Source organism: Vicugna pacos, chromosome 17 (assembly GCF_048564905.1).
Source record: "Vicugna pacos chromosome 17, VicPac4, whole genome shotgun sequence".
Classification (NCBI taxonomy): domain Eukaryota; kingdom Metazoa; phylum Chordata; class Mammalia; order Artiodactyla; family Camelidae; genus Vicugna; species Vicugna pacos.
The window spans coordinates 42,744,530-42,861,432 of record NC_133003.1 but is presented as its reverse complement, the minus strand read 5'-3'; the positions used below and the strand labels follow the sequence as shown (position 1 = coordinate 42,861,432).

General features: G+C 35.5%; 1 long non-coding RNA gene across 1 annotated transcript; it reads left to right on the top strand.

Moving 5' to 3' along the window:
• Nucleotides 1–16,671: 16,671 nt before the first annotated feature.
• Nucleotides 16,672–102,600, top strand: LOC140686604 (uncharacterized). The gene is made up of 7 exons (XR_012060440.1): nucleotides 16,672–16,737; nucleotides 16,831–16,949; nucleotides 55,747–55,804; nucleotides 69,949–70,079; nucleotides 89,135–89,246; nucleotides 93,744–93,829; nucleotides 102,514–102,600. It is a non-coding gene; the product is annotated as an uncharacterized lncRNA (long non-coding RNA).
• The last annotated feature ends 14,303 nt before the right edge of the window (nucleotides 102,601–116,903 follow it).

The window sequence follows — 116,903 nt, the reverse complement described above, 5'->3', positions numbered from 1 at the left end:
TATGGAATTAATATATTAGTGAAAATCATAATCTGTTATGAACCAGGCCCTAATATACAAAGAGGAATAAGTCAGGGCCCAAACCTTCAGGAACTTAGACTTTGGGGAGAACAAAATCACAGTTAATTATAAAGCAAGTTAAAATATGGCCAAACTTTATGAATACAAAGTATTTTTTTAAAAAAGGCTTAAAACTGTGTTCATAAGACTATAATAGGAAATAAATGTATCACATTCTTTCAAATATATGTAAAGATGATATTGACAAAATTTAGTGTTCTTAAATGTTACTTGATTAAGCCTGAAAATTACTTTTATGATTTATTATCAGTACATTTTATTGAATTATAATATTATTGGTACTATAGTTAAGTATGTTATATTATTAACATACTTTTGGATAAATTGTCATCATCTTACATACAAATAAAAGCATGAAAGAAAATATTACCCAGGGGCTAAAACTCTGAGAATAGTAAAAAAAAAAAAAAATCCAAAGATATATTTATAAATCTTGAAACTTCAATGGCAAAAAATGGTTTTTTTGTTATTTCACATTTTGTTGTGAAAAATGACTTTTATCTTTTAAGTAAAGAAGCCCACTAATGGTAAAAGGAATTGTTTCAGGTATTGTGCAGATAATGGATGTGTGTGTGTAAATGTTTAAAAACTTCTATTTGGCATTCTCTGTTGAACCACACAAGGCATATGAATTACTTTTCTTTTAAATTCCCTTCTCTTTTTTTCTATAAAAAAGCTGTTTCTGTCTTTGCATAATCACTCTGAACATCTTACCGCAGTTGATGGATGCAGAGCGAAGTCAGGTAAGACAGAGCTTTCCCCACTCAAGAGCCCTATAGCTGACTTGAAGAAGCAGAGAGAGGCCTCTTTCTCTTGTCTACAAACCATACAGACACAGTTGACACAAAATAGCAACTTAATAAAGTTGGCACCTCTAAAAAATACATACATTATATCACAATGCTAATTTTAAGACAACTCTTTAATATACACTTTTTGTGTTAATTTGTATACAGTAATGTCAGACTTAGCATACCTTGTCAGCACCACAGATTCACGGTTAAGCATGTTTAAGAATTTATTGATTAACAACATTAAATCCCTAAAAAAATCTTCATGTTACACATTTGAAAAAATAATCACCTTCTTTTAACTCTTGAGTAATTGTAACCTGAATTTTCATCTTGATAAAGCTTTAAGGACTTTCTTTAATTTACTCTTGTAGCAGCTGATAGAAAATTAGCAACATATCTGATTTTGGATCTACTCTTTCATTGGTTTCTCTTTACTGACTGGAGGAATTTGACAGATGCCAGAGAGGAAAATTATGTTCTTTTGCTAAGAGCTCTATTCCAACAAGTGTAATGCACTCCTGTTGTTTACAAAGATACTACAGAAGTCTCTGTACACAATTCCCTACACAGTCTTGTTAATCATGAAAATATAAGAGAAGCCAAATAAATTAAACTTTAAAATAACAAACAAAAGCATTGAAAATAAAACATCCATCTTGGTTTTTACAAGCAATAATGATAAATTTCTAGAAATTTTGCAAAATATATTTGTCTCCTCTTCTTGACTTAAAAGGGGACTTTAAAAAAGCTCTTAAAAAATCCTTCCAATCCAATATTCTCACTTTAAATCAGCAAAAGCCACCTAAAGGAAGGATAGTCTGTTTAGCATTCAGCTTTGTTACGTAATTAGGAATTGCTTTGCAAACAAACATTTTGAATATTGCCTCTACAGTTTAAGAATTTGCTCATCATTAAACTTAAAGAATTAATATAGCTACCATGCCCAAAGATTTTTCTAACTAAATTTTAGAGTGTTATCGAACATGTTTTCTCATTGAATGAACTGTCCTTTTGGACTGAATTAGGCACTTTAGTAAGTTAATGTTTGTGGAACCAGTGGAAACACAAATACAGTTGTCTTTAACCATTTCTTATGAGCTAATGTGAAGATCTAGTGAATTACTGAAATATTAAGGAAAGTAACCTTCTTTAATTTTGGTGAAAAATCTATTTTCAAACCTTCGAATTAACTTTCAGTTCAGTATTTTGGAATGAGTGTATACCTCCACTCTAAAGCACCACTGAATTGATACCAAAACATACCAAAAGAAACATATGAAATCATGAGTACCAGGGAAAAAAAAATACCAGCAAGCCAGAAAGTTTGATGGCTTTCTGAAAGATAGAAAGCAAATGGGGGAAATCCTGGTCAATGTGAAAGTATATGATTTTATTCAATAGGATAAAAAGGGTATCTTTTCCACCGCAGATACAAAAAATGTTGTATAAGTATAATACACTTTTTAAAAAATATAAAAATATATGTAACCAAGGTTGTAAATGAGAATGATAAATGCTCAGGGGCCCAAAATGAAAAGGAAACTCAAAGGTAGACTGGTGAGGAGGTGGCCTAAGGAAAAGAAGACACTGTATGAAACAGAGGATCTTAAAAATATTCTGCTTATCTGGTAGAAAAAGAGTCTCCCCAAAGTAGCCAGAACACCAAGTTTACGCCAAGCCTTTGGCTGTAGGGCTCAATTTACTCCATCTGCATGGTGAGATAATTTTAGGTCAAAAATTAACATAGAAACTCATCCAAAATGGGGAAATTATAAAGCCATTCTAGAGACAAAAGTGAAACAATGCTATAAAGAAGCATCTTCTACTCATATAATGCTGATCTCCTGGAATGCAGTATCTGCTGAAGGTAAATTTGTCTTAAAGGAAATCAGGATTATGAAAACAAATATTTGTATGTATATTCATGACTAGGACATTGTGTTGTACATTAGAAATTGACACATTGTAACTGACTGTACTTCAACAACAACAAAAAAGGAAATCATAAACACCAGAAAGAATGAGCCACCATGAGGGAAATCCAGCAGGTACAAGTAATGGAATAATTAGACTCTTAACCATTAAAACTAGCCAATCAAATTTCAACTTTAAAATAAGCTCACTTAAAGTTTTGAAGACGTAAAGGATGGAAGAGACACTATTAGGCATATACAGATAGGAAGATAATTTTCTTAAGGAAAAATAGAAATTAAAAATAGTTTCAGAAAAGAAAAATAAATATGTGAAGTATAGATCAGAGAAAATTACACAGAATACAACACAAAAACAGATGATATAAAATATATAAAATAAGGCAAAGAACAATAGAAGAAACATCAAATACTTAATGAGTATCCTGAAGGAGAAACTAAAAAGATGGAAAAGAAATAATATTAAATATTTTTTAAAATAGCTGGGAATTGAGGAAAAACAGATTTAGGAGCTTGTGGAGTCTAAATTGGATACATTTAAAACAAATCCACACCTACAACATTGTAGAGAACCCAAACATCAATGCAAAGAAAAATTCTTAAAATATACAAGTTTGAAAGACAGATATATCTTCAAACATGTTATAATTAGACTAGAAGCAGTCTTCTCGTGAGCAGAATTATATTCCAGAAGGTCATAAAACAGAATATGTAAAAAATGTTAAAAGAAAAATACGGACTATTGGTCAACAACAAGTTCTGAAAACAATTATACTATTATTTTAGAATGTAAGTAAAATAAGTAATTTTCAGACATAAATTTTTAAAGAGTTTAATACTGTTGCTAGAATTACCTTCAAATGATCTTTAGTATATAGAAAATGAATCCAGGAGATACACGTGTGCAGCAAGAAGAAATTGTAAATAAATAACTCAGGAAAAGCTATCATAAATGTAAATAAACATTGACAAAAAATATCAGAAGCAATTTAAAAATAAAGTAAAAATAAAATAGTAGATACATGGACATTGGGTGAAATATCTAGGAGAAAAATTTAAACAAGTCATTGTCCTGTTTGTGAAGAGGACAGATTTATCATCTCTAGCTTTACTGGAAAATATAAAATTATATTTTATGTTAGACTATTTATGTTCTCTAAAATATAATAGAGTGTTTATTTTTTAAGCTAGTAAAAATGTATAAAGAATAATTGATCAATCCAATAAAAGGCACTAAAAATATATGTATAAAGAATAATTGATTGAGCCAATAAAAGGCAGTAAACATTAAGTACAGTGAAATAAACTTGAAAATATCTCTGGAAAGTGAAACTGGAAATGTGTGGTAAGATTTTTTTAAATTATTTTAGCATTTCTCCTGTAGTTTAAAATTTCAATGATGTTATTTCAGATGGATGTATTACTTTTTTAGGATATTAAAATTTTAATTTAAAAAATAGAAGAAAAGAATAAAACCCAAATCTTAGTAACAACAGGAGAGAAAAGCACAAACATTTTTGTGGTGGCTTTCTTTGATGAAAGGAAATGGCTTTTTTTTAAAAAAAATGCTTTTCTGTGCATTGCATTTATAATCAGAAAATTAAACACTTTAAAAAAAAATCAGATCTGGTTGGTATCTGTACGCAAAAATATCACTTCTCTTTTTAAACCATATGGATCTGAGGGCCAGTGTCTCTAAATCTTCTCATAATGGTGTTCCCTGAGCTCCATTTTCATATCTAATTATGATTTATACCTCCAATTTTAAGTCTCCACTATATACCCAGTATAATTGATTAGATGATGATTGTAATTTTCATTCTTTTCATTGTCTTACATTATTTTTTCCCAATTGATCCCAAAGCTTGTAGGCAAATGTTATAATAGTGATACTAACATAAAAATTATTAAACCTATGCAAAGAGTGCTTATTAATTTCAAAGCCTTCTTCCAAGGTTTTTTCACATATTAATCTATTTGATCGTCTTGCTAAGACTATAAAATCATTACTATTATTATCTCCATTAAGAATGGGGAAATTGAGGTATAGAGAGACTAAGTAACTTGGCTTAAGACCACGAAGCTATTCCGTGCTGGTTATTGATTAGGTATGTAGCTGACAGATCTCTAGGGGCCTGCCCCTACAATCCTGTCTACCAGTTCATACACATGTAGAAAACAGAACTTAATGGAACTTGGTTGACCAGTAAGATCATTCATTTTGTACTGCACAGGATACATGATTTCTTTTATTGCCTCTTTCAAAAATATCAATATTTAAGTAATTTCATTCATTTATTCATCTATTGGGAAACCTGTTATGTGTAAATTTTATACCCACCTTACTGCTGTAAAATATTTGAGACTGCTAATTTTGATTAATGTTTCTAGGACCCAAATCCACTGTAAATTACCTTAGGATTCATTGCAAGATAGTTAAGTAGTCCATTGACTTCAACATAGAGATTAATAGGAGATCAAAAGAATGCCCCATGACTCTGGTTGTTTGTTTGTTTGTTTTTTGGAGTTTTTTCTCTCTAGTATGTTCTGTGTTATGCCTTCACCATAACAAGTATTTAATACTAGAATACATAGTGCACACAAACTCAATTTTAACTAGAACAGCTCTTGTCAGTATGAATAATGAGAATAATTTAATTTTCTAATGAAATTTCCATTTAAAAGAATTTTCCCAAACTGAAAGATTTTTACTTACAGCTCATTAAAGAGATTTGCATTCCTCTCTTGTTCTACAGAAACAACAAAGAAGAGAGGAAAAAACATGCCGGTAGTGAGATGCAAAAACCCCTGTCTTCAGTGAAAAATGTGAGTAGACATTACTCCAAAACACAGACTCTCAAGCACATTTCCATCGCTGTCAATGCTAAAAAAAAATCATGGATCTAAGGTGGAGAGAACTGACAATTACTTTCTCCTTTTCTTACTTTTAGATGAATCGAGTGCATTCAGGGTGGTATGGCTATAGACTGCTTGTCTTACTTTTAGGATACTGTTCGCCCCCCAAACCTGCTAGCTTATACTCCTTGCCTGCACACATGCACAGATTCCCCCACTATCAACATCCCCCGCTATAGTGGTACATGGTTCTACAGTTTATTACAATCATTGAACCTACATTGATACATCCCTATCACCCCAAATCCGTAGTTCATATTAGGGTTCACTCTTGGTGTTATGTATTCTGTGGGTTATGACAAATTTAGAATGACATGTATCTACCATTAAAGCATTATACAGAATCATTTCAGTGTCCTAAAAATTCTCTGTGCTCTGCCTATTCATCTCTCATGTGTACATTTTGAAAGAAAAAGCAGATCAAAGAGGGAAAAAAAAGGGAAATGCAGCTGAAAAATGTAAATCTCAAGAAGAATCAGCCACAGTTGAGGGAAAGTGCTTACAAAGTTACTCTTACATAGACTGAACGTCTCTAAAACACATTATTCCTACATATATATTTTAAAAAGAAAAAGTGAACTGAAAGAGTATAAAATTAAAAATAAATTTGGATAATATGATAGATATTGAAGACAGACAAATGAGACACAACATGACCATAATTGGTGATCCTGAAGAAAAAGAAGCAGTGTAAAAACAATTTCTCCATTCCCTGAAAAAAAAATTCAAATACATAGTGTGGCAGCAAAAATTTTTGAAATAAAAGAATCTCAAATCAATGGGGTACACGCTATTCAAGCAAAGTTCAACAAGACTGACCAACTTCAGAACATACTCTGGCCAAAAAAACCTAAAAACAAAACCAAGATTCACATGGACATGCATCAGAATAAAAGCAAGTATATACAAGGATGAAAATTTCAAATATATCTAAAAAGTCACTGGACAGCAACATCCAATATGGGAAGTGTCCTCTGCATTGTTCATAAATAATTACAAATTTCTGAAGGAAAAAATAAGTTTGAATCAAGAAAAATAACTTGTCTTCCATGCATAAGGCAAAAGAAAGAAACGTTCTAGCCAAGCACGCAGAAAATACAGCATCTATGACTGCTTCTTTGGTGGAGGGGTACGTCTTAACAGTGAACTCCAACAATCCAAGAAGTACTTCAAAATAAAGAGTACAGGAATAGTGAGTTGAGTAACTGGTAAGGACTAAATCCTTTCAAATCTGAAATAAGTCCAAACCAAGACTGTGGAAATTAAGCCAGGATATAAATGCTGTAAATCTCAATCATGTAAAACTGGTAACATAATTAAAATTCAGGTGGTATGTGTAAGGGAGATAACCATAAAGTACATGTGCTAATTTCTTTATCACAACAAGGACTTATAGGAGATTATTTAATATTCAAACATACATTCTAAAAATGACTTCAAACTATTAATAGTTTCATAATTGTTATTCTTAACTCTAGGGTAATTTTTCTGAAACTAATCTCTCTCTTGGAAAGAAGCAAATACCAGAAATTTAGCCATTTCTTCAGTTTCATATCAGCTTCTTTTTTTCCATTTAATCCATATCTAAAATTAAATTCAATAACTTTTTTTTAAGAGTCAGGTAAGATCATATTCTTTTAAAAGAATACTTGTCTATGAATCTATCTCTTATCAATCATATTATCTAAATACTTATTTGTAAAATAAAATAAAATAAAATAAGTACGGTAGGAAACCATTCTTACTAAAGTCTTTCTCATTTTTTTTTTGAATTTAGGCATTGGCATTGGATGTATCCAATGACAGTTGTTAAATTTCATGGTTATTATTTATTGGTGTTGAGATTTCTTTTTTAAAATTTATATTTAGTTATTTTTAGTAAGTATACCTTATGCTGCTGCATTCTAATTAATATGATGTTAAAATAAATAATAAGTGAGTAAATAAGCAAATATTTCAAAACCTTCCTCCTTCCACTAAAATAGCTGAAAAGGTATGAGTTTTCTTTTGTGTTACTGAGTATTTCTGTCAGAAAAATAAAGCATGCAAACAACTTAATACACTTCACATTATTTTCGTAAGATTATTATTTTTTTGTCTAAGTTTGGACCAAATATATAATAGTTTCTAGAAGATAATATAACTTTGTTTTTATTAAGGAAAGTTCATGGAGAATTCTTTAAAAAAAAAAAAACTGTTCTGGTACTTCACTAGAAATGTTCAAAGGAAGTAATGCTCTGTGGTTTATAAATGATATGCTTTTTTTTTTTTAGCTAAGATGTGATAAGTTATGCATTTATATAACCTCATATAAAGTCTTATATAAAAGTTTGCAGATTTATATGTTTGAAATCTTTGGACTGCATAGCCAAGATGTTGCTTTAAAAAAAATCATTGAAGCATCAAAGATGAAATGACTGTGTATTTCTGTTTGTTATACAAATCATGTCAGTATTTGTGAATTTGTGTAGGTTTACACATGTGTGGAAGGGAGGGGCAAAGGAGAATATGCTCAAATATCTCCTTTTTTAATAAAATACAAGGCACATAAATTGGTAAAACCTTTAACAACAACAATAAAAAAAGATGATAAACAAACCAATCAGACAAATGAAAATTGTTCAAAACAAGCAATTCGATATTCAACATATGGCTTCTTTTTTTTTAACAAAGATCTTTGAAAAACATTGCCACTGTAGATAAGATTATGACTACCTCATTTTCCAAATTGATTCTGTGTAATTCTACTGTTCTCTCTGTGTTTTTTTTTTCTCTTAATATAACTTCTATTTAGTCATTCTCTGCATGTTCCTCAGAGGACATAGTTAGGATGCTGATTATTTAAACATAAGTAGTTTACAATTAGAGAAGCAAAACTATGAATTCCAATTTCCTCCCAAACCCCCAATGTTGACAGTATTCCATTAACATAATGGGTTATATGTGGCTAATCTCAGAGCTCTTAAAAGTTTTGTTTCCAAGTCATCAACTTTTGAAACTTTTCATGAAGTATTATACATATCTTAACACTGACAAGCCTAACTATCGTAAATGCAAACTCCAAAAGCTATTAACCAGAAGCTAGGTAGGAGGCAAAATGCCAGATAAATTTGGTGAGCTCATGTGACCTCCAGTCTTGCTCTGCTCGCCTAACTAAAACCCTCCCCCAGGAAACTTTTTATAACCATTCCTTTAAATCATCCGTTGGACACTGTAAACCCCACCCCTCCACCCTTTGATGAAAAAAATATTTAGCTATCATATTTTCTCATTTGCCGTTACAGAAAGGGCGTGAACTCATCTGAAAGTACCAGAATTAGCACTGTCATCCCCTCTTGCCCATTAGTTTTACTGCAGCAAAGACTAATGAAACACTGAAAAATATACCTGTAGTCTCCTTCCCTGGTTTGATCCTAAGCTCCCCGGAATACAGATTCAATACATTTTCTTTCACAGGAATAAATGTATATTAAGCATCAGCATCATAGAAACACAGCATAAATAAAACAGTGACTTCTCCCCCAACCCCAGCTTTTACCTGTTATGCTAATACAAAGACATTGAAAGGAAGAAAAGCTGCAGCTTGCCCAGCAATATTCTCATTGCAGCAGACAGCACAATTTTGTACTTACGGATCTTACCAGGGAAATGTCTCGGGATCTTTACAATTTTTCTGCAGAACTCTGTTTCAAGCTCTCAGCCAGGCATGCTTTGCATCCAGGCAGAACCAAGCCGTATGGAATGTCTATGCAGCTGGGAGATAATGGGACTCTTTTTCCCAGCTGGGACTGCAAGCCTTTTATCCACTGAGTACTGCGTGGCTCTTCTCTGGTCTTAAGCATAAAATACGCTCCTCTCCTGCTGCATTCCTGACGGAACCCAGACAATTAGTTCTTGAGGCACATGTGCAAATCTCCCGTTTGGAATATTCAAAAGGAAAATTCTCCCTACATTGAAAAGCCAGCTCTATCTTCATCATCCTTCACAGAATCAGGGAGAGCTGAGAGCAGCTGCCATTCCAGTGGCAGGAAAGATTAAATTCACCCTCCCCTTTTTTTTGACTGGAGATAGTCACTCCTGTTGGGTCATCAGAAAACCTCTCTTATTCAAAACTGGGTCATGCTAACTACTTATTAGGTTTCCAACAGGAAAGGAAGTAATTTTTTTTTTCGTCTGGTTTCACTGCATTTTCATTTGCAAGCAAAGATTAAGCCGGTCAAGGGTCTGCCCTGATTTAGACTGTATTCAAATGTATGTTTTCTGAAGCATGCCTGTAACCCCAGCAACTAGTTAGGGTGAAAAGAAAAGGGAAATAAAATCAAAGGATCTTATGCACTGTCACTAAATCCTTTCTAAATCATATTTTTCAAAACATGTGCATGAGGCTTCTAAAAGACAGGTAAGCGCATGGAGAAACTGGAGTCAAGTCCAGAAGAGTCTTCCTGCTCTCCCAGGTAACAGATGTATTATCTCCAGAGACCTAGAACCACTGTGTATGTGCTTGCAGAACAGCTCTGTAAGGAAAAGAATGTTGTTTGTGTTCCCCACCCAGCCCTTTCAACGAAACTTTTTAATATGTTTCGGTCTTGCCATTGGTTTTGAAGGAGGTGACAGCTCCTTGAATAAAAGCTAAGAAATAGGAAGAACACCTGCATTCAAACCGACACACTAACACATGCACACATGGCTACAATTTGAGAGCAGAATAATTGCTTATACTTATATTCAGGTTGTAATAAAAAGAAATTACATTTTTAGCATCTTAAAATAAGTGAATTCTAGGAAAAGCAAAATGCACAAATTAATACAGATAACTCTCAGATTCAGTTTGCTTTTATCTGATGAGCCAGGTCCCTATGATCTCATGTTATGACTACATTATATGGATTTCTATGATTACATTCTTCTGTAAGTATATCAGTCACATAACTCATTTCTGCAGAGGGACTAACCACCATCATAGGAGTCTTTTAGAGTGGAGCCCATGCTTCATAACACTAAGTAAACTCAAAATGGGCTATACTGTTCTTCTTCCAATTCATGGGGAGACAAATTAGAAGAATTATTTTATAGAGATTTGTCTTAATTGAGCCTCCAAAAATGTTTTTAATTTGAAGGTATCTGTCCTTCTTTTGAAATAAAAATATTATTTATTCATAAAAATGTTGACATGCTATATTTTTCTGAGGATGTATGAGAAAATAGTCAAAGTGCAGTGGGTTTTTTCATGAAAAGGAATTCATTTAATTTAAAGGATAGTCCTTTACCCAAATCTTCAATACTTCTGCCCCATATACAAATAATAGCTGGTTGCTTTGCTTCCTATTTCCCTGAGAAGGGCATAAAATCAGAAGAGAACCCTAGTAGCTCCTACTACTGCATCTAGTCACATAATTACCCTTGTATCCCTAGACCTGCCTTCACTCCTGGTTCTCTGGGTGAACCATGCTCCTTCCTCAGGCCAAGTTCACCACTGTACTCTAGTTACTGTGCTCTTACATACTCAAGACACTCTTCCATCTACTTGTCCTCCTCTTCAGAATCACCAGTTCTTCCCGTCTTCTGTATCATTACAGCATGATTTGTTATTTCAGCCATCTTAAAAGTCAGCAATCTTTTAGATCCACATTTGTCTCCATCTATCTCTGTCATTTCCCTGCACTTTTTTTTTTTTACAGTAAAGCACCCTGAAATAACTGTCTGTACTCACTGTCTTCAGATCTTCCTTTCTCTTTCTATCTTGAATCCAGTTTAACTGGTCACTTGTCCTTACTGCTCCATCTCAGAAACTTTGGCTGATATCTTCTTATTTTCTTACATCTCAGAAACTTTGGCTGATATCTTCTTATTTTCTTAATCTTTAATCATTGGTGGCACAAAAGTTCTAAATTAAGGTCAGTACAATAAAAACTACAAAGAAGTGCAGAGGGAAATCAAAGAAGACCTAAATAGGTGAAGAAATATACCATGTTCATGGACCAGAAAACTCAATATTTTTAAGAGGTCAATTATATACAAATAGGTCTTTAAATTTGAAATAACTGTAACCAAAATCTCACCAGGTTTTCTTTTGGCAGTTGTCAAATGATGCTAAAATTTACATGGAAATGAAAATAACCAAGAAAAATGAAATCAAAATAATAAAGAACAAAGTTAAAGGACTTATATGTTGATTTTACAATTTACTACTACCCTCAATTGATCAAGGCAGTGTAGTATTGGCAGAATAGGTCAATAGAACATAGTAGGGCATATAAAAACAGAACCACACTTATATGATCAGTTGTTTTTAGATTAAGGTGTCAAGATAATTCAATGATAAAAGCATCGTATTTTAGGAAATGGTATTTAAACAAATGGATATTTATTTGGAGTAAATTAACTTTGACCCAACATACACACACACAGAATTAACTTGAAGTAGATTACAAGCCTAAAAGTAAAACTTTAAAACTTATATAAAATAATATACAAGATATTGGAGTGGGCAGAGTTTTCTTAGGACAAACACATACATACGTTTATACAGAATAACACAAAACATAGAGAAAAACAGAAATATTGGGCTTCGTCAAAATGGAAAAGCACTGAAGTACATCATTAAGGAATTTTTACAGCTCAATAATAGGAAGACAAACAACCATTTAAAAATTTTAAATATGTGTATGTATATATATAAACAGACATTTCATCAAAATATATGAATAACATATAAGCACATAAAAAAGATGCTCAAATCACTATTCATCAAGAAAATGCAACTTATAAGTACAATGAAATACCACTGCACACCTATTAGAAAGGCTAAAATTAAGAACACTGAAAATACCAAAGCATGTTGAGGATGTGAGACAACTGGAATTCTTACACCTGGCTGCTGTAAAGTGTAAAGTGTGTAAAGTGTTAAAACTACTTTGAAAGACAATTTACTGGTTTCTTAAAATATTATTACCAAGGAACTCCACTCCTATGTATTTTATTTTCTCAAAAGAAATGAAATCATATTCCACAGAAAGGTTTGCCAAGAAGAGTCAAAGAAAAATTTTTCATAATAGCCAAAAATTGGAAATGATACACATTTCCACCAGAAGATTAATGGATTAAAAAATTGTGATACTTTCATAAATCTAATAGTACTTAGCACTAAAAAGACAAAAATTACCAATACTCATCACTTGGATAAATTTAGAAGATAGCACACTAACAGAAAGATATTCCAGAAAAGGCACAGCGATTTTATACTGACAGAACACAAAGAATGGTTATTTAAGGCAGAGTTGGGAGGAGATTGATTGCAGTTCAGCATCAGGGGATATTTTAAAGTGATGAAAATACTGTTTTTGATTGTGAAAGTGGCTACATGAGTATGTGCAAATCTTATCATACTCTACAAATGGGGATATTTTACTTCTTGTAAAGTAGGCCTTATAAAGTTGAGTTTTAATAAATTAAAATGATGATGATGGTAGAAAATAAAGCCTTTGGAAAAATAAAAATTGACAGACCTATCACTCCGACCAAATATTATTACTGTTGCTATTATTGTTACTATTGATTTTAGTGGACGATGAAAATTGTCCTCTCCAATCTCTTTTATGATTGTTAGTCGTTTCAGTCCTTTTTTGATCCACTTGTATCAATTTGATTCATTTATATTGTTCTAGGGGACAATGCTGGTATTGGTGATGATGATGATACTGAAAGGCAACTTTTATAGCCCCAGATATGTGCCAGGTAATGTCTTAAGTACTTTATGTTAGTTATTTATGTAATCCTCGCAGCAACCCAAGTAGTGTTATTATTTCCCACGTTTAACAAACAAGTGCAACTGAAGCACACAGAGGTAAACTAAATTCTCCAAGAACATCCAGCCAGGAGACAGCAAAAGGAGGGGTCAAACCCAGGCAGTCTGGCTCAGGAATTCATATTAATACTGATTTTATTATTCAAATCTTTATATTCCTTTTTACATTTGTCCACTTGATGTGTCAAATTCTGTGAGAGGCATATTATATATTTCCCACAAAGGTTTTTTTTTTTTTTAAATCAAGTAATCCTTATTTTTCAGGAAGCTTTTGTAGTATATATTCTGCTGCTACACTGCTTCATGGATAAAGGTTATATATGTGTGTGCATGTATACACATACATCACTATGTGTATCTCACTGTATAGTGATCTATATATTATCTATCCATCTGTACAGTGAATTACATCTTTATGAGTATATATCTATGCATATATAGGTATGATTACATCTTTATGATACTGTAACATCTCTAGGAGTCCTTTAGTATTTGTTTATGTCTCTTAGATTTGAATTCTATTTGACATCCCTGCTTTCTGGTTATTTTCCTGTACATACTTGCACATTAACAAAATATTTTGCAATTTTGTTTTAGATGTCCTTCTCATAAGCATCATAAAGTTTTTGTTTGTTTGTTCTTAACCCAGTTTGATTCTGCTTTTTGATAGGATAGCTTAGTGCACTTGCATTTAGTGTGGTATCTGGCAGTTGCATTGAAATCTCTTTCTTCCTTCTCAGTTTTGCTAACCCACAGAGCTGGGAGTCTCCCCACGTGTAGGTATTCACCACATGCCCACATGGTGTGGGAGACACTGAGATCGCAGTTCAGGTTCCACCCAGTGCCACGGGAGAGCATCATCCAGCAGGACCCCTGGCGTTAGACACTGGCTGACAGGCATGGAGGCTTTTGTAAGGGATTCTGTCACCAAATTCCTTCAGCAGTGACACTAACTTCAGAGAACTATGAAGCACTGCTTTTTTTCCCCTCAAGGCCTCAAGGAGAATCTCCCTTCACGGCTGCTATTTCCTGTGCTCTCCTGGTACCAAAGAGAAAAAATATCCAGTGTCTGTCTTCTTCCCAGCACTTCCCAGTAGAACACATAGGCTCCAACTTTTGAAATGGGTGCCCCAAATTTTATAAGCATCAAGCCCCAGAAAATCTTGACCTATTTCTTCCTCTTGTAGGAAAAATAAAACTATCACTTGTATGTAATTGCCTTATTTTGAAGAAACCTCTCATGAAATCCTTTCTCTAAAGGAATTAAAAGAGAGATTAACACATAATACCTTACTGAACCCATTTACACCATTATTTAAAGATATCTGATATACCAACATAGAGGTATTGTCTTGTTGATGTTACTGTTTTGTCTGTTTCCTTTATTTTTAATTCAGATACTTTGATGGTATGCACAACTATTCTAAATAACACTTGTTTACAAAATATTTTTATGAGATATCTTCCCCCCGGCCCACCTTAGGCAATTCTCGTAATATTCCCAAAATATAAACAATTTTCTGTCATCTTCTGAGTGCTTCCTGTGGGTCAGACACTAACTCTAAAATCACTCTTAACCCTTACAACAATCCTATGAGGTAGTTACCATCACCTCTGCTTTATTGGCACCTGAGATTTGTAAAGATTAAACAGCATGCCAAGATCACACAAATAGTAAAAGACCAAACGGATTTGAACGCAGGTCCATTACCCCCAACATCTGTCTCCTGAACCTCTCTGCCAGGAGCTCTTTGCCAAATCCAAAGGCATATCAAGTGGAAGGCAAAGATAACGGCTATAATTTTTATGGTTATTTCACTCTTAAAGACATAATAAAAGGCTTCTCTTGAACACAGTTGTTTAAGCTGTAACTGCACAGACTTCGACAATTAACTAGATAATTTAGCCTTATATTATTTATAGAACTGGTTATTTGTTTGTTTTTTTCCACATAAAGATGGTCTGAATCTAAATACTTGGCTTAACTCTCCACTGTGATTTGAAAAGGATAGAAGTATTCAAGAGTCCCAAGAAATCTCAACTACTTTTTCCTTTACCTTTTTCCTTTCCTTTTTGGTGAAGGAGAGGTAGAGACTAGTGTGCCATGAAGGAAAATTCAGTCCACATACCACATTTACTTTCCCTCAGGAAAAAGCACATCTAAGGAAGGGTGATAACAGTTTTCTTAGTCTTTTGCCCCAACACAAAATTGTTTTTTCACTTTATACCACATATGTATAACTTGACAGATATTCAAAAATTCACTTTGCTCTGGAAAAAAAGGAACATCATTTTGTCTTGAAATGTATTGCCTTCAAAGTGAAAATAGTCAGGGAAATGCATATAGTCTCTTCAATGACATGGTAAGAAAAATTATATTTTAGAAAAAAATATATTCCAATAATTCAGTCCAAATCCCCTGAATATATTCATGTGAATATAGAAGATTTTTCACACAGTGACAACTTACAACAGGGAGTAGGTAAGACCCAGTATCTTATGATGTGAATTGTTTTGCCTCGACCATTGAAGAACACTGCAAAATTGTTCCTTGGGACTGCCTGCCACCTGCTGCTTCCAACACTGAACTCTAATGAGCACCAGTTGCTCTGCAAGACTCACTATTTTAGGAGTATTATTTACCATGAGGCCCATCGTGATCTTTCTAAATTATAGGGTAAATTGCTTGGGCCCCAGTGAAAATAAATGTATTCCATTAATGCAGCTCCTCTCTTAGTCTAATCTTTTTAACCCTGAAGATTGAGAGATTTTCCATGCATAATAATTATGATTGTATCCTATTTCCTAGACACAGTGAAGAGGTCACAGAACAGCTCTAAAATCTGGAGTTTAGCTACTTAAACGACTATTCTGGCTTCCCACTCTTATCCTTTATTTATGAAATATACACACTATTGTATTGAGTTTAATGGTGGTGAGACATAGAAAACATGAGTTTCATCAGAGTTTCCATTAAACAGAATTTACCTATTGGCCCATGGACATCATTATCAGAACTACTGCACAGGTTTTCCGTTCACTGACATTACACTGGCATTTCTTTTATAATCATGTGGTAGACTGATTTACTAGCTTAAATCCTTTACCCTTCCCTGTATTTACATAATTGCTATTGCTTCCTTGTAGGTGGAGTATACTTCCCTGCCCCTGATTTTGGACTTGACTTGTAAGTTGCTTTGACCAATAGCATGTGAGTATAAGTCACAGTGTTCTGGCTACAGACCTAGGTTTTAGAACCCTGTGTGCTTCTGCTCACTTTCTTTTTCCTTTGGTATTTCTAAAGGAAGACGTCCTTTGGCTAGTCTGCAGTCCAAGGAGAAGGAAAGAAACTTGGAGCAGAGCTACTTCAGCTGATTCACAGACTCAAGTAATAAGCAAGCTTCCCAGCTAAGCACAGCGCAGGTGAGCGGAACCTCAGCTGTCTTGTAAACGAGAGATAAATTCAATTTTTATTATTTTTAGCCACTAAGTTTTGGGGTGATTTATTATGCAACAATAGCTAGCCATCATAGATATTACCACTCCTTGAACCTAAGTCAGCATAGTCTGGATTCTCCTTCGTGCAAAGCCTGGGATAAGGACTGTTTGTCTTTTGTCACGTATGACTAATTTATTTGAAAATATGATCTCAGAGGAGTGAAGGACGGGACGAGGTAAAAAAGGAGCAAGGAAGGCCAATACAGGATGTATCACTGAGTTTTCCAAACTAAGTATGAATGCTTGTTCAATAGCATGGGAACATCTAAGAAGTTTATTGTGTCTAATGCCTCTCTGGACCATGCACCTAGATAGAACATGAGGGAAGCATTTTACTTACTGGCTTCTATACCCAGTGATAAGTTGATTAAATGCTTCATCATGTAAAATAGGACAGTTACAGCAGTGAAAGGAGAAGGTGTCAATAACAGTGCTAGCACAACCAGTATAACTCAACTCTATTCTGGGCCATGTGATCACCCTACATAATGGTCCAAGGTTGTCCTAGGAGACATCTCTCCTACACATCCAAGGTACAAATACACAATTCCAATCAGGTTTGTGTGTGCACTTAATATTATAGGATCCAAAAACTGCTGAATAGGAAATGAGAGTTGTAAGAGAAGAAAGTTTGTCGGGTAACGTCTGTGTTAGGCTTGATAAAACATTGCCTTGAATATTTGGTCAGACTGAGAAGATTTGAAATTGTGCAGAAAAAGGCATCAAATTTAGTTTCCATTTTGCACCACTCAGATCTATTCAAAGCCTTCATTAAGTCCCAATCAGTAACAGAGTGAACTTCTGGATTAAGCCAGACAAATTCTTTGAAATCACTTAAAAACAAGAGACTTAGAGAAAGATAGCTACAGCCCCACTGAAACTACACTTGGGATGGTAATTAATACCTGTTACCTCATTTCTTTCCCACCAAATGTAGATTCCCCCTACCCTCAGCTAGCAGTTTGGCTGTCCTAGACTGTCTGTTGACCTAAGCCAGACCTACTTCCCTGGGGAGAGTGTACCCTTAGAACCCTTTCCCTAGCAAGACTACGTTGCCACACTTGCCTTTTCACAACTATTATTTTACAGTAAAACCCAGGAGATATTCCAGTGTAGAGTCAGCATTACAGATATACTTCTCCAAGACTTCACTGTGTAGCATAAAATTTTGCTCCTTATCATACTAAGGGTTACATAGTCCCAGCAATATATTAACTTCTTTCTTTGTCTGTGGATCACTAGATAGGACAATTAAAGAGATCAGGTGGAAGTCATGGAATATTAATTGAGTCTGCTAGGGAAAGTCTTCTTCCCTTAGGATTCGGAACCTCTAAGCTAAGGGATCTGAAATTGCAGGGATGGGAGCACAAATTCTGCAAATGGATAAGTGGGCAGGATGGTAAGAAAGAGTGATTGTACTACTGTCCTTCATTTCATAGATCTGCATATTCTACTCACTGTGGACACCACTATATATCAAATGCAGGTGCAGTGCATATATCACATCCTAGATGACTGGGCTCTAACTCTACAGGGTGAGTTCCTGGAGTTGTCAACTTAGCTAAGTCTTGAACAGTTCATTCCATCATTATATTTGACTGGCTGTCTCTGAGGGGCACGTAGCACAAATGTTGAAAATCCTATTGTCATTCACCCATTGTCATTCACACTTTGACATAAAATGGATCCCTTGGACTTAGGTGATGATATACCCGATGCCACAATGATAGCGTAGGTATTCTGTAAGTTCTCATTGGTGGTGCTGGCAGAGGAATGGCAGGCAGGGAAGGAAAATCTATATCCTGAGTAGCTTTCAATTATGATAAGAATAAATCAGTTTTCTTCAGGACGGATAATGTCTATTTTAATCAACTTGCCATCAAGTGGGTGCTTGGATTCCTGATGAATGGTGCAATTTTAGGAGTCATGACTGGTCTCTATTGCCATCAGAGTAGTCTATCAATAGTGGCAGTAGCTAGTCATCCACATACTGAATAAGTATGTGGTGTTGAATTCATATTTCCATTCATGAGGCTGTGGCCACTTAATTCATGGGCTTTTCCACCAACACTTGTATGGCCAAGAAGACAGAATGACTGACATTCAAGAATAAGTTATGCTCTCCAGTTTTGTGGTTGAGTGCCTCTTTGCAGCAGATGCCCTCTATTGGGCATGAATATGAAATGCACAAATTATGCTTGCTCCCATGAGTCTATCTCCAGTGTCTCTTTGTTCTTACTTCCTGATTTTCTATTCTTGTTCTCTCCAGACTTTTTACTACCTAGGCAAACCATTCACTACTGCTCAAGAGTCCATGTATATTCATAACTCAATTCCCTGCTCCCTCCCTACAAAGAGAATAATAAATGGACTGTTCACAGCTCACTCCTCCAGAAAGATTTCCATTTACCATTTTGTTTAGAGCCACTCCTGAAATGGGATATAATGCCATAGTAGTCCATTTTGGGCTCACACCAATATGTCACACCAGCTGAACTATTATATAGCCTTGATATATTTTCCCTCTTCTTTCAATTGATCAGTATTTCCAGGTACAGTAAATTTATGTTCCTGAAAAATGCAGAAAGCCTACCAAATGATGTGCCTCTTTATTAATGATAGTGAGTTTATGATGAAATAAACTGTCCTATCTTAGAAGGGATATCTCAGGATGCTATAGATATTTGGAAACCTAAAAATGTTAATGCAGCAGTCCCAGAGGCTTTGTGAGCTCATCTCCCATCATTAAAATTTAGCATTTCTTTATAAGGAAGATCTGGTGGTGATGAACTCCCTCAGCTTTGTTTATTTAGGGAACTTTTTATCCCTCCTTTGTTTCTGAATGACAGCTTTACTGACTATAAAATGCTTGGTTGACAGTTACTTTCTTTTAATATGTTGAATGTGTCACCATATTCTCTCCTGGCCTGGAAAGTTTCTGTTGAGATATCTGCCTGCAGTCTTACGGTGGTACCTTTGTATGTAACTTCTCTCTTTTCTCTTGCTCCTCATAAAATTCTTTCTTTGTCTTCGACCTTTGACAACTTAATTATAATGTGTTTAGCTGTAACCCCCTTGAAGGCTCGACAATTTGGGATCCTTCGGGCTTCATAGACCTGGACGTCTATTTCTCTCCTCAGGTTTGGGAAATGTTTAGACATTATAGCTTTAAATATACTATCTGTCCCTATCTCTTTCTCTTCTCCTTCTGGAATTCCTGTAATGTGAATATTGTTTTTTACATTGTGTTCCCGAAGTCCTGTAGGCGTTCTCCACTCTTTCATTCTTTTTTATTTTTTTTCTTTTTGCTCATCTGGCTGGTAACTTCCAATGTCTTAGCCTCCAGGTCACTGATTCTATCTTCTGCCTGGTTATGTCTACTTTGGAAACTTTCTTTTGAATTTTTTAGTTTAGTTATTGTATATTTCAACTCTAGGATTTATGTTTGATGATTACTATTTCCTTGTCAAACTTTCTGTATTGTTTATGAATTGTTTTCCTAATTTGGTATAGTTTTCTGTCTGTGTTTGCTTATAGTTCATTAAACTGCCTTAACAGAATTGTTCTGAATTCTAACAGTTCATAGTTCTCCATTTCTTTAGGGTCAGTTATTGGAGGATAATTACTTTCCTTTGGTGTTACCATATTTACCTGATTTTTCACAATCCTTGATTCCTTACATTGTTATCTCTGTATTTGAGTAATAGGGCTCCTCTTTGAGACTTAGAGATTTGCTTTGGCAAAGAGTGTTTCACCAGTCAGCTCAGTGTGGGTTTCTGGGCATGTCTGATGATGTGTCTTTGGGCAAGTAGGGACTGCTAAAATAGTCTGTTTTTGAGCAAAGCAACTATTCAAGCTTTGGGGATGGGGATGGGGATGATGTCACTGGCTGAGAACTGTTGACTAGGATGGTTGAAGTGGTTCCCTACCCAAATGAAGCTGTAAGAAGGGCTCCAACATTACTTGAAATCTCTGGTCAGCCTTACCAGACGGTCAGGACTGGGTACTATATACAGCAGTATATGGAGTTGTGAATTAGCATCCCTGCCCTGGCAGGGCAGCAGGCCAGAGCATAGGACCTGCACAGTTCACTCTTTGAGGGTCGAAATCAGACCTGACTGTGCACAGACTTTCCTGATCAGGTGTGGCCACTGGTGTTGCTCTGTATTTGTAGGAAGGCACATGCTGTGCTCTGTGTTCAAGTAGCACCACATATAGGGTTCTTAAATGGCCTACACACCTGCCCAGGTGCTCTCACTGGGTTCCCTGGTCAAATAAGCTGAAGGCTGTATTTAGCATGATCAGGGCTATGAATGATATTCCCTGCCTGGGCACCATAGGTTAAACAACTATAAAGACAATAAAATTCTTTGTCCTCTTAACTCAAGCCAACCCCCACCCCAAATTCCTTGTCCAAACATGGCCACTGGCTTTACTCTGCAAACTGTTGTCTCTGTCTGCCCTTCTTTTGGCCTGAACACTGCTGGCCCACGCATCTTTCAGGTATTTTCACCAGCCCTTTCGTCATATGGAGTGGAGAAGACACTCTCCACAATCACTGAGGCTATGTCTGTGTCCCCTTGCCTGGGTGGAATGGTGGGGCACCCCAGGCTATTATCAATTTCCCAAACAGGATTTCCAGCTGGGAGGAGCTGCGAACTACCCTCAGCCTTGTGTCTGAGTTAATCCCCTTCCTGTGCATAGCCTGGGAGCCCAATCCTAGCTTTGCGCTAGGTGTGCTCAGTTCTGCCCACCTTTCTGTTGGCTTGAGCACCACTTGGCTACACAGCTTCCAGGGTTTGTCGCCAGCCCTTCTGGTCATGTGTGGCTGGAAGCCATCTTACACAGCAAGTGGGTCTGTGACTCAGCACCTTGCTTGGGTGTGTGCAAACTGGGCTCTACGGCAGGCAGAGCTACTTACTCAAGGATCTGAATCAGGCAGGTCTGCACCCTGCCAAGGTCCTTGGTCAGAGTGCTCGCCCAGTGTGGTCCTGTAAATAAGCAAAGCCACTAGTAGGGATTACTTTGGGGACTATAGGTATAAGCTTGGTCACTCTCTCTCTGCCATGAGTGGACACAGCAAGAAAGCAGCTGTCTACGAGCCAGGAAGAGAATTTCCATCAGAACCTAGCCATGGTGGCACTCTGATCTTGGCCTTTCAGCCTGCAGAACTGTGAGAAAATATATTTCTGTTGCTTATGTCACCTAGTCTACGGTATTTTGTTATGGCATTCTGAGCTGGCTAATCAATACTTATCTTTTTTTTCTTTAATCATGATAACAGCAAATACCATTTGATTATTGATTTATAAAACCAGACCTTTCCTGCTGAGTCTTTTAGTCCTAAAGAGAAGGGGTACTATTTCTGTCTATATTTCCAGCATGTGATATACTACTTAGTCAGTGCTCACTAAATATAATTCTGTTGTATTGATTTTGTTGACCAAGCAAAATGTGTGATAGTTTGTTTAAGCAAATCCCAAGACACGATGCTATTCAGGTGAGGCAAACCTATGCCATGGTAATAAATAAACCTGGAATTTACCTGGTGTAACATAACCCAAGACCAGGGCAGGGTAGGTGGCTTGTGGCAACCTTCCACAAGTAATTCAGAGGCTAGGCTACTTTAAACTCTCAAATTCTCAGAGTCCTTTGCTTATAGCTGTGCTGAGGAGAGAAAAAAACTTGGAGAACATATACCCACATTTGTATATCAAGACCAGAGGGACACGTCCATTCTGCTCCTTCTCCACTGGAGGAGTGAGTCATTTGATTCTATGTAGATTACTGGGGCCCTGGAAATGAATGTTAGGTGAACACTAACAGTTTATGCCAGATGCTTTCTGTAATATGTTGAGAGTTTGGTTTTATAGTCTAAAATCATCATGTACACTTTCTGAAGAAACTGCCAGCAAAGCTCTTGAGCAGTGGTTTACCAGCAGCAAGAAGAGCTTATGATTTTACTTCCCTTTAAGTCAAACCTTAGATGTGTTTTAATATAATATGTCCCATAAATTCCTGTAAAAGTATTTTCTCATTTAATTAATCTAATGTAATCTAATATATCAATTAATTAATCTAAAAATTGGAAGAAATAGAGCAGTGACTCTAAATGTCTATGTGATTGTGCACTAAGAACAAAATAACTTTCAAACATCCCATATAGTTAATACCTTACTTATCTGAAAGAAGCATTATTCCTAGAAAAATTCTGTGATATTTGATTGCTCTATAAAACAAACATTATTCTTATTATCTTAGATAGTTCAAGTGAGTAGAGTCACTAGGAGAAATTAAACTTAAATTAAAAGAATTTACTCTAAAGGAAAAATAAAAATTACTTCAAGGTGGTTATCTAAATTAGTAATTCACAGTGATGGCATTAATTAGACAATTATTCCATGTTTACTTTCAGTTATAATACTACTTAATTAATGATAAAGCCTGAAATTTTCAAATCAGTCTCTTATCAAATAAAAAACTCCTAAATTCAAATTAAAATACTTAGTAGAAAATAAAGAAACTGATTATTAAAACTGGAATTCAAGGAAAACTCCCTTAAGAATAAAATGGGTGAGTCAAGGCATAAAGGATGAGTAAGAATTAATTGCACTGAAGGGAAAGAAAAATATGACTAACAGTGGGAACAGTAGGTACAAAGGTCCTGAATCAGAAAGGAAGCACTGAGTATTCAGAACATCAAAGATACGAGTGACTGAGAAGCAGCAGGACAGGCGAGAGGAGGGCAGGCAAGGGAGGGCAGGCAAGGCTAGAATAGCTTCCCAACATTTGTGACCTTCATACAATGAATGCCAAAGAAATACATAGTAATTACTCTAAATGTACCATTCACTCATTCCCTCACTCACTCATTTATTCATTCAACAAGCATTTTCTAGTGTTTCCTTACGATATAGATTTCTGAGAGTAAGGAGACAAAGATGAGTATTTGTTTATATATTTCTTTGTTTTACCCCAAGGAGCTCACATTAAATATTTTATTCAACAAATTCATTAATTTGCATGGCTGTAAATTAGACATTGGAAATTGTCTTGCATAGTATTTCCTTCCTACTGACTGCCACAATGTCAGCAGCACTCTCTGAGGCTGTTTCACAGACACCTTACTTTATAACCAGATTCTGTATGCATTTATTGAACATTTACTGTGTCCCAGAGCTGCCTTCAGTGCTCACACTTCTGTACTTCTGTCTTCTTTGGACCCACATAGGCCTAGCCTACACAATGTGCAGAAGTAGAAACGTAGCAAACGATTTTGTGCCTGTTATCTGAGATCTGTCTTTCTCTGGAGCCATTTCTTTTCTACCATGCAGCAATGGATGTGGACGTTTTCAGCCTTGCCATGATATCTCAGACCAAGGAAATAAAAGGTACAAATCAATATTTGGAGTTTATCTGTAATGGAATTGAAAGCTCTTTAACAGGACAACTCACTGTCAAGACATGGGAGATAATTGGATGTTTGGGGAAAAAATGTGGGAAGGGTTAAACTCTGAAGTCATTTCAGCAGGTTACATTTTTCTGACTAGTTTCAAATGAATAATCATTTGTAAATTATAAACTACAATGTGACTGAACCATCTTAAGCTATCCTCAATATCTTTATAGAAGCTTTGTAGCTAGTCTGTTCCCAATTTATTCATAGCATGTATTTCACAACTTTTTCTTTTAACAATCTATAGACTAGAACAGGTTGTTGTGTTAAGTCTAGATTTTTTTTTTTTCTTTTTTGGTGGTTACTGTTGTTACTGCCGGTTGACTTAATCCTCTTAAACTGACTTTCTCAACTGGAGAAAAAAACAGAACAAAACAAAACAAAATGGCAATGTATTTTCAATGCTGTACTTCATGGGTTTGCTAAATGGTCACAAACTTTTCTTTCTGAACACTACAGTGTAGATAGGTCTGTCTAGATATATATTCACCAATAAGCCAATAGTCCTTGGTATCCCTTAATGGTGAATACCATGCATGCAAACATCATTCAGCATTTATTCAATTATCATTAATTATCATTTCCCTGGAAGAAAGCCTGAGATAGGAATTCTTATTCAGGTAATTTGTAGGCTGAGTGCTTTCTGGGTAAAGGCAATGAGGAAAGGAGGATAGGGCAGAGGAAGACATAAGAGGCTGTAAACTAACCCATCTCAATGGAAAGCTCAGGGGTATGGGCTGCATCTCAGAGTTGATTCCACTCTGCGGAAAGCAATACAGCCTCGATACCCTCACGGCCGTCAGTCTTGGCTGTGGGCTTTGGAAGAGGGTGGGTGGAGAGCAGTGCATTCTCCCAGGCACAGCAGCTCCTGTTAACTGAGGGAGCTTCTCTGAAAAAAGACACCATAAGCCTTCAGCAGCCCACTCTCACCACAGCTGAGGGCTGCATGCACTGGCCTGGAAGAGTGATCTGAGCAGGGCAATAACAGCCTCCACTGCACAAGCCCGGCCTTGGGTCACCATTTGACAGCAGAATTTTAACCTAACTGGTTGCACAGAGTGACTACTCAGTCTTAAGTGATTATCAGAGGAGGAGGGAAAAAAGCCTTAATAAGAATACCTTATAAAAGTAAGTAAACAAGTATATATTTAAAGAGAAACCAAAAGTTACCATTAGTATTTTTCAAAGATTCTCAAAATTGTGCTGAACACTGGAATTTGACACAACATTGTAAAATGATTATAAATCAATAAAAAATGTTTTAAAAAAAAGAAGAGATTCTCCTAAAAGAAACTCCTTCAGACTCTCACTACCAATATCAAATTTTGGCACTTAGAATCGGTTTAATTGTTTCACTGTCTAAATTGTTTGTTCTTTGGCTATAGAACAACTTTGAAAACCCATTTCCTCCCTGCACTACCAGGAAAACAGAATGAAACACAAAATACATGGAGAAATATCTATTTGCTTTTCTTTAAAATATGCTAGGAAGTATGTAAATTTTACCAATTTATTCTCCAATTTGCATAATCTGACTTCTATTAATAATTTAGCAAACACAATGGAACTCTAAAACTCTGATTTATTTTAATGCAGAAATCATAAATAGTTTTTCTTCTCATACCACTTTACAACTTTTTCATGTTTTGCTAGCACATTGGAAATTCCAATATTAAATCATACCATTTTTCATTTTGATACATCTGTACAATTGAGACAGTCACTCCCTAGAAGGAGCAGTGTCTGATTCTTCATGTTTTGCCATGGAGTAGAGCCTTGACATTGGGAGGTGCTCAATGAATGTGCGTTGAATCAGTGAATAGAAACTGGAGTTACATTTTAGGAGAGAGTCAGGTTCTGAAGACAGCAAGTGAAGAAGGAATTTCATAAAATTGAATCTCCTTGAAAAGCTTATAAAACTCACGTTAAGTAACATGTATAGGTCTTGTGTATATATCCTTGTGTCTATTCTTTTAATTCCTTATTAGTCAATATTTCTTTATGCTTCTCAGTTGTTCTTCAATTTCCTTCCCACAGATAGTGACAAATTGTCACTATCTACTTGAAGGTCACTTAAACAACATATTTAATATTTTCCAGTGATGAGGAAACTCTAAAACAACCTTTACATATACTTCTCCTAGATTTTGATAGTTTGTATTTGTTGTTTTGGGTGATTACATCTATTGCCCATTTAATATGAAAAAAGAGAGGCATATCCTTTGCATAAAATTAAGTTTGCATAAATTAAGTGCATTAATTATACAATTTTATTGCATTGCTTCTTAAGTGGGTATAATTAACTCATTAACTTTTTAAAAAGACTTATTCCCATTGATTTTATTAAAACTTCTAAATTCCTTCCCATCTTCTTTTAGTTCACATATATTCATCATCTTGAAAAGTATTGAGTAAATGGTTTCCTTTAGACCTTTACATTGCAGTCATAACCAGTAGCCACTGCATAGTACCCAGATCTCTCCTTTAACAGTGACTTGCTTTACTATGTGCAGATTATCACATTGTTGTGTTTATAGACTTGCTTCCAACAGCTAATTATTGTAAACAACATAATGCTATATGGTACTGACTATAGTAAATATGATAATAACCATGCATACTCATCATAGCTTCATCTTTGGGAAACTATTTCTGAAAAGAAGCAATTGATGATCATTGGAATACAAAGTGAAGGAAAGGGGGAAATTTTGATTACTAGGTTTTAGAGATTTCAATTTGCTGAAAAAGTAAATCTCTAACATAATGACATGCAACAATGCGAAAGAAAAGGCTCCGTCACCACTTGGACAGCTGTTTGCATTTTCTTCCATCTGGAACTCAAGTGAAAAGAATAAAATTTTGTTTGATTGGAGAGACCCAGGTCAGGGAATTAAAAATGCAGCAAAATTCCCCTAAAGCAGCATGGTCCGCAAACTGATTTCCCCTAAGCCAGCACACATTTATTTCTTCTCCAATATAATCAGCATTCTGGGCATTAAATAAGATGGAGATTTTCCAGCAGTTATTTTCCCCTTCTCCCAGCCGCTGCTGTCATTCATTGTTTCCTTCCGAGGTACCATTTTAACCAAAAGTCCCGTTTCCATGTCGTAGAATCAAACAAGAGGACATTCTTAATCATAGGGAGAAAATAATACAAGGTTTGGGAAATTTTAACAGCTCTTCTTTGTCTGATCATACACAATAAGATACACACAGGTTCCTGGGACATAGCTTAAAACAACATTACATTAGTAGAGAAATATAACTACACAAAGAGAAGTTGGTCTATAGTGAAATCAATTTTACTATCAAATGGGAAACAAATTGAATCTTCTCTAAAGCTTACGTACCATGCTAACCATAAAGATATTAACATCTACAATTAATTCCAAATTAACAAACATACAGAATAGAGTTAACTTCTGCTTGAGTTGAAGTTTTGATAGATTATGGATCTATTGTTTGAATCTAGATCTTAAATCAAAAGAAGACTCCATCAGTAGAAATGGCTAAATTTCATTCTGCAGAGTATATCATTGATGTAGTTTTAGGCACTGATTATTTTTTAAAAAATGTTCTTGTATATACATATTCTAGTCTGGCTTCTGGGTTCTGTTATGAATGAATACTTTCCCCATAAGTCTACAAATGAGTTTACAAAAACAAGGGAATAATAAATGAAAAGCCTCATAACATGAAGTGGCCTTCAAGTTTCCGTAGACCCTTGAGGGGAATTTATCTGCTCGTTTGTCATTCTTTTTTTTCCTTGGGGGTCTTCAAAGTTTGTCTGTTTTTCATATGTCATTTTCTCTAGAAGAATGTCCCTGACTTCTCATCTTTGAACAAAGTTAGTTGTCATTCCTTCTGTACAGTTTCGTGGCCCTGCCCTCCATCATCTCCTCACTGAGCAGACAGAATGCCACCTTTCCTCTTTATCCCCCTGCTTTAAGCTCAAGGAAGGAAGGACCTTACCTATCTGGTTTAAAATCTGCATCACCTTAACCTATAGCTTGGGTATTAGAAGATATCCCATAGACTCTAAATTCTGGTTGGTCCTATTTATATAATTGATGACAGAATGGATGAATGAATAAATTAATGAAATGTGAGTTCTGTAGAAATTTTTTAAATAATTGCTAGGGCTTTATATTGGGTTAATAGCTAATAATGTCCTTCTAATTTTTCTTCTGATTTTCAATCTATGTTCAGCATACCCTGACATGATGCTGTATTGTGTGTAAAAACCTGTTCAGTTGGGCTAACATGCCCAAAGACTTAGAAAGAAAGAAAATAAACATCCATTCCAAAAAAAAAAAAAAAAGGAAAGAAAGAAAAGGAAACAAAGTTTTACCTCTGGCAGTATTTCATATAAAACTTTTAGTTATATAGAAAAAAAAAACACACCTTTGGGACCTTTTAACAAACATAGCATTTATGTGGAACCTGTATTTTAGCAATTGTGTTTACTCTGAGGGAAATAAATAGCCATTTTTATTAGAAAATTATCAGATAGTTTTATTAAAATGCTCAATTGATAAACTGATTTTTTAAAATTCTAAGTTAATATTTATGTGTTCCCCAGAGTATAAACTGCATCACACTATCTAAAGTTCCCACAGTTTGGATTTCTACAGGAATCATTCCTACATTGTCTTTATAAAACTACAAACTCTAATTCTAAAGCAAGTATCTGGCCCAGATTAATCTTTTTTAATAAATCAATGTTTTCATAGATAAAACTTGCTTAAGGCAAGCTACACCTGCATAGGCAAAAGCCATTTAAATTTTACAGCACTTTCTTAACGAAGAAAAATAGCTAAAGGGCATTTCTCAAGGGTTGGCAATTTATAGATTATTCATTATTGAACTACTGCAATGCAAACAACTGACTAAGTTGCTTTCCCCCACCCCAGACAAGATGAGTTAGATTCTTCTTTCAATTGAAAAAATCCATTTGTCAGAAAAGAATTAAAACTAACCCTAGTAGAAACTGTGTACCCATGTATTTTTATGTGGCAAAATCTCAGTGTCCTCAAAATAAATTTCCAGTATATTCATTGCTACTTTTCCTTTATCAAGTTTTCATTTCAAGAAGCTTGGTTAAATTTTTATCTGAATCTGCGCTCAACCCAGAGGCTGGCCCGGATTTCTTAACCTCACACTATTGACATTTGGGTGGTGAGGGAAAGTCCTTGGTCTTCACTCACATGATGTCAAGTGTGAGGATCAAAAACGTCTCCAGACATTGCCAGATGTTCCTTGGGGAAGAGGGAGGCAACCAATTCACCTGCACTCAAGGACTGCTAGCCTAGCCAAATGAAAGAGCCAAACAAAATCAACGCTGTGTCTATTAACCAGAGAAACATACTCTCTGGTATTTCTGGACAGTACAGAACGAAGCACTTCATTCAGTAATGATCAGGGTCACTGCTTGCGTTCTAAACTGTGGCTTTTGTGCCTGACTTTGAAAACCCAGGAGATACGTTATACTTGGAAACTGGGCAGAGGGCATGTACAGACATGCCCTGGAAACAGAACTAACCCATTTGATTATTTCTACTGCTGAGATTTATGACTTTAGAGTCAAAACCTCCACCTCCCATTCCAACCCTTAGTTAGGACAGCTAACCTAGTCACCCAAGTGAAAGCATGAAGTGAATTCAGCCCTTCTGACCCTGTTGCATGGTTCCTGCCTTCTCTCAACAAATTCCAAAGATTGCTGAACTGAAAACTGCTGGAAGTATTAGTCAGAAACTTACAGAGCGAAGGAGAAAGAACAACACACACACACGCACACACATTTTGAATAAGAAGTTGTATGTCATCTGACCTTCTCCTAAAATTTATTGCACACCTGCCCACACAGACTGGTTTTAACTTTCTTTCTCTTCATGATAGCATTAAATTGAATGGTTTAGAGTTTGGTCTAGTGTCCTTTCTGAATTGAAAAAAATAGTTTTCTCCTTGCAGGTCCATTTTTCCTATGTGTGCTGTTCCTGAAATGCTCACAAATATGGTGGCCTTTTCCAATTTGTCTGTCTCCTAGGTGAGGAGCTGCCTGTCTTTCAGTGACCTAATTATTTCCACTAAAAGGGAGAGTTCTGATAGGACTAGCACTTCAGGGCTTCTTGGTTTTGTTTTGTTTATTGAATTTTGTTTTGTTTGTTAGTAAACAGGGAGCTGGGAGGAGATATTTACATAAGATTTCAAGTAGGATCTCAGCAAATAGTATTTCCTGAATCCTGTTACTTTGTTCAAAATAAGGCAGTAAGCATGTTCACAGAACATTACCAAAAGCCGTCGGAAGTACAGAGCCTTCACTGTTAAACTAATTTGATAAAATGCAGAGACAATAATTGGATTATGGATTAATTGTCTATACACACTAAATTATGGGGGTTTGATCTGTTGTAGCTGATTTCTTTGATTGTATAAAGTAAGACATGCCTATTGTTTGCAGTGCCAACTGATGTCTGCTGAGGTCCTGCAACCCCCAAACTTCCAGCCTTTAGGCATCTTCCTACTCGTGCTTCCCTGATGTGTGTTTACCCTAGCAAAATGCACTGCCCTGGGTAATGTCTAAGCACACAATGAAAAATTCCAAACCAGTTGGCCTGTCTCAACCCTGTGTCTTCATTTTAATCAGTCATAAATCCCACTAACCTCCCATATACCAGAGCCTCACTTATAGCCAATCAAAAATCCCTTTGTGTGCACAGCCCCTTCATCAATATAGCCAGTAGCACCATATCTCTTAAACTTTCTTTGTGTCGCCCAACTTTGTTCTTTTGCAGTAGACTGGTAATGAGAATGAGGCCAAAATTCTGCCAAAACACTTCAGAGGGTTCACTAAATTCAAACAAACAAAAAATCTGTGTTTAGTCATCTCCTTAAATCACAGATACTTTGCTGTGGAAGGCATATAGTGTCAATTTCTCTTCTGAGGACTTACAAATTCTTGATATTCAACTGGGGACTTTCCAACGCATCTGTTTTTGAGTCAGTGTTGATTCACAACTTGGTTCAAACTCTGAAATGGCTTCATCATCAACGTGTGGGTAATATTGATCCCCTAAATGTCATGCATGGTAATTATCTGGCACTGTGAGGTTGTCTTGTGAAGCAAAGTGTGTATCCAGTGTTATAAAGGAGTTTTTATAAAGGATGCAAGTTAGAATATCATTTCAATTAAAAAAAATGGCTTGCTTACATCATCTCATTTATTCCTTACAGAGACTAAATTGGGTAAGGCCCATTAACCCTATTACATGGATGAGCAAACTGAGTCTTAGAGACGTTTTTATTAATTGCACATTACTTGGAAGTTGGCCCCAGTTTTTATAGCTACAATATGTAAAACTAAGACTTCAGAATGTTTGTCTGAATTCAAAACCATACTCTTATCTAAAACTTTCTTCTTTACAAACTATCCACCCATTTCTTCCTTTTGAAAGTAGGTCAAGGTGCTTATCTTTCACAGTCCTTAATAGAATAGAGTTCTATGCTCAACTATCAATTTTTACCTAAGAGAGATTCTATAGTCTGTTTAATAAATCTGCACAAGAGAACCTCCTACTTATTATACACATTCCTGTAGAGATTTGAAAAGAACAATGCTTGCAATTCATTTCCATTGAGCAAATATTTATTGAGAGATGGTTAGGGACAAGGTAACAAGGACCACGAGGCTACAAACATGCCGAAGTTTATAATCTATCAGGGAAGCAGAGACAAAGCAGAATGAGATCATTTTAATAGGGTATTCAAAGCATTGCTGTGTGTTTTCATAAAAGTATTAGACAACATAGGAATTTTTTGTTTTGCTTTGTTCCTTAATAGTGTTAGAGTGGGAAAGACCTTTTTACTTAAGATATCAAATTCAAAATTCATAAACAAAAAAATTGGTATATTTATGTACATAAAAATAAATTCTGCATGACCAAGAACATCAAAAGCAAATTACATACATGGATAAAAATATCTAGAATTTATTGACAAGAACCTACTTTCCTTAATATATAAAATACTCTTAAAACTTAGATGACACATGATACATATATACACTGTTATTTATTGCAGCATTACTGACAATAGCAAAAATGTTGGAAATATATGCTCATCCAAGAGGACTGGTTCTATGTATTATGTGAATGGATACTGTAGCATATTATGCATCCATTTAAAAACTCAAGTTTTTTATTTTAAACTGACTTAAAATATTCTATATATTGAAGAAGATATATTGCAAAGTATTAAAGGTAGGACCCCAAACAAAACTTAACTTAGGCTAAAATAAGTTTGTATTTTTGTATACATACACACACACACACACACACATATATGGTTAACTTACAGGAAATTCATAACAATGTTTGACTACACTAGGATCTAGGCAACCAGAAGTTAGAAATGGAAAGGAACCTTTTCACTGTTACAAGTGAATTCAAGCCCTCATCAAAATTTAAACACAAAAAGAATATCTTGTCAAAGACATTTTAGGGAGGCTTCTAAGGGAGGACTTATAAAGAGTTTAATGGAAAGTTAGAAGATAACTGACTTGACGGGAAAGAGAAGCATTTCAGCCTAGGACACGGTGAATGAGTTTAGCTTTAGAATAATTGAATTCATCATGCTAGGGCTTGTGTAGATAAAGTTGTCTGGTGGCGAGTTGGCAACATGGGGTCTAAAATTTTGATGTTTAGCTTCTCGTTTCTCCAAACCTACCGCACTAAGCTGCCTCCATTCCATATTCATGCCAAGTCTTGTCTTGAGTAAGTCATCCTAGGCCATAAGCCCTGACTTCTCTTAGTTATCTGAGAAGGGAATTCTGATGAATGGAGGATGCTGTAGTTTAGTGACCACTAAAGAGTTGTATGACATCTGTAGATGTGAAAGTTGAAGTTAACAGACAGACAGGAAGACCATAAGACCGGTGTTGATGTTATACTATATAATTTCCCCTAAAATTTCTTTCTCCACTGTGTTTCTTACCAGCTGTGGACACTGGCTCGATTTGCTTACAGTTTTGCACCCTTCTTCTGAAATCAGCACACTGACATCTCCTGTGAGCCATCTATCTCTATTCTCATTCTCTGTGGTTTAGGAAAGGCTGACCTCCATCTATGGAACCAGAGCCAGACCCATGATGTCTGCCAGCCCAGTCCGTCCCCATGAGCCACAGTTAGGGAAAGCAAGTGAGTTAAAAAGAAAGTGTCTCAATAGTAGAACCGTTTGTAATTATTCAAAGCAGAGATGAGCCCTCTTCCACAAGGGATACTTGCTAAGATATAAATGTGTAAGCCTAGAATTTGGGGGTCAGCTACATAAAGTGAGTGAGGTATTGGAGAATAACGTTAACACCAAAGAAGGCAGAAGTGTGTGTGTGCAGGTATGTGTGTGACAAAGAGAGTAAATCAGATTACGTCATTTGAGTTTCTGGATCAAAGCCAAATTCCTTCTGAAACTTTATTTCCTGAGGCAAAAAACTCTATTTATCTGTCTATCATCATCATCACCACTATTCTACTTCATAATCCTTCCCAACTGAGGTTTTATTATTTAAGAGAAATCTGGCTTACATGCTGTAATACTTGCCAATTTGGTAGATACAATTATAAAACTCCATGATTTGAATTGTTCGTCTATTTAAGACACAGTTTTATAAAATTTGTGAACATGAGTGTATAGTTTTTTTACCAGGCACTTCTAAGGGGTTCAGTAAACACTTGACTGATTGCTCTCATGTCTCTTTATTTCAGTACACTGCAACAAATGTTTCCAGCAAGTATGATAGTCGAGGCTTTGCTTCACTAAAATAAGCACTCATATTATGCAAAGTATAGAGTCAGTTAACTGACTTTGTAAGGCTGGGTCCAAGACTATAGTGCTTGAATTTTGATATAGGACAGGAAATCTGTTTGAAAAGAAGCCAGATTTCTTGTGAATAACCTTATTTCATTATTAGCATATGTGTTATGCTAATCTTTCTTTCTATAATGTCTGTCTTTCTATAATGCCTATCTCTAATGAGTTTCTCTTTCGCTTTAAAGGAGGAGAGAAATCTGTAATGTTTTATAAACAGTGTATAAATAACACTTAAATTGCAGTCAAAATAACAATATATTTTAGATCGCATGAATCAGATCTATGTACCTCATAAGTTCACTTTTTACAATGTACACTGGATATATTACAAATAACATATTGTTATGTTTGGCTCTCCCAAAAAGCAATAAATAAAATCCATGTTTAATGGCATTTACATATTAGTAGTAGCTGAAATTTTATAGCTGGACCTTTACTGTAAAAAAAAATGCAGTTATTTGGGAATCTGTACAGCTATAAACCTGTACATAGATTTTTACAGTGCTGAGTAAGCTTGTATAAAATTAAAGCATAAAATTTCCCCACATGGCTACTTTGGTTTTCTTTGGGAATATTATTCATTTGAGGATTTTTATTTCAAATAGCAAATGTATGGAAGTCCTTTTTTTTTTTTTGCTTTTGCTTGATGCAGACCAAATTAATGAAACTAATATAACAAGCAGACAGAAATCGTATGTCAAAGACACTTGCAAGACATTTTGCATAGAAATGTCCTTGTGTTTTGACATTCTGATTTCTTGTTTTCTGACAGTGCTATAATTTGCTTTAAGAATTGTTTTAATCAGTTGCCAAATGTTTCTTATGCTGCACTAGATAAAAATAATTGAACTTTGTAAAGAAAGATGTAGCAAAGTAGCTGGGGTATGATTCATTTTTTTTTTTCACTGACCCTTCCGTCTTTCAAATCTAGGTCTAATTAAAGACAATGCTTCCTAAAAGAGCTGATCACCAAAGATGATTTTAATAAAGGTTTACAGGTTGGTTTTGATAGCACTGTCGTTTTGTTTAAATAGAGGACTAACATTGTAGCTACAATGACCAGAGTCAGTAATTAAACGTCTCTCAGTCTCTCAGCTAGCCCATGTTAAACCTGCAGCTTCTGAGAGCTTATAAATCCATGAAAATTAATGTCTTTGGAACTATCTCAACTCAAGAAGGATATTTTTTCAATTAGCTATAGAATTGAGCCTTGCTCTTTCCCTAAAGGGTGTAGTGGATTGCAGAATGGTTATTTATAGAACTACTTTAAATACAATCATGGCCTCTTCTTTTGAAAAAAAAATATGTCCACTAAATTTTTTTCATTTCACTTTGAGATAAAAGCTGTCTTCCTTTATTTATGAGATTCTATTCACATAAAGCAAGGTTGTATATTAAAGAAAGTACACCAAAAAAAATGGGAAACACCAAATCCTGATCTTATATTTATTTGTAGGACTTTTATAACTCATTAAAGGCTTAGAAATCGCCTAAAGAATAAGAGGTACTTGGGGGACAAACATTTCCCCATTTGCCTGTTCAGTATCCATTATCTTTTCTGTTTGTGATTATTCAATTCTCCTTTGTAAAATCTCTCCTTCCCTGATCCCCACAGCACGCAATCCATTTTCCCCTAGTTCCTGTTATCTACTTTTTGGAACTCTTTCGTCTCTAATCTTTCTGAAACCTGAATTTCCAGCTACCCCTTCAAGTCTGTCAGCCTACCCTGGGTCCTTCTAATTAGGTCATTTTTGGCTGGTGGGAGCTCAAGTTGGTTTTTGTTGCTTGCTCTCAAAGAATCCTTGCTGACTTTAGCTCATTAAATGAAAGCACAATTAGGTCATGAACTATGTCTATCATTGCTTCATGCCCCAGCGTGTCTGAAGACACAGTACGTACTCAAGCAATGTTTGCAGAATTAATAAAACCTAGAGGAATGGAGTGGCATGTCAGTCCTCACAGCCAGATTGTACCAGTGCCTGAGCTAGAGACTAAGTTCTCCTTGAGTTTTTCTATCATTATTTCTTCCTAACACGCAGCCTTCTGTTAAGCTCTACATGCCCTTCTCCAGTTTTTCTGAAGGCAGAGCTTCCTACATTGCTGGTTCTTGACATGTGTGCTATTTCTTTAATATTTCTCTAATATGGTCAATTTATACTATCCTGATACTTCTGAGCAAAAACATATTCCAGGAATGCCATTAGATGACAAATTTATTAAAGTCATAATCATTAAAATCCTCTTTAAGTCATAAGTCCAAAATTATGACATAAAATTGAGTACAGATTATAAACAATTATTTTCTCATTCCTATATATTCAACACACAGTGAACTGCATAACGTTTGCATAGGAAAAATAAAAGATCTTGCAGTTTAGGTGAGAATATAGATAGAATATAAATAACTTCTTGACTTAAAAGATTTTACAAGGGTAGAATCAAACTCTTGAACACATCCTGTAAGGCTGCCCACTGTCTGGCCTCATGTTTTTTCACCTCAAATCTCGCCTGCTTTGAACAACCAGAGCCTTCCAACCCCACTCTCATTTTACCTCATTTCCTCCATATACACTGGCATCTCAGAGAAATGTCTTGGACCCTTATTTATACCCATATGCATATTCTTGTTCTACGTCTAATGCCATTCCCTGGGCTTTTTATTATCATCCTTTAAGGCCCAGAAAAAAATATTAACTCATTCATTACCTCTTTTCCAGTTAATTCAGTCTGGATGATTCAGATGCCCTCCCATATGTCTTACAACATGTTCTATAAACATTTGTTCTAATATTAAATGCATTCAACCATAATTGTTTTTACACATTTATCTCTCCCAATATTCTACACAGTCTTCAATGGTGAGACATGAATCTTGTTCATTTAATTATTTTCCCCACTTCTATCCATGCTTAGTGGCACATTTTGGACTCAACATATATTTGACAAAGAAAATCATAAATGAAATAAAATACAAAGTAAGAACTCAACCCTCAGGTCAGGATTCTTTCCATCGCATCAAGCTGACTTTATCCATAACAGACAGGACAACAGATATTATATTATGATCTAACTATAAATCCAAATGATTTTCTTTCATTTCAAATATATTTATGAGTAGATTGTGTAAGACTGGAAAGGGGAACATAGACAATTATGATCGTTTAAGTTATACATTTTCTAATTTAAATATCTATAGGTTTTAAAATATATTCTTTTGTTTAGAAAGACCATTTAATTATTTCACTTCTTCACTTTGTGTGGTGTATGTGTCACCGTTAAGCTCATCATAATATTGTGATTTATATTCACTCAATTCCAATTATAAATGTGACTTAAACTAAATAAATAAATAAGCAAGTAATCACATCTCAACCCTCAAGCTTTGCTTTTGTTGAATATGACATGAACACAGTTTGTAACCCTGGTTGACTGGGTAATTGGTACTGTGTAGACTTGGTCTGTATTTGCTTCATAGTGTATCTTCATTCTCAAGCCATGGATTCTATTAGACTTAATTATGCTCCCCCGCTACTTTAAATGGAGGGTATCCTCAAAATGAGGGTTGTGTCTATTAAATTTAATTACTTCCCTCTGTGGATCAAGTGCCAAAGATGCCAGTACTAAAAGAAGGTTGTTGTTAAGAGAGGGTGCTTCTAAACTGGAACACACATTTATAAAACAGCTCCCAATTTCTTAGTGTCATGGTTGCAATCAGCTGTGTGCAGTTCTTCCATAAGTTTATTCTTCTTTAGTAATATGCCTTATGGAGTTAAATATCCCAAATGAATATGCATGCATCTTCTCCGCCTCACCCCAACTCCATCCCCAGCATGTCTTCTGAACATTGATTACTTAGTTCTACCTGATTGGTATTTCAATAGGGAAACAGCATATGTACTGTGGCATATTGTGGCTAATGGCTACCGGTACATAAATCTAGAGGCTATATGTGCTTTTGCAATAATTAATTTATTACTAATACTCCTTAGAGTGTTGTAATAGAAACAAAAAGGTGATGGGAAGAGGAAACGCACAACAGAGAACTTTGCCAGCTGTATACCAAGATCGGTTATTACAAACACTTTTAACTCAGATAATTGAACTCTAGGGGATACCAGCCCTTGAATGTTCATTTTAGAATTGTCCCGGCATAGTTCTGTTGATCTTTAGATGCATTTATGAGCAACCTAAATACTGATGCTTTGTCTAAATAATCTCAAACAACCTAAGACAAATAGAAGGAACACATGACACTATTTTCTACTAATAAGAACCCTTGCTTAGAGTTATAATATTTGTGTGCTAGTCTCTGTCTGACACCTGCTATCTGGGTGACTTTGAGCAAATTACTTTGTTAAAATGAGGGTGATAATTGTAATTCCTGCCTTACCTATCTTCTGAGGTTATAAGGATAATTAAATAAGAATTTCCATCTTGAATATCTATGTTAAAATTAATTTAAGATAGCAGTATTCATAAAAGTATACAAGTTCAAGAAAGAAGAAAACAGCACAGAAAAAAACAAGCTATTTGGGACAGGCAATGAAAATGCCTGTCTCACAAACAAACTTTATCTACATGATTCTGAACTAGTTTGACTGAATTTTTGATTCAGCTGATGGGATGTTTTGGCAATTCAAAGACATCATTTAAAATAGAAATTATTTTTTCACCTTTTATTACCTTCTCTCAGACAATAGCATATGCCAGAAAACTAATGATCAAAAGCAATTTTCATCATGCAAAAAAAGGTGATCAAAGTACTTGGGTCAGTTCCCATGTAAGTACTTTTATGTGATCTAGATATTTAAGTGACCTGTCTGTGCTCAATTATTTGCTTCTACAATCCCTAAATCCATGTTCTCCAGGTGCCTTTCACCACTACTTTTAAAAAAAATTTTTATGTTATGATATCTGTGGATTATAAATTATTCAAAATACAATTAAAATGACAGAGCAGTTCATCTCTGACCTTGGACAACTGGAAAGGAATGACATCTTCTGTACCCTGTATGGAAGTGTTGAAGAGCCTATTTACCAAAGAATAAAGAGCTATGATAAAGTAGGAAGGATGGGAGACAAAAAAAAAAATCTAGATCGGTCTCCTCTAGAGACATTCTTTAATTCTGTATGGCTCGTGAGAGCAGGACTAACATTAGTTGTTGGAATTTTTTTTTAATGAGAACAGTAATAATAGTTACAGCAATGAATAATATTTATTCAGTACTTATATGTACTACGCACTTCACCTAATACTTTATATACATTTTCTAACTAAATTCTTTGAACTGCCTTACCAAGTAGTACAGTTATTACCCTGACATTACAAATGAGGAAACTGATACAGAGACAGATTGAGTAAATTGCTCGGTATCACATACCAGGGTTCAAACTCAAGGCTATGTGACATCAGAATCCACTCTTAATCTCTGTACTATATTATAAGAGCCGCAAAATTCAGATCAATAAAACTTAGAGTTCTCCAACAACAGAATGTGCTTGTCAGGAGTAGTAATTTCTATTTATGGAAATTAAACGTGAGAGAATACCAAGCTTGAAGCTACCCTACGGACGAGGAAAATGAAGTCCAGAAGCTACAAAATGGCCTTTTTATCATCACAAAGTTGTTCAGAAGCAGAGATGAGATGAATCTGGGTCTTCTGTTCCCCAATCTAGTGATTTCTTCAACATACCCAGTGTTTTTCCAATTTGATCCTGGAGGGACACCTATAAGAATGTTATACAAGTGTTGCAGCAAGGAATAGTGCCTGTGGCTGTGTTAGCTATTTCTGTTCCTGTCCAGCTAGATTTTCTGTTCTTACTCCTATAATTGACACTAGTTAGTATCCTAGTTATAGGGATCAACAATAGAATTTGGCAACTGTTAGAACTTATATCCCAAACAATGGTGATTGGCCCAAAGGATGGACATATCGGAATCCTTCCTCAGTTCAGTATTTATCCATGGATTGAGAAACACCATGTGCTTTTTTTTTTGCACTGGAGTTCCTGATATGTGGTTATTGTTAATTTATGTTTAGTAGAAGGAAATTTGACCAGCACACAAAAATAAATAGAAATGAGAGAAGAAAAATCCTGGAGCCATTATACCCAGGGTTCTAAATTTTGAATCCATCAGTCTTTTGGTTCTTTATTCATTTCTATGAACTATCCTCATATCCCTCCTTGACTATATGAGTCAATTACTTTCTCTTTTCTTTAAGTTAGTTAGGGTTAGATTTAAGTTTCTTACAACTAAAAGAGGCCTAACTACTCAAGATGAAGAAGGTGAACTCTATTTTCCTTAAGGTGTCTTTCTGCATCAAAGTCACTGGAGTCACTAGTCCCTATGTCTACTATGTTTAGTCATTCAACACCATTGCCTCTTCACCACTTGTTCATGAACGCATCCAGGAAGTCAAACTAAGACACTGAGAAGTTAAGTGAAAATCTTTCCAACACATAACCCTGTTTTCAAATGACAGAATGAAAGAGAGTCTAAAGATGAATCCCAATCTTCATAAAACACTTGACTTTCTTTGGTGGAATTGAAAACTCTGTAGGTAGAAACCTTTCTTTTGCACCACTAGAGTCATTTGAATGGAGCATTCTATTAGAAAAATCTTGTTTTCTTGAAGATAAACTCCTTTGTGATCTTATGCAATAGGTTATTTCCTACCAAGCATTTGTTTATTTTCATGCAGACATGGGAGCTGACATGGCTATTTGTTGTGCCTGAAATGTAGTTATAATTCTCTTGCTGCTTCTCAGGAAGTTTTTGAAATTCAGAAGCCAATGGTTGACACACTCAAAAGGGATAAGCCTTTCAAAATCATTGCAAAATTTCTTATTCAGGACACTTAGTTACTTTGGAGACTAATTTGTAACTATACTGGTTACCAGCAACTTACGTAAAAACAAGAAACAATAACCAGGATTCACAGACAAGGAAGACACAGTTAAAAATATCATTGTGACTTTCTCATTAAGCATAAAATTATTGAACTTTTAGTATTGCCTGTGAATTCAAAAATCCCAAATGTATGTTGCTAGTTCTACATTAGTTTTCATATGGAATTGACAAGAGAGATGTTATGGTGTGAAGATTGTCATTAGAGGCAATAAAAACCAGCTAAAATATTAGAATCTTAATAGATAATTGTATTATTAGTCTTTACATTGAGTTGAATCACAGTGTCACTTATATACTTAAAAAGAATCCCAAGTCTTTCTACCTCTAATCATTTTTAGAGAGAAGCAAGAGAAACAGACGTTTCAGGAGCTGTCAGATATTAAAGAAGTGACCCTCTTTAGGCCACTGACAAGTTGGTGATTTGGAAGTTTTTCAAGGTCAAGTTATTGAAGAAGCGCTTACATGGGTACCTCCGTTACATGCAGCAAGCTTATCCAGCTGTCTGTAACTTTGAATCACTGGCTTTGTACCAAGACTTATCAACAGTGGGGTGACCTTATGAGGTCAAGACATAGAGGGAATTATTGAATAGATTGATTATGCCTCAGGCTTAGAGTGGGATTATGTCTAAATTTCTTAAGTGCCACTTAGACAATAAACAAGCCCAAAAGAGGCTCACAACATGTTAAATATCTGAAATGTCTCTAATCAGCCTTCAAAATATATGCAGTCATATCAAAAACACTAAGTTATTTCGAACCGTGACTGGGGGGATAAAATTCTATTTTCAGGTGGTTTACTACACTAGTGTGACTCTTTCTTCTCTGTAAATGATTAAAAGTTATTATTTTTTTAAATTTGTAAACTAGAAAGAAAATTAAAAATCACTCTCTGTTCCTCATACCTCCCTTGGCATTCAGTAATTAAAAACAAGATTCAGCAGCAACAATGTCTGCTGCACTTTTCCTGTGAATTTACTGCCTTAGAATAGTGATATCCCTTCAAGAAAACCTTATTTAACATGGCAAGGACAGGATATCACTAGGCAAAGAACCATTGATGTTCAGCCTTTCCCCTCTTCTAATGTTTTGTGGAAAATATGGTAGAAACAGATAATTAATCTGCCTCATTCTGAGCCACTCCTGACCATCTAATCTACCCTTTGGGGGCACCTTTCTTTCCCCAACCTTCACAATTTTGTTCATCTCTCATGCATAGAGTCTCTTTTGACTTTAAGTAGAGATTCATGTTTTTAGAAGTAGAATGGTCAAAGCAAATGAAAAATATGGACTTGGATGGGAACAGAATCTAACAAAAACTTCCATCCAAAATTTTAAAAATGGTGAAAATGTACACACCCGAATAACTTCACTTTCAGTTATGAGGAGGGTCCAGATGTTTTTATCCTTATAAGATTGGTTGCTAAGTTATCATTCATTTGGATGACAATGAACATGATATTATTAGTTAAAACGTTATAAAAAAATTAGGGAAAGAGGAGGTTATTATATAGGTTTGGAATGTTGTTCACTTTTGAGGAGGCTTGAGGAGTAATGAATGTTTTCCTTGATACGCAGTTGTATCACCACCATCCCCCCTTTCATTGTTGTCATCATCATCATCCTCATTATCAAGTTCATTAGTAACTATAAAAGTCCAAGTCCTATGCTTAGCACTTTATGTACATTATCTCCTTAACTTGTCAAAGAAGTAGGAAATAGAAATGGTGACAAATCCACAATACAGACAGTAAAAATCACCTGAAATTTGCATATGAAGTACAAAGAAGTTATTAAATGTTCAGACACACAGTGAGATGTGATATAGAATCCAGGATTTGGACCCAAGCAATTTGAGAGTCTTGCTTTTAGCTCTTTAATTCAGTTCCATGAAGTTTCATATGGCGATGTCTTTCTGTAAAAATTCTGCAGTAGTATTTGAATTAAATGCTACCCAAAGAGTAAAGATTACTGAAATTTGAAAGATTTGCAGGATTTTTGGAAAGTGTTCTGAAGACAAGGCTTTATTCTTAACATCCATCATAGGAGCCAAGTACATATAATGGTGTTAAATAATTTTAATTAAGTAATATTTTATCAGAGTAAAACAAACTTTTTTTACAGAATTAAATAGTGCTACCAGGAGCTTAGAATAAAATCCATAAATTCTTGCAACCCTCACCGCAACCTTGAAAGAAGAAACCTTCTTCTGGATCTTGCTTCTGTATTTCCAAATAACATGCTCATATTGCTGTCTCTTAGTGGATTATCTGTAGACTGATATTTGTTCAGTTTTGTACTGTGGCAGGTGAGGATTTTAGCTCTACTATGGTCTACTTTCCCTATTTCTGTTCTCCAAACACGGCTGTATCATAATCTTTAGTTAATGCCATATTTGATATTTTAATAACCATGACCACTTTTGTTCACTATTAAGTCATAGGGTACTGTGATTATAAAAATGCTCTCAATTCAATATTCATATAGTCCAAAAATCTCAATTTGCCTTTTTCATCCTTTGTAGATATCTTCTCTGGAGTCACTTTCTCATTGCTCCAAATTATACTAGTTGTTTTTATTAAGGTCTGTTGTCCAGATATTATCACAGGTTTTCCTTTGACCATGTCTTGGAAATTCTCTTGATGTTGCTCCTGCAATAGATCTTCTCCTGTCTGGATCTAATGCCTTCACTGTCCTGTTTTTTGTGGGGTTTTGGGGTTTTTTTTTAAATTACTTTTTCAGTGCATCTTGTATTCCAATCCAATAACAGGGCATAGAAGGAAAATTTGTGATAACATTGACTATCTCAAAACATTATTCTTACTCAGTTTATAAAATCTATATTCAGTCATATTATTCATTAGGATGAATGAATCAATCAATCTGATTTTTTTTAAGACATTTGATTCAGTATTGTATAGCTTAAACAGAGTGGATGTTGGGTCTCTTTCCCTGCTGATTTACAATTCTTTGCATGAAATTTTCTTAGTATTTGAAAGATTTTGGCGTCTTCTTCTTATAAGCAGTATTTTGGGGGAAAAAATCATGACCATATACCACAGAAAGAATTTTTTGAATTCAGTCTTGTGGATACTTGGTGGATCCTTCTAATGTGGAGAATTATTTACTTCAACTCTGGGATTTTTTTCCTATATTATTTCTTTATTAATTTCTTATTCTTTTCTCTTGTCTTTTCTGGAGTCTCTCCTACAGTATATTGGACTGCCTGACCCATTCACTCAATGTTCTTACATATTCACCATTATTATATAGATCTACATCCCCATAATTTCCAAAAAATACTACAGACTTATATCTTTCAAAAATAAAAGATACTTTTAATTTTATTTAATCATTTATTTAATTTAAAATATCTTATTTTATTTTCTAATTGCAATTTGTATAGCTTTTGCAAAACTTCCTTGCTCTTATTTTGGGATTTACCTGAGAATATTGATTATACATTTTTTGAAATAATCTACTTTCTATAAAATCTTGTTCATCCTGAGTTAGTTTTTTTTGTTTTTAAGTTTATTCATTTAGTCATCTTCCACCTTGGAGAGGTTCCTAAAATGGCTATTTGTTTATATTTCATTCAGTACTCATCAGTATCAATATTTTGATGTATCTTCTCAGGAGTGGTTCAGTTTAGCCCAAAGAGGATGCTCTTATATCCTTCATTGAAGATCATAAGCCTCTCTGCTAGTTTATAAAAACTAGGAAGGAAAAAAGAGCTCAAATATCACAATTCTGTAAGCAACATCCTACCATCCTGGGATCCCACAGTTGGGGGTAGCTAATTCAATTACTTCAGATATTAGATCTCCCATCTCTTGGAGTATAGATGGTCTATCTACCTGACTATGAGTAATAGAAGTGGTAATCTTGGATTTGTCTTTTTCTATATATAAACTGTTTTTAAAAAGTACCTCTTTGAAGCATGTCCACCATCCACCTCAACTACACCTTTATCAGTAATATGTGCATTCAGACTTCCAGCTTTCCAACAATTGGTGGAGTAAGTTCAAACTAAAATCCTGCTAACTATAAGATGGCTTCTATAAACTAATAAATAGATTAATGGTTACAAATATCAATGGAAGTGTTAGTTTGGTGATCATTGTAAATATACCTCAAATCCTTATTGAAAACTGAGGCACAGTAAGATAGTAAAATCAGCCTGATAACATTTTTTCTTATAACAAAGATTTTTTTCCCAATAATTTTGCAGGAGATGCTGAAATTGACCAGTGGGTATGGAAAACTCTAATGGGAAATTTTAAAGAAAGGAAATCAATGGCTAAGTAAACATAGTGCTTAAATTAAAATATATGTAAGAGCTCAGCTGTTATTCTTAAGTACCTCAGCCATATCCTCCAAGTCTATCCATCTGGTTATTCAGAATGCAAAAAGATGCCACTTATTCCACTGTCTTCAGTGGATAGATGATTACATCTATAAATACAAAAATGCTGTTATATAACCCACATCACACTCTCTAGGAATTTACTTGGCAAATTTGAATGACTCAAGCAGTGATGCTTGCTAATTGGTCATAATTGCTGAGTGGCTGATCCTTCATAAGAGAATCTTGTGTTAGGTTTCTCAAAGATTGAGAATCTGTAAATTTTATGTGGACCAAAGATATTATAAAGACAAGACATGAGTTTTAGATTTGAATACATAAAGCAATATAATGAGCAGGTGAAGACTATAATATACACACTGTAGTTTAGGAAGTACTCAGATTTAGAGAGTCCAAATTAAGCAGGTGTTAAAACTTACAGGCATACGTTGAGCCCAAACATGTTCTTCGATGTTTCAAAACTTCAATAACATCTATCATAACTACTTCACATTGTAGTATACACACAGTTGGTTAATGTTGAATTCACTAAAGTATCACTATGTAACCTATTAATAAGTCAAAACTAACTTTTTAAAGACTACATGATAAATGAGAACACTATCTTAATAGATTCCTACCAGTTTCTCAGAAGGGGAAGATCGTAAGTTGTGTATTTACAGAACTTTGCCTGAATTCAGATGTTTTAAAGCAAGCCTTTCAGACAGAAAAATTATTAGGATAGGAAAAAGTTTGTGATAATAATTTAGACTAATGGGTATAGTGAGGTAAGTGTCTTTAAATGGTGCTTGATAAGTAAAGTTGTTTGATAAACAAGCAGTTTGTTCAGGTAAATAAACTCCTAATTCAGATGAACTGATTATCAAGAATTCCCTGAGGAAAATAGTATTTGTACATAGTTTTATCCTTTTGGAGCAAAGGTTCTCCAGAGAACACATCTAAGACATTTTAACTTAGGTGGTCTAAATTAATTTCATTCCTGGACAAAATTTCCTGCACACAAAACTAAGTAATGGTGATACAGGTGGTCTCTATTATACTTCTCTTTAAAACAATGTGCTTTTGGGTTGGATGGCCTTATCTCAATATCTGACAAATAAATTCTGGCTTTTCTCAACCACTCTGATGCACTTTTGGCCAAATAATAGAAAGGGGGAGGGGCATCAACAAAATGGCAGCTCTCTTCTCCAACTGAAACATTGAAATCCAAAAACTTAGCTCCAACTTTGTCAGAACCCTGGAAAAGAGTCAAAAGTTTACACCAAGAAAACACTGAGTAAAGAAAGACAACTTCAAATTGATAGGAATATTTTGTGGAATTTTTACTTGCATTTGTCCTACCCAATCCCTGGCATGGCACCACTGCTGAAGAGAGAAGCCTGTGTTTCCAGTGTAGAAACTGTGATCTCTTGTTCTGGCAGGAATAGAGAAACCCTTAATCACAAATCATTATGTATGTCTACTCTGACCTTTGTATGGACTCTCTGAACAGTTAATACAAGGCACCCATCTTTGTTTTACCTAGCTTAGAATTCAGGCTGGGAAAGTGGTGGGCATTGCTTGAAAACATTGCCAAGTGAACTAACAAACCACAGATATCTGGGGCAAAAGATTGTAATCAAAACATACAACATTCTGCCTAAGGCCCAGAAGAAAATGTTGGAGAGAACTTCTTTGAGAAATTAAGAAATTCAAAAGGACTGTACGTGCATGGGGAATTCAGACAGCCAATTTTGAAAGCTTGCCCAAAGCAAGATGCACACTCAGAAAAAATTGGTGAAGACATTAAACGTTTACCTTAAACTAAACCCTAGGCTCAGTGCAGGACTGGCTTAGTGTTAAGGGAGTGCTCTGGCACAGAGCTGAGGTATAAAGACTGAAGCAGGTGTTTTTTTCTTTTGCGTATTTCTTTTTATCTCCTTGCATTTAAGAAAATCCCTGTCAAAACACTACATGAACACAAGGTAAGAAACAAGAGACTACTGTCATCATACACAACGAGAAATACAGTCTTTTAAAAAAAATTAAAAAGCAAAATAAAACTGCAAGTTGATGAATTAATAGCTAGAGTTTCTTCATTATAATATTCAAATGTCTAGTTTTCAGAAATAAACTGTGGCCAGTTGATTTTAAACAAGGATATCAAAACCAGTAAAGAAAAAGTAGCCTTTTCAAGAAATTGTGCTGGAACAGCTGGATATTTGCATGTAAGAGTGAAGGTGCATCTTCTGCTGTATACAAGAATGAACACAAAATGGACCTAAATGTAGGCATTGTAAAACTATAGAAATAGGGTTAAACTTCATGAACCTGTGTTTATTAATAGATTCTAAAATATGACACCTAAAACATGAACAACCAAAGGAAAAAACAGATAAATAGGAATTTATCCAATTATTTTTCAAATGTTGTGTTTCAAATGACACTACAAAGAAAGTAAAAATAGAATCCATGAAATATAGAAAATATTTGCACATCATTTATCTGATAAGTGTCTAGTGTCTAGAATATACAAAGAAAATTTGCCATTCAACAATAAAAAGATAACACAATTAAACTATAGGCAAATAATTTATATATATTTCTCCAAAGAACATATACAGATGGCCAATAAATACATGAAAAACTGCTCGGTATTGTTAGGGATATGCAAATTAAAACAATGTCACTTTTTCCCACTAAAAAAATTAAAAATTAAAAATTGGAAAAAGCAGACACTAACAATAATTGGCAAATACGTAGAGAAAATGGAACAGTCATGTATGACAGGGAAAACATCTTGGCAGTTCCTCAAAAAAGTATAGTTACCCTGTGACTAAGAAATTCCAAATCTAGGTCGATACCTAACGGAATTAAAAACTTAAGTTCACCCATAAACTTCTATGCAAATGCTCACAGACGCATTATTCAGAATAGCTAAGACATGGAAACAGCCCAAATGTTCATCAATAGATAAACACGCATCTGTTGAATGTACTGAATGCTGCTGTTCCTCCCCCTCTTCCTCCTATGACAGCCTTAAAAAATAATGAAGTTCTGGTACATGAATTAACCTTAAATACATTATACTAAGTGAAAGAAGCCAGAAAGAAAAGGCCATGTATTGTATTATTGTTGTATTATTCCATCTAATGGAATATCCAGAATAGGCAAATCCATAGAGATATAAAGTGGATTAGTTGTGAGTAGGGGATGGGGTTGGAGAGACTGGATATGAATACTAATGTGTATAGGGTTTCTTTGTAGGGTAATGAAAATGTTCTGGAATTAGATGGCTGCCTAATCTTGTGAATATAAAAAAAAATACTGAGTTTTATACTTGCAAATGGTGAATTTTATCATATAAATTTTATGAGATGAATTATAGTTCAACAAAAATAAATTTTATAAAAACAAAAGAGATGGACATTGTGCTGGGTGCTTTGGAACAAGACCTTCATTCTTAGAAAGAGGTGCATATAAAGTGGTAAGTCTTTCTTACACTGGGCATAGTTTCAGTTATGAGTTAATACTGTTTGTAATCATTGGATTACTGGATGGAAGGGAAACTCCATCTGCTAAAGAAGCAATAAACCTCAGAAATTTCTGGTGTTTTTAGCTTTTGAATCAACCATTCCTTTATCCTTTATGTGAGATAGTGAATCTCCTATTGTTCAAGTTATTTTAGTTGGGGTTTTGTTTCTTTGATGCCCCAAAGCATCTTACTATGAATTAAGAAGAATCGATAGTAGAGACAAGATAGGTTGCTCTATTAGATTCTAATATATAGAATTTCAGTATACATTACAGCATTCTTTTCAACACCATGCCATTTAAGATATTACTGATCTGAAAAATATGTATGTTTTTTTTTTTAATTTTGCCTTGATTTGAGATCTATGCTGTGTTTTCTTTGGAATTCATCATAGATCAATCATTAAATCGCATTAATTACTCAAATCATTTGTCATTTTTAGCAGATGTTGTCAGTGCCCCACTCATATTCCTCAGACCTTACTATTTTGGTGCACTTCCAGCAATTTCCAACTGCCAGTAAATGTATCTCTGAGCCCAAGGCATTTTGCAAAAGCACGGAAAGCTGTTCAGCCATGCTTGTGTTGTAGAACATAGTGTCAGAGAATCAACAGTGTCTGAGAGCAGTTCTCAACCAATAAGTCTTAGAAGTTCACATATAAATATCCAGCCCCCATTCCCTTCTGGTGAAATGATTCAAAAGATTGTGTTTTGCACCTTATTTCAGAGTTTTCTTATAGAGCTGAACTCCAAAGACTCATTGTGGTTCCTAGCTTGTTGTCACACTCTTTATTTCCTCTGTAATACTTCCCTGTGACTCTACCACTATTGCCTGCATCTGCCACATTAACTATTTGCTTTCAGTTTATTAAAAAATAATCTTTAGTCTTTATTATTTCTATACTTTATATAAATGGTGTTATACTCTGTATTCTAAGTTCATTTTATCAAGCAACATTTTTGATACATTGTATTCACATTGATACATATAACAATTGTTCATTCATTCCCAAAGCTACATCAAAATATACTTCAATTTATTATATATTCTTATCTCATTGGACATTTAGTTTGTTTTCAGATTTTGCTGTTATAAACAATGCCGTTACAGGCAGTGTTTATCATGTCTTTTGGTACACTGATGCTAGAGTTTCTCCAAAACATAAATACCTCCTTAAATAGAAGATTCTGAAAGAGAAGTATCTTTCCATCTGGGTCTCGTGAAAAGGGTAGTAGTTTCGGAGTCTGCTTCCAGGGAAATTCAAACTAAAGTATTAGCATGCTTCAAAAAATTAAGGCAAAATTTTCAATACGAAGTTATATGACTTATTCACAATTACCACTTGGCACTAACATTTTCATCACAGTCTTGACTTTTTTGTCCCTGGAAAGCCCCAGAAGTGAATGAAGATTTAAGAGTAGTACTCAGTGAAGCCATTAACAATATTAACATGGCCTTTCTCCACTTCTGCTTTATGAACAATGTGATTACCAACAGCTGTTATTTCATACTGAAGCCAATTGGACTTCTCATAGAAAAGTTCTTATTAATAGTTTTTGTTTGTTTGTTTGGAGAAAAATCATTTAGTATGTTCACTTGCAGAATTGCATTATTAAGATAACATATGTTGCTGATATATTTGGTCATTTGAAAAACTGAAATTAATCTGTACAAAGCAAGCTTTGTCAGTATTCAGTATATAAAAATGTGAATGGAAAAACTGGAGCCATGCTTTTCATGCTTAAACTACCATGAATGGGGTTGATATGGTCATCTGAAAACAGAGCTATTAATTCATTCAGTTAATTTTAAATCTTTTACAGTCCTGTATATTCCCTTTGGACATTCTTTCCCAATATGAATGACAGCAATGAATAGATAAAATACACTTTTTTCCTGAAACTTGAAAAAAAATTCTCCACAAACTTGATGTGTTCAGAGAAAAATCAGATCTTACATTGCTTCAAACAGCTTTTGTAGTAAAGTGTTACTGAATAGAATGCTATCATTCTGGTTAGAACTTACATCATAGTAGTCAGTCCCAAAATAATAATAATAACAATAATAAGTATAAAAGTATAAGTATATAAATGAGGGCTTGGCATTAAGACCAAGCTAGAAAAAGAAATCACCTTGTCAATTTACTATTTCATCATTTTTACAACTAAGATCGGTATGTCAAGTGTATTCCCACAGAGTTGTATCCTTTTCATTGGGGACTTTATTTTCAGATACATCTTTTGTAAATTAGATCATTACTTATATTTACTTTTGTATGTTACTTGTTTATGTTATATTATTAAAATAATGTTATGTTTTCATTGTATATATTTTTACATTTACCTTTTATTTATGGCAACCAGGGATTTTCTGTTTGTGTTAGTGATATAAAATCTCCATTTGAAATAAATTTAAGAATACTAATTGTGTCAATTTAGACAGGATTGTCAGATATATTAGTGCACAGAAATGGCAAAATGGGTAGGATGTGACTACAGCAAAAGAAAGTCTGTCTTAAAATTGGAATCAGATGCTGTCAAAATTGAAAGAGCATAGTTTTGGAACTATTCTTTGCTACCTGTATAGACTTACTTCACTTTGTTATTCTGGGCTACAGCCCCCTCTCCAAAACTATTACCTCTTCCAACCTAACATTTTATTATTTTAATTGCTATTCATAAACCTTCCTATTTTTCAGAAAAATGTAGCATGTATAAAGTATTATTTTAATATTTTTCTACATTTCAGCCTTGGGTTGTGGGGTACCAAACTCCTAGTGCTTGATTCTGCTAATTATGCCTCACAGTGGATCATACTTTTTGGTTGTGATTTTTACTGTAAACTCATCTTTAGTGGGTTCTTTTTTCCTACTATGGGAGACTTGGAGCAACGGAAACTTTTTACCACTTGGAATAATTTCTTTGTTACTGGCATCATCTTGAAATTCTCTTTCCTTTCCTTTCCTTTCCTTTCCTTTCCTTTCCTTTCCTTTCCTTTCCCTTTTCCTTTTCCTTTTCCTTTTCCTTTTCCTTTCATTTTCTGTTCTTTCCTTCTTTCTTCTTTCATTCTTTGTTTTTCTTTCCCCTTTCATCCTCCTTTCCTTCCTCTTTATAGATAGACGATGCCAATACTCAGTTGTTTTTGTTATATTTTATCCAGAATTTCTATGTACTGTTAGGGGCAGGGGGATATCATTCCATATCAGCCCAGCTGCCGTATTACTAAAAGTTCTTTAATATTTATGTAATACACTGGAGGCCTATATTTGTGTTCAAGTTAGGAAATAGATGTTTTTAGCTGGATCAACTTTTACATTTTTTCCTCATAACTAGATTCTGCTATAAAATCTAATCTACCTATTCACATTAGAAGATGTTAAAACAAGTAGAGAAAGCTGTTTATCATGGCATTCTGTTTTTGGTTACTTACACTTCAGCATTTAATCCTTTTATTAAAATCCAATGTCTCAAAAAAACCTAATAGTTAAAAAAATTCACACTCCCATTTAAGATTCTTTTAATTCTTGTATTTCTAAATAATTCTTTTCATTTAGTTTCATAATGTGTTTCTTGTCAAATGTGATTTACTGTGTAATTGAATAGATTTTCATTTCAACATGAAGCACTTCCTAAAAATCACTGACATGTGAAAATGGCAACAGTTCCCCTTAAGCTTTGAAAACAGTTATGTTAAAGGACCAATTTTGATTGGCTTTGAGAAGTTCAAGAGTTCAGTAAATAAAGTAGCTCAAATGTTAGTCATACTCTTATGCTGTAGTAAATGAGTGTGGCACTTAGACACATTAATAGTTCACGGAGTTCAGTGTCCTCAGTCACACTCAATCATTATCTTTTGGTTTCTAACTACAAATATTTGTCCTTTAGAACTTAGCTTAAACATTACTTCTTACAGAAAGACTTCTATGACCACCTAAACTGGGTTATGGCACATATTTATATAATGCCTGATCATAGTGTATATCACACTCTATCAAGGTTATGTGTTTAATATCTGTCTGTTTCCAATCACCCTATAAGCTCTCTGAGGGCAATGACTGTATAACCTGGTTTCCGTTTATATCTCTAGACCTTAGACTCTTTGAGGATGGGAGGTGCTCAAGAAATAGGTATTGAATGCAAGAATGAATAACTCAATATATGTTCAGAACTATTCCTATGCATAATTTCAAACTGTATCATGTTAAAAGGTTTTGAAAAAATCAATGTGATATCATGAAATCAGAATAACTGCTACTTACAAGTACTGTCTGGAACCATGAACTTAACTGATAGTAAGGATCATAAATATCCTTGGACGTTTTTAATTATTCCCATGGTTGAAAAATAGGGGTCTTTGCTAATTCAGACTCACATGCTCAACTTTTTGTACTAACCTTGATGCTTGGGTCTCAGTTTGCTTTTGTATAAAATGAGGACCATGCACTGGAATGATCACTGCAAAAGAGCTTTCAATTAAGATACTAATCCAGATTTTTCATATTTGATTTGCATATTTTCTACAGTATACCTTGCTATTTTCTTTCTAAACATTCCAAGAAGAACTTAATACTTCTTTAGGAATTCCTGAATTCCAAATAAATACTAAAACACCATAAAAAAAGAATTAGCTGTAGGTTTTGATTTTATTTATTTTTTATCTGTTGGCATCTTTATTCCAGGAAAATTGTTTGATTGATCCAGGACTTTTATACATCTTGACCATCCAGCCTACTTGATTATCTCGAAAGCAGCTGCTTACATAATCAATAGAAAAGGAGACCTGAAAACAAGTTAATTGAATGCTTCCATATTCATATTTATTTTATAAGCTAGAGCCCCAAAGTTCACTTTTGCTAACAAATCTCACTACTCTGTTGGTGTTTCTCAGAAAGACATTAAATTCTGTTTACTTTTGTAGGCTGTTTTTTTCCCCTAGCTTACAACAGTTAGATGGTCCCTAACTCTGTTTTCCATTATTTCCATTGTTGCAAGTTTGCAGCAGACAATTTTCTAGTCTATTTATTTAAAGGCCACTTTTGAATACAGCGAAAAGAAATACGATGCAATAATCTATAAATGATAATTTAGGTAGACTATATAACATTTTCCAGGCAAGATTTTACTGATACATTAATTCCTATTGTAGCCTCAGATAATTGGGCTATAAATAGGCACATATCATAAACTATTCAACTCCTGCCAAGTTAGTAATACTTGAAACAGCTTCTTCAGGGCCTGGTTTATTTTGACTAAATCTGTAAGGTGCAGTTGCAAACTACGAATGAATCTATGATACTACATTAAAAGAGAAAGAGCTGAAACACTTCTGCTTATGCATTCCTGGGAGCCAGTGTGTTACTTGTGTAATATTCTTTGTAGCTAAAATTATTACATGCATACTTTAGAGTTATTTGTACTATATAAAGCAGAATTTGAATCTTACTAGTAATTCTCTCATCCATTTTTTTTTCTTCTCTTAATTACAGTTGTTTGAGTCTGGTACAAAATACTTCAAGTTTAATTTGAATATTAAAGAGTTTTACAGCACCGCTTTGGCTGCTTCTTGTAGTGAGTTCCATTTGGAATCTCAGTCTTAGGTTTCATACAGCTTTTTAAGGAAGTGATTAATTATTTTGCTGTGGTAGTTTATAATGTGTGACTCTGATTACTTTACTGTTACTTGGGCTCTAGTGTTGAATTATTTCTTTTTTATTTAGTTTGAAGGATTTCTCTGCTATATTGTTTGTTAAACTTAAAAAAAATCAGCCCTGGGGATCATATATGAAATTTGAGACCACGTTTAGATCCCAGAATTGCAAGTGGTAATTTTTAACTCTAAAATCTAGAGAGGTAACTCAGAGGTTTAAATAATCATAATATTCTAAAATTGAAAACAGCTTTAAATATCACCTTGTTCAATCACTCCATTATGGAATCCATGCTTTGATATAACCTGTCTACCATATAAACTATAACTTATGAACTAATTATTAATATTTTTCTATACTTTTCACCAAAGTCATGTATACCTAACATTCAGAAATTCTAACCAATATATAATAATTATTGTAACATCAATTAATTAATTCTACTTCAAAGCACAGAAACTGTATTTTTTTGTTAGTTTGTACTTCATTATTAAACAGTAATTTTTTAAATAAAAAAGCCTATACTACCCCACTGCCAACTATCAAGAATGTTATTTCATAAGGAACAAAGGGCCAAAGTAAGCAGCCTACATTACTGTGGATTAATCGTCCACATGATTAATTGATACCTTAGAAAACTGAGCTCTCAAGTCTGCATAAACAAGGAATGTTATAGAAATTCAGAGCTTGGGCCATTGTTGGTTTTAAGTTTCTTAATGCTTTTGACTATTCTTGCATCCCCAGAATTTCACAATGTGCCTGGCATATAATAGGCGCCGAATGCAAGTTCCTTGAATAACTGAGTCAGAAGAACAAGAAAAATAAAACTCTGAGTAACTTTAGTATTGTGAAAAGAAATTTGACATATCTCTGTTCCTATATTGGGGGTATAGAAGGGCAATCTTAGAAACCTAGATGAAAATAAATTTTAAAATAATTTAATGTAATTTCCTCCTTTTGCAGCCCCAAGATACTGACATCATGTGACCAAGATCATACAGCTGACTGACCAAGGGCCTAGGTAGGTCTTGAACTCAAGACATCCAAGTCTGATAAAAATAATTTTGCTTACTGCATTCTTTACCTACAGCCAAGGAGGATTGCTGTATTTACACAACAAGAAGATGGTATCCTCTACCTAGGAATCAGTATCAGGAGACCCCTGTTTTATATATATTCTGCTTCTGTTTGCTTCAGCTGCAAGCTATGGGAAAGGTTGTTGGCAACCCTGATAGAAGAGGTTGCAGTTGAATTTCTTGATCATGGTGTTTATAATGCTTCAAGCAGTTTCATTCAGCAGGCAGCTTAGTCAATATTGATTTTACTAAAGAGAAAAATTTATCTATATTACATTCTTGAATCATTTGTTGGCGGACTGGCTGTTAGTTATGATCTGTATCTATTAGATTTAACTCTCGTCAAATGGCAACGTAGGTGCAGCTGTTGAATCCTATCTATCAAGGAATGATGTGGGATATATATTTTTTTAATGTAACAGAACTCCTCTAGTTCGAGCCACAAAATTGAAAATTGGCTATCCATGCACCACATTTAATCTTCTGGTCATGAGGAGATAACTTTGGTGGGAATTTGAAGTCAATAACATAAAATGGCAGATCGTTCTGCTACCTGCTACTGAGTACCACTTGTGCCACTGGGGCCATAAGACAAAGGCACAATAAATAGCTATTTTTAACAGCAAGCAGAGAAAGTCCTACTCAATTAGATCGAATCAGTCAGAAACAGAAAACTTTGTATCTCATATCTCCATGGCTCATTGCCCCATGTGTCTGGAAACATCTTTTAGATCACATGTTTGCTACAAGAAATGTTTCTCTATAATTGAATAGTTTTTTCTTCCAATCTCCTTGGTGAAGAAGAATAGTAAAATCCACTTTTAGTCTCAGTTATGCCATGACAAGTGTGATTCTGGATAAGCCTGTATTTCCTCATTTGTAACATCAGAGAGTTGAAACCTGGGATAGTGTGTACTATATACTATTAACACCTATACATCAGATTTCATGAAAAGTATTTAAGCTAGTTGACCTGACTTAATTATTGTAAAATCCTACATGTAGTTATCTTCATTTTATTGATACAGAAACTGAGTCTCAGGTAGAATTTGTTGCTTATCTATATTATGACAGAGCTAGGCCCTGAATGCTGGTGGTTGTGGTTCCAAAGACCACACCATTTTTACTCTATCACTTGACATCCTGTTCATTAGAGATGTTTGTCTTTTATTAAGGTCTTGAGTGTATATTGTAGCGTGGTGTCCTTGGATATCCATGGCAGAGTAAACTAAGTGACTCAGTAGTTCTGTTTAATTTACAGATGGAAACGGAACTCAAATGTTGTTATATGTCAAGATGATGACAAAAGATGGTGCCTAATACATATTTTGTACTCTTAGAGTTCTTTCTGAATTGACCACGGTATGTGTATCTGTGTGTGTATGTATGTGTTTAGGGAATCTGAGGGCCTCTGAGGAACAATCCTTGTTTCAAACAAGTTTTTTTCTGATTCTAATTGCAAACAATATCTTGCTTTGGCAGGCTTCCTCAAGTTGTTTCTATGATCTCCCTCTCACATTGTTCCCCCAAAGAGATGACGTTAGAAAAATCTAGCTCACAATAATAGATGGCATTAGTTAACAACGATAGTTTCATTTTGTTCTTTAATCAGCATCAATTTTCTTTTTATTTAAACTTTAAAGAAAATAATATTTAAGTAGTGTAAGTAGCAAATAAAGCTTCCAAATCCATACTTTAATTATTAATGTCCCAATGGTGCTTTTAATTGACTTGAAGCTGTACAATTATACAAAATTTACTTATGTATAATTAAAATGGTCAATTTTTAGTATATTTTGTAATTAGATGATGTTTGATTTCACATATATATGCACACAGACACGCATATATGCATTCATTACTATGGAATCCAAATTAAACAGATCTATAGCTTTAATGGGGTAATTTTAAGTTACACCTAAGTGTTATTGGCCTGAACTTTAAGCAGACCAGATCTACAAAACAGTCTTAAGATTAAGTAGATTTTCAGTAATAAAAAGAGTCTCAGAACTAATCTGATTCTTACAGATTTATCAGTCCTATATATTCCTTTTATATGTCCCATGAAAAATAATGGATTCACTGATTGTTACAATATGACAGATCTTCTGATTGGTTCAGCTGAAAGTTATACCTGAAAAGCATTCTCAGAGTCATGCAAATGTTGGCGTATCTGGAACTTATATAACTTTGAAAATTCTCTTTCTAAGCAATATTTCTTACTTTGTTTAGACATACAAGTAAGAACAGATAAAGTGTGATTCCACACCCACACTACCATCCCTGGGAAATTTCCCTTTAAATTCAACTGTCCATGAATGTGCAAAGAGAGTGAAAGTTTTGTCATCATACTATCTTTAGAAACCTGTATATCATTCAGAACTTAGCAAATTGAAAGGAAAAAAAAAGATTGAATTTAAGACAGTATTAAAAGAAACCAGACACATTGGTGCTTTCTTTCAACAAGGTTACTGGAAACCACAGAAATAAAGGAAAGGAAAAAAATCTCTTAAAGGATACTGCTTTAATCTAAATGGAAAGACTGAAAAGCATGCAATTATAGGTGTGTAAAAAGTCAGAAAGTGCAAAAGCTAAAATAATGAGAGATTCTTGTAATATCTAGTGTCACAAAGTTGCAGTGCTGTCAGAAGTTTTCGTCTCAAGAGATACCTTGGAAAGGGAAAAAAAAGCCTCAGGAAATAATAACTAGAACTTGGCAAAGAAAGCTCCTTTATGAGAAGTGCCTGCAGGGCAGAAATAATTGGAAGCCGAGGCTTCCTTTGCCCTGACAGATGCCTCTTGGTTCCACCAAGAGTGGACTCCCAAAAAGACCTAAAACAGAGTATAATAAAAAATCATCTAGGGATAATCTCAATGTTGTATTTGGACAAACAGAAGGAAAAGGGAAGAGAGACATTAACTTAAGTGGACATTCAAACCATGTCCACCATGGAGCTAGGAGGCAATTATTGGGGTAGTTCAGGGCAAAACGTGCTGTATGTAGCCTGAAGTATCAGTGAGTATTTCCTCGGATGACTAGGATAACTGTGTCCATGTCCACAACCACTTTTTTGAGTGCTGAGCTGGTCTGAGAAACATTAGTGTTTAGTGGAAGGAAACTTTCCTCCTGGTGGCAGTGCAAACAGTGCCTTTTGAGAGTTCATTTCATCTACTAGAAGGTTCGATACTTATAAGAGCATATTGGTGGAGAAAAAAGTGTATCAACAGCTACTCATTTAGCACCAATGCTGGTTTAGCTGCCAAGACAGAACCACAATTTTGACTCAAGTAAAACAAAAGACTGAAAGCACATAAAATTTACTTTTAAAATATAGTATCAGAAATTTAATATCATTATGAAATGAGACAGTTTAAAATTCTCTATCATCTGTCTATCCATCCAAGCTAGCTAGATAAGGAGAGAAAAAGAAAAGAGAGAGACAGAGGGGCAGAGATATCCAAATAGCTGTTTTATGAACATCTTCACAGTAAGAAGCATTGCATATTTTTTAAAGATTTGGTTGATGTGAGATGTTAAAGAAAGGAACTGAGGTTCACTGAGACTCATAATATTATAACACAGAAATTAAACAATACTTAGAAAATGAATTCTAAAAATAATCAATTTAGTAGAATGATAGCTGAAGAATTTTATGCTTAGAGCAGGTGAAAGGATAACACTTGGGGTTGTTTTCCAGTGATGGCATTGTTGTATCTATTTCCCAGAATCTCCTTCGCTGTATAGTTACAGGTTGAATTTGGCCAAAAGAGGAACTTGCATGAGCTTTGGAAAGTGTAAGTGAAGCAGTGACTAATACTTTCTGCAAGTTATCTTAGTCAGATGCAGTTTTTTGGTGCCCTTTTTCTCATCCACTCTGTATCTACTGTTCTTCCTGACTGATGACCTGTTGACCACAGTGGCCCCAGGTCTAGACATGGCTGAAACCACAGAGGAGCCACAACTCCCCATTGACCTCCCTACCTTCCCTTCATCATGCTGTAGAGAAAAAGTACTGGATAAGGAAGAAAGAAGGTCTCTATTCTTATCTAGTTTTGCCATCGCTTCAGGACCTTGAGCAATCACTTACTCTGTGCCTCGGTTTCCTCAATTATACGATAAACATATTGGACTAGACAAGCTCTGAGATCCTTCACAGGTCTAAAAATTGATCTGTGTCTCTGCTAGGCTTTTATTACCAGTTCTCTTTGTGCCGAAGGTGGATTGAGTGAATGATTTCATCACTTCCTCAGGTGTACACACATGCTTGACCCCACAAAGACTGCTGCCTCCTGAAATCAATTTTGTGCTCCATGTTTTACTTCTACTCTGGTAGATACATCTCTAGAAGCTCTGCTTTAAAAAACTCACTTTCTGTCCTGAACTAATTTTTTTTAATGTATGAAAAGACAAGTGTAAGTTACTTCTTCCCAGTAGGGATGGGATAATTACATTATGGGCTTAAGGAAACATAGGTGCAGCTGTTTTCTTTGTTTTTAGCTATTTTCAAGCAGAAATAAATTATGCCACAGTTAACTACATATGTCTAGAGTTGGAATAGTAAAAAGAGTTGTAAGGAGAGATTTAAAATAAGGAAAAATTGGAATATTTTATTGTTTGGAGTAAAGTTTAGATGTGAAAGTAAAGAAGATTCTAGAATGTTCTTAATCATCTGGATTTTTTTTCAATTGGAAAGTCATTAAATTACAATGATTTAATTATCATAATATACAAAGTACTGGCATAATCAATCAAAAATACTTCCAAAGAGATCTTACATGTTTTAATTTGTATGGTTGAATAATATCAAGCTCAACGTACAGCAGTTTTGACCCAAAGCCAAGCTCATTAGATGTGCAGTCTAACAACAAGTCAGGTGACTGGTCCTCAGTTCAGCTCAGAGTTTAGTACCCTACTCTTTCATCGTCCTTTAATCATAATACTTAGCTAATCAACTACTTCATATATTTTAGGGAATACTGAGGTATCTAATCTAATTCATTTGTTCAGTCATTTGATGGCCATTGTGAAAGTACCTACCACGTGCTAGAAATGTGCAAGAGACTCAATGCAATTTCCCATTTAATCTATATAAGAGCTAAGGTAGATTTTATTAATTACCTTCCTTCTACAAATGAAGAAATTGAGGCTGAGAAAGCTCAGGAATTAGCCAGAGAGCACAGAGTAAGGATTTGTAAGTCAGTGTGTCTAATTGTAAAATCCACGCTTATTTGTAATATACTGGCTTTTAAATATACTCTCTTATGGCATCCAACTTTAATAGTATATAAGCCTCTTGCTCATGGGAGTAGAAAGTGAGTTCAGTGAATTCATGTGACTTGTCCTTGGGTTATGTAGTCAGTGGCTACAATGCACTCAAAAGATTGGGGATGCTTGTGTATAGATACAGAGCTCAATGCAGAGAGATAGTATCAATCTTGTTCACTCAAGGTCTCTTCTTTTAACCTCTATTATTTCAAATGACTAGCCTCTTGCTGCTTTGTGTACACAGTCTAAAAATGCTGCTATATATAGAACTCTGATGTGAAGAATATTCCATCTCAAGTCAGAAAGATGAACCAGATGACCTTTCACGTTTTTTCAAGACAGCCAAATTATCTTTATATTTTTCTAAGGTTATTGAATGATTGTAAGTAAAAGTTCATGATCATTTGTTTTCTTTCTATTTTATTTTATTTCTATATTGATGTAATCAATCATTTGTCGTTTTCTTATATATTAGGATGCTAAAACTCCCATTATATCTAAAAAAAAAAGGTGTGAAACTTGAACAGGTGATTACATTGATAATTATCAATTTTTTAAAAAGGGGAATAAATTACAGTTTGATAATATACATCTATGATGTTCCTAATTGTGCCTGTCTGACATATAAAACCTTTCAAGTTGAATCTATATTTGAATCCTTTGGATTCAGTTGTAGCTGAATATGGAAATCTTACAAATAGAAGATAAACTATATTAAAATTGCATTTTACATTGAATTAGTTCATTTAATAAATACAATTTCTTCTTTGCCTCATTTTTCAACCATTAACACTAAATAGAAATCTAAAATTAGAGTATTTTTCTTCCTAATATTAATATCAGAAAGCATCAGTTGTGTACGTGATTTAGTACTCTACCTCTTTATCTCCACATATGCCAAACCCTTCATTTTTATTGTTGCCTATATAATATTTATATAACTCTTGGGCTTAGTTCAACTGTGATCTGTTTTGAGAAATTTTCTGATACTTCCGAAATATTCTGCTCTGGTAGGTTAAAAACATGTCTTCAGTTCACCACCACTTTCTATATCAAGCTCTCTGCACTGTGATTTGATAGCCCTTCCTATCATGAGTAGAATAGGTTTCTCTACCCCATGAATCTAGGCTGGTTCTGTGAATTGTTTTGTCAAATAGAATGCAGTGTATGCAAAACTACACCAATTCCAAGACCCCACACACTACTGCTTGCTCTCTTGATACACTGCTATTAACCACGAAAACAAGCTCAGGATAATCTACTGGATAAAGAAAGACATAAGGTCTAGTCATTGTGCCAGATGAATGCCAGCCAAGTGCCAGGTGTGAATGAGGTCTATCCTAGGACACCTAGTCCCCAGCTCACCTGCCGGATGAGCACAGACGCTTGAGTGAGCCCCACCAAGATGGGACAAGCCCCACTCAGATCAGCAGAACCACCTAGCCTACACATAGATGTAAGAGCAGTGATAAATGCATATTAGTTTAAACTACTAAGTTTTGGGGGTGCTTTCTTATCCAATAATATGTGATAGACCTTCCTTGTTGATGCCAAGCACTTATTCCTCTTCCGTCACAACTAACTCTTCTTGCACATGGCTTTCATCGTTTCAGCCATGCATATCTTGAATCCTTAAGTATGAAGACCATAGAAGAAGAGCTGTGTGTGGTTCTTATTATTTATATATATGCAATACTCAACAAACCACCTATAATAGTGGGAGGTTTCATAGAGTAAAGGAAAGGATTTTGGAATAAGCATCTGCTAGGCTAACTGCATATACTGCTTCGTTCATGAAAGTGATCTTCGGCAAGCCTCTTAACCTTTCTGAACTCTCTAGTTTTAAGCCCAGATTGTTAGCCACTACGCCACGCTTTAGAGAGAACAGCATCTAGACACTATCCTCCTACTTTGGTAAAGAAGCCAGACAATATGCACTTTTAATTTCCATTTTACATAAAGGCCCAGATTTGAAAGCCTTACTCACTCCAAATTCTCTTGGACATCTCTATCACTTTGTACCACATTAGCATTTCAAATCATCTCTCTTTCCAGCAGCGTTTGCCTTTGCCAATATGTTGAACAGGATAAAATGTAAATGAACTGATTTTTTGTTAGGAATGTAAATAATATTAATATATTACTTGCAGACCTCATTAAATGAAATACTTAATACTGTCTCCTCACATGTTAAACATGTGTTTATAAACCTGGGTAATTTCACTCACTGGTTCCATCCAAAGGTGTAAAACCATAGTGGAGTTTAACTGAAAGAAACATACCATTTTGAGGACATTTGAAATAATCCACAAAAATAATATGTGGATATTAAAAGTACTAATATAAAGCAAGCAGAAAAAAATCACCTGATAACTAGCTAATCAGTAGCGATTATACTCGATTTTGAGAGAAATTTGCAGGTGTCACAAATCTCGTCATGCTTTTGCTTGGCTGTGTTCAATTATAACTATTTGCAGATTGTGAATAATTATATACATATAGATGGATCTCAATAGCAGATTGCAGATACAAATGATATAGTTCATAAATAGTGAGCTATCAGTAGAACTGCATTATAAATCTCTTAGCAAGAAAAGTATTTCCATGCCCTAATATGAGCTAAACAAATTTTTAAAAACAAATGTTTGGCTCTCATAATTCTGGAGCACTTGTTTTTTGGAACACTGCACTTGGTTTGAAACCAGGGTAATTAGCCAGAGTTGGCAAAGTTTCTGTGGATAAAGTACATGTTTGTGGTCGTTTGGAATGCATAAGACTCTACCATTCAGTCAGAGCTCTTGTGCTTATTCTTCAAGAAATTTGGAACTATAGAAACACAAATGAGCTTATTGTATTTATTTCCTTACACTAACTAGATAGCTTTTCAAAGCTGTGTTGAACTAAAGAGCACTGGCACAGTATAAATTTTTATTAATGCTAGTCAGGGCTTAAGCAATGGAAGTAACTAACCAACTAGCTTGGTTTTTGATTTTCATTGAACTCATTCACTCTAGGAAGGCAGCACCTAAATCTTTAATTCAGAAGACTCTAATATGACTTTGGGATTACATTTGTAGGGAATAAAATGGATGCATTTTTAGCCTTCTGGATGTCAATCTTGGATCCATCAAGAAACCAAAGTTTGCTTATTAAATTACTCTGGGTCTAGAACAATGTACACTAATTGAGACAACATAATACAATATTTTATTGATTTTAGTACACTTATTTTTCCACAGTTTAACATCTCTAAAATAAAGATGTGTTACAGTCAGAAACATCTAAAAATTAGAGTTAGCCAGACAGCAATATGAGGTCATTGCTCACCCACATGCAAGTTTTATCATTTTTTTTTGATGTATCTCTAGATACAGCAACACTGTAACATATAAATTAATAAATCATTTGAAAAACACTGGGGAGGACTATGAATTCTAGATATTGTCTGAAAACCTCTAATTATTATCAGCTAGTAAAGTCAGGAAAGCAGGAAACTTGCAGCACTTGTGTCAGAACTTATAAGAGAATCCTGGAGAGAACAGTGAAGTAATCTTTTAAAAATGCACCCCTGCCCCTGCCCCCAACCAGTGCCAACATTATGTTGTGGAAAACCATTGACATCAACAACTGGGGGTTGAAAAGTGATTCAAAAGTTTGGGATTTTAATGTTAAGATATTTGAGGAGTACTTTAACTGTTTTCAAAGTTACTTTCTTTTTTGCATACCCACAGGAGTTAATTTTTTAATTGTCTCTACACTATCGTATTTAATGAGTTTAAATACAGATTTTAGTAAGAAGAAGACATAATGAAACATTAAGAGAGCATTGTGTCATAGTTATTCTGGAAGCAATTTTTCTTCTTTGGTTTAACAAAAAATATGATGTCTTCTCAACATCTTAGATTTAGTAAGAAGGGAACTATATATTTGAGAAATCATAGTAAGTAATATTTACAGTCTAGGAATATGAGTCTGGCTTTAAACTGGTCATAAAATGGACACTTTAGACCTAACCATACTGTGATAAACCAAATAGGATATTCTATGTAGAGGAAATTATTAGTCTCCTCCACTATTGGACATTGTAAATCTATTGGTTATGACAGTAAAATCATGACTTGTGTTTATTAACTTTGAAACTTTCTTTTAAAAATATAATATGCCTTTTAAACTCAGTAGAGAAATTTTTGTCTCATTGAACAATTCTCTTAAGGTGCCACCTATATACTTGTGGAACTTTAAGAAGAGTATATGACCTTTCTCTGAAACACTTTCTCAATTTGAGAGTCTTGGAGGCGCTGGGAAGGGAGACAGTTGTGAATCTAGCACATCTTGGGTATGCCTTATTTAATGTCTTTTTTTTTTTTAGCTTATCCTCTTCTCTAATGTTTTATTATAAGCAGAAAGAACCCAGGAAGCATCTTCCACATCCTATCTAGAAATCTCCTTAGGTAAATTATCCACTTCATTAGATACACTTTATACTTGCTACTTTATTGCGAGTAGTTTTGCAGAACCTTCTGCCAGTACATAGCAATGATTCCCTTCCTTTCCATTTCAAATGTTCTTCCTTCTTCTGTAGGATCTCACTGACAGCCTCCTCAGAGGCCATCATCCTGTTGCTAAGTTTATTCAAAGCCCTTCCAACTTCTGCTGTCTACCAGTCATAGCCACTGTCAGTTTTTAAAGCTCTGTTACACGGGACCCCACCTGTGGTACCAAAAATCTGTTTTAGTCACTATTCTCAAAATGTAGTGGCTTAAAACAGCAATATCATATATTATCTCTCACAGATCCTGTGGGTGAGGAATTTGGAAAGGGTGTAGTGGCAATCGTTTATTTTGGCTCCACAAGGTTTGGGGTCTCAAGTGGAAGATTCGAAGACTAGGGGCTGGAAACCTTTGAGAACTTATTTCCTCACTCAACTGCAAGTGGATGCTGTCTGTTGACTGGCAGCTTCAGTTTCACTTTCTGTTGGATTCTCCGTGTGTCTGGTTTGGGCATTCCAATAGCATGGTTGGGTTCTAGAGGCAAAATTCCAGAGAGAAGATAGGGTGGGAGAGAGAGTGTCAGGCAGAAGAGAATCATTTTTATGACTTTACCATGAAAGTCTCGTATTATCCTTTCTGCCATACTTACTTATCAGTAAAGTTACAAAGCCCAAGCAGATTTATGGGAACAGAAAATAGACTCTGTCTCTACATAGGAGTGATGCTTTTACCGTAAGATGAGCATGTTTGGAAAATGCAGCCTGACTCCATGGGTAAATTCTCTCAATTTTTGTCTTATGAAATACGTTTTTATTTCACCTTTGTCATTTAACAGTATTTTCATTGAGCATTATATAATTCTAGGTTGGAAGTTAATTTTTTTATACATTGCTACTATCATTCCAGTGCTTGTTTAGCATTGTTGCTTTCTGTAAGTCAGTTGTCATTCCAGTTGCTGCTCCTTTGAAGGAACCCTGTTACTCTTCCTTTTATCCTCCTAGATGTATTTTTAATTTTATGTTTGTATCTGTTTTGTCATTTCTGTATAATGTGACTAGGTGTTAGTTTTTATTTATAGTGCTTGACATTTGTTAGGTCTATTGTTTCTGTGGATTCATGATTTTTATTATCTGGGGGCAACTGTCAGCGGTTATCCCAGCAAATACTGTTTGTGCTCCATTCTCTTTCTTGTTCGCTTCCATGACTCTCACGTTAGAACTCTTGCTGTATCTTTTTGTTTCTTACAATTTTTTAAAATATTTTGTCCCTTTGACTGTATTCAGAAGTTTATTTCAACATTTCTCTCAGTTTATTACTTCTTTTAACTAAGTTCCCTTTAGCCAAATCTAGTTCCTAGCTGAAATATTCATTAAGTTCTTAGTTTAGATTATTTTATTTTTCTACTGTAGAATTTTATTTGGTTATTTTTTAGATATGCTATATTAAATTTTATAGTTTCCTGGTCATTGAAAATTTACTGAATTATGTGTTTTTTTAATAGACTTTATTTTTTAGATTTGGATTCCCAGCAAAAATGAGAGGAAGGTACAGAGATTTTCCAAATACCACCCTCCCCCCTCCCATACATACATAGCCTCCCCATTATCATTCACCCACTAGAGTGTTACATTTTTTACAATTAAACCTACATTGACACATCATTGTCACCTAAAATCCATAATTTACAGTAGAATTCATTTTTGGTGTTGTGCATCTATGGCTTTGGACAAATGTCTAATGATATGTATCCACCATCATTGTATCATTCTGAGTGGTTTTACTGCTCTAAGTATTCTCTGTGCTTATTCATTTCTCCCTCCCCTCCACCCTGGGCCACCACTGATCTTTTCACTTACTTTTGCTTTTACCTTTTTTGGAATATTATATAGTTGAAATTACACAGTATATTACCTTTCAGATTGGCTTTTTTTCATTTAGTAATATGCATGTTAAGCTTCCTCCATCCATATATTTTCATAGCTTGATAGCTTCTTTATTTTTATTTCTGAATTATATTCCATTATCTGAATGTACCATACTTAAGTTATTTATTCATCTACTAAAGGGCATCTTGGTTGCTTCCAAATTTTGTCAACTGTGAATAAAGCTTCTATAAACCTCTGCACACAGGGTTTTATATGAGCAAAGTTTTCAACAACCTTGGGTAAATACTAGGGAATGAGATTGCTGAATCATATGGTAAGAGTATGTTTAATTTTGTAAGAAACATCAAACTGTCTTCTCAACACCAAAGTGGCTGTACCATTTTGCATTGCACCAGCAATGAATGAGAGTTTCTCTTGCTCCACATCCTCACCAGTATTTAAGTGTTGTTAGTGTTCTGGATTTTGGTCATTCCAATAGCTATGTAGTGGTATTTCATTGTTGTTTTAATTTGCATTCTCTAATGACATATAGTGTGGAGCATCTCTTAGGCCCAGTTTTAATTGAGTTGTTTGTTTTCTTTTTGTTCAGTTTTAAGAATTCTATGTATATTTTGGAAAATAGTCTTTTATCATATATGTGTATTTCGAATATTTTTTCCCAGTCTGTGGCTATCTTTCCATTCTCTTGTCTGCACCTTTTATCTGTCATTATTACTTTCCTTTATTTCCAATAGCAGTAGCACCCATGCTTCTGTTTCTTCTGTCTGTTGTCTCTGTTACCAGTTCTTTTATCTGAATATTTTTTATTCTGTGCAGGATATGTATTTGAAATAATGTTTGTAGAAATAATTTGAAACCTTGAATGATGTTACTTTCTTTTAGAAATAATTTTTATTTGCTTCTTTTAGGTACCAGGGTACTATCAATCCTGTTTCTTAGTGAAAAAATATCTGTAAAGTACTTAATATATGTCAAGTGTTCTTCTGGATCCTGCAATTGAGTAGTAAACTAAGTAGACAGAGTCCTTGTCCTTGTGGAAATTATATTCTGCTTTGAATTTATCAAACTCTAAATATATGGGAAATTTGTTTCTTTTTATATCAATTCCACACTCCTTTGGCATAAAAAAACTTCATTTTCCTTTAAGTGACTATTTTTATCTATTAAAAATATTTCTCATGGAACTATAAATTATGAGTCCCTTTTGCAGTTCCCTATAGTGAAAATGTTTTGTGGACACGGGAAGGGAAAATTAGAATAAATCAAAATATTAGTTGTTTCAAAAATAACTTTAATGGCTGAGGAATAAATATGATATATAACCATTTATTTTTCAAATTATCAATCCTTTGAATTTATCCTTTTAGATTGAAAATTCAATTATATAATTTGTCTATTTATAGAAAAACTATATTGTACTTTCTTTGAAATGTAAATTTGATTTTTTATAGTAACTTTTCATAGAAATAAAAAATTAAATGGCTCAGGTACACTTAATATCTACTCAGTATTTCTTTTTGTTATATTTACAATTATATAGAATTTCATAATTTTTCAATTAACTTCTCTATAGGAGAAATAAGTTTATAATAAAAGCTATTAACATCCAAATTTGCTGCTCCTAGAAGTAATTGAAAAAAATGCCTATTATAATTGCAAGTTCTTTGAATAAAACTGTGGTTTAACATTTGAGACATAATTGACTAGAAATACTACTGTTTTTATTCTGAAAATGTTAGCTGAATGTATGCTCTTTATATCTCTATTCAAATTTATCCACTGAAGTTATGATTATAAACTTACAGTATAAAAAGGAAACTCTACATTCAAACAGTGCTTAACTTTTTGAAAACTATTTTATAGTCATAATCCCATTTGATACTTAAATAACTCTCATATAGGCAATACTGGTGTTATATATGCCATTTTATGGAAGAAGAAAATGAGGCTCAGAGAAGTTACTTCTCAAAGCTTACATAGTAGGGTAGTATTTGAGTTCATATCACCAAACTTCTGACTTCTAGACTTGTCCCTTCCTTGCACTTTTCTAACTATATTCCGCAGATCAGTGCTCTGAGGGATGAAACATTAAACATATTTTTAAAGGCTCTATGGCAAATAAATCTGAACAATTCCAATTATTGCAGATTCCCAATGTATGTTAGCATATTAAGAACTCTGAGAAGTCCATTGGTACTGTTTAACTTTGTTGACTCCAGCATTTCTCACATTTATTTGTGCATGGAATTCTTATTTTAAGAGACAAGTATTCATATTCTGTGTAAATGTGTTCTATAAAACATATTACCCAAAAAGCAATACTGTAGTATATGCTATTATTGATCTTTTATCCACTGTCTCTCTTTTTTCAGGCCAAAAGCACTCTATAGAATTCTAAAAGACATGCTATATAGTTTTTATTCTCAAATTGTTTTCAATTCTCCTAGCAGGCAGATAACTTCACTAACCTGAAATGTTTCACAAATCGCATTATGTCATGATGGACACAGCCAATAAGTGATATGGTTGCTGAGAAGATGGGAAGATGGAGTGATCAACAAGGGCAAAGATTTCTCAGGTATGTTTCATGGAGAAGGCTATCCTAAAGAGTACTGAACTGACATCATTTTCTATAAACTGGTATACTTGGCTAGATCATTACTTTTCAAACTGTGCCTGATAAAGTTCTTGAGACAATATGGCAAGGAGGAAGCTGGGAGCAATTTTGTGGCACTCAATTCCCTTCTGATTCACCCTGAGAAATTCCCCTGATTTCCATATTGGTCTTCTTCATCAGATTTCACATGAACGATGGACTCTCAGGATGAAATTGAAACCAGTTCCATTGGAAGACTAGTTCCTTTCTGTTTTAACATTCTGAGAATCTCAATCTATGGAAAACTGAGAGGGGAAAATCTGATCTATTTTAAATTTTATAATATATAATCAATCTGTATACAGTGTTCATACTTTTAAAAACATTTTAAAGGATGATGTTATTAATTAATGAACAAAATTTCTTAAATGATCTGTTTGGGAAACCACTGGGCACTCAATTTGAATCTTGGTAGATACTAATATTTTGCAGTAATATGTGATTACACAAAGCAGAATTGCAGAGTATTCACTTATTGTTCAATATAACATTATATGCTGATTTAGAAAGCAGTCTTTATATAATTTGGTTTCTGGAATTATTGATTAATCACTAGCAGAGATTTTAAACACTAAGGGGAAATTACTTTGACTATTCATAAAGATTAAAGTTCAGAATAAATTCCTCTCATGAACATGGATTTATAGAAGTGTCAGAAACAAAGACACACACTTGAGCTTTGGAAGAAGAGTTAAGATCTGAGAAAGGATCTCATTTTTCAAAGACTATTTAGATATCCAATAGTCTCTCTTGGGGTGAGAAAGTTTCCAAAAGGGAACCTTTCAAGATGAAGCAAAATGTGTTCATTTCTTTCTATCTCAACAATGACTCTAACTAAAATTATACCTAAATTGTGTTCCCTGAAATAAATGGAACTCCACCATCACCTTCAGAGGGATTTATCAGACAGGTCAATAAAGTTAAGTAGGAGTAGATTGCCTCTTTGAGATGTATTAATGAGCTTTTACCACATAATGGTTCCCTAATCACCTGCCTTAATGTACCTTCAAAAATTAAGCAATTTATCCCCTATCACCTGAGTGACTTAAATATTGGAAATTTTTCATTCCTATGTCCAAGTTGTTTAGGATGACCTTTCAAGGAAGTGGTCAAGTAGGGAAAATGTACAAATTTACTGCTTAAAAATCCCTTTGTAATAAAAAAGTTGAGTCTGTAAAGTACTGCCAAGAAGTCATTTAGTCCATAGATGAAAAAAGCAACAAAAGTAATGATGGCAACTTTTAATTCTAAGATTTCTTCTGTATATGTGGGGAAAGAACTACCTTAAAATACCACATGCATCTTCTCCATTTGATTTCATTAATGTATAGATTTATCAGTTATCAGTGGGAACCCATACTGAAATGGGTTTCATAGGTATACAGTTAAACACAGCCTGATTATATGCATGTCCCCAGGTTTAAAGTGAGCTGTTCCCATTTTACTCAAATAGCAAACGGTCTCATACAGTCTACTGTATGGTATCCAGCAATGAGACCTACAATCTCGGCATCTTTGAGGCAGTTCACTTAATTTAGCTGAATTTCTGTTGTTTAGTCTACAGGAAGGTTTGTGTCAGAAAACTCAAGTAAATGAAAGCGCCGAGGATAAATATGACCCATATGTAAGCAAAATATTCTTACCCTCAGAAGACTTCACTCCCTGATTGTGGTATTTTTATGGTAAAGCAACAACAAATTTTTTTCTTAATGTAGTACAGCTTTCTAAAAGGGACATAAGGTGGGGAAGTGGGAAGGAGAAAGAGTGAGATAATGTGTGTGTGTGTGTGTGTGTGTGTGTGTGCCTATAGGTGGCATAGAGTACTGCAATGAAGAGACTGATATCCCCAAGTAATTTAAGTTCAAAATTGAATGAATTTAGTACCTGTGGCCCTAGCGTCACCTTGCTTCTATAAAATAGCATGAAACTCTCTAAAACACTAGTTTCTATTGCTCTTTTATAAGTTAAGTTTCAGTCTGATACAGTTTTTAAAGAAAGTGAAAACTCAATCAGACATCCTGAGTAGATCAAAGAAAATGCAAATCTTTATCTTTTGTATTTCTCTTCACAATTTAGCAGTGTTTAAGCTTAAAGCCTTCAATGGCCATCTCAGTGAAGAATACCTCAATCAAGTGCTACCAGGTATCAATACATCTTAATAATAATAATAATGAAATAGCCTCCTTTAATCTGGGTGAAGGTCTTCATTTGTTATTCCTTTAAGAGCTAAAATCTACAGTTAAAAAAGAACATGATTTTCTTTGATTGTCAGCCCACTTCAGTAGGTGTAGAGCAGGACAGTGTGCCTGGTGAGATTGTAGATGGACTATCTGCTGCTTAAAACCATTTTCATCATTCATTCACTGGTTAAATATTTATTGAGTGTCTGTGAAGTGCTGGGCTATGCTAAGTGCTAAGATAAAAAAAAAAAGTGATTAGAAAAAGAGCTCACTCTTGAGAATGAACCAGTGGAGGAGACAGATATGTATCTATATAGTGACAAGACCATTAATAAGTGTGTATAGAAAATAACCCCAAATAAGGTGATGGATATTCTGACTTAGGGCATTAAGATGGTCGGGGGTTCCAGGGACAGTTTTATACTTAAGGAAAGACTTTTAGGTGAACAAATCAGGCCCTACTTCATCTGTTCTGTTTCTGGCTCTCCAGTAGGACTGAGATTTAACATTAGCTAAAGATCACACTACAGTATACATAACACCTTTGCAGACATTGTGCTCCAAATAAAGACCCTCTTGAAGTGGTTCTCCCGTTCTTTTACTGCTTGTAAGGGAAGAGTAGTACATCCTTTTTTTTTTCCCCTCCTCTCAAGGTCTGCATGGTTTCATGAGGTGGGAGATTGAGTCAAGTAGTTAGATTTTAGAAGAAATGAGTCTGCCGCTCAGTTTTCTTCTTTCTCTCCCCACCCCACAAGAATAATCAGTTGTTAAAACATTTTTTTTGTCTATAAAATAAAAACAAATAGAGCCAACGTACTCTGGTCAGAAGCAAAAGTTTTAGAGCCAGGGTTTGAGATTAAATTTGATAATTGTCTCTAATATTTATTGGCTGTATGATCCTAGGAGAACGACTTAGTTCTTTGTGCCTTGGTTTACATCTTTGCAATGGACTAGTAACACTCTCTTTGTTGGATTGGGGTGAGGAATAAATGAGCTACCACAGGCAAAGTGCTTAGAATAGTGCTTACTTAGCACATAGTAAGCACAACATAAATGTTAGCTACTATAATCCATACACGTAAATCAGTGTTGGTGGGGCTGAGATCACAAGGCAAATCATTCAAAAAATGAAGTAACTCAAATCTATATTGTTTTAAAAAAAAGAGTAGCCACTTATTTGACTAAAGCAATGATTTTCCTATTCATGTAACACTCAATAAACACGTATTGAGTTCTTACTGTTGGTACTGGAGATATACAAATATATACAAAATGAACAAAATGGGCAAAAATCTTGCCCTCCTAGAACTTAAATTCAAGACACTGAAGCTGCATAGGAAGGAGACTAGATGAACTGACTTTTCAAATCTCGTCCTACCGTAGGACTTTAAGAAAATATTTCAGGATGCTGTTTTTCAACAAAATGAGCATTTACTATATGGCACACTCTGTACTCAGCACTTTTCCTATATGTTTTTTCCTTAGTGATGGAGCTGTTAGGAACATGTTATTATCAGCTTTTTCCTGATGAGAAAACAATGATATAGGAAAGTTATGACACTCAGCCAGGATAGAACCGTATCCAGTAGTAAAACTAAAATTCAAACTCAGGAGATCTGGTTGCAAGGGCATATGTTCCTCACCAATATCTGGTATTGTCTAATTTTAAAATTGTGTGGCAGGATTATAATAAAAATGGGACATAAAAACCTTTCAATATTTCATTCAGTATAAAAAAGGTATTAAATTTTTTTATTTTGTCAGAAAGATATTACATGTAGCACTTAATACTTTATGGTGCTGAAAACATGGTTGCTTGTTATATGAATCTTTATAATGTTACTGAATTTTTTTATTGACATATATAGTCAGCATAATGTCCCAGTCATGCATATATATGCATATATTCATTTTTATATTCTTTTTCATTTAAAGTTATTACAAGATATTGAATATAGTTCCCTATGCTATACAGAAATTAGTTTATTATCTATTTTTATATATGGTGTATAACCTTTGCAAACTCCCAAATTTATCCCTTCCCTCCCCTTTTCCCCTTGTAACCATAAAATTGTTTACTATGTCTGTGAGTCTGTCTCTGTTCTGTAGATGAGTTCATTAGTATCCTCTTTTTCTTTTTTTTTTTTAGATTCCACATATGAGTGATATCATATGGTATTTTTCTTTCTCTTTCTGGCTTACTTCACTTAGAATGATGATCTCCAAGTCAATCCATGCTGCTGCAAATGGCATTATTTTATTCTTTTCTATCACTGAGTAGTATTCCTTTGTATAAATATACCATAATTTTGATTTTTGAATGTTGAACACACACAGGGAATTAAATCATTTACTATGCATTTGCTATGTACCAGACAGTGTTCTAAGCTCATTATATATATGACCCATTTAATTCTCACAAGTACCTTGTGTGACAGATGCTGTTACTAAACCACAAATTTTAGAGATGAGGAAGCTATGGTACAGAGAGATTGAGTAAGTAATAGAGCTGATACTCAGGTCCTGGCAGGAAGGTTCCAGAGCATGTGTTTTCCTTAAACTCTACCTGATACTCTGGCTTCAAATAACAAAATGTAACACTTGTGAAACATTTATAATGTGAAAAGCACTATTTCCCTCATTTTGCATTAATTAACTTGCTTAATTCTTTCAAAAACTTTTATAAAGTTGTAGAGTAATGGAAACTTGTATATTTCCCTTTTAAAGCTGGAAGACGTGGGCCACACAGGTTTAGTAACTCACTTGTCACAAATGAATGTCATCATCAACAGTAATAGTTACCTTTGAGTATTCGAATGTGTCCAGGATAAGGATACCATTTCTTTTTAATTATGTTACTGATTTATCAGATTAAGTCTGCTAAGCAAGTACTACTCTTATTTTACGTGTAAGGCTCAGAAACTCAAGATAAATCACCCACACCACAAAGAAAGTAAATGTCTAGACTGATACTTGAACCAGTATCTTGCTGACTCCAGAGGTCAGAGTTTTATCCAAAGGTGTAGATTGAGATATTTCAAGCAGTTCCATATTTAGTCTCTGAAAAAGATAAGAACCCTTAAGGACTATCTTGGGAATAAAATACTATTTCTTTTGACATGTTTTGCATTCAGTACTTCACCAAGCCCATCCCCCTAAGTTTTCAGAGAAGATGAAAAAAATTGGTTCAAGGTTGAATACCGTTCTTAATTTTGCCTTTTGAATATACTATGTAGGTCACCTCCTGACTGTATAACTCTCTCCATAATTTACTTACACAGTGAGATAAAAGTTCTGTTACACTACAAGACTGATTACCCAGGTTTTTTCATTAGATGAAGTTAAAAGCCCAGAATCTTTATCTAAAGACTGTCTGACGGGAATTGTGCTGACATGATACTTTCATTTCTGGTTGGCACTATATGGTAAATTTTCATTACTTAGCAATTCCTTGCAAATATTGCTCAGGTTATGCTAGTGTGAACTGTTAAGTCCTCTGGAAGGATCTGATAAGATAAAACGGCTGTTTTCCAGCTGTTTCCATTTCATTGTTACCTATAAGCGACCAGAGTTCTGTATAGTATCTTATCTGGGGCTGGAAAGACCCCTGATGTCAGCTCTTTCAGTTTCCCCCTAGACCAGTGTGATAGATAAGAATGTGTACTATCTCCTTTGTTGTCCTTTTTGAGTAAAGTTTTAAGTTGTCACTGTTTGGGTTGCAACAATGAATTATCCACCTAGAAGTTGAAAATAGAATTTCATTATCTGCTAATGTATAATTTTTTTTTTAGTGGTCAAGTACAGCTAAGAATTCTCTTACACTTCAGAGAGAACTATTTCAAAAACAGATTAGTTGGGGGAAGAAAAGATAAGTCCTTTGATAACCCAGTCTTCATTTAACTAATCTGTAGGTTAAAGTCAGACTTCATTGTGTTTCTTAAAGAGAACTTGAGAACTAGCTAAAAAAAATCACCAAATATTGACTAACATTTACATTGTTATCTTAAAATACATGTGAGTAATGTCGATATGTGGGTGAAAGCTATCATGAGAATATAATGTCCAGTTATGGAAATGCAGAGTTGGATTTCAGGGCTTATGAACTGTTTTATGTTGTATCTAATGTATATACTGACTCACTATATAACCTGGTTCTTCTACATGGGTTTGCTTCAAAGCTTGTAAAACTATATTTGTAGATTACTAACTGCCTAATCGTAATCAAGCGCATAGGATGTTTGAACGATGAGGGAGTGATAATGATAATGTTGTTGCTGATGCTAATGACCATAACTTGCAGTTATTGAGTTCTTAGTACATTCTGTCTTTCAACTTAGTGAAATACCTCATTTAACACTCAAGACAATGAGTCTTGTATGTACATAGGAGATATATATTATTTGTATTATCTTAATTATATAGAGCAATTGGTATTTAAAGAGATAAATATTTATGCAACTCATGAGGCCGAGGTGTGATTCAAATCCAGCTTTGTCTAGCTCAAGAGACAGTGATTTTAACTCATCTTAAATTACAGGCAGCTATTAAAAATAAGACACAAGGACATGCCTGCTCATAAATCATGGTACTTTTTGTGGTATCCCCTCACATGGAAAAAAAAATTTTAACAATTGTTTGCCGTTACAAATGTATGGTAGTTTCTCTGCATTCCCCAAGTTTGCTGTACTTGTTAATCTTCTTTCTTCTCAAAAAAAAAAGTACATTCAGATGGACTTCCACTTCTGGTCATAATTTAATAATTGTTATGAAACTAGCCCTTCTACCAGATAAAACTTTATAATTTGACAAAATAGATGAAACCACTGGTTTCAAGAGTAGCCAGCAGGCAGCACAAGACTGTGCTGACTGAGAGAAGAAAAACTCATCAGGTGAGCATTACAATAATCCAGTTCTCTGCCTGAGTATAATTTCATGACCACATTTCAGAGAGCTGTGATCCAAGCACAGCTTGGGAGTCCAACTGAGCTGAAGAGGCAGGCAAGAGTTTAGACAGCTATATGGTCAGAATCTGCAGGACAGAACAACAGAGAGGAGGTTTCTGAGCAGAACGAGGGCTTTGTGGTTCATAAGAGTATTCTCTGGCTCAGGACTGGGCTCTGCACATGCAGAGCAAAACCTCCCAAAACTTCTCAGATAATGTGAAGAGTGAAGGGGTACTCTAAATAAGACTTTCACAAGTTAATGATATGTGTTGTTCCCCATAGCAAACCAGTGAAGAGATAAAAGGAGAAATAGCTACAAAATCAATAAGAGAAATAAAATGGTGTGCTGAAATAAATGATAATTTAAAAGAAAGCAAAAGTACAAAAGAGAAAACACTGAAGAGACAAATAGAAGACGATACATTTAAACCGAAAAGATCAATAATTACGTTAAATGTAAATATACTAAACAGTTCCAATTAATAGGCAGCAGTTTGGTAGGCTGAATGAAAATAAAACAGATCCAATTATGTCTTTTCTACAAGACATGATTTTAAAATATAAAACATTGCCAGACTGGAAATAAAAGAAAGGAAAAAAGCATACAAAGAGTAAAGTAAAAACAGATGACATGGTTATAGTAATACCAGGCAATGTGTTATTTCATGACCAAAAGTATTATAAGAGGTAATGAAGAATACATTCCAAGAAAAGCAATTTATCAGGAAGACATAATTATAAATACGTATATATATATGTAATAATACAGTATTAAGATGTATGACTCAAAAACTGTCAGAAGAGGAAAAATAGACAAACAAACACACAATTATAGTCAGATTCTTAACATCCCCTTCTCAGAAATTGATTGGACAAGCACAGAAAATAACATGTATATAGAAGATCTCAACACAATCAACTCACTTGACCTAATTGACATGTAACTGTGACATATAATATTAAACTCTAGAGTATAACCTATTTTCAAGTAAATAGGAAACAGTCACTAAGATGGATCACACACTGGGCCAGAACATGACTCAATAAATGTCAAAAGTTTGAAATCTCACAGAGTGCATTATCTGAACAAAAGAGAATTAAATGACAAATCAATAATAATAACATAATGAGAAAGTGCCTCATATATTTGGAAATTAAATTGTACATTTCTAAGTAATCCAAAAGTCAATAAAGAGATTACAAGGGAAATAAAATACTTTGAAAAATAAAAATCAAAAATATGTATCAGAATACATAAATACCTTCACATATCCTTCCCCTCTGCATGTCTGTGTCTCAAACCTTCTCCTTTCTCTTACAAGGATTCTAGTCCCACCCTGATTCCAGGAAGACCTCATCTCAAGATCCTTAATTATCTATAAAGACTCTACTTCCAAATTAGGTCATATGCAAAGGTACCTGGGGTTCGAACTAGGATATATCTTCTGGGGACCACAATTCAACCCCCTACATCCCCTGTCTTACACCATGCAGCAAATGAATTATAGATTTAAAAGCAAAAGCTAAAATTGTTAAAAATCCCAGGGGGAAAACCATAGAACATCTTTATGATCTTAGGTAAGCAAAGTTTTCATAGATAGTACACAAAAAAGCTTGAAGCATAAATGTAAAAAAAGTTGTGCATTTATGTTATGAGGTTTCATCATTTTTTTTTGGTACTAGATTTTGAAAGGATTAGCAAGGAGTTTCACTTATTGCTAAAAAGAAAACTACAGAAATTTTTATTTTAAAAAAAGACAATAAAGACAAAATGCTGTTTTTTTCATTGCACACAGGCTTCTCATTAGCTACTTACTTTTACTCATTTTTGAAAGAATGAAAAATAACTAGCATTACTCAATATTCTTTTGTTTCATCAAGAATGACAGTGGTTTATATGATTTCTGCTTCACACCTGAGTAATAATCACGCATTATATAAATTTTTAACCAACTGAAAGAAAACCATGTCTCTATAAAATATTCTGAAATACCTAGTTAAAATGGAGTGTTTTCCTTTGACTGGCAGCCTTATATGGGCTTTTTCTGAACATGCCCTTCAGAAAGCATATCCTGCTGGTACACACAGCTCCTTTTGGATCCACAGATTATACTTAATGCACATCACAGTAAGTAACACCACACACCTGTTGCTTTTTTGTGTCTCCTTTTTGTAAATTTAATTCCACAGACTAATTAATGTCTGTATCCAACATGGAGTTACTGGGGGGAGAGAGGAGTTCCATGAAGCATCTGGTTGGTTGTCAATGTACAGTTATAAAAAGAATCATCAGTCTATGTGACTATAGGGACAACCAAAAAGGCAGAAGTGAGATATGCCCAGTAATACCTAGGTTTCAAGTGTCCAGAGCCAAATATCTCAAATCAAGAATGTGAATCAGTCGTGGAGAGATCTGTCAGAAGAAGAACCATTCACATTCACATTGTTTTCCAGGTTACAGACTCCTGGAAGGCATGACTGCCATGTCGCCTGAAATTCCCATGTCACTGCTGAGGCACTTTGGCCACAGTGATTGATGACATAACCAGTTTTATTAGGTGACTTGGTTTGACCATTCTTTTAGGCAGTGTCCTGTCTTGCTATGCTGTATTCTTGCTACTCCAGTCGGTGCCTTTAATAAAGAGCAAAAAGATGCCTAAGAATATATTCACTCTATTTGATTTTATAGATGAAGTAACGGGCATCCAATTTTTACAATATGAAATATATATCTACATATCCCTTTCATAAAAGTATCTCAGACTTTCTTTTATTTAAGAATTATTGCTGGAACTATGGGTTGGTGAACAGAATTGAGATATTCAGCCATTAGCCACAAGAACAATATTTGATTATACTTTTGCAAATTCTGTGAAAATAACAATACAAACAATAAAACTCTATAAAACAATAATTTTAATATACTAACATTTCAGACTTAATAGTTTCTTTAGCTTGGGCTTTTATCCTCAAAACAGCAGCCTTGATGAGTTTCCTTGATAAGCTATTTAAAAAAAAAAAAAGTTTACAGAATCACTAGTGTCATCTGTTGGTGAAACTGAAAAATACAACATACCTTAGAATTGGATTTCTTTAAAAAAAAAACTATCATTCTTATAAGACCCACTGAATAAGCATCTGTGGGATTTTGAGTCTATAAAACTCTTTGTGCCTCATTTTATCATTTCTTCTCATTAAAAAATTAGTGCTCTTTTAGCTCATGGTTGAAGAATGGCAAAACTGTTTCACAAAATGAGTTAGACATGTGAGTCTGTTTTAGATAAATGGATATATATTTATCTAGCAAACAGGGATGCTACTGTAGGATAAGTTAACAGTAATACCTCCCTCATTTTCTATTACTAGCTGTATTGATATAGCAGGGCTGCTTTGAACTTGGGCAAGGTGACATTACGAATATTAAGTTTGGAGTATGGGAAGATGAAAGCAGCTAATTTAATCATTTCTTTCAATTGAGTCTTAATTCTTATTACCTGAAACAATCTACATCTTGTCTACTTTCTTGTCTTCCCTACTTTCAAAAGCTCATAAATAAGTGAAATGGCAGTGATTTTAAAATATAAAAAGCAATCAAGAAAACCAAGCCAAGTCTTCCTGTAGTTTCAAAAAGAGTTAGAACAAGAAGGGAAGACAGGAGTAGAGGAAGGGAGGAGAAGGGAAGGGGATACAACCAGAACCAGCCTCTTCGGATGTGCCAGAGAAATTTCATCTTTGTCATTTAAGGTGGTCTCCAACCAGCATCATTGGCAATTAGTAGAGGTTTTGCTTAAAATGCAGAATCTCAAGCCCCATTGAAATCTAATGAATAAGAGTCAACATTTTAATAGTATTTTCAGAGAATTTATGAAAATGTTAATATTTAGAAATCATGAATCACATCACTTGGCTTGTTTAAGTCTCACCATGCTAGGAGGCACAACTTTTTTTCCCATTTTACTGATCAAGAAGTAGATCCTCAGAGAATTTCTCTTTACTTTCCCATGTGTTCCAAATATGGCAAGAATCTCTCAGCAAAGTTTAATTACTGTGCTTATCAGAAATGACATTTTGTGGAAATTTGTTTGCTAAATCAATCACTTTATCATTTATGTGTGAACATTTTTTTTTCTCTTAATAGACAGAATAGAGGCTATTTAAGCATCTGTAATCCTAACACCATGTTTGTCATGCCAAAAAATATTTAACAATTTGAGAGTATGTATGTGTATAATTATATCAATATTCTCTGTAACTTTGGGCAAATTTTTCAACTTCTATTAGTTTCAGAGTCATTATCCATAAGTAATAATCTGATAGTGAAATGATGGTTCTCAATTCTAAAGGACCTTCAGCCCTTTTAGAGAACAAATAGTTTATAATGCCTCTTTTATTGTCCTGAAATTAAATTCACAGACGTTGTTGTCTATAATCTAGGAAAATGGAAAAGTTATATAATGCTCTAAATTGACATAATGGAGAAGCAAAAGGAAATCAACTGATGGAATAATATATTTTTCACTGCGTAATTGCTTTAGTATGACTACACTAGAAGATAAAATACAGTAGTCACCTGTTGCCCCTATGCTTCTAGGATTGCCATGATTTTTGTGGCCACAAATGCAGAACTGATACAAGGAAGTATATTGGCTGTTCATATAGCACAAGTGGTGTGACCACTAGTGATGTGACTTCCCCAAAGAGCAAACAGTTTTTGAGTGCAGTTTTGAGAGAAGAACGTTGATTAGATTTACCCAGTTCATATATAATTTGACCAATCTGGACAAAATGCTTGCTTACTTGACTGGGCTAGACTTTAGCCAGGCTTATCCACACCTCCTCCGCCACCTTCCAGTTTCTTCCAGCTTTGTTCATGTCTACTTACGAAAGAAGAACCATTCTCACTGACCTTTGAGTCTCTTGCAGATCTTAGAATCAAAGCATTCTCTCTGTTGCATTAGTTCTCCTCTTCCTATTGCAGTGGTCTTTTTAATAAAACATCTCTTTACCTAACTCTGGATTTTTTTTGTCATACTTATAGAAATTCAGAAAGATATTTGGCTGATGAAGATAATGGTCTTTGAGAAGATCTCACATTATGATCATCTTTCCTAGGCCAGTTTTAATATGGTTAAAGGCAGCCTTTATAACTGAATTTTAATAAATTTTCAGAAAAAAAGGAGTACAATGTATAACAGTCCACAGTCCTTATCCCAGATTTTAGCACTTGCAGCTAGAGTCTATTTGGTAATTTTGAATGCAAAATATTTTGTGTTGAAAAGAAAAGCAGAACTATATTCAGGTGATTATGAACAGAGTTTTGAAACTTGTGAGAGATATGAAAAGTTTTCTTCATTGTAGATGACTTTTCTATGCTTAGTAATTGTAGCAATGCTGGCTACCAAATGCCATTATTATTCCCAATAGTAATAACCAAAACAGTTCATCAAATTCAGAACTGCTATCTACAAAACCATACTACTCCAGTAAAATCCTCTTTTCACTTGGAAAAAAATTCTCCAATTCTAAATCATTATAGAGCAAAGAATAAGTACTAAAAATGGTCTACTACAAGAATGTATATCTTTCATTAGTCTGAACTAATAAATCCCTGAAATATACGAATATATGTGGGTGTGTGCGTGTGTGTGTTTGTGCGTGTGCGTGTGTATGTGTTCAGGTGTATTTATACCTCACCTCATCCCAAAAAGATTTAAGGAAGTAGCACTATTGTTTTTATTTTTGTTTCTATCCTTTGATATATTTCCAAGGCTGGTGGATAAACAGGTCAACATAATCACTTTCTTTAAATAGGAGATTTAATCTTTGTAAAGGCTGTGCCCGTCTAAATTGTCTAATTAACGTTATTCTAAATATGTTACAGAAGCATATTATAAATAGAAGTTCTATTAGTTAAAATTATGGAAAATCATTTGATTTTGTTCCCATTCATTCATTTAGCCAGTCAAAAGATTAGATACTTAAACAGAAGCTATAGTCCTAAGTAATCTAGGAAGTACTTGTGAAGCTTAGATTTTATTGGGAGGAGAAAGATAAGTAAAAGCACACACACAAAACCACTAAATAAACATATGAAAGTATAATAAATGCTAAGGAGATCATTACAATAGAGCTATGATGAAAGACAACCTAGTTGCTACTTCATACTTGGTAATTAGAAGAATCATTTCTAATGATAGACCATGCAAGGTGACATCTGCATGTCAGGAGACTACTAGATGTGTGAATATTATGAAGAAAAGCCTGTTAGTCAAGGAGAATAGCTTGTGCAGTGATCCTGACCAAAAGAAGGCCAGTGTAACTAGAATTCAGTGAGCAAGGAGAGGAGGTTACAAGAAGTCAGAGGGTTAGGCAGGGGCCACACTAGAGGTTACTTAAAAGTCATGCATTCTTAAAAACCTAGCACACTATATTATGCAGAAGGGTCTGAAAATAAGTAGTCTAGTTCATCCAGCCATGATTCGATGCATCAGACTTTTCATCTATGCAGCCAAGCATGCATCCATTCATTTATACATCCATCCATCCGTTTATCCATCCATTCATCCATTTATCCATGCATCTATTTGCTCACAAACATTTATTATATACTATGTTCTGATTTTTTTTTAAATCATCAAGTGTAATGATAAATCAGTGACCTCAAAGAACTCATGGTCTGATGGAAAACAGTCTATTTTACAATTAAGAGAGAACCAGGACTCTTCCTTCTGTCATTTTTGTTGCTCTGAGTTCTGATGCAGAACCAGCTGAGAGTTTTACCGAGTTGAACTGTCAGCCTCCTTGCAGTCACACAGTAATGACTCTCTGTGGTGTCTGACAACAATCAAGCCCCTTATCTTCAGATAACTCACAAGATAAAGCCTGTGTCTGTGGCATGGAGCCAGACTAATGTGCCTCTCTCGCTATATGAGAACACATGCCTTTGGATATAGCTTTAGACGGATATGCTGGTGGTGACGATAAATAGATGTATTACATTGTCTGCCTAAGTGCAGAGATACACAGATAAATTCAACAGGGAGGCGGGCAGGCCTTGGGATATCAGCCTCATCTCTGGGAAAGCTGATTGCCAGAGCCTTGACAGAAGGAGCCGATTTACTTGTAACAAGGACCATGCCAGGCTGATTTGACAACTTCTGAAGTAAATATTTTAAAACCATAACAGAAGAAGAAATTACTTAACCTCAGGTCCTTGTAAACCAAGGAAAGCTTGTCATATGACATCTTCCCCTCCGTGACTTTATGTTGTAGTTCCCTAAAGGCACAAGTATTAACCAGATATGATGGCTTTATTATTTAGATTCTATTTTGAGGAAGAAAAAGTAGGGGTGGGGGGAAACAGAGAACTACACAGCATGCTCATTAAGAGGTAGATTTGTCTAACTGTTTTCTAAATGGAATTTCTGGCTCATCTGACCTCTATTTTGCTGCCTTCTATATTTGCTAGAAAAAGGTTGAGGGCTTAGCATGATATCTTAACGGTGATGATTCTGCTGTGGAGAAAAAGTTTAAATGTCTTTAGCTGAGGAATGGAGAAGAGATTCACTAAAGATATCTTGCCGTGCAAATATAGAAATGTCTCACCCTAGTCTCCCCAATCTTCTCACAGAAAAAAAAGAACAATCTCCTAAAACTTTCACCTCAGTCGCCACTGTGTTACAAAATCCCACTGAAATGATGTAGTTGACTTTCTCGCCCAGGGTCAGTTCAGAAAGGCTGGCATCTAAATAATAATACAGTTTAGCTCCCTCTACTTAGAAACAAAACAGCTAGGATTTACCCTTTCCCCCTACAGTGATCCTGAGATAAATCTTTCCCTCAAAAGTCAAGCTGTTGTTAAAAGCATGTCACCATTTTGGCTAGCTTAAGGGTTTCACAGTCTAGGGTCAGAGTTAAATATTAGGTAGTTTGTAATCAAAGACAGAGGAAGAGATGAGGTGAGGGAAATTTTCCTGAATCCTGGCCAAGCAAACATCTTAGGGACTGCAGAAACATTTGGGGCTTGACCAAGGAATTGCTACCTCTACCCAGCTACCTTAGCAGTCATGAATCAATTCTGGGAGCCAGAGCTGTTTGATAGTAGATATTAATTTGTAACCAAGGACGAACCAATCAGATTTTTTCCCCTAGGAATTTGAAACTGGAGCAAGTTAACAATTAACCTTAAGTCTATGCAGGTGACCTTGAGTGGGTGACAAGTAAAATCAGGCATAATGTGACAGCCATTGACACAGCAGAGTTCTGTAGACAGAAAATTATAAAATTCACACTGAGAAAAGCAAAGATCTCTGTTTCTGTCATCTTTGCCCTTGATTCCGTCCAATTTCCTTTCTTAGGTTAACTGAGTTTAAAAGACTTTTATCATTGGAAACTAAAACAAGAGACTACTCAAATATTTTGGCCCCAAAGCTTATTTTCTCAGTTGCCAGTACTGCAGTTTACCTTGAGTATATGTGCATCAGAATATTAAATAACTAGTTTAGTATTCTTCCAAGCCAGTAAAACATGCTAGAAAATTTTGTTTAATCACCTAAAATGTACAAGGCTCTGATAGTTTGGAAGGAATAGAGAGATTAATAAGATGTCCCTGACCTTGTGAGTGAGTGTGTGGGGCTCCTTGTCACTACCTTTCTGTAATACTGTTGTGTACAACATACAGATATGTATATGGAATGAGAAGATAATCTAAAGTAAATGTGTAGACCACAATAGTCATGATTTTAACTGGTACATTCAGACAAATTCAGAGTCAGAGAAACATCTGTAGAGTTTTCAAGACTGTAATAAACCAAGTTCTCTGAGGAGAGACTGAAGTGAAATGATGTGATAAGCTCCTCTACTTATATAGACCTGTCCTTGGGGAAATCCAATTTCAAATGCTTGGGGAATCTATCCAAAGAGAACAGTCCAGTAACCTACCAGGAAATCTATAAATCCAAGATGCTAAATGTCAACCTACTTTAGTTGGATAGAAAAGCTTGGCAATTGATCTCTAGAGGCAACAGTTGAATGTGTTGGAAAATGGTTATGGGGTGAGGTTGTTAATCAGACTTACTTGGCAGGTGATTCATTAGATAAACTAAGAAACCAGTGATGAAAATTATCAGAGGACTGGGCTACACTCAGGTTTATTAACTTTTTCATTGGGGTACAGGGAGTCTAGTCCAAAAAAAAGGACTTAAAATGTGTGGATATCCATCATGCCATGGTAGTAACAGAGATTTGATTAGAGAAATGATTAAAGAAAACTAAATTATAACTTCAGTACTCCTGGAGGTGCATTAGTTTGACACCACCCCATATCACAGACTGTTCCCAGACTTCAGCAAACAAGGAACTATTCTTGGTTCACAAGACAGAATCCTCAAGCCAGCATTCAAATTCCATCTCCACCACTCACGGACTATGTAGCCTTAGACAAACCGCTTCACGCCTTTGAGCTTGTTTCTTTATCTGTAAAACAAGAGAAAAAAATCACAGTAACAACACCAAGAAAGGTAATTGTATTTCTCCAAGATATTTTGGATATCAAACCAAATGAAATGAATGAGAATGTTAACTAAATTACAGAGTGCTCTGCAGGAGGTAGTGAGCATGTTTCCCCTCTGGTGTCCCTCATTTCTTCATCTTTGATCATCACCATTAACACATGCCCATTTATTCATCACTAGTCCAGCATGTTCTCCATCCTCATGCCCAACCAGCCCTGCCCCCCTACCACACCACATCATTCCATTCTCTGAACCAAACACCAATACCTTTGATACAAAACCTATCTATAATTTCCTTGATGGCTTCTCCTCTCTTCCTTCATTTGAAAAATGCTTTGTTTTGAGAACAAAATTACTTTTTTTCTTTTTTCTTCCCTTGTTAGACCCAGAAGAAAGCTGGGTTATTCCATCCTCCCCACTTTTACTTGCTCTTGAAAAAATGGGCCTGTTTTGAACTCCTCTGAGCTTCTTCTAAATTGGTCAAATATATCTTGGGGCTGGGGTGATTACATTAGGTGATGCAGACAAGATAATCTGATTATCCTCCTTTTGCCACTGCCCCTCTGGTTCATTATTTAACTCTTATCTAGGATTGAGCCCTGCAGAAGGTGTCAGCTGGGCTCCCTGGCCCTCAGGCTTCTGGGTGGGTTCCACAGGTCAGAGGGCCTAAGTTGAGAGCAACCCTGCCCTCCCACTTGTCTGGCAGTGACAGTATTCCTCTCTGGCCAGAGTCTCTGTCAGGTACCCCTTTTCCACACTCCTCATCTGAACTCTGGTGATACCTTCCCACCCCTTCAGGCCTGGGGTGGTGACAGCTTCTCAGTTTTGCTAGATTTGGGGCACCTCACCAGCCACCAGTGAATCTCTTGACCTTGCCCATACTCAGTAAAAATGTCCTTTCATTAAATTCTGTTCAGTTAAACCCTTTTAATTAAGCCATCTTTTTTCTGCCAGAGTGCTGATTGATGTACAAAGGATTTAGCAGAGAGCGTGTCACGTAGCCAGCATTCAAGAAATACTGACTTTTTATGTGTAACAAAGTAATATACAGAATGATGAAATAATTATTCATTTATTGTTGTTATTAATCGGTGTCAGTACACATCATTCCTGAAAATCAACCCTAAATGAGTAAATGCAGGTCTCTCCCAAGATTTCCATAGACAAAGAGCTTTGTAAAACCTCATAAAGGCCTGAGATTTTTAGTTTGTCAGTAAACATAATAGGCAAAATCAAACATCATTTTTTTTTCAAAACTGAATTCATTGTTTTAAATCCTGTTTTGATTGATGCATTTTCTTCTGTTTTATTAAGCTGAATAATCAGTTGTGAGATTATTTTATTTTATTTATTTTTCTGATGGAAACAATTTTAGTTGAAAAGAATCCTCAAGTTGCATGTGGATTAAAGGCAGTGTAAGATTCAAAAGAAATGGACTGAGGTTTTAAACATGTATTGTGATAGTATAAAAGCAATTGTGTGGAATCCTATCAGTCACCTTTGCAACACTTTGTAATCTTAGATGAGAAAGCTGTCATCTTTGAGAATCATTTGTTAAATAAGAATAATAATATGCACGCCATCCAGATCACTGAGTAGTTGTGATTATCAGCTGAGTTAATATAGGTGCAAGAACTCCATTTTGTGTAAATTCAGTTACAAGTGTTAATTGAGTACCCAGGATAGACCAGACTCTGTGGGAGGTTCTGAGGATAAAGAAGAGTCAGTCCAATGCCCATTGGTGGTCAACGGGGTGGCAGTGAGGGTTGGCATAGGGGAAAAATTAAGTAATGTGTGTTAGTTTTCCAAAGCTGCCTTAAAAAGCACCACAAACGGGGCAGCTTAAACACAGCTCTGGAGCATAGAAGCCCAAGGTCGAAGTTGGTTCCCTCTGAGGCTGTGAGGGAAGGATATGTTCCTGGCCCTTCTTCTTAGCTGTAGATGGTCATCTTCTCTCTGTCCCTTAACACAATCTTCCCTCTATGTGGGTCTGTGTCCACATTTCACAACATTTTATAAGGACATCAGTGTCCAGTGATCCAATGACCTCTCTCTAACTTGTTTACTTCTGGAAAGACTCTGTTTGCAAACAAGGTCACATTCTGAGATACTGAGGGTTAGGACATCAATATTTAAAGGGGGTGAGGGGCACAATCCAACCTAGAACATCCTGAAAACAGGGTGACAGTATGCTGTGACAGAGAAATGCAAAGGGCACTTCGAGAGCATAAAGATGAGATGTCTACCTGAAATTATTAGAAAAATCTGTCCTTAGCCTCATTTTCTAATTTCCCTCTGTATTTAATTAGCTCTAAATCATTTTATGTTTTCTCAATATCCAGGGCTTTGCTGCATCAACTGAACGAAAGTACTCCTATTCATTAACCTACAAGTCATTAGATTCCTCTCTTTTCAAGTGTTTCAGTGGGGCTGAGCCTAGGACCCAAGTCTCAGGTAAGACACTAACTAGCTAGCTGACCTTGGGCAAACACGTTAACTACTCTGGACCTCTGTTTTTCTATCAGCAAAGCAAGGGATCAGGTGGTCTGCTTACTAAGATACCTTTTAGACCCCGCATTCTCAGGTTCTAATTACTGTGTGGATGCTGCCACATACTAACAGAAGGCCCTTCCTTTTTGAAGAGTTCAGCGCTGCCTAACAGGATAATAAATTGACCAAATTCTATACAAAAAAGCACAGGTTGTACTGAGTAGTTAATTGATTCATTTTGAGATAAAAAGTTAATATGAAATTTTTAATCTTCTGGGAGGAGACATTCAATTAGAGTGGGCCTGGTTTTGACTTTCAATATAATGCTCTGCTTAAGTGGAAAATAAAGTGGATACTTTATCACATTAACTTAGAGCCTTCAAACACATCCACCATGTTATTTGGATATTCTAGTCAGAAATTTTATCACCCAGAACTATCTGGTCCTTTGCTTTGATTTTCCACTTTATGGTGTGTAGCTGCTCTTGAAGGGGTCCAGAATCTGCCACTGTGGCATAAGAATAATGTTGAACTGAAGGCATTAGAGATTCAATAGATGGAGGAAGACACTCTCTCTGCACTCCCCTTATCTGCCCAAAAGCAGGGCCTCCCAGAAGAATTCAACTGTCTTAAATAAACCCTACTTAAAGGACGGGGGAAAGAGCGACTCCCATCTCTGGGAATAAGAAATTGCATAAACAGACCTTATTGAAACAAACCTTATATTCCATTAGTTTTCCACATAAATTTCCCAGTCATTTTCTGCCATTTATTTTCCCTTAAAACTCTAGCTCTCTCCCCTTGTTAAGCTGATATACAAGTCCCAAATTCTGCTTCTCTGAGTTACATTTGCTTTGTCCTCCCTTACAGGTCTCCATAAGTGAATAAATTTTGTCTCTTGCTAATAGGTTGCAGTTTAATTTGCAGATCCCCAATCAATTACCTAAGAGGGTAGAAGTAAGGTTCCCCCCCCTTTGGTATTTTCTACATCAAACTGATGATTTAGAAAGTATTTGACTAGTCAACATAGTAGTTAATTTAATAGCTAGAATGGAAATAATTCAAAAGTCATGCTTTTAAAAGTAGAAAGCAGCACTGTCCTCATATTGGTTGTTTGAGGGGCAGTTATAGGGAAAGAAACAATGCCGGTCTTAGTAAAATCAGTGTGGCTCATGAACATCACAGCATGTTCTTGTTTGGGCCTGACTTTAAGATATTCCCTGAGGAGTTGCTGCTGGTGTGGCTCTCACTGATAACAAATCAGCACTTTCAGGGGGATAGGGCAGCACTGCCTTGGGAAGCACTCCCTTCTGGTGATAATCCCACACATTACACTGAAATATATGTTAGCATTCCTGGTGGTTCAGGGATATAGGTGTCCAAATGCCCCCCTACTGTGAGTCACCATACTATCCATAGGAATACACGTTACAACTCCAGATTGTCGTAACTCACACCAAATGGTACATTTGAAAAATCCAGTTTCCTTCCAAAGTTAAAGAATCAGAGGGAAATAGGACTACCTGATGAAAACTCTGCAGAGCACTAAAATAGCAGCTTCCTCATAGGAAGTTAAGTTTGTGGAGTACTTTTGTAAAGCTAACGGTATGATTGGGCTCCTTGAGTGGCCAGATGATAATACAGAGATGGTTACAATGGAGATCATAGAAGGGGGCTGTTTCTAATCCTGCTTCTTCCATTTGCCGTGTACACTTGGTGAGACCTGGGAGACGTGAGTGGGGACCAGGCAGGAGGTATTCTGTCAAGTTTGCCCCAAGGCTCTTTTCAGATGCCAGCTCTTCACGTATCCATTCCTTCCACAGCTATTTCTTTGGACTCTACTGTGTATCAAGCACTGTGCTAGGCACAGAAGATAGAGAAGTGAACAAGGGATCCAGCTTTTCATATGTTGGGGGACTAGTGAAGTATGTCTGAAAAACAGAGTAGAGTGAGGAATAGGTGCAGGCGTGTGGAAACCTCATGAATTCAGACCCTAAATGCTACACCCCAAAATTAAATTTCACATGGAAGTCAGTAGGGATTGTTGAAGGAATTTAAATACAAAGAAGACATATCTTGTTTTACATTTCAGAAAAAAAACTGTCAACTGAAAAACAATGCACAATCTAAAAGTTAGAATTATGTTTTATTTGGCGGACTTCCTGAGGATTTCAAGCCAAAGAGGCAGCCTCTCATTAAAGCTCTGAGGGACTGCTCCAAAGAGGGAAGGGAGGAGCCAGGATATAAGGAGTTTTTGCAACAAAGACCAGGTAATTAGAACATCAAAAGAATATTGTTAATTAAAGAAAACCAGATATCTCAAGTTAAGGAATTTAGCACTTTACACGGGAAGGTACAAGAGTCTGTTCTCGTTGAAATCATTCTTTAGCTATCTAGGGCCAGTATCTTGTTCTTTCCCATCCCGAGTCCCCTTTGGGTGCACCACTGGGCATGGCTGCAGTGACTGAGGGCTGTCTCCAACCTGAGTTCCCTTAGGGCTCACATCAGGGGCAGCAGTAGTGACTTGATGGCTGCAACATCCCTTGTTTACTGATATGGCAGGCAATGTTTTTTCATTCTCAAAACATTCCAGCAAGCCTGTGAAGGGTGGATTCATGGACAAGGCAAAATAAAAATTTGTAAGCAAAGCTCTTTCTTCCCGTGAAAGTCAATTAATAATGGCTAATAATGGCATTTAAATTTTCTATGCCTTAATTTCCTCGCATATGAAATAAGTCAGTTGCACTAGGTCAAAGGTTGGCAAACTATAGCTCTAGGGCCAAATTTGGTAGGCTGCCTCTTTGTGTAATTGAAGTTTAATTGAAAGATGTCATGTTCATTTTGCATTTCTATGGGTGTTTTTGTACTACAATGGAAAAGTTGAGTAGTGGCAACAGAGACTACTTGGCCTAAAGACCTAAAATATTTACTATCTGGCCTTTATGGAAAAAAAAAAAAAAAGCCAACTCTGCCCTAGAGAGCCGGTCAGGTTTCTTCCAGTCATAATATTATTTGAGTCTAATCAAGTACTTGACTAAACACCTGTAAACCCCGCCTTTCCCTCTCATATGTGTACTGTTTACAAATTAATAAATACATATAATGATTTGGGGTGTTTTAGATAGTTGAATATATTGATTAACTAAGAGTTACTCATGCTCAAACATGGAAAAATTTAAATACTTAGCTAAAAAAAATACATTACATCTTAAATCTAGACTTAAGTAAATTTAATATCTGAGGATACAAGATTACTTTTGGGTGAGGTAGAATAATGAATAATTGGTATAAAGTACTAGAAAGTAAAGTATCTAAGATAAGGGACTGAACATAACATAACAAGATTGATATCTCAGAGGTAGTTTACTAAAGCTGTCCCTGACGTTGCCTTTTCCAGTTGTCACTCATTTGACTTCTAAACATGTTGATCTTTTAATTGTATTATATCAAATGTGATGACAGTCACACATCTACATAGCCATGGAAAGATGAAATTGCTCAGAGGCCTCATCTTCTCAGGGACGCACAGATTATTGCTATCGATAATGGAAATACATCATACTTGTATATATGAAATATTTCCTAGTTCATCCAGTTCCTTGGAAGAACTTGCCTTGGAAGAACTCATTAGCCATTTATTCTCTCAGATTTTTATTTAAAATTTCATGGTTAATTCTTATCTAAAATTTCCTTAGAAATATGGAGGGATAGATAATTTTTACATATATTTTATCTATGGTGAAATTAAAGTACAGAAATCACCATTTATTTTCTCTTTCATTTTTTTCCCCTTATTTTTGTCACTTAGTGACAGACTAGTTAAGCATAGTATATCAGAAGTCAGATCATTTAAACTGGAATCTACCTTCTAACCTAGAATTGTTACGATGTTTCTTTGATAGTTCCTTAGTCAGATGGATAAGGCACCAAATGCTCTGTGATTATTACAAAGTTCGTTTCTGAAAATTAAAAAAAAAAAAAAGAAAAAAAAAAAAAAGGACACCTGAACTAAAACTAGAGCTGGGACTGGTCTGTGAAGGGAGATCTCCAGCGTTATCACTTGCCATCATTTGCATGCACAGACCTTTATTGGCACGTGGCACAGGAAGAAGTATACCCTGCACTCCCCAAAAATGGAAGTGCAGCTGTTTTACTATCTGGAAAGAAGAATTTCTCCTTGCTCAGCAACGCCCCAGCCAATTAGAAATGCTGCAGCTTAGCCAGCGAGAGGCCCGGAACTCCTACTTAAGGGCAATAGACTTTGATTTAGAATAGCCCTTCTCAGCTTCCCTTTTTTTTCCCCCCTCAATAAAAGTTACTCCCTTCCTTTTTCCTCTGGACTTGTGTGTGATTTGCTACATCCTAAATTGCAGTTCTTTACTGTTCCTGAAAAAATAAATAAATAAAAACAAAAACAAAACATGTTCTTAATAAAAATAACTTGCTGTTTTAATGTTTTAGGTCAACATTTCCTTTCTGACTTCCATGAATCTCTGAAGTTCTCTGAGTTTACTTTCCACTAAGAGGAAGTTGGATACAATGCCAATGTAAGTAAATCTCAGATCTATTCCAAAAATGAGTTAGACCCTAATAATTCTAAGTAAGAAAATGCCAAAGCTTTATTGTTTGCCAACACTGTACTAGCATATGTTGACTATTTACTATGCTCCAGGCACTATACTAATTATTACAGCAATTCTTGGGCACATGCAATTAATTTTATTATCCCCATTTTATAGATGAGAAAATTGAGCTTGTCCAGTGTAGGGAAGAAAAAGAATTTTTCCTCTACCCTTCTGGGTTCTTGGCTGAAATCCCCCTGACAATGGAAGACAAATTAACAGGAAAAAGACAGACAGGAGTTTAATATCATGTATACCTCCTATATACATGATAGATACCCAGGAAGGCTGAGAAACTCCCCCAAATGGCCCAATCCATCACCTTAAAAAACATCTGCAGCTAAAGACAAAAGAAGATGTTGGTGGGAAGGGAAGCCAGTTCTAGGAAGGTTACCAGGCAAAACAGTAAATAAGAGTATGGTTACTACACAGATGTAAGTCATAGCCTCTCTATTAATGAGTGTCTAGAGATTTAGTCACCTTGGTACATAGTAGGAGACACCTTTACAAATAGAGATTTCCCTTATAACTGTAAATGCCTCTTATAAAAGGGTAACTTCTATTCAGTTTCTAGAGCTTTCCCTGTGTCTCCTGTTTTCTAAAAATGATCAGTCTAAAATAATCCTTATGCCAAAGAGATGTTTTGTGATGGCAAACTCTGCTTCCCTTTGCCAGTAAGTGGTAGATACAGGATTCAAACCCAGGAACCCTGACTCCCAGGTCCTCACTATTAACAATATTCTGCTTTCTAACTCATCAATCCTTGCATACCCTCTCATTTGAGGTATTGCTCTTGTATTTTTTAGCTAAGCCTTACACTTTTATTTTAATTTAAATAAAGTATCTTTTTCTCTCTTGAAAGTAGTGACTATCTTATTGGTATCTGGAAGCTAGGTAGGTGTTGCCAACTCAAACAAAAATGCACATCATAAGAGCTGAGAGTTTCAGCTTTATTCAGCATCTTCCTGAAAACTGTATTACAGGAGGCAGCCACTCAGCAGCTCTGAGAGAGCTGTTCCGCTGAGAGGGTGGAGAAGTCAGTATATACATGGTTTTGCTGAGGGAATATGTACATCAAACATGCATCTCAGTAAAAGGTCATTGCTAGTCGCAAGGAACAGGTATCTCAGTTAATGATGTAAGTACTTTTCTGTGGATGGGAAGATGCATGAATCTGGGTTTATTAAAATTCTTCCCAATATACATCTGATATGAATCTAACTATAGAAAGAGCCCCCCTTTTTTTATAGCACAGAGTGCCTCACCCTGGTTTTAGTCCAAAATTCCTTTTCTGGGTGCAATATTGATCAGCAACTGCAATAACTCATGACTTCATCCTTGTAGAACTGGACGGTGGGCAACCTTCTTTGTTTTATAGCATTCACACCTATTTCTGAGGTGACTGAAATAAATGTACATGTACCAATGTGTCTGTGTAGAGTGTGTACCTTCAAAGTGTAAAGCAAATGTCAGATGTTGTATGAAAGTACTTAGAAGCATTACCATTCCTAAAACCAGGAATTTCTCCTACTTTAAGCAGCTGTCTCATGTTATGTGCCTCACCCTTTCAGAATTTTTTTCTACCACCATGGATATTTGGGTATGTTTTATTAGCTTCTTGAGTTTAGGACTGAAGTTATGTTTTCCCCTTTATCTCCAGAGTTCTTTACTACTGCCTTGTATATGATCTGCAAAACTATAAATCTCTGCTTAATAACTGAATAAGCGTCAGTTGATTTTATTTGTTGATTAGTTATTTTTTTGATATGTTGATCCAAAGCATAATCTTTAATTTTCATATTTAGACCCTGTTCTTAATCTGGAAAGTGTTGCAGACCATATGATATCTCAGAGTCCCAGTAACATTTTAATGGAATTTCTGGTTTTGAGATTTAGCCTTGGGGCCTATAAGGAGTTTCTCAGATTGGTTAAATTTTTACATCTGAGTTACAAATTTGACTAGTTTGCAGTAGCAAAGCACTACTGGACTGGGGCCACCTTGAGGTCAGGAACGTTATCTTCTTCCTTTGGGAATGAAATTATTTTAAATTGAGCAAATCTGGATTAAAAGAGTAATTGGCCAGGATTCACCATATAACAAATTGTATCTGTAAGCTGAAAAAAATTTTGTAATCCTGTGAGAGGCTACAGAGCCATATGTCTTTTTGCTTTTGTTCAGTTTATTTCCAGACATGTTTTCTTTCTTATTTTGGGTTTATTTGTTTTTTAACTCTTTTTTTCTCCTATTTTTTTCCTTTAGAGTCCTAATTTTTTTTTTGCTTAACCAAAAATCTGATAATACCAAGTCACAATTTTTATTAACATGTTTTCAGGCAGAGTATAATTTAACTTACTCCTGATACTCTGCTCTAATTTTCCAGTAAAGATAATTTTATAAGGAACACAGATGCGATGCTTCTGTATATTACTATTTTATTAAGTTTTGCAAAGAAGTGTGAAGATTATTAATTATCAGGTTTTAAGGGTGGGAAACACAGAAGTTTTTACGAAGTTCAAAAACATCTACAAACATCTTTACAACTCATAAACTGCACTTTTTCTTCCACTGTTGGTGAAAGAATGAATAATTCTAGGATCAGGCCATGGGCTCTCCTGATCCTTCTATTAATAATAAAAGCTAACATTGATGGTGTACTTATCATTTTCCAGAATCACATTTTACAGAGATTATCTCTATTAATCTAGTTTATGTTCTATATCACTTTTAGTTACACTAGAAATACCAGTGAGAGAGGATACAATTCACAAAGTAAATAATGGAGATACCAAGACTTTTTGAACTCATGTTCTCTCCTTCATCAGTAAGAACACTTGCACATGCAAAAATCATGGATGGTCAGAGTTTTACAGGGAGTGGTCTTTGCAATGAGTTAGTTCAATTATCTCATTTTACAAATTAGAATTGGATCTGTGAATTGAGGTGACTTGCCTAGACACATTAGAAGGTATGTCTGTTATCTAATGCTGTGCAAAAATCCACCTCAAAACTTCATGAATCAAATCAACAACACTCTATTATATCTCATAATTGAGTAATCAGTGCTGGCTCAGTGGGACAGTCCTTCTGCTCCGTTTTTATGACTTCTGAGCCTAGAACATTTGAGGTGCTTCTACAGTCACATGTGTGGTGCCTCAGCTAGGGTGTCTGGAACCTCTGGAGAATGGCCAGTCATCACTCTTTTCACTTGTCCTTTCCATGTGGCTAGCGTGGTCTTCCTTACCACATGACATCTGGCTGCCAAGAAGGAGAATACTGTTAAAAATCAAAAATCAGTGGAGTATATTTTCAAGATCGTATTACCTTTGTTCGGTGATTGAGGCAGCATCCCATCTAGTAGATAGAATGGAGCTCCAGGAAGCTGTACAAAATGAGAGACTTTTAAAGTCAAAAGGCAGTGGGAAGAAGGATGTTATACTAGCAAAAAGTGGATTAGTTGTGACAAGATCACCTTCCTTTAGAGGATGGCAGGGGTCTATCAGGCAGATTAACTCACCAGTGCTGGCCAGGTGATTCCTGATTGACTGGGTTAAGATTCCACTCAGGAAGAGGCAGAAACTGTAATCAAGTCTCAGTTTGGAGACATGGCATTTAGCGCAAGTGACTCCATTTGAGCCTGTTGTCTTGTTTTCAACAATTCTTTCCTTTTTGTTAGACTCTCAGCCTGAGAGATGTGATCGAAATTTAAGGCATTAGCATTATTCCCAGCTATCACTTTGAAATTCTGTTAGTTTTCTGCTGATACTTTTTGTGGTATTCACGGATCACAGCTTTGGGTTCACATTTAAGTCAGTCATTCTTTTCACTTCTTTTCTGATGTTTTACTCTTAGGGAGGTCATTTTCTTGGAGGTTAACAGCTGGGAACGTGCATTTAAAGCTTTTGAGAGTATGCATCACATCAAGGAGATTACTGATCATTATAAACAGGGTAATTCCCAATGTCTGGAGTCATAGTCCCCAAGACCCAAACCGATCAGAATCAAATAAATTAAAAAAAAGAGTACTCTGTGTTGTGGTTGGCTTTATTCCTTTGATAACTCAGTAAATTTAAAAAGCTAAAGCTCTAAACGTTCTTAGAAGCAATGAACAGTACATATATGTTAATTAAAAATACATGCAGTATATTGTGTATATGTATTTATATGCAATATATTGTGTATGTGGAGTCAACTTGTAACAGTTCTACCTAATAAAACTGAAAAAAAAAAATGGTCTGTTGAAGAAGTCACTTTCTTAAGCCAAGTGGCTTATTCAGTGATCTTAGGTAGCTGAGTGCTAACTTCCCCTGAGGTGACAATCCAAGCACAGCAAGTGGTGTTGGCCACAGCATAAACACCTCTTTGCTCAGCTAAAAAAGATAATCAAGCCTATCCTATTATTAAAAGCAACTTTGGCCAGACAGTCTAGGGATTCTTGTTAGGTAGCTGTTGCTTTAGCAGCACATTCTACGATATCTTCAGGAGTTAGAGAGAGATTCCTGATCACAGCCTCATTTGCACCGGCTCCTAGTCAGGGCAGTAGGGATCTGCCAAAGGAGGGAAATGTTGAATCATGACTGATTCCTTGTAATTCCAGTTTGAGTCTGTGGCTCAGGACTGGAAAGGTGACGTTCATTAAGGCCAGTAAAACTTAAGAATCTATAGACCACACAGGAGGTTCTATTCTGGTTCCCCTTGTGTCCCTTTCTTTGCAGAAAACCTGCAAGTAAGTTTCCCCAGGTTTGGGGTTGTTAACCAAGAGAGAGAAATGGACCCCCAGGGTAAGGGAATCTGATATATGATAGAAAGGGTGAGTTTGTCCACAGAAACTGAGGCATTGGGAATCAGGAAAACGTTTGTGATGTGAAGAACTTTATGATCACTGGCAGTGTAGCAAATCTAACAGTTGTTTGGAGGTTGTATTACTGATACTTGAAATGAGATATGTGAATAATGACTGTATCTTTGCAAACCAGAACAAGGCAAAAGAATTATAAATACCTTCATGGTGTAAGTATGGTTGGAGGGAAAAGAAGGGATTAAAAGAAATGTTCTTGATCCTCTTGATCTGACAAACAGGAGGGGAAGACGTCTACCCTGATGTTAGCTACTTCTCTTCCTAGTCACTCAGATCTTGAGATCTCCAGCTGGTGAGTAGTTCCTAGGGTCTAAGGGAGTCCTTTTTGATTGGGAGTCAGGGACCCAAGATTCAAGTCTCTGCAGTTTGGTTGCCATCTGGGTAGTGAGGAGAACCTGGTAGAGTCCTTACCAAAAAGATCAAGAATAGTCTTTGTTGTTAGTGATTCCAAATCAGAGGAGTGGGAGAAAAATGGAAATGTTAGTTTGGAGATTCGTAGCCAGGTATTTGAGGAAACTAGAATTCAGGATGCAATCTAGTTTATAGGTATGTAATAAACCCTCAAAGACAATTAACAGGATTAAAATCTATTTTCTATAAAGAGGCAAACATGATATCCTCTTCAGACACAGAAGTAATAGAAGAAGATAAAGAAAAGCTTTAGGACTTTTGAGGGGAAGAGTAGAAAAGTTGAGACGTTTTTTGAGTGATTAGAAATATCCCTGAACACTACTTGGGGAAAATACTCAAATTTTGATTTTAAAAAAACTTACCAAAAGCAAAGAAAAATTAAATTAAAGATGATGCTTCTGTATTGCTCCTTAAGGAACACTGCCAGATGTCCAGAGAGGAGGAAAGCATAACCACAGCAGAAGACACTTGTCTCTTTCTTTTAAGAATTTTTAATTTTTAATTTTGAAATAGTCTCTAATATCAGAAAGGAATAAGTAGTTAAATTAGAGCTTAATATTGTTGAGTGCCAAATTCTCCCGATTATTTTCTGCCTTTTGAGATTTTGTAAGTAGATTGACAGTCTTCTCAACATTTGAAGCAATAAAATTTATTTTGGAGATGATATTTTAACATCCTGTACTTACAATGTTCTGAACAGGAAGAGGTTAAGTTCAAGAAGAAAAAGACTCCCATTGATCCTCAAGTGTTACCCAAGCAGTCTTTCCAATTTTTATGCAGTGCCTCAGCCTATCTTACAGAAAAATCTATGTAACAGGTTGAACAAGGCTTCCTTTGTTTTTCAAATAAATCTCTTTGTAAAAAGAGCTTAGTGTCTCATCAGGAAGGACCAAAAACTAAGCCTCGGGAAATTAACCATACAGCATTAATGAATTTCTATGAGAGTAGCCTGCAGCAAAGCTTCAGAGACATCATCCACACATCTTAACATTAGCTGACATTAATTTTGAAGTAGTATTGCTAATATGAATTATGTATAACAGATTAAACTATATTTATTTGCAATATTTAAAATTCAAGGGGATGTTTTCTCTTTTTGATATACACATTTGAATTCCCATTCATACTAATCATTCGTGCTTTCCTAAGAACCACCTAATCACACATCAGCCACTCTTAGTGGGAAGAGAGAGTCTCATGCCATCTTTATTCCCAATGCCTAACTTATTTCACCGAATTTGACCACCAACATTTTTATTGGAAAAGTAAGTTGCTCTCCACCCTCTCTGTCACCCTACACAGTGCAAAGTAGGATTAAGCCCACTAAGGGTACGTCAAGAATAAGAGCAATGTTTTCTTTGGCATGAAAGAATTCAAGAGACATGGCTAATGGTTAAGGTCATAGAATCTGGAGTCAGACTACCTGGATATGAATGCCAGCATCGCTTTTACTTGCTAGCTGTGTAATCCAGGACATATTGATCGTTGTTGGTCTCACTTTCCTCAAGGAGAAATAATGACAGTGTCCACTGCATAGAGTTGTCATGAAGGTTAAATAAAATGATATATATATATATATATTAAGTCATTACTGGAGCATACAATATTATAATTTTTTATTTTATTATTGTATTATCTCAAGCAAACCAAAGTACTAAAGAGTTTAATCTCTAGTCTACTCTGTGTGAAATAGTACAACTGATTAAAAATTTTTAAAAATGGGGGAAGGGTATAGCTCAGTGGTAGAGTGTGTGCTTAGATCCTGGCTTCAATCCCAGTACCTCCATTTAAGAAAAATAAGTATATAAATAAATAAATAAACCTAATTCCCTCCCCTGAAAGAATTTTTTTTTTAATTAAGTAAAAACGTAAATAAATATAATACCTTGTAGCTCAAACGTCACTTTCTGAGTGAGGCTTATCTCCTTTAAAACTGATTTCTACACTCCTCCATCTTGATCCACTACTTCCAACCCCCCCATCTCCATATGTTCTTTTCTTTTATTTTTGCATAACACTGTTTTCCTAACCTGAGCTATGTATTTATTTTATTTAAATTCTTTCTCCATCCAGTAGAATATCAACTCCTCAAGGACAAAGATTTATATTAGTTTTATCCCTTAGTATATCCCAAATGCCAAGAATGGTGTCTGGAATATAGTAAATACTATATAAATGTTAAGTGAAAGGAGGAAGAAGAGAGGAAAGAATGGAAGCAAGTACAACTGTTCTTGTTCAAAAAAAAGGGTGGGAGGAGGGAGGGAAAGGAAAAACAAGTGTATCAATTACAAGCTTTAAAATAGTTTAAGGAAATAGTAATATTACAAAAATGTTCTTGCTCCATGAGTAGTTCATTTTTCTAGTTTAAACTGAGACAAATTTATAGAGCTTTTAATAGTAAACATTTCCTCCAAAAAGGAAAAAAAAAGTAGCCTTTATTATACCCTCAGAACAAGCATAGCATTGATGACATGAATGGGCCAAGAGTGCTTGTCCTGACACATTTTGCTTTTGTGTTCTTTTGTTTTATGGACAGAATTTTCTATAAATAGGGGCCACAGATATCCAGTAACCACCTTCCTCAGAAGTGAAATTCACAGATCAGAAAGGGTCATCTCTCTCTAGTCCCGTAGCTCACTGGCAGAGTCTACCTAGAACCTGTCACCTCTGATACCTAGTTTAGGGCAAGATAACCATCTTGCTTCATCAGTCTGATCACAGGTTTGCTATCCCTCTGGGAGGAACAAAGGAACATAGTAAAATTTTTGAATTAGCATTTTAATCAGATCCAGAGGTAGAACCACCTTAGGGGTGATGAACACAAAACAACCTCATGTCAAAAAAACTATCAAGAATGCCAGTAATCAGGTGGGTCATAGCCAGACCATATTTTTGCCTTATTTCTTCATTTGCAATTTAGGAACAAATTCTTCAGTATCCTGAGAAAATGGTGCACAGAACCAACAAAATTGAGAGAGATGAGTTCTCTATTATGGGTGATAAATTTTACCCAGTTTGAGGAAATTATTAATATATTATCTTCATGGTGATAAAAATCTAGATGACATCTTTATGCAAAGGATTTCACATGTTACTTTCTTCACCTTCTGTTTTCTCCTGTCTCACCTCTCCTACTTCATCCCATTTATGCAAACATTCTTTCCACCAAGTGCACAATCTCATATTTATGTAGGGAGAAGAGGAATTTTCATACCACACCACTGAAGAGTCCAGAGTCCAGATGTTGGGGTTAAGTATATCTCAGTTTGCCAGAGAACTCCAATTTTGGTCAGTATTCCTAGCAGACTTACTAATAATAACAACCCCTTTCATTCTCAAAAGCCTTCCACTTTGGATGAAGAATGTTATGATCACCCTAAAGATGTTGAAGTCCAGATACCAAGAGAAGAGGAAGGAAGGTGTTTCAAAGAGGACACATCACAGTAAGTATATCTTCCAAGGCCATTACCTAGTACTGTTTACAGTGGAGGATTCAGAGAACTAAAAACCAGCATTCATTCCTGGAAATTTCAGTCACCCAAACCCAGATTTACATCATTGCTACATCTTGAAAATGGCATTCAACTCATGGGCCCCAAGATTTTACTACAGTCTATTTATATTTAATACCTGTCTTGGTCCAAAAAAACTTGATATTCTAAAACTCTAAAATCTTTCTTTCCAAACTTACTTACAGATTATTAAACAGAAAAGGGAGTATCTTAACAGATGTGACTTCAAATACTTAACTCCAAGGCTAATGTCTATTTGTTCCATACTTCTTTAAAAAGTTATTTATCTACCATCAAAAGTGCAAAAATAGTGGGAAGGGTTTCAGTTTTTCACTGTTGAGTAGTATGCTGGCTGTCAGTTTGTCATAAATAGCTTTTATTATGTTGAGATATATTCCCTGTGTACCCACTTTGGTAAGGTTTTTATCATAAATGGGTATTGAATTTTATCAAATGCTTTTTCTGCATCTTGAGATGACCATGTGGTTTTTGTCCTTTCTTTTGTGGATGTGGTGTATCACACTGATTGATTTGCATATGTTGAACCATCCTTTTGTGCCTGTGATGAATCCAACTCAATCGTGGTGTATTATCTTTTTTATGTGCTGTTGGATTCTGCTTGCTAATATTTTGTTGAGGATTTTTATATCTATGTTCATCAATGATTTTGTCCAGTAATTTTCTTTTTTGGTAGTGTCTTTGTCTAGTATTGGTGTCAGGGCATATATCCAGAGGGAACTCTTATTTAAAAAAGATACATGCACCCCAGTGTTCATAGCAGCACTATATACAATAGCCAAAACATGGAAACAACCTAAATGTCCAGCAACAGATGAGTAGATAAAAAAGTTGTGGTATATTTATACAATGGAATACTACTCAGCCATAAAAAAGAATAAAATAATACCATTTCAGCAATATGGATGGACCTAGAGATTGTCATTCTAAATGAAGTAAGCCAGAAAGAGAAAGAAAAATACTATATGATATCAATATGTGGAATCTAAGAAAAGCAAAAAAGAGGAGACTAATGAATTAATCTATAAAACAGAAACAGACTTACAGACATAGTAAACAAACTTATGATAACTGGGGGAAAGGGAGTGGGAAGGGATAAATTTGGGAGTTTGAGATTTTCAAATGTTAGCCACAAAATTAAAAAAATAGATCTAAAAAAATTTCTTCTGTATAGCACAGCAAACTATACTCAATATCTTATAATAACCTTTAATGGAAAAGAGTATGACATTGAATATATATATATGTTTATGCATGACTGGGGCATTGTGCTGTACACCAGAAATTGACATTGTAACTGACTGCACTTCAATTAAAAAAAAATTCATAGTAAACATGAAATTTTATTTGACTCAATCTTAAAAATTAGAACTAAAATTAATAAACTTAAGTTTACATAAAAAGTATAAAAATATATTCTTAAGAAGGAGGCCAAGATGGCAGAGTAGAAGGATGCTTGTAGCTCATCCTCCCCACAAATACACCAAGAATCACATCCACAGACCCACTCAGCCAACCAGAGCACCTGCAGCATTCCGACAGAACATCGTCCTCTTCAAAAGACAGAGACACCAAAAATCTGGTAGGAGAAAAGGGAAAAAGAAAGAAGAAAAGGCAAAACGGTGTGGGGCGGGTCCCGCAGGGAGGTAGTAGCGAAGGAGGACTGGCACTCGTTTGCTGGATCTCCCCTCTCCAACTGAGAGGCCAGCGGGATGGAGGGGGAGCCTCTGAGGCTTGGATCTGTACAGAGCAGCCCTTGACCGACAGAACTAAGTTAAACGGGCACAGAGGCTCACTGCGACACCCACCCCCAGACGTGGGCCGGCAGCTGGGGGCTGGGCCAGGCTGCCACAGCCTGGCAGAGGACGGGGACCGCTGCACTGAGGCAGCCCCTGGGGACTGCAGGGAGCTACGCGCCATGGGTGTGGGTGCACAGGGCAGAACAACCTGGGCCCTCCATGAGACAACACGGCTGATGTGCCCTCGGGGGAAGGGTGCACACCCCCATCTCTGGAAACCCACGGGAAGTTTTCGGGTGAAGAGAGGCGGGGCTCAGGCACAGCTGCCATATCCTCCGGCGCTGAGCACCCAGGCGGGGGTGGGGATGAAACCTGCATCTGCACCTAAGGACTTAGCAGCCTCAGAGGACAGATGGAGACTTGTCTACAGCCCGAGGCAGATAGGATCCTTCCGTCCTGATCCCTCAGAGAACTTGCTCCACCAAGACAAACAAGGAGCTGGGTTTTGGCCCGGAGCAGGGATAGGGCTATTTCTCGGTCTTCCCTGAGCCTGTCGACGGAGCGCACAGCAGCACAGAGCTGCGGAGCAACCAGCGCCAGGAGAGGGCGGGCAGCCCCCTGCCTTTCCGGCAGGAACACAGCCCCGGACCGCAGTGCTGGGAGGGGGCGCGACCTGTCCTCCTACCTGGCCAGTCTGCAACATCTGACTGTAGCATCAGGAGGGGCAGTGACCTGCCCGCCCACAGCAAAGGAGAGCTGCACCTGACTCAGTGCTGGGAGGGGGTGCGATCTGCTTGCCAACAGGCACTGGGAGCAGCATAGACGAAGGCACCAAAGGAGGGCCTCTGGAAACAGCAAGCTGAGCTTCCAAAACAGGGCAAAGACAGAAAGACTTCGCATTAAGAGCACACAGTCTCCAGGAGAACACCACCCATTTTTTTTTTTTAAATCTGATTTTACCTGTCCTATTTTCTATTACCCTTTTAATTTTGACTTCTTAAACAATTATATATACTCCCAGTTTTAAGCCCTTTTAAATTTTTAAAAAATATTTTTATTATTATTAATATTATTATTATTATTTTTAAAAATCCATGCCATTTCATTTTTATTTCTCTTGGTTTTGATGTCCTGTTATTGATTATACACAGGTTTCAAATACATTTTCCCCCTCTTTTCTCCTTTTTTAAAGGTTTTTAAAAGACGTCTCAACCCGATTGCTATTCTGCTTCAACTTGCTCTTCCATTATTCATTATACACTGTTTCAAACCTTTTTTTCTCCCTTCTTTTAAAATTCTCTCTCTCTCTCTCTCTCTCTTTCTCTCCCTGTCTTAAGTGTTATTCCTACATAGGCATTAGATAGATAAATAAATAAACTCCGTAAGGACCACAATAGATAACTGATACTCCATAAACCACAGTGCCATAGAGGTATGAGCAAGATAAAGAAGCAGAGAAACCATTCCCAATTAAAAGAACAAGAGAAATCCCCTGAAAGAACTGTCAATGAAATAGACATCGATAGCCTACTAGATCAAGACTTCAAAAAAGGAGTGATCGAAGTACTGAAGGAACTAAAAGAGATAGTGTTTAGAGATACAAAATATGTCAAAAATGAAATTGAAGCTATAAAGAAGAGCCAGGTAGAATTGGTAAACTCATTGGCTGAGATGAGAAATGATCTAAAGGCTGTGCAAAGCAGACTAGATAATGCAGAGGAACGAATTAGTGACCTAGAAGACAGGACAACAGAAAGCACCCAATCAGAACAGCTATAAGATAAACAAATAAAAACAAATGAAAATAGCATAAGGGAACTATGGGATAATATAAAGCATGCCAATCTTCACATAATAGGGGTCCCAGAAGGGGAAGAAAGATCAAAGGGGATTAAAAAGGTATTGGAAGAAATCATGACTGAAAACTTCCCAAACTTAAAGAAGGAATCAGATATCCAAGTACAGGAAGCTCAGAGGGTCCCAAACAGGAAGAACCCAAATAGACCCACACCAAGACATATTATAATCAAGATGGCCAGAGTCAAGGATAAAGAAATGATCCTAAAGGCAGCAAGAGAAAAGCAAAGAGTGAGTTACAAGGGAACCCCCATAAGGCTCTCAGCTGATATCTCTACACAGACACTACAGGCCAGAAGGGAATGGCAAGATATATTCAAAGCCCTGAATGAAAAAAAAGATGCAGCCTAGGATACTTTATCCAGCAAGGCTATACTTTAGGATGGAAGGAGACATAAAGAATTTCACAGACAAGAAAAAACTACAAGAGTTTAGCAACACTAAACCCATGCTAAAATAAATATTGAAAGGTCTACTCTAAATAGAAAAGCAGCAGGATACTACAGAAATGAGAAGCTCACAACTGGAAAGGTGATAACTCATGAATTACAAATAAACATGAAATTGTAAAAGAAGACATCTAAATCATTGAGAGAGGTAGGCAAGAAAATAGAATTTTTTTTCTTCCTTTTTAAAATTTTTTGTTCTTGGTAGGATGGGTTTGAGATCATGTTACTATCAGTTTAATAAAAACAGTTATAGTAATGGGCTAATAGACTTACAAAAAAGGGTAACCACAAGCCAAAAACTTAGAAGGGAGTCACAAGAACTAAATAAAATCCATGATAATACAAAGGAAAATTACCAAACCACAAAAGGAAGAAGAAAGGAACAAAGAGGAAATACCAAATCAACTGCAAATATAAGTTCAAAATGGCGATAAACACACATCTATCATTAATTACTGTAAATGTTAATGGACTAAATGCTCCAGTCAAAAGACATAGAGTGGCAGACTGGATAATAAAGCAAGAACCTTCAATATGCTGCATACAAGAGACCCACTTTAGGGAGAAGAACACATACAGATTGAGAGTGAAAGGATGGAAAAGGATATTCCATGCAAATGGAAAAACCAAAAAAGCAGGTGTTGCAGTACTGATTTCAGACAAAATAGACTTTAAAACAAAGGCCATAAAGAAAGATAAAGAAGGACATTTTATAATGATTAAAGGAGTGATACAAGATGAGGATATTACACTTGTTAATACATATGCACCCAATATAGGAGCACCGAAGTACATACAAGAATTACTAACAGAGATAAAGGGGGATATTGATGGGAATACAATCATAGTTGGAGATTTTAACACTGCATTAACATCACTAGAAAGATCTTCCATACAGAAAATAAATAAAGCAACAGAGAAATTAAATAATACAATTGAAAAATTAGATTTGGTGGATATTTTCAGAGCATTACACCCCCCCCCAAATAGGATATACATTCTTTTCAAGTGCACATGGAACATTTTCAAGGATTAATTATGTACTTGGGCACAAAAGAAACCTCAACAATTTTAAGAAGATAGAAGTTATCTCAAGCATCTTTACTATAATGCGGTGTCACCTCACACCAGTCAGAATGGCCGTCTTTCAAAAATCCACAAATGACAAATGCTGGAGAGGCTGTGGAGAAAGGGGAACCCTCCTACACTGCTGGTGGGAATGCAGTTTGGTGCAGCCACTGTGGAAAACAGTATGGAGATTCCTGAAAAGACTAGGAATAGACTTACCATATGACCCAGGAATCCTGCTCCTGGGCATATATCCAGAAGGAACCCTACTTCAGGATGACACTTGCACCCCAATGTTCATAGCAGCACTATTTACAATAGCCAAGACATGGAAACAGCCTAAATGTCCATCAACAGAAGACTAGGTAAAGAAGATGTGGTTTATTTATACGATGGAATAGTACTCAGCCATAAAAACCGACAACATAACGCCATTTGCAGCAACATGGATGCTCCTGGAGAATGTCATTCTAAGTGAAGTAAGCCAGAGAAGAAAGAAAAGTACCATATGAGATCGCTCATATGTGGAATCTAAAAAAAAAAAAAAAAAAACCCACAAACAAAGCATAAATACAAAACAGAAATAGACTCATAGACATAGAATACAAACTTGTGGCTGCCAAGGGAGGGGGGGAGGCTGAGAAGGGATAGACTGGGATTTCAAAATTGTAGAATAGATAAACAAGATTATACTGTATACCACAGGGAAATATATATAAGATCTTATGGTAGCTCATGGAGAAAAAAATGTGACAATGAATATATATATATATATATATATGTTCATGTATAACTGAAAAATTGTGCTCTACACTGGAATTTGATACAACATTGTAAAATGATTATAAATCAATAAAAAATGTTAAAAAAGAAAGTAATGCTATACATGATGTTATCGGTAACAGAAGTTTTACTTCCTTCTGGGTTGTCAAACTATGAACTTTGGGCTGAATACATGCTTTTATAAATAAAACTGTTTTGGGACACAGCTAAATATATGTATATGTGTATATATATGTGTGTGTATATATATATATATATATTCTTAATAGTACACGTGTAGGTATTTAAAAGATAACAGTCATTTAAATCTAAGTGAAAAATAAAACCTGAAGTGTAAGAAGTAAAAGACATCCATCAGTTGAGTTCAGAAGATTTTTTTTAAATACAAATAGTCTATTTCCCCTATATATATCATACCATGGGAGGGGTCGATTTTATAGATTTCCTGTTAAGCCATCTTAATTATACCACTTTCTCCTCATTTAATGATCTTTTTCCTTTTGTTGGAAAATCGTGATCACCTCTACCTTTAGTGGCATATTAAAATACAATTAACAAACTAAACATTGGTTCAAACAAGGTGAACAGGCAGGCATAATAAAATCAGTCTATTGATTGTCGTTTAGTTACTGTTTTATTCTCAGGCAGTGGAGAAGTGACAAATTGTGGGCCATGAAATCATCAGCCTGCAGGATCATGTCATTTCAGTGGGAGGATTACACAAGGCTTGTATCTGCTGAACATGACACTCCTCTCAAATTACAATTCCGGCTACTCCAGTGGCAGAAATGACCATCATCAATATGAGAAAATGTTCAGGATCACAGGAAATGCTCTCCTCCATTTCTCTTCCTTCCTGATACAGCCTTCTGCTCTCCAAAATGAGATAGCTGAGCACTTGCTGGATTGTTTCCTAGTGATTAAAGATGCTGCCCGTGTTACACCATACATTTTGTGGCTTGTACGCTGGGGCTCTAATGAAAAGACAGATACCTTGCTACAGGAGAAGCATGTTTAGGCTTTGCCCTTTTCCTAGAACCTGATTAAATCAGGATGCTTAAAAGAGTTTTGTTTTTATGATACAAGTAGTTTGAGCCCTATTGGCACTGAGTTTAAACACTGCAAGCAAAATATTAGTTTTGGGTCTGCGGTGTATTCATAGCCCTGAGTGTCTCCAACAAGCTTATCTGGAGGATTCTGTTTATGTGAAGGAAATTGCTGTGATCAATCACTGTGTAGTAAGGGATCAAACAAAATGCTGAATTGAGAAATGTTTTCCACTGGCCCTGTTCAGCAAGAGACGGGAGCACAAGTGAGCTGTTATATATTCTGCTGGAAAACTACAATTTATGTTCTAGATTTTCTTTTTCTGTTATTGATATGAAACCTCATGTTTCAGGATCATTTTTTCCCCTCTGGTTCATATTATGCAGTCTCCACAGAGCAGAAGGCAATTTCAGTTGCCCAACCTTGGCTGTTATGAGTATTTTAGAAACTTGTATTTTCCCTGAAATAAAAGAAAACCTCGAAAATTTTCAACGTGCATTGGCAGAAATGAATTCATTTTTTTTCTTCCCTAAATACATGTGAGGGTGGCCAAAATCATTATCACCATTTCATAAATACACTGAGAAACTGAGAGAACATCTGGGATACGGTAAGCTCTTCAAAGAAATAGCAATGACGAGAAAAGAAAAACAAATTCTGAGTCCTAATTTCCAAGTATGGTGATAAAGCATACGGTCCTTTCAAAATGCATTTCTGTGTGCCCCTCTGTGATTTCACAGGGTACAGAGTGAGAACTTTGTGCTGTTTGTAGAGTTCACAATAGGCAAATTTTAATATTCCAATTTTATATTTAGAATAGTCTCTCTTTTTTCTCTTTTTACTTTTTCAATTCACAGTCCCCATCTAGTCAGATACTTGTAAATAAATTTGGGGCCATCTGTTTTGCCCCCTCACTTTCTTCCTAACTCTCCAGTTATACCTTGCCAGTATTTTCCAGTCTGGTGCCCTTATATCCAAACGCAGGCTTCTCCATTGTAAAACCCACTGCTGGTTTACTCATTTGAGAGCAGTGCTCAGAATAGGTCATTCAACTGCTCAAAAGTTTCATGAAACTTATCCTATAGAATAAATGTCAAACTTGTTACTGAAGCATTCAGGATCCTCCACCATCTGAATGAAAGTGATTTCATTTTTTCCCCTCGGTTTCCTTTCTCACTTTCTTTGGCTGTTGTTGTTCTTTAATCAAATTCTACGCTTCAGACAAATACTATTTATCCTGTAGCTTTACTAGTTTGTTTCAAGAGCCCAAAGGCCCTTTCTTGCTCTTGAACTTGTCCATAACTCCATTTAAGATACAAGTATTATCCTCCTTCCAGCCTCTCCTTTACCAGCACACACAGTCTACGACCTCATCCCCCATCTTTTTCAGTATAGAAGTGAACCCTACGGTCTTTCATACTCCCATAGACTATTGCTTATTACCACACTTGGCACTTTTCACATCATATCCTAGGGATTTATGTTCATGCTTTAGTGTCCCTGAGCCCAGCAGACTACCACCCTTGAGAAGAAAAGCCGCACCTTGTCCCTTTTGCTCTCTTACTTATAAATACTGATTTACATGGAGCAGGTAATGGATAGGATTTTGTTAAGTGAATTAAGAATTATTTTCAATTCTCTTGTAAACATCAAAATTTATTTGTTGTAAGTTTCAGTTTCTCATTGAGCTCTTTTCTCTCTTAAGAAATTAATAAACTGATTTATGATCATGGAGGTTAATGAGTTAATGAGTTATTCTCACTCCAGAAGTCTGCATTTAGAAAGAGGCTTCTTGGTGACACTGCCTTGGAGCTGTGACAGCTTTTATAAGATGGACAGCAGTACCTTTTTCACTTGCTCTGCTGACCCTTGATAACATTTAGCTTAGAGGATTTGTCTTTACTGCTTTGCCTGTGAAATGCCAGGACCCCTTTGCCTTCAGGGATTCAAACCCCAAGCTCTGCTGACCAATATTTTTCCCTCTTAATAAATGCTTTACAAATGGCTTCATCCTACAATTTAGTTTATCTTGGTTAAACCCAGTCTGGGCATCATGTTCTGAACAATTTGGAGAGATACGTTCTTTTGAAAGAGTAAAACATTAAAAAAAAAAAACCTGACATTAATTAGACCATTTATAAAAATAAAACTCTGACCCACAATCTGTTACAACCAGCTCAACATACTATATCCAATAACCAGTCCAGGTCAGACTCCTGTCTCCAACAGATAGTCCAGGAAGGCAAACAGGAATGCCTTAAGGGCCACAAAAAAATTTTTTTTAACAATTCCCTAATTTTTGACCCCACTTGCAACTTAGAACCAAAAGGAGAAAGCCGATTATGTCCTCATAACCAAACAATTAGACTGCCCTGCTTGTACGCACCCTGCCTAGAGCTTCCCAGTGCCAAGAGCCTCCATTCAGCACACACCTGGAGACTTCCCTCTTTTCTGCTACAGAGCTTTCCCACTCCTCTGCCTGCCTCTGAGTCTCTGCCCAGACACAAGTGATGGTAGCTGAATTCCTTGCTGTACACAGCTCTGAATAAATAAAGCTTTGTTCTTGTTTGGATTTAGTTCCACAGAATACGAGTAACGCTAGTGGTAGAATGTTTTAGAGAACATCCCTTAATGCTCACCTGGGGAAGTGAGCTTGGTCTTGCTCTACTTCAGTTTTTTATTGTGATGTTAAAAGCCACCCTGAAACCTAGTGATCTGAAGTAATAACTAGTTATTGTTTCTTATGATTCTGTGGGTTGGCTGAGTGATCCTCTTGCTGCCCTCACCTATGCCTACGGATGATGGAGAATTCAGCAGGTGGGTTGCCCCAGGGGATTAGACTCAACCGTAACTCTTGGGATCCTTGGATAGCTGGCCGTCTTTCTATATGGTTTCTCATTCCAAGGCATGGTAGCATCAGGAAGGTGTCCTAGAAACTCAAAGACAGATTCTGCAAGACCTCTGGAGGGCTACGCTCAGGAACTCATGGATTGTCACTTCTGGGGCATTAATGTTCAAAGCTGGTCACAAATTTTAACTCAGACTCTAAAGAGTGTAAAATATCTCTTAATGAAGGCTCAGTAAAGTCACACTATAAAGGATTATGTGTGGGAATGGGAGATATATTTGGCCAGTAAACAGTCCAGGACATGCTTATGTGGTGATGTTCAGACCACTGTGTCTGCTTCAACCACTGACTAAGCAGCACCAGATTCCAGCCACCCCTGGATCACTAATAACAAGTGATCATAGGTAAGGTCAAGGGTGGTGCCTGCACCAGGCCAAACACTGTCTTTTTAACCATCTCAAATAATTCTCTTGTGATTTATTTATAATTCAGCCCAGCAAGTGTATATCAAACACCCATAGTTCCAGGACTGTGATGGCTGCTTAAAACAAAAAGATGAATAGAATTCTCAAGGGATCGACAATGTGCAAAACAGGATTAGACAAGTCCTCTAAGGCTGATAACATAAGGTTGGGTAACTTAAGAACCATGGGCAAAGTTAAATTACAATGGGAATGATAAACTTCAATTAAGTGCTTTGGCTTGATATTATCATGGGTAACTACTGCTTTTTTGTTTTCTCTCCCTACTGTTTTGTAAATGCCCCCTTCATGTCATGGGTTCCTGGCTGGGCTGTAAACCAAAACTACATGCCACCCTTGTGATTATTCAGGCTGGCCAATCAGATTTCCCAAGTCCCTGGACAACGTGATTGGTCCAGGTGATCATCTGATACAAGTAGGGCCAATTGAACTCTGTGTTCCTTCCAGTCTCCCTCCAATCCTCCCTCCCTTGTTCCTTCCGTCCTTCCTCCCTCCCTCCCTGCTTCACTCCTTCCTTCATCTGTTTCTTTCCTTCTTTCCTTTTTTCTCTTTCTTCAAACTTACCACGTCACTCTGCTACTGGAAGCTCATTGGTACATCAGTGAAGGTATTCTCTCTCCACTTACAAATGCTTATATGAGAACTTCCAAACTTTTCTTCTATGAATCTATTCTTCTAACACTGATCAATACATCTTTTGATAAATTCATTCTTTAGTCTTCAGTTATGTCTTGGTAGGGGGGAAGCTTCCTTATATCTATCATACAAGGCTGCTTACTTGTGCTAGTGTCTCTTAAGTTTTGGTTTTAAATCTCAGCAACTTAGGAAGTTGACATTTTACAAAGATGTTTCACAGTTGTCCACAGGTTTTGGCATCAACACATTGTGTTATAATTACCTCTTTTATGTGTGTTTATCTTCCTACGAAAATGAAAGTTTCTTATTATTGGGACTTATTATTAGGATTGTAAAGAATTCATCTTTGCGCCCTTATCTCTAACAGAGCACCTGTACGTGGTAGATACTAAATAAGTAATTGTTGCCAATATTAGTTGTGTGTTGATGTGTGTGTGTTTTTGCAAGCAGCAGATGTTGTGTCTAGCTAGTGTGAGAGAAAAGAGATGAATTGGAAAAATACAAAAGAGTTTGTAGACTCAGAAGAGAGACTGAAAAAGTAGGTTTATAAAAGACAGGGGCCAGTATAACTCTAGAGGTCTAGATTGTATGACCTGGGGGCTGTCTCTTTCAGGTTAAGTATCTGGAATGAATCAACTGCTACTACTTCTAATCTTTGTGTTAATCAGATTGAGGGACTAATTGAGATTGATGCACCAACCATATGGCCACTAGAGGGCAGGCTACCTTGACTGATATCCCACCAGACTATAGCCAGTGGAGACAGTTCCCTCAAATGTGGAGCTGTTGCCTATAGGTGAAGGAATGCATGCTGACTACCAGAGGGAAAGAAGAGCACTATTTACCTGATTTAATGACATGACACCTTGGAAATCTGAGCTTGGCTGGCTATTTTAGAAGATAATAGGCATTTGGGGGATTAGACACATAGATTCAGAAATCAAATTTGCCCATAGTTAACATGTAAGAGTTTGAGAAAAGATAAAAGAAGCAAGAGCAAAAAATGGAACAGAAAAACAGGAACTGAGAAAAACACTAATTTTTAGGGGAAAAAAAAAAGAATGCAAGTAATGAGAATATAGTAAACCTTCAGAAAACTGCCTAACCTCTCCAAGCCCTAATTGGTTTGTTTTTTTGTTTTGGTTTGTTTAGTTTTTGGTAAAATGAAAATTATAATATGCATTTGAATTCATCTTAATATATAAATGCAGTGTCTACTCCTTTGGTGAGTTATGACAATGAAATGAAATAATCGGTATAAAAGCCCTTATTAACTGTGTGGCTCATCAATAAATGTTAACTCTCACAGTTATTAGGAAAAAGAGAAAAGAGAAACCCATGCTTTAGGGACTAAGGAGGTTGGGAAGCTCAACGGGTTTCATACTTCAGAGTAACTGAGAAGAAGACTGGGGATCTGACATTTAGATATTTATTGGAAGTATTTAGAAAATATTTTTCAATAAATGAGGAAAGATTAAGAATTGAATGAGTGGTGAGAGAAGCCATGGTTGGGGCAACCGTTCTTCCAGAAGGCAAAAGTCGAAGGGACAGAGCTGAGAATTCATAAAATTCTCCCTGCCCGCTGCCATTTGAAATCCGTGCTGTTACTTGTCAGCTTCTGGAATTTGGATGTCCACCTTTCTTCTGTGCTAGAGCCTTGGAGAGGACAGTTCTGAAACCAAACCTGAACCTTTACATAATCTGTAAACATGTGTCTACCCTTGGGACTCAGAAGAGAGCTTTTATCAGAAAATTAATATCGAAGCCTAGTTTAAAACACCTAAACCAAACAAGTACAGTAAGCAAAGCAAAAACCTAGCTGGCAGAAAATGAGATTGCTCCCCTTAGCTGCACTTCTGAAACATCTACTCCCAAGAGCTAGGACAGCTGCTTCAGTACTTCCTGGCTTTGTGTTGACATAGAACAAGTTCATTGCTTGAACTTCTGTCAGAACAGATCAGATAGGTTTCCCCACCATCCACACATTTTGTCAAAGGAAAAAATATATATATATATATTTTATTGAACCTGAATAAAGGCCAAAACCACTAGTTGAAAAGAAAACTTGCCTTTTTTTTAATCTGTTGAGTTTTTAAGCATAAACTTACTCTTTGAACACTAGATTTATTTAAACTGAGCTCTGTGTATACATGAATAAAAAGTGCTGTTCCCTTTTGTGTCTTAATTTCCTATTGAAATTATATCCATCCTTAAATACCCACTGAAAGACTCCTTTTTTCCTTTCTTAAAGAATAGATTTCTTTGAGAATTCTGCTCAATTCTTCCATTTGCAGTTAATCTCTTCCACATAACATTTTTTCCTACAGTCTACATTATGTGTTTCTGTACTTTCCACCAGTTAAAAACTCCCTGAGGCAAGGTGCTTATATCTAGGTTAGTCTTTTCAACAGAATCCAGCATAATCTCCTGCTGTTAGTAGGTACTAAATAAATGTATGTGAAATTGAATTTTATTGATGAATATATTTTTTTCAAGATAAAGGAAATATTGCAGTGTTGAACCTGCTATCTGAATATTCGAAATTTTACTTGCATATCATCTGATGGTAGAGTTCTTAGGGAAATAGTCACATACAAACTTTAAGAGACTTCAAATCAGTGAAGATGAAAAGTACATGTCTACCCAGTTCTCCTCCTCCTCCCCCCTCCTTCCCCTCCCCCTCCTCCCCCTCCTCCTACTCCTCCCCCTCCTAGTACACAATCTAATTATACTGGTTGGGCGAGAAAGATCCCCAAAAGCTGACAGTGTTGTGCAAATTAACTGCAGCAGCAACCAACACAGTACCAAAAAGGCTATTGAAATTATGTTTCTAACAAGCTCAAACCTGATTTCAACAAAGGCTCTTTGTTTCTGTTTTGAAGGAGAGCTACCATACTTCAAAATATAATTGAAACTCTTTATATTACCATTTTGCCGTGGACTCCTAGACTCACAGACTTTGGGAACAGAAAAGAATCTTAATTCTCATCAGATCTATCTCAGCCCATTTTAGAAATTATAAAACCGATACACAGAAAATATTATGTAGGTCTTTAGACATTTAACCACTTATCATGGAAATAGGTCACAAAAGCTCCAGTAACAGAGAACGTAAAAAGATAGTCACAATGCCTGCCTTTAATTAAGGGCAATGATCAAATTGTCCTTTAACAGAGATGGGATTACTTGTGTTGCTGTATTTCTCCCTGACCAGGTATCTACTTCTTACACTGAATAATTTCTGTATCACTAATCCACACTAGACCAAAGTGGCCATTCATTCCTTGAGAGCT